The sequence below is a fragment of the Lepus europaeus genome, chromosome 20, assembly GCF_033115175.1.
Source record: "Lepus europaeus isolate LE1 chromosome 20, mLepTim1.pri, whole genome shotgun sequence".
NCBI classification, from domain to species: Eukaryota; Metazoa; Chordata; class Mammalia; order Lagomorpha; family Leporidae; genus Lepus; species Lepus europaeus.
The window spans coordinates 66378239-66502685 of record NC_084846.1 but is presented as its reverse complement, the minus strand read 5'-3'; the positions used below and the strand labels follow the sequence as shown (position 1 = coordinate 66502685).

Here is a 124447-nt window from a genome sequence, read left to right as displayed (position 1 = left end):
TGAAACAGGAGGAGGGGACACACACAAGGCTCACCCCTCATGAGCCAGAGAGCTTAAGCCACATGTCCACCGTCACACAGCCTTAACCCGGGAGCTCCAGCATCCTGTCCTCGCCCACCAGGGAACACACTCAGAGAGACACCTGTGTTCCTGGCTGGGGGAAGGAATAGGGAGCCCTGGAGGCAGAGACCCCACGAGGAAGCATGCATGGAAGGAGGGCCATGGAGATGGGCGTGGTTCTAGACTGGAGTCACCTGGAGGCCAGGGGCAGCCGTGGCTCGGCCTCAGCAGAGCACGGGGCCAGGCTGAAGGGGCTCCAGTCCCCTACTGGGGGAACCTGCAGAGCTGGCCGGGAGGGGGCCACGCCTCCGGTCTCCCTGCCTAGGTCCACGTGGCTGGACTTCAGCAGACCCACTGCTGGCCCCCAGAAGCGGCCGGATTTCGAGGCCAAAAGCAGACACCGGCTTCACTTCTTGTGGCTCCTGTGGGGTCTACGGCCTGTGTGTGTGCATGAGGGGCTCTGGCGCCCTCTGGGCAGGGGCATGCTCTGGGCAGACTGAGTCTCCATTTGGGGCCCCGGGCCAGTCTGTTCAACCCAGGAGTATCTTCTGGTTGGGGTTCTATGAGCCATAAAGCTAGGGTTTTGATTTCCCACTCTGTTCTCTTGTCTGCACCTGAGCTGTTTCACACTTAGGTCAGGAAGAGAAAGGTTTGGGCTCAGGGAGAGGGTCAGGGCTGCGCATGTGCCTCGTGTGACCTGGGGGCTGAGCTGCACGCAGTCTCCACGCTGCAGCACTTGGGAGCTGGCCTCTGGGTTTCGACCCCGCTGGGTGCACCTGCACAGGTCCTGGGGTGCTGCAGTTGGGTTTGCTCGGGAGCAAGGTTCCTGAGGGTCACATGGGGAGGCAGCGAGGTGTGAGGACTGGCAGAAAGCTGGACAGACAGGCACTTGGAGGCCACAGCATCGGGGCCCCACTGCAGGGAGGGCTCCTGCCAGTCGCTGCTCCAGCTCGGGTGCAGGGAGACAGCCAAAGTCTGCAAAGGTGCCTGGGCTGTAGTCACTCCGGGAATTCGCTCTGTGGCCCTCACCGACTGCTCCCTCCCTCCAGGGTCCCTGTGTCTAGGGGTGTGCAGAATTGGGGGGCCTTTCAGAGACAGGAGTTTGGGGAGCAGCTGGGGGGTTGTGCAGTGACAGGTGAGGTCCCATCAAGGAGTCACAAAACCTCCAAGATGCTTTATCTTGATAGAAAGGCTGATGAACTCACAAACGGGATCAGGGATCTCTGGTCTCCCGGCTCCTGATCCCCGACCCCTGATCTTTCCTCACACTGGGAACACAGCTCAGCTCTTAGTTCAGCACTGCCCTGCAGGACAGACGGGGGAGCTGTGAACACTGACAGCTCAGGGCATCAAAGGGCTGCATCGGAACAACTCTGATGCTGACTGAACGGACAAGGCGGAGAGAGCCCAGGCACGAGCTGCAGTGTCTGGCATCCGTCCCTCTCGAACTGGCTGCCCTGCCAGCCCCAGGACCAGCTGCCCCTGTGCTCGGCTCCTGCTGTCTTCAATGCGACCTCCTGAGCCTCTCAGCTGCCAGCCTGCGCCGCAAACACAGCCACACACAAGCTCCTTCCGTTCTGAACCACCTTTCTCCCTCGTGTGCATCCAGGTTACTTCTGCCTCCGGGCACTTTTTCTTTATTCCTCGGACCTGGGCCAGCGGAGACATCCATAAGGTGCAGCTGGGAAATGAGCAGCTGTGGATGGGTGCGGCAGCAAATGTGTGGGCATGTGAGCAGGCACTTCAGAAGTCTGCACAATGCATTTAAAAGAAGTTTATTTTGGTACAAAACACTGGAAGCCACGGTGGTTTTCCCAGCATATGCTCTTCTGTGACGTTGTGGAGAGCCTGTTTGGAAAGCAGCACGCTGAGCAGGAGGCCGAGAGTTTCCAGATGCCTCCTTGGCAAGGCTGGGTTTGAAAGGTGCCGGTGTGGCTTCCCGGGCCGGTGGCACCTGCGCTCTGCGGATCTCACTGGAATTGGACCAGCGGTGGCCACCACACGCAGCCACTGCACCTTCCCTACTGGATGGCACCCTTTTGGTGCCGGGCTGTTCATTCACAAAGCCTGGAGGTTTATGGCACGGTGCTTCCACTGCGTGGCCAGGGCGACCCAAGACAGAGAGCAGCTCCGCAGGTGGCCACTGCACGGTCAGTGGTGGCAGTCACCGTCCTGCGTGCCCCCCACTCCCAGCCCCTGCCACCCATGGCATCTTTGTGCTGTGATGCGAGGAGCTGGAAATATGCCTGGTGCTGCCCCTCTGCCCCCAGGGCTGGACGTCATCCGCCCATGCCTAGACAGCTCTGGATGGGAGGCAGCTGTCTGCCGTGCTGGGTGAGAACAGCAGCACGTCTACAGGGTCCCACCTGTGCTCCTGACTCGTGGGCTCCTGCCTGGAGCGCCAGCCGGCTCTGCTGGGCCTTCTCTGGGGCGGGCAGGCAGAGTCTTTGCTGCATTTACTTGTTCTATCCCTTTGGAGCACTTTAAAATGTGCCACTCCTCCCACGGCACAACCCCCTGTCACAGCTCAACAGAAACTAGCCAGCATCTCAGAGAGGCAGGCTCAGTTACAGGGCTGGGCCTGGCTTGTCAGAGGGCAAGTGAAGACCTAGAGTTCCCGTGGACACAGAGAGAACGGACCTCAGCAATCACCACACTGGACATTATAGAAAAGTATATTAGAAAGTATTGGAAACAATATTGCATATTAGTACCTGGTGACACCTGTTCACAGTGAGAGCACCTGTGCTGCTTTGCTCTGATGTCTGTACAACTTAAGTAAGTCTAATTTTGGTTCACTTTCAAGCAAAGGAGCATTGACGTGAGTGAGGGAGAGCCGGGTTTTGAACAGAGTTGAAACTTCATTACTGCTGCAACCAAGGGCGAGGTCTGCGCAGGTCAGGTCGTCTCACTCTTGTCTTGGCAATGACAGGACACGAGTGCCACAGTGCACTGAAAACCAAACAAGGAGAAAAGCACAGGGGGGGATCCCACATGGACAAGCCCACAGCTCCATCAAAGTGGCTCTGCTCATGGAACAAGCTCACAGCTCCATCACAGCGGCTCTCCTCCACAAGCAGTCTAAGACGTCATTACGGGGGTGATTTTAAACTGGAAATGGAAGATGCTGGTGTCCAGGGGCTGGTGCTGGGACAGACCTTTGGCGACAATGCAGTGAGAATGCAATGGTGGTGAGTGGCTGCACAGGGACAATCCCACACGCTGGGATTCAGAGCACAGAAGGAGCTGAGGCGGGAAGGCAGGTCCAGCCACGGCACCGGAGAAAGCAGCAGAACTGCAGTCTCTGCTGTGTTTAGCAGGGCGGCCTGCTGGCGGGACCCTGCCTGTCCCTGCTGTGTGTCTGAGAAGCAGGGGGCACAGCTCAGCACACAGCAGCACCGGAGACACACGCCCACTCCATCACACAACAGAACAAACCACAGAACAAAACGTGTGAGGGCATGCAAATCCTACTTTTACCAGCTCGAGGCAAAACCTCAGTAACTTGTGGTACAGAGTATGACCACCTTTCAAACATAATTTAATTACTTGTTCACATAATATGAAACCTTACTTTAAATACAATAGTTTCAAAGAAAAATGCTGCTACCATATAAAACCACAACAAAAGGTGTGTAAATAGACATTGATATTGGCTATAAAAGGCAGCAAGAGGATGGGGCAAAGCATTGTAGAAAAGGGCTCCTGCAGCCACTAGGTGCAGCTCCGGGTTCAGCTCCGTGTGGACCCAAGGGAAGACACGATCCCTCACCAGGGCCCTCTGGGGGTGGGTGGAGGCGAGAGGGGTGCAAGGTGCTGGCCAGCCGGAGGTCTCGGAGGCACCGCCTTGCACATGTGCATTTGGGTAAGGCGTGTCTCTGTTTGTGATTGCATATGAGTGACAGCTGCTCGCAGCCGGGTTCCTGTCCTCAGTGCGCTGATGTGCCACAGTCAACACTGACAGCTTTATTTCCGGTTTGGAAATGCCGCAGCATTCCATAAGCAAATCGACCCGACTGGAGAACAGCAGCTCCTGGACTCCACCCTCCACTGATGGGGACGCCCGGCTTTGAGGACCGAGGAGTAATTCATTTATGGAGTTGATAACCACAGTGGAGGAGTAGCTGCCAGGCCAGATCCGCCAACGGGGACAGCGCCCATGGGGAGGGCTGGCCACACCCACTCCCCCCAGTGGGTGTCAGCTAGGAGTGAGTCTGCCCTGAGGGATGTTTGGGGGGGTTAACGGGGAGCTGCGGCATTCCCTGGGCAGGGCCCCTGCACACATGAACCCCAGGGCAGGTGAGACGCCGAGGTGTTAATGCACAATGTCCCGCCTCGGCAGGGTTTTGGCAAAGACAAGTACAAGACCATCAGACGTGTGTGTTCTTCTTTGCCTGGGGGGCTGACAGCAGTGACCTTAATGACAGCTCTGGTTTTGAGGGAGGAGTCTCCAAGCCCCTGCTTGGGCTCCGGGCGCATCCACAGCTCAGCATGCTGGCAGGGCCATCACCCACTGCTCGGGGGAGCTGGGGAGCCCGGGCTGGCCACGTGCTGTGACCACACGTCGCACATACTGCTGTGTCTTCACCGTGGAGAGTCTCAACGTCTGGGGGTTTAGTTTCAAACAGCTGAGTTGTGTGTCGGCCTGAAAGCTAACGGTCCTTCCAACACATCCTCCTAAGAGGTTTTCAAACCAGAGCACTCATCAGTGAGGGTAGGGGGGAAATGTACGGAGGCCAGGAGCCCAGGCCCATCGCTCGGCTAAGAACGGGGGTCTAGAGCAGCAAAATCCAACCAGGGAGGGAGGCAGCACGGGACAAGTGAGTGTGGGATTCGCAAGACAGCTTTGGTGTCTGGGGAATTCTCCTGTTTGAGGGGCCAACAGCGTGAAGATCCAGATCTCAGGGCAGCTGTGGGTGGTGATGGGCGCTCGGACAACCGAGCCAGGAGCAGGCTCCAGACTCACCCCATGGGCACAGAAGGTTCTGTGTCACCAGGAGCCCCACTGAAAGGCCCTCCCAGACCTCGGCCCCAGCTCAGGGCCACCCAGCACTCAGCTCTTCCCCAACAACCCATCTTCAGGGTACAAAGGACATGACTGAAAACCATCTTTGCTTTCTCAAAGCACAGGCCTGCAGCCCTGGCACCAGTGCTGGGGCCCACCCGCTCCTGTCTGCTCACCTGCCAAGCTCCCGGGAGAGCCACCACTTCCAGCCCCACCCACTGCTGCCAGGGGCCTCAAGTGGAGCTGGGGGAGGGGGAGGGGGCCGGCTCGCTCCGCCCAGGCCTGGTTTATTGAACTCTGAAAACTCCAAATACGGTTTGGGGGGTGGGGATCCAGGAAGCCGCAGGTGAGGGAATTTGGGCCAGCAGTCCCCGGAAATGTCCAGAAGGCAGCAGTTCTGGGTGCTCCTGATGCAAAATTCTCGTTTCCAAAAAAGAAAAAAAAAAAAAAAAAAAGAAAGAAAAAGAAAAAAGGAAAAAAGGAAGCCAATAAAGCTCCAGGCACCTGGTGCTCCGGAAAGCAGAGGCCTGGGACAGAGCCTCGCGGGCTAGGCCTTAGCTCAGGTGGAAGCGGTGTTCGCCCCGCGTCAGGTGCGACGAGAACTCGTACCTGTCCTGGCTGTGGTGGCCGCACATGTTGCACTCGAAGGGGTCGCGGAAGCCGTGGCAGCCCATGTGGATGGTGTACATGACGTGGTCCAGGAAGAGCACGCGGCAGTGTTCGCACTTGTAGGCCTTGAGCGGCTCCCCGCCCGTGCCCAGCACGCGCAGCGCCTCGTGCGCGCCCTCGGCGCCCGCGCGCAGCGCCTCGTAGGCGCGCGGCTCCTCCTTGAGGCCCAGCCCGTTGCGCGCGTGCGCTGCCAGGTGGTTGCCCAGGTAGACGAGGCCGCCGCGCTGCTCCTCCGTGTTGCTCTCCGTGTCCGTCGAGTCTTGGCAGCTGTTGCTCGGCGAGGCCTCGCGCTCGGCCGCCGCCGCGGCCGCCTTGGCCTTGGACAGCAGCAGCAAGTTGTCCACGGCGCCGTCCGGGGCCGCGTGGCTCGGCGGCGGCTTGTGCAGCGGGAAGAGCGGGCTGAGCGCGGGCACGGCCTCGGCGCTGCCCGGAGGCGTCTGCACCAGCGGGCGCAGCGACTCGGCGCCCAGGTAGCTGATGGCGTTGTTGATGGCCTGGTCCATCACGTGCGACGTCATCATCTCGTTCTCCTTCTCGTAGCCGGCGCTGCTGTCGTAGGGCAGGTCCGACAGGCACTTGTCCCCTGTGGGCAGCGGGGGACAGGGTGAGGCAGCGCCCGGCACGGCTGAATCCCGGGGGCGGGGTTGGTGGGGGAGAGCGCCCTGTGCCGGGCGTGTCTGGGTGTCACCTACCCTGAGGATTCTATCACAAACCCTGCTGCATGAAGACACGGCGGGCATGGTTTATTCATGATGTGCATCACGTCTAATTGCCAGGTGATACCAGAGACATGCCTTTAGCCATCAGAGACACCATCAAGACTATGGCGCTTGGATAGTGTATGATGCTAGGCTGTGCTCCAGGGGGAGGTGGGCTCTGACCCTCACCGGGGGCTGGCACAGCAGGTAAAGCTGCTGCCTGGGATGCCGATCCGAGTCCCTGCTGCTCTACTTCCAATCCAGATTCCTGCTAGGAGAGTAGTGGAAGATGGCCCAAGTGCTTGGGCCCCTGCACCCACATGGGAGACCTTGAAGAAGCTCCTGGCCCTGGCTTTGGCCTGGCCCAGCCCAGGCTGCTGTAGTCATCTGAGGAGTGAACCAGTGAGTGGAAGATCTCTTTCTGTCTCTCCCTCTCTCTCTCTCTGAAACTCTTTCAAGTAAATGAATAAACCTTAAAAAACAAAACAAAACCCCACAACTCTCTGCGCTGAGCAGTGCTGGGCAGTGCCCAGGCAGCTATGGGGTGGGAAGCCGGAAACAACTGGGAAAACTGGGGAGAACGGCTGCCACTCACTTATTCTTTAGGAAAACCCCGCACAAACCATGGGCAAGGAACCAATGCCCAGGCCGTGACAGCGGCTTCCTTAGTCCATGAGCTGCTCCCTGCCCCTGCTAACTGTGAAACCTGGGGCGGGACTTGGCTTCTGGCAGTTAGCTTTGGAGCGAACATTCGATCCTGGAGTAAAGTGAATTTCCTTGAAGATCACCTCCTCAACACAGTGGTCCTGAGTCCAGCATAAAGCTCTGGCTCCATTAGCAGACGTGTTAGTTATAGTCACTGCGCCCTCAACATGTCTGTGGGGAGAGGCTGCCACCGCCCCACCCCTGCAGCGCCCAGCCAGCCAGGGGAGGGGGAAGTCTGTGACTGCCCCACGCCCAGCAGCACCCAAGGGTGGAGCCTGGACGATTCACCCCAGCCTGGCATGTCTACTCTACAGGGGGCCATCTCTCAGCGATTCCCGAGCACATTGGCAGGCAGCTGGACTGGAAGTGGAGCAGTCGGGACTCGTGCCAGGATGGCGTGCCGGCATTGCACGCGGCAGCTTGACCCGCTGTGCCACAGTGCTGGCCCCAGAGGGAGGGTGGCTCTGAGGGTGCCATGCACACTGGCCTTGCTCCCAAGAGCCTGCCAGACCCTGAGAAGAGAGCGGCTTCGGGCTCTGCAGGGCTGCACAGAGATCCCAGGGCAGCCCTGGGGGTGCAGGCTGGGAGCCAGGAGGGGTGGGCAGGGGCAAAGCCAGGAAAGAATTTGTCCAAAGAGAAATGGAAGCCACTGGAGGGTCGACTGAGAAAGGCAAAGTGAGGGGAGGGTTGAGACCCCTGAGTCCAGGCTGCGGCTGGTGGGGTCTGGGGAGGGAGGGTGCTGGCAGCAGAGGGCGCTCACTGTCAGAGGGCTGCACTGCTCTGGGTTCATAAACCTGTCTCACTGTACAGGACGGCAGGTGCCATGATACCATGAAGAACCTTGGGCGCCACGTGAGTCACGGACCAGCAGTGGTCCGAGCACGCACCCCTCCCAGATCTGGTCAGAATGAAAGCCCCAGGAAGCTGATGGTGGGGACCTAGGGGCTGCTCCTTGTCCCGTGGCAGGTCACCAGCGGCCCGGCAGCATTGCTGAGGCCGCACACGTCTCTGCTTTGCCGCGAGGGCCCGCGTGTCTCATCACACGAACGCCAGCACAGAATGGATCCACTCTCTTTGTACCCAAGATCCTCTGTCTCCCAAGCCCTGGCTGGCACAAGGGGAGCAGACTTGTGGCCAAGTCTGCTTCACATAAGTGTTCCCAGCCCCAGCAAAACTGGTGTTTTCCTCGCTAATCATCCTAGTCTCTCCCCAAAGTCATGGTTTGTGGTTTCCCAAAACTGTTGAAATCTGTTGTTTTACCAACCTGGCATCAACAACAAATGGGTGTAGGAAAAATAAAAAACACACAAACTCCAGATTGCCACGGCGTACCGAAATCACCCATGCAATTTCTCTTCTCCCACAGCCAATGAAATGAGAAAAAATTAGAAACCTACAGAACTGGCAATCAGCTCAAGAGTGAAACAGTTTAAAAGAAAAAAATCAGGGGCCGAGGGAAGAACAGAACACTGTGGTCCGACACGCGGGCTCAAGCCTGCGCTAACCTGCCCTCTGAGGACCTCAGGTTGAGTCGACAGCATCCCTGGTGTCCGCCATAGTAGGAAAACATCCACACACCCACAGGGGAAGTGCAGTCTTCCTCCTCTTCCCACCAAAAGCAGGAAAAGGTCCCCTGGCAAGAACCAGAAGACAGTGGAGAAGCGAGTGGAGAAGCTGGCTCCAGAGCACCGCGAGGGCTGGGAGGGCTACGCTGAAGGGGAGCTGCCCAGGGCCCCGCAGCGCCTCCTGTGGCCACCAGGACTGCTGGGCGGGGCTTTCTCAGCAAAGGGAAAATCTGAGGAAAGGCTGCAGGTGGCCACACCTGAGCCCGCCCGTCCCCAGCCCTGCCTTCTCTCAGATGCCCCAGCCGACAGCTCTCACAGGACGCAGAGGGAAGGCTCTGCGCGCCACCAGGCTGCAGCAGACCCAGCAGAGCAAGCCGAGTGGGAAGACACGTCATGGCTAGCGTGAACGTGGTTCCTGGTGATGCAAGGGGAGACAGGAACTAAAACCCAGACCAGTGAGGCCGTCTAGGAAAACCTGGGGTTCCAGGAAGAGAGGAAAGGCTGCAGAATCGCTTCCTGACATTCAGTCAGTTAAAAAATGTAAAGATGATGTGAACAGCAACAGGATGGGAGGAAAAGCGAGATTTCAGCTCTCCAGCAAGAAAATGATGTCCCAACCAGCATTGTGACAGAATACAGAGATTAGAAGCAGCTGGTAACAGGACAGAAACCACGAGAAACTGAGTTACTGATGGGGAAAAGCATAAGGCGAGAACAGTGAATACATGTGAAAAGGAGAAAGAAAATAAACTCAAGGCAATGCTACGCAGTGGGGGCGACAAACCATCCAAAACTGGACGGCACCCACAGAGATGGAACAAAGGTGGATCTACACAGGGGACTTCTCAGAAGTAAAAAGATAGACAGGGCGTCCCCAGGCTAAGAGGTAAGTTTTCATTTAGAATGCTAAATACCCAGACACATGTGGTTAGGGTTTGCGACTTTAAGGTTAAAGAAAGCCATTCTGGGAAGGTTTCTGGCCTACTGGCTAAAACGCCCACGTCCCACTGCACAGGGTCTGCGTTTGACCGTGGGCTCCAGCTCCTGACTCCAGTTTTCTGTCAGTGCAGGCCCCCAGGGAGGGCAGTGACAGAGCTGAGTCCCTACCACCCACGTGGGGGACCTGGGGTGACTTCCCAGTTCCTGGCTTTGGGGCACCAGCTGTTGTGGCCACTTGGGAGTAAACCAGCAGATGGGAGCTTTGTCTGTCTTCTTATCTCAAAAGCAAATGGTGGGGGGGGGGGAGAGAGAGAGAGAAGACCAGACCAGAACCATTTTGGTATTCGGGGAGAAAATAAAAATCCCCTTAAAGGAAGAGAAAATGAGCTGGTCTTGGGCATCTCCACAGTAACGTTTGACAAAGCAATGCCATCAAACATGGCAAGATCTAAAAAGTTCTCACGGGAAAAGCATGGCCCGAGGCACGCAGTGGGTCCAGATGGCCATCAAGTGCCAAGGCAAAAGATCATGTTCGACATAAAGTGGCAGTGGGGCGGTCACCCATGGGCCCTGCAGAACTAGGGGCTAAAGGGCCAGCCCTCAAATCTGAAGAGCAAGTAACACATCCACTGTACTTGCAGAATCATGAGTACAGAGCCGAGGCGAAGACTATGAAGCTGGAGAAAGTAAGAATCAGCACAGAACTATGGGCACTGGGGCTGCCATTGCGGCCCAGGGGCGAAGCTGCTGCCTGTGGTGCCAGCGTCCCCTACTAGCATCAGTCCAAGGCCCTACTGCTCAACTTCCCATCCTGCTCCCTTCTAGTGTGCCTGGGAAGGCATGAGATGCCCAAGTGCTTGGGCCTCTGCCACCCGTGTGGGAGACCTGGATGGAGTTCCAGGGTCCTGGCTTTGGCCTGGCCCAGCTATAGCCATTGGGGAAGTGAACCAACAGATGGAAGTTCTCTCTCTCTCTTTCTCTCTTTCTGTGCAAACACATACCCCTACCCCCAATTATGTCTTTCAAATAAATATTTAAAAAGAAAAAACAAAAAAAAACTCTGGACTTTGGGAGCTGGAACAGTGTCCTTAATTTCAAAGCAACGAGTCAGTAGCTACTGCCTACAGTGAAACAAGTAGATGAAACAATGATTCAAAGCTGTTTCCCATAGTAAAGTATATTTAATATTAGACAAGTCCTTTAAAAATGGTGTCCCGCCTGGGAGAGAAGGTTGATTTGAAGCCTGACCAGTCCTCCAGTGTTCTGGGTCTGTTTTCACCTCTTGAACTCCAGCCCTGGACAACATAGCAGCATCTTTATGAAACAGACTCATTTCGCATCTGTCCATTAGTCCACCTCTTTGCCAACCTGTCCACCCACCAGAGGGCACTGCAAAAAGGTCACGGGGAAGGGGAACTGAAATATGAATCTTTGAAGTCAACATACAGCTTTCTCATGACCTGCATTTTCCATGAACTTTTTGAAAACCTTTTGCCTTTAGATGCTCACCTCCTTTTAATTTCTGGATGTTGGGTTTTGCTTTGAGAACACCGATCTTTGCATTAAAATTCATTATATTAGCCACGTGTTAATACAGCAAGGCTTCTTTTTCTTAAAAAGGGAGAAAATTCACCAGGATAGTGTACCAGGATAGTGTATCAGGACAGTGTACCAGGGCAGTGTACCGGGGCAGTGTACAAGGATAGTGTACCAGGACAGTATACCACGACAGTGTACCAGGATAGTGTACCAGGACAGTGTACAAGGACAGTGTACCAGGATAGTATACCAGGATAGCGTACTGGGATAGTGTACCAGGACAGTGTACCAGGGCAGTGTACTGGGATAGTGTACCAGGACAGTGTACCAGGACAGTATACCATGACAGTGTACCAGGATAGTGTACCAGGACAGTGTACAAGGACAGTGTACCAGGATAGTATACCAGGATAGCGTACTGGGATAGTGTACCAGGACAGTGTACCAGGGCAGTGTACTGGGATAGTGTACCAGGATAGTGTACCAGGACAGTATACAAAGATAGTGTACCAGGACAGTGTACCAGGACAGTGTACTAGGACAGTATACCAGGACAGTGTACTGGGATAGTATATCAGGATAGTGTACCAGGACAGTATACAAAGATAGTGTACCAGGATAGTATACCAGGATAGCATACTGGGATAGTGTACCAGGACAGTGTACCAGGACAGTGCACCAGGACAGTGTACTGGGATAGTGTACAAGGACAGTGTACCAGCGCAATGTACTGGGATAGTGTACTAGGACAGTATACCATGACAGTGTACTGGGATAGTATATCAGGATAGTGTACCAGGACAGTATACAAAGATAGTGTACCAGGAAAGTGTACCAGGACAGTGCATCAGGATAGTGTATCAGGACAGTGTACCAGGACAGTATACCAGGACAGTGTACTGGGATAGTATATCAGGATAGTGTACCAGGACAGTATACAAAGATAGTGTACCAGGACAGTGTACCAGGACAGTGCACCAGGATAGTGTATCAGGACAGTGTACCAGGACAGTATACCAGGACAGTGTACCGGGATAGTGTACCAGGACAGTGTACCAGGACAGTGCACCAGGATAGTGTATCAGGACAGTGTACCAGGACAGTATACCAGGACAGTGTACTGGGATAGTGTACAAGGACAGTGTACCAACGCAATGTACTGGGATAGTGTACTAGGACAGTATAGCATGACAGTGTACTGGGATAGTATATCAGGATAGTGTACCAGGACAGTATACAAAGATAGTGTACCAGGACAGTGTACCAGGACAGTGCACCAGGATAGTGTATCAGGATAGTGTACCAGGACAGTATACCAGGACAGTGTACCGGGATAGTGTACCAGGACAGTGTAAAGGACAGTGTACCAGGGTAGTATACCAGGATAGCGTACTGGGATAGTGTACCAGGGCAGTGTACTGGGATAGTGTACCAGGATAGTGTACTAGGACAGTATACCAGGACAGTGTACTGGGATAGTATATCAGGATAGTGTACCAGGACAGTATACAAAGATAGTGTACCAGGGTAGTATACCAGGATAGCGTACTGGGATAGTGTACCAGTACAGTGCACCAGGGCAGTGTACTGGAATAGCGTACTGGGATAGTGTACCAGGATAGTGTACCAGGACAGTATACCAGGATAGTGCACCGGGCAGCAGGAATACGAATCTCTGTTTCCTCTCTGTGACCTTCTGCATCATCACAAAGTCCTCGCACAGGCACAGCACAGAGGGAGCACAGCCCACAGACCTGTGCCCACGTCCAGGCCCTGCTGCCCTGTTCCCATCGCTCACACCAGGAGCTCTCTGATGGCCAAGGTGGGCGAGGAATGCTGCTGGCAAAGCAAGCCTTCACCACACTCACGCCAGAGTCTGAGTCAGGGACCCGGCTCCTGTGTCCACGAAGCAGAGGCAGACGCTCCTTTGAGCAGTGCTCAGCATATAAATAGCTTCATGGGACACTTTTTCCTTTCTTTTTTTAAAAATATATTTGTTTATTTTATTTGAGAGGCACAGTTACAGAGAGAGAGGAGAGACAGAGAGAAGTCTTCCATCCACTGGTTCAGTTCCCAAATGGCTGCAATACCAGGGCTGGGCTAGGCTGAAGCCAGGAGCCAGGAGCTTTCTCCAGGTCTCCCATGTGGGTGGCAGGGGCCCAGGGGCTTGGGCCATCCTCTGCTGCTTTCTCAGGCCATTAGCAGGGAGCTGGATCACAGTGGAGCAGTTGGGACTCAAACCAGTGCCTCCTGGGACATTTTCAAGGGGCTGAGGGCAGCTGGGGAGGGAGGCGGGGCGGCAGACCCATGGCCATTTCATGGATGGTGGCACTGTAGCCAGTGCCCTCCAGGCCACTTGCAAAGCAACACTGGTGCTGGGCCTGGCCCCAGGTGTTCTTCCCATTCTCCCCATGCTGGGCGGCTGGTGTGAGGCCAGCTGTGTCCCTGTGGTTCTTCCTTCAGGGACCAAGAGGGCCTAGGGGCCCAGAGTCTTTTATTTTAGGGCCTGGAAATTGTGGCCGGCTAGGACCAGGTGGAGGGGCCCCTCTGGGAACCTTGAGGGGGATGCACAGCCTTGCAGGAGCTCCCGGCCAGACCCTGCTGTGCTGCCCTGTCCTCTTGGACTTAACCTCCCCTGGAGCCTCCCTCTACATCTTGCCCCCCTCCCCCACCTTGTTGAGTGCTTGGTTTTTCTTGTAACTTGGAAGCTTGTCCATGAAGACAGCACCCTCCTCACCACGGTCTCGCCCTGGGCGCTCCAGTGCAGGGCAAGCCCCAGACCCCCTCGCTGGCCTGAGGTCTCTGAGAGCTACAGGGGCCGCAGGAATTCATTCCCCAGAGCACGTGCCTTCCCCAGCCTCCTGTGCTGGAGGTGGAGGTCGGGCCCCAAGTCCCTAGATTAGGAGCCATCGCTTGGAGCCACACCACTTCCTGTTGGTCCCTGCTCCCAGGGGCCTCCGAGCAGATGCGGCCAGCCCAGGGAGGGGCCCTGGGACTGATGCCTGGAGCTGCAGGCTTTTTTTTTTTAAGTATTTATTTTTTAAGTATTCATTTTTAAGTATTTATTTTCACTCTGAGCCCAGCGACCGCTCCTTTGGGCTCTGGACGTGCCAGGGCAGAGAAGCTCGCAACCAGGGGGCCCTCCTCACTGTGTCCATGGCCAGCGTCTTTTTGAAAAAACAATTTTCCAACTGAATTCTCTGCCTGCTCCTGCTTCCCCTGCCCCCAACTCTACAACCGCCCGTTTCACCAAGGAGCCAACGGAATCCCATCTGAAGCGACGAGAGGGCGGCTGGCACCGGGAACCAGCCTCCTCCGCGTGCCCCTCCTGGCAGATGCACCCTGGGTGCCTCATCGCTGGTGGCTCCCGTCCTCTCCCCACGTGCCACAGCCCCCAGGAAGTCCGGAGAATCAGGCACCAGGGCCTTCCAGAGCAAGGTCCCCCTGCGCCCGAGGCTGCCCCACCCTTGCCCTTTCACCAGGCTCCCTGCTCCGTAACTTCCCCCTCCCACGCCCACTGCTCCGCTCCCTCAATTTCCCCTTTCCCATCAGTCTGGGTCCCTGCTGTTCCTCCTCTTTGGGCTGCTGCTCCCAACCAAGCACAGGACGCTTCCTTCCTGCCTCTCGGCGCTCCCCGGCAGCCCCCGTGCTGTGCTGGAGCTTCCTGAAACAGCCGGGCTTTGTGGCCTCCCTTGGGCACCTGAGCCAGCCAGGAACACAGGCTCTGCTCCACCGCGCCCCTCCTGCCCCACTCGGCCCCGCGCAGCATCCTGGTGCCTCTGTCTCTCTCTCCCCCTGCCCCCGGCTCAGCGTCCTGGTGCGTCTGTCTCCCTGTACCCCCTGCCCCCTGGCCCCGCCCAGCATCCTGGTGCCTGTCTCCCTGTGCCCCCTGCCCCTGCACAGGTCCTGGTGCCTCTGTCTCCCTGTACAACCCTACCCCCGCAGAGTCCCGCATGCCTGCTCCCCACTCAGGGTCTGTCCCACCTACACAAAGCTGTCGCTGGTCCCCTTTCCTGGACACAGCCCTCCCCTTCCACCCAGGATCGGAGCTGACCTCACGTCCTTGAGGTCATCTGGTGTCCACAACAGCCATGCAAGACACATCAAGAGCAGAACCAGGCTCAGCGAGGCTGCGGTTGTGAGTGCCCAGTGAAAACCCAGGCCCCGAGGCTCCTAGAGGCTGCTAGGGTGTGGAGGGCCCTGCGCTGATCCTGGCACGCTGACCCTTACCCCCTCTGGAGGGACAAGGACCACGCCTGGGGCTCCAGTGGCCGCAGTCACCTCCAGGGAACTCTGGCAGGAGAGGAGTTATTTTTAAGAAACTTGTTGGGAAAAATGCTAAGTGATCTAAGGCGTTACAGCTTAGGAATGTTTGCTCTTTTTTAAAACAAGATCCCTTTTCCGCCCTTTCTCTACCCGCGGGTAAGGAGCCCTCAGTCTGGTTTTGGGAGAGGCAGCAAGTGTTGAACTCTTACCAAGGAACTTCTGAGGCATAGAGCTCTTACGTTTGGCGACGTTACTCGCGAGTCTGTCCAGCACGAGGGACCGCTCCGGCCCCATCTTGCACAGGTCTTCCGCCGTCTCGCTGTGATTAGCTTCTTCTTTGATGACTAAAGTCAAAGACAGTCAGACAGGCCAGTTTAGAAACGCTCACTCCCAGTTCCGTCTGCCACCTGAGCCCCTGCCGAGCTGGTCTTCCCTGCGGCTGCAGCAACGCCACCTGCTGGCCACTGCTCCTGCACACTGCCCCGCCTCGGAGGCCACTGCTGTCACCGCAGGTTGCCCAGGGCCTGAGCACCCGTGTCCCTTTGGAGGGTCCTAGGAATTTTTCAAGATACTCCTGAATGTACAACCTCAGCCCGCCACCACCACAGGAGTCCTGCGGGAACCCAAGGACTGTCAATCAAAGGATCGGCCTCCACCCACTGGCCCAGGGCACCGGGCAGCAGGAAAGCAGCTGTCCAGGATCCTCCGCGAACTTTGACTCCTGGGAAAGGATCCAGGGGCCTCTCCTGAGACTCAAGGACACACGCAAGCAGAGACTTCAGAAGTAGAGAGGCACGTGGGCGTGGGCTGTCTCCAGGGGCACCCCTATCTTCCTCTGTTGACCCCTTCTTCCCACGATTCAAGGGGGTGCTGTGTCCTCACAGCCTCACTGACATTTGCTTCTAGAAGTGATGGTTGGAGTTTTGGAAACACCACTCTTTTATTTCCCTGCCATTTATCCGGATGGAGGAGGAGCCAATGGTGTAAACTGACTGTCCACGTATCCTATCAGTTCTTCCAACACCCCTTCTGCCTGCGCGTCTGCCCTCGCACAGGTCTCTGCCGCACTCACTTCCCTTCCTGCTGGGCCTCTGCTCTTCAGAGTCCCACACACCAGCTATGTTCTCACGGAGTACCAGATGCTACTCTTCTTTTGAAAACAGTTGCCAGTGGGGCTGGTGCTGTGGTGTAGCAGGTAAAGCCGCTACCTGCAGTGCAGGCATCCCATATAGGCGCTGGTTTGAGTCCCGGCAGCTCCACTTCCAATCCAGCTCTCTGCTATGGCCTGGGAAAGCAGTGGAAGATGGCCCAAGTACTTGAGCCCCCGCACCCATGTGGGAGACCTGGAGGAAGCTCCTGGCTCCTGGCTTTGGATTGGTGCAGCTCCGGCCATTGCAGCCATCTGGGGAGTGAACCAGCAGATGGAAGACCTCTTTTTCTGTCTCTGCCTCTCCTTCTCTCTCTGTGTAACTCTGACTTTCAAGTAAATAAATAAATCTTTTTTTTAAGTTGCCAGGGGCCAGTGCTGTGGCACAGTGGGCAAGTCACTGCCTGGGACGCTGGCATCCCATATCGGAGTGCTGGTTCAAGTCTCGGCTGCTCCACTTCCAATCCAGCTCCCTGATGATGTACCTGGGAAAGCTGCAGAGGATGGCCCAAGTGTTTGGGGGCCCTACAACCAGAATGGAGTTCTAGTTACCTAGCACTGGCCTGGCCAAGCCTTGGCTATTGTGGCCATTTGGGGAGTGAACTAGTGGACAGATCTTTCTGTCTTTTCCTGTCATTTTGCCTTTCAAATAAATAAAATTAAGTCTTTAAAAATAAAAAAGTCGCCCATTCTCTCATTTATTTTTCCGCAGACACTGTGTGACCTGTGGTTACCACATTCCCGTAAGATCATATAACAGTTTTAGGGTAAAACCGAGCCTTGACCTGGCAGGATGCAGGGGACAATGTCCACGCCTCGCCCCCCGCCCCGTCTCCCGAGCGTCCTTGTGGGCCGCGGTGTGGTCTGGAGCCTGTCGTCACCACACCCCGCACGTTTACTGCGGAGAGCACTGCTGAGCACCTGCTGTCCTCAGAGCAATCACGAGGGTCGCTTTGAGAACAGATTTCACACTGGCTCTTACTGCCGATGTATGTAGCTTGTTTAACATTGGAAATGTATGTTAGTAAATGGGCAAAAAGCCACAGCCCACACGCTGATTGACATGAAGGAGATGTGGAAATCCACAGACCCCAATCCCCTGGCCCGTCCTGCCACAGGCTCCCTGTGTGCCTCTGCCCAGGGCACCCGGCGTCTTGGCCGGGTTTGCTCCATTCCATGCCCCACAGCCTCCGGGGCCTCCCCCGACTTGCCCATTGACCACAGTAAGGGACTGATGAGCCCATAGCCTCCAAGTGCCCACCTGCTGTCCTGCACACCAAGGTCTGTGCACTCTGCAGGCCCAAGTTTTTAAATGTGAAGACGTTAGGAGAAACAGGGCACCAAAGGCCTTTATGAGGGAAAACCTCATGGTAAATGTCATCTTTCTCAGCATCCTTCAGGTGAGGCTTTGGTTTTACCTCCAGGGCCCAGCCTTGGGTGGGGGCACTAGGGAGGGCAGGGGCTCTTCTCCAGCCCGTCCATCTGAGCACTGACGAGGGCTCATCCCGGGGTCTGACGAGGGCTCATCCTGGGGTCCTTGGAGGGAGAGGAGCAGGATGCACAGGGCAAGTGCAGGTCCCACCAGCCCTGGTCCTGCCTGCCCCCGGGTCCCCTCATGCCAAGTCCAGGAGGGCGTTCATGAAAGCCCTTTCAGGGACCCGCAGCGCTACCTCACAGCTGCAAGGGTGCAGCCCAGTCTACGGGTGGTTCCAACCACCCGGGTGGGAAGGATTCAACCTCACTAAACACCAGCCCGGCCAGCTCTGTTGTCATGGTGACGGCACTATGGTACACCCATCACTCAGCCACTGGGGGAGATGGCTGCTGGCTGCGGGCACTGCCTGCCACGTGTCCCTGGCAGGCAGGTTCACTGACGGAGACCCTGGAGAGGGGAACTGAGGACGGGTCCAGCGCTCAGGGACCTGCACTTCCCTGGCCTCTCACTGGCGTGCTCAACAATGCTTCCCTCAGAGCCGCGCCCGGCTGGGAATCCCACCCACCGGGAGGAGGTGTTCCCTGGGTCACACTGGAAATTGGAAGCAGAGCTGAGGGGGCCTCGGCCTGCTGGGACCCCCACAGCTGTTTGTGGAATGAGAAAACCCATCAGTGTGGTTGGACCTCAGGCAGTTCATGAAAATGGGATTAGAAGATGCTTGTTTTGACACAAGAACTTTGAAGGCCATGCATGCACACAAACATTTCTCCAGTAAGTTTGTGGAAAATGTGTACTCAAAAAAAAGATCTATGTACGGATTTCAAATTTTATTTGCACCCATAGTGCCCATGTTCTCACAGCCTCTGTCGATGGACTGAGCGTCTGCGGGTGTGTCCTGGGTATCTGCGAGGGGCTGGCTCCAGACGCCCTCGGGGACCCAGAGCCATGCACGCCCAAGTCCCTGCAGTGGGAGGCTGTGGTGTTTGCACTGCCTCCCGCATCGCCACCGCGTCTCTGGACACCTGCTGCTTCCTGCCACGACACAAACGCTGTGGGACCCGTTGCTCTTTGTGCTGGCGAGGGGGTGGCAGCAAGGGACAAAGCAAGCCTACATCTTCAGCACAGATGTGCATTTCCCAAACACTGCGCCAGGGCCGTGAATCCCTGTGTATCCTCTGCCTCCTACTCACTCCAGCTTCTCAACCCCATGGCAAACCAGCGGAGGGTATTCCCAGGCCTTAGCATGGTGGACAACACGTCTTCGATGAGTGTTGAAAAATTCAAATGCTTATTAAGCATTAATATGTAAATTACATCATCAGGAGCCTTATTAGTTTATTTTTTACAGGAAAACACAATATCTGCATATTGACTTTTTTTTTTTAAAGGAACAAAATCATCCCTCCATGCCTTCCTCTCCTACCTGGGCCTGTCTGCAAACTGCCCGCTGTGAACTCACGGCTCCGCTCTGGCTTTAACCTGCAGTTCCTCTGCGTCTCTCACCCGGACACCTTTCCATCCCTGACCCAGGTGGTGAAGGCAGCTAAGCGATCACTTTCAGAACCTCCCCGGTACACAGGTGAGCAGAGTCAGGCCTCGCCAGCTGACTGATCAGCCCCAGATCCGCAGTGGGTGAGCCGGGGCCGGGGCCAGGCCAAGAAGGCGGAGCTCTCATCGTGCCATGCTGTGTGTTGCCTCCCTGAGCCAAGACTAGTCCAAATCTACGTCAGGACTTCATGCTGACCGTTCCTGTCTCTGCTGTCGCCTGCCGTTAATGTCCAGTGGCGTGTCCTTTAGGACCCATGGCTCCAAGTCAGGGAGCCGAGTGAGGCTCAGCATTAGCTTGGTTCCTAGCCCAGAGCCCAGGGAAGAGCTCGCTGGGGCGGCTGCGGGAGGAGTAGCCTCAGCTGCTGCACACGGCAATGCCTCTGTTGCTGGAGGCTGGGAAGGTGCCTCCTGCTGTCACCCCAGCTCCAGGACTCTCGTCTGCCCAGCACCTCGCTCTGTCCAGCATGAGCTCTTATGCCATGTGCAATGGAGCGTGGCCACCTGCACCTTTGTCCTCTGGTGGCCTCTATGCTGGGACCGTCAGGGTCTTCCAAGCCCCTTCCTCCTCATGCCCCAGGCAGATACTCTGTCCTAGGCCTGAATCCCAAGCACAGCCTGGAAGTTCTTATTTAATCAGCCTCATGAAAAAAAAAAAAACAGTTTTTGAACAAGATTTCATGTCTTATTTTGCTAACTGTGCACAAGCAATCACTACTCTAGGGCTGGGGGTAAAAAGCACCACCAACACCCAGAAAAACAAACCAAAAACTGTGGAGGTCCCTGCCGTCCAGTGGTTTCTCTGGGTTTGAAGAGGGTTCTGAAGTCCAGCTCTCTGGTCGGACGGGGACTCGGAAAGCAGGGGCACAGTGTGTTGCAGTCCCTCGCTGGCCAAGCTGGCGGGCGCAGCCCGAGGTGCCGCCCCTGCCGCTGCCTGCCGGCCGCCCCGTGCCCCGCGGGCGTGGGGTCCTCCAGGCCCGCCTCCCTGCTTTGTCTTACCTGGGTACAGCGTGCCTGGAAGGCCCATGCTTTCCAAGTAGTTGTGGCAACGCTCTTTATGTTCCTCTAAAGAGCTTCGCTGCTTATAGCTTCGGCCACAATATCCACATTTGTGAGGTTTACCAACTGCAGAAAACACAATTGAGTACATGTCGGCCGGTGTCTGACGGGAATGCATGCAATACAGTTTTTACCAAAAAAGTAAAAAAAAAAAATCATTCTTGAGAACCAAAAGCATTATGGTGCCAGTCAAAATCACCGCATTGAAAAATCTCAATGCCCAGGAGACCCCGATTGTACCAAAAACTCGGCGACTCTTGTCTCGCTTGGATTTGCCTACTGTACAGACTGCTGGATTCTCTCCTCCTTAAGCTCCTGGAGTGGGTGAGGCATTGCAGTGTCGCAGGCTGGACAGGGACGTGAGGGGCCCTGTGCTGGCTGGGCGGCCCGGGGGCTCACCTCCAGGGCAGGCTGGGCCGGGTCTGGCGCGACACTGGCACCAGGTCGGCTGTAACCAGAGTGAGCTCCCCTCCAGGGTGCTCGCGGATGACGGAAGGCCCTAGCAAAGTGTGGGTACACATGCTTTAATAGAAGGCGCACCTTACTCTCAAGACGTGTAACGTGCGATGCTCCGTGAAAGGATGCAGGAGATGAGACACAAATACACAACGCGTTTCCTATGGACACAGCCCTGTTTTCTCCCCCAAAGAACCTGGGCATGGAGCAGCTTCGAGACCAGCCCTGTCCAAGAGGACATCCAGCCGTGGATTTTCTCCACCTGTGCTGTTCAGCGTGGCAGCCACCAACCACACATGGCTGCAGAGCACTCAGAGAATGGCCGGTGCCACTGAGGGCTGAGGCTCAATTTGCTTAATTTTAACTGTAAAAATCAAAATGTACATGCCACATAGGGCTAATGGCCACCCTACTGGGTCATGCACTTCTACAGGACAAATGCAGTTCTTCCTGGATTTACCGAGTGGAATTTCAGAAAAAGACTAGTGAGGAATCCATAGCAGGTGTCCATCTAAAGATGCCAGTGAATTCCCCCAGAAGAGAGGAAATGGAGGGAGGATCATCAGTCTTTTACATGAAGAACAAGATGCCCACCCAGCGACAAGAATCTTCGGCTACTCTGCATGTTGATTTAACATATTTCGAAGCACTGTACAAAGGTCAAAACCATTCACGTGGAAATGTCCGGTAACCAGTTAACTAAAGTTTGCCGTGGTTAAGTCTCCTCCTCGGGTGAGCGGAAGGTAAGGTCTCAGAAGACTGACAAGAACACTACAATCTGACTTCTGCATCTTTAACAGAGGAAGAGAGGGGCCTCTCTCTATCTGTAGCAGCTGATGAACCCCAACCCCAGGAACTAATGTTGAAACAGCAACGTTGCCTAAAATTTCTCATGCCTGGAGTACCGCCCTTTCCTGGAGGAGCTGAGGTTAGCGAAGCCCATGGTCAGAGTGGCCCCCGGCTGTGTGCATGCCACCGAGCTCAGAGCTTGAGCGACTTTCACTTGGGAGCCCAGGAAACAGGCTGCCCTAAAGCAGGTTCCACGATTGGCCCCACATGCTGGGAAACAGAAACAGGAAGGAAAGGATCCCGCCTCCCTGCCTGCGGACCGGCCCCTTTCTTATCAGCGTGGCACAAGTTCTCCAGCTCTCTCCCCACTAAGGTGCCTGTGTCTGGGGCCTCAGGGAGAGCTCTGTGGTTGAGCTGACCCTGGCCGTTAAAGGAGTCAGGGGTGCTCATTCCTCAAGGGAACAGAGCACAGCCACATCTGAGTTTGCCCGAGAAAGGCGCAAGTCGTCAGCTCACTCTAGTGGAGTCACTTGCAGGAAACCACGTCCCCGTTCCCCAGAGTGGCACTGTCACAGCAGGAGCCCCCACTGGCCCGCAGGGGCTCCCTGCCCCCATTGCACCTGTCATGGCTGACTACTCAAGGATTACCCCGCTCAGAGCACGGTGCAATCCCGGGTGCAGCAGAACAAAGGTGCTGCGCTCAGTGCTCCTCGCTTCCCAGGAGGCAGGAGAGGGTGGCCCTGCTGCGAATTCTAAGGACTTAGATGAGAAGCGATTTCTACTGCAAATCAGGGTAACTGGGGATGCTGGGGTCGGCATCAGCCTCAGAATGCCTGTGCGTTCCCCACGGACACAGACGCCGCTCCGCCGTCCGCTGTGCCCATGCCTGTAGAGGTGAGGCTGTGTGGCGCACAGCCTGCCCCGTCTGCACGGCACTACCTGGGCCAGGCACAGCGCCTTCCTGGGGAGACTTTAGGAATCTCACCCCAATCACGTTAACGTCCTGAGAAGCACCTGGACGCCTGTTCCACATGTCCACGTGTCCATGTGACCCAGCAGGAAGCAGGTGGCTCGCAGCCCTGAGGCTCCTCTCCACCCCTCTCTGCCATCTGGGTGATCTTCCTGAGGGGGCCCTGGCCAGGAGGGAGCACCATGCTCCTGGGCACAGCTGCTGAGATGTGCGGCCACTCTGTCCAGGTCCCTGCAGAACCACATGGTCCTTCTGAGTGCCTCCGAAGCCAGCGCCAGGGCCTTGCCTCCTCACGTCCCAAAGTCCCTCCTCCTGACCACGCCCCCCATGGGCTGACTGCTGCAGGTGCCCTGCGTTGGTTGCCCTGTGAACACGAGGTGCTTTGCACACCCATGGAAAACACACATTTCAATGCCCTCAGTTAATGTGGCACCGGGAGGTGGGCACACACAAGGTCTCTGAAGCCCGACCATGACAGACATTCCTCACCATCGGCAAGGGTGGCCTGAGCCCTGGTAGCCCTTCCCAGAGAATACCTGCCCCTTGCAACCTGGGGCGGAGGGGCCACTGCTCGGAGGGGCCTCGGATCCCAGACTGACCACAACAGGAAGCCCCCAAGGCCTTGCAAAGTGTCCTGTTGTTGGCATCCCCAATGATGGGCAGTGCCAGGGTGTCAATCTGTGTGATTGCTATGGGGTGAGCAGGCACCCCGGGAGATGGCTTGGGGCAGAAGGCGCCATGTGACTGGTGGCAGCCTTGAGCATCATGGGGTGGGGCCTGCCCATGGCCGCAGGACCGAGACCGGGTTATCCATGTGCACTCTCCTCTGCTCCCACCAAAGGGGGTGCTGCCTCCATGGGCAGCTGCTGCCCTAGTTCCTCCCCCGAGGCTGGGTGATGTGCTCCATCACCTTTGTGTCACCTCCAGTGGCTGTCACTTGCGTGATCGGCTAAGGCCGGACAACTCCCTCAATGCCACGGGCCAGAGACCCCAGTGGCAATGGTGGTGCAGGGGCGAGCCTGCAGCCAGTGAAATGCTCCACTGTAGCCCCACTTACCTGATGCAAGGGACAAAGAGGCCTCTTCTGAGATGTGTGCCCTAAGGCGAGGCTTCTTAGCCTATGTTCCTGTGTGTGTGCCCACGTGTGTACACCTGTGTGCCTGCATGTGTGCATCTGTTTGTGCTTGTGTTTGTGTATGTACCTGTATGTGTGTGCATGCCTGTGTGTGCCTGTATGTATACGTGTGTGCCTGTATGTGTGCATGCCTGTGTGTGTGCCTGAATATGTATGCACGTGCCTGTGTATGTGTGCATCTGTGTGTGCATGTCTATGTGCTTGTGTATGTACCTGTATGTGTGCATGCCTGTGTGTGCCTGTATGTATACGTGTGTGCCTGTATGTGTGTGCACATCTATGTGTTTGTGTATGTACCTGTATGTGTGTGCATGTGTGTGCCTGTACGTGTGCACGTCTATGTGTTTGTGTACATACCTGTACGTGTGCACATCTATGTGTTTGTGTACATACCTGTATGTGTGCATGTCTATGTGTTTGTGTACATACCTGTACGTGTGCACGTCTATGTGTTTGTGTATGTACCTGTATGTGTGTGCATGTGTGTGCCTGTACGTGTGCACGTCTATGTGTTTGTGTATGTACCTGTATGTGTGTGCATGTGTGTGCCTGTACGTGTGCATGTCTATGTGTTTGTGTACATACCTGTACGTGTGCACATCTATGTGTTTGTGTACATACCTGTACGTGTGCACGTCTATGTGTTTGTGCATGTACCTGTATGTGTGTGCATGTGTGTGCCTGTACGTGTGCACGTCTATGTGTTTGTGTACATACCTGTACGTGTGCACGTCTATGTGTTTGTGTATGTACCTGTATGTGTGTGTGCTTGTGTGCATGCAGGTGCCTGCACACATGCGTGCATTTGTGTGCATGTGCAGGTGCACACCTCCCCACCTCTTTTCTCTGGCTCTGGCTCAGTGGGGAAAGTGGGGCGGTGGCCGCCGTGGGACTGGGTGGAGGCCAGCCAGCAGGGAGAGCGGCCGAGCACAGAACGCGCGCCCAGGGCCCGGGGCACCTACCAGAGTGTGTGCGCAAGTGGCCGGTGAGCGCGTCCCTGCGGCGGCAGGCGTAGTTGCAGAGGTGGCACTTGAAGGGCTTCTCCCCGGAGTGCAGCTTGATGTGGCGCAGCAGGTTGCCCTTCTGGGTGAAGGAGGCCCCGCACTGGTTGCACTGGAAGGGCCGCTCGCCTGGACGAGGAGAGGACAGCGTGAGGACAGGCGAGAGCGCCGCACGCCCGCCAGCGAGGAAGTCGTTTCCCACGGGGCCGGTGACTTCCACCGGCTGCAGGTTTGATAGAACACGAGGCTTCACACTGAACCTGCCAGCAACTTAACGCTTCACTGGCTGGGTCAATTTGATCTGAAAATCTAATTTTTTTCCCCTAAATCAGAATGGCACATCACAATGCAAATTCAAACTCATTTAAATAAAGTGACTGCAACATTTTGTGATGAAGAGCCAGTCTTCCTGATCAGCAGTTTTGGAATAAACCAATATCCAATTTTGCGTGTTGTGGCATTTGGTGGGGTTTTTAATGTGGCTTTTTTCAAAGGGTCTTTAAAATATGCCACTGAAGCAGCAAAATAAAAAGGAAACTCATTAAAAATGCATTTCAGGATCACAAGTTCATTTCAGCGTTACATTCTTATATTTAAATGAAAGGCACTTCATTATAACAGTTATAATAACTTCTTTTCATTTACATTTTCCCTTTCAATTTCTTCTCCATTACCTGTCTGTCCCTAAGCAGGCAAATCAGGAGAGAGACAGACAGAGAGAGGGAGGTGAGGCAGGGAGGGAGAGATGGAAAGACCGCACGGAAGGAGAAGTTGAGAACCTGAAGGGAGCGAGCGCCCGGCTCCCGGAGGGAAGCCCTGCCCTGGCCGGCCGCAGGGTGGGGGGTGTGCCCCTGCACATGGCTTTCTCAAATTCTAAGCCCTGTAAGCTAGTCTGTTCCCACCCACGGCAGAGGAGCTGGGGCTTAAGTGCAGAAATCCCCAGGGATTCCACGGGACTGTTAGGAAGGAACTTGGGGTTTCCGAGTCTGAGATGAAGAAAACCCTGGAACCTGCGCCCCGTGATGTGGTATGTGCACCTGGTCTGGGCCTGGCTGAGGGATACGGGGGCATCGGAGAGCAGGCCCCTGTCTGTGCTAGGGAGTCACTGGGCCCGCCGGCCCTGCCGGTCAGCACTTCCCTTAGTCCCACTGCGCAGATGACGCCTGGCTGCGGTGTGGCAAATGCTCCCCCTCTTCAGGAGAACACAGCTTTCCTTGGGGGAGAGCACGAGGTGACCACAGTGCTGAGGTGCCACGAACAGGCACGGCCTAGGGACCAGGCTCTAACCATGTTCCCAAGTGACGAATCGATCATGAAGACAGAACTTATCAAAAATGGTTACAGACGAGCAAGTCTGGCCAGATTGCAGGATAAGTCTGTCAGTCCTGGCGCCCTGGACTCCGGCCTCCGCTTTGCAGCGGGCAGGAGGACAATGCACCTCGGTGACAGCCGCAGGCCAGCTGCAGGGGTCCTGAGGCTCACCGGGAGGAGCCGGTATCTCCCCAAAGCCTTCTTTGGATGGGGTTTGGCTGACCAGAGAAGGAGCAGATTAAAGCACGCAGGAAGTGATGGCAAAACAAAGCCCCGCTCATTCTCCAGGGATAAGCACACGCGTGTACCGTGCATCAGACTGAGGGGGTCCAGACAGCTAGAAGCTGGGGAGCCACGGAGAGGGAGCCACGGAGAGGAAGCCATGGAGAGGAAGCCACAGAGAGAGAAGACTCGGGCACCCAGGGGAAAGGCACTCCCCAATGTGTGTGCGTCAGACGCTACAGGGACAACAGGACAGGAGCGTGGCCAGGTGTGCAGGGAGGGCCAGACAGAGGGAAGGGCACTTGCCTCTGGCCATGGCCCTCACATGGACAGGGCGGGCCCTCAGGTCAGGGGGACACTCATGTTATGGCAGTGCTCCCACTCAGGAGGTGGGGACACAGTGGTGTCCGCGGTACGGCCCTGTGCCCAGCGTGCCGAGACCTCGCTGTGTGCCTGTGGGGCTGGACATCCACACTTGTCCCCAGGTCTGAGGGCCTGGGAGAAAACTGGAGGGAGAGCCACGGTCTTGGGCAGTGGGAGGCAGGCAGGACAGAGGTCGCTATTCTGCAGGGAGGAGCCGGATCTCCAGGGTCGGGTCCACACTCTACAGCACTGTTGTTTCACTCCCTGTCTGAAGCACCACGGGGCACCCACACGTTTCTGATTGCCTGTGTGGGTGCCGATGTGCGCTGGACGGGAGGGCCTGCAGACAGCCTGCCGCACAGCGACACAGGGCCCTGCTCAAGGGAGCTGGCTGCCCGGCAGTTACGGGAAGGGCTATGTCTGCGCAGGCGAGTGCCCTGTCACTAGCTGAGGACAAGCCAGGTCTCCCAGGCCGTATCCACCTTTTCCTTATGGGTGAAGACTTGGTTGCCAGGGTATCCGATTTAGGGACCCTCTGGAAGAGTGTTTACACCCCTTTCAGTAACCGATCAAGAGCGTCTTCATGGACTCCCCACCTTGGGGTGGGGAGCAGATGACTTGTCTGGACTGCACAACCTGCCCTGTGGCTCTTGCCACCATGGGCTGTGGTGAGGGGGCTACATCTGGGAGCAGGGGGCCCACATGTAGCCACTCTCCTGGGTTGTACGAACTTCATGGAAAATGGTATTAAAAGAGAAGTTCATTCTACTGCAAGAAAAACACCGAGAAGTATGCACGGGACTTGCAGCAAGTGATCCCTGGACTTTCTGCCTAACACGCGTGACCTGTGCACTTCCCGCAGGCTATTCATACTTGCACGGCTAGTTTTCCTTCTCTCGCCTCTTGCCCACCATGCTCCCGCCTGATCCCCCCGGCCTACCCTGGAATGCTGGCCGGAAGGCGCTGCTGTCACACCTGGCTGAGCAGCAAAGCCTGGGGCAGGCAGTGCGGGGGCTCATCGCCTGCGACTCGGCCCTGGGAACCTCTGTGCTCATCAAGGAAGAGGCCGGGAGCCCTGAAGCTCCAGGCTGACCCCATCATCGGCGGCTTGCCCAGCGGGGAGTTCCATGGCCCTCATGGCCGTCCCGCACGGCCCTCTCTGCTGTCCACGGCTCACAGATGCCCTTTCAAGGTGGTAAAGCTCTGCTCTAGAGGCTGTGGCAAAGAGAAACCACAAGGCCTTCTTTGCAAACGCATTCTACCTGGGCTCTGGGCCCAGCACGATGGCACCTGGCTGTTCAGCCTCCTCCGCCGGGCCAGGTCACCTGTGCATGCAGGGACAAACGCGCCGTGAAGACAGCCCGTGGGATTCTTGCTCAAATAAAGGGCAAGGCAGGCATGAGACAACTGAGGGTGCCCCTAACTCGGGAGCCACCTCTTCGCTCAGGGAGGACCTGGCATACGGCCGTGCGTGGCAGGAGAGGGGACTGGCAACCAGCAGGTGCCGCTCCGCACATCTCACGTGGCAGGGTTATTCATTAAAGGTAATTATTCCTTTTGTCAAGGTGAGCAGTCATTGCATTTTGGCAATTTAGTATGCTGGAATTTGATTCACTTATCAAAAATTTATTTAAGAGAATTTCCGCTGAACAGTCGGGCTTTACATGAATTAGCAAGAAAGTGACTCACTTGTGAGGCAGCGCCTCATCAGGAATTATCTGCAGACCCCCAGCAGCCGCAGGGCCGTCTCAGGGTGGCCCTGCTCATGACAGAGGCAGTGTGGGATTACACGCACGGCGGCTTTGCTTAGAGCTGAAGTGACAGGGCTGCCGCGTGGAGTAATTTGAGGATTAAGGGGACCATTAGGAGAAGAGAGTTTGCTTAATTTCATAGGTAGATTTTTACCGAAGAGGAGTGCCCATGGGAAATTGATTTATTTATGGCTCCCTGATATATTACAAATGGAATGTACCATTTTGGACCTTCCCTGATTCAAATATACAAATTACAACCCCTTGGAGGGGCTGGTGCTATGGCATAGTGGGTAAAGTCGCTCACTGCCTGCAATGCTGGCTTCCCACATGAGCACTGGGGTTCAAGTCCTGGCTGCTTTACTTCCCACCCAGCTCCCTGCTAATGCACCCAAGGAGAAGCAGCGGGTGATGGCCTGAGTGCTTGGGCCCCTGCCCCCCAGGTGGGAGACCCAGCTGAAGTTCATGGCTCCTGGAACCAGCTGATGGAAGATCCATGTCTCTCTGTCTCTCTGTCTGTCTCTGTCTCTCTGTGTCTCCCTGTCTCTGTCTCTCTCTCTCCCCCTCTCTCTGTAACTCTTCTAAATATTTGCATTTCCTGATAACTCAGCTTTTTGCTTAACAAATTTTCTGAATCCTGCGTAATTCTTGATAAATCTAAGTTTGGCCCCGTCTAAGAAGCACACAGGCTATGGCTTTCAAGTCATCTGCCTCCTGTTTCCGAGGTAGAAGCTCTGCTCTGCCTCCAAAGCATGTCTGTGTTTTTCACCCTGGGTGCTGCAGAGGCAGGTGCTGGTCTTAGGGCCACAGCAGCAACAGCTCAGGGTGCCTGTTCCCCACGCAGCCACATGGTCAGAGAAGAGTGCAGGGACCTCCTGCCCTCAGACAAGGTCAGCTGTGTGCCATGGACACTGTTAAGACACGCGAGTCCCACCAGCAGTGGTGACATGACAGCACGTGGTACTCCATCCACAAGAGACACATGGAGGAGCAGAACCTGCCGGCTGCCATGGGCTCAGCTCCTGTGCTGACGAGCTGGGGTGGGTCTTCCAACACCACGGCGCGGGCATGCCTCCCTCCCGGCCACCCAGCATCCCATTCTCCTACTCTGCCCATGACTGCAGTAAACTTTTCAAGACAGGGGTTCGGCATGAAATTCTTGGCGGATGTGTGAGGGATCGCAGCAGCAACCAAACATCCCCGTCCGAAGCCTCACGGGTCAGGGGCGAGCCTTTGCGGATGGGATCTGGCCCTTCCTGATACCAGGCTCTGATGTTGTCCCACCAGGCGCTGCCGTTCCTGCACACCAAGCCCTGTGAGCCCAAGTCCGCCTAAAGTGCACACCTGACTCCTGGTTTCTGGGGACTCTCTTTAGCTGCACCTGCCCCTCTAGGTCTGGTTTGGTCTTGTTTTGCTTAGGGTGGACCACGGCCACGTGGCGTGACCAAATGGATGGCGTGGCTGAGACTGTTTTGCGTGTGCAACATCAGGCCTCTGCCAGGAGGCTCTCAACACCCCCTCCCCCACCCCAGCTTTCTGGAGAGAGTCGGACTGGTACATGCCAAGCCCTTCCCACGTTCCAGAATGGAGGCGGCCAGGCCTCTGTGCAGCTGCAGCCAAGTGCGGGTGGCGCCCAGGCTGCCAGGGAGTCGGAAAGACGCTCAGGACGAGGCTGCAGGAGCACAGGGCGTTCTCCCAGGCCCCAGAGGACGCGGCGGCGGACGCGGCGCCAGGCCTTACCCGTGTGGCTTCTCTTGTGGACCATGAGCACATTGGGCCCGATGCAAATGATCCCACAGACATCACACTTTAGTTTTCCGTTCGGAAGTCGGATGCCGCCAGCTCCCGACAGAGCCGAGCCGCCTTGGTCCCTGTGGGAGCCATTCATTTTCTCTCCCGCCGCATCAAGCATTCGTAAATCCTCCGCACATTCTTCCCCATTCATTTCACAGCCACGCCCATTCTCTTCATCACTCTGAGTCTCTACTTTAACATTACCGGCTGAAAGACACAACACAGGAGGCCGCTCAGTGTCACTGCAGGAAACAAAAGCACAAAACAGCACAGCAGCAAAAGGACAATCGAATCGACATGAGAGCGACCGAAGTGGGGAGGGCGGCCCGGAGCCGGGGTGGGGGCAGGCTCCGGAGCGCTCCCGCGGAGGGCGTACGAAACGCACGAGAAGCTACTGCACATTTCCCAGCTGGACTCTCCCTCCAGGCCGCGGAGGCCACTGGATCCCCAGCCTGCTGGGGCCCTCTCAGGAGCCCAGGGCTGAATCCCGCACCGCGAGGTGAGTGCTGCGCACACGGTCCACTCCCAGGGCAAAACCCCTAAAAATGCTTATCTGGCCTGAAGCTTCCACTCCGCAGGCGCCCACCTCTCCAGGCTCACCTAACCCTCGCTAAACCCTGGCGGAACTCCACAAACACGCTCAGCGCTCTGTCTGTGGCTTCCTTCCCGACTCCTGAAACACCTTGTTTCTCGGGGACAATTCCGTGAGTCCTGGGTGCCGTTTCTCAGTTTCCCCAGCGTGCTGAAGTGCCAGGTGGGACACTGAGGTGTGCATGAGGCCCGGAAGGGTCTGCCAAGAGCGAGCCGTGGGCGGGGGCTGCCGGGGAAGGGGCACGCACCTGTCTGCTCAGGGCGGCTGCCTGCCGCCTGGCTGGCAAAGCTGCCATTTGCATGGCTTTCCTCCCCAGGAAGGTAGGAGGTGCTCCTGGGCCTCACTGACTCACTGAGCAGGGAGCACTGCCCGGCCCTCCACTGTGAAGCCGGGAGAAGCTGTGCCCCCAGGGTTTACAGACCAGCAGCAACAGCAAGTGGCTGTGGCCCAGGCAGAGTGAGCGAGCAAGGGGCACCATGGAGACTACGCTGCCTTCCTCAGAGCCAGGTGCCTGGGGAAGTGGCCAGAACATTGGCACGGCCATGTCACGAATGCAGATTCTCGGGCCCCATCAGAGCCGCTGGGGCTGCAGGCCGGATTCACGAGGCCTCGGGGGAGATTTTGGGGTGCTCTCGACCACTCATTCATGGTCACAGCCCTCTGGGTTTGTACGATCCACTGAATCTCTCTTGATTTGGAGACCTGCAGTCCAGATACCGAAACCTGGACGCTCAGCTCCTCCCTTTAGGAGCCCTGAGAGCTCAGTTAAGTCGGGGGACCTCGCATCGGCAGCACAGGAACGCTGACCCCGAAGATCTGCAAGATGCAGTGGGTCAGCAGGCAGGCGGCAGCCGGCTCAGAAGGGACTGGGGCCAGCAAGTGGCCGCTCCCAGGGCGCCCACCCCCACAGCCCCCAGGCTCACCGCACTGACCTCATGCAGGCACCAGCCTCTGACCGCACACTGTGGAGCCCTCACAGCACCCCGAGGGAGGCGCTCAGCACCCCGTTTTTCAGGTGAGGAAGCTGAGGCACACAGAGGCTGGCAAGCTGCTCAGGGAGTGGCAGCGTGGGAGGAGGCCGCCAGCGGCCTGGCTGCAGCAGTCACACGTCCACAGTGCCCATCGGAAGACTGCCCACGTGGTCCCAGCAGCCCTTCAGCAAGAACCCAGCGACCACGAGGGCAATGGAAGGCAGTCCCCGGGGGAGTGTCCCGGCCTGCATGGCGGCCTCGGCCTGGAGGCTGTCCCTTCCCAGGGCTCCACATCAGGCACTGCCTTGAGAGGCCTGGGGGCTGTGCCTGTGCCCTTCCCCGCCAGGGCTGTAAGGACAGAGACTCGGGGCGCTCTGCGTCTTAGCCTCCTGCCCCGATCTGGCTGGCGTGGTCAGCAGGGAGGACAGGTGGTGAGCTCTCGGGAATCCGGCCCGGGTTCATGCTTGCAGGTGTGTGCACAAGCCTTACTGCAGTGTGAGGGCACCCAGGCTCCCGTGTTGGAGACCCCATCCCCAGATTGATGGATGCCCGGCATCTGGAGGGAGGTCTCTGGGCAGTAATTAGCATAGATGAGGTCACGAGGCTGGGGCCCCACGATGGCCCTGGAGCTTTCTAAGAAAAGAGCCCCGAGCCAGCACCCTTGTCACGCCCTGGTGCAGCACGAAGCCCTCCCCGGTGCCGGCCCTGTGCTGCTGGATGTCCCAGCACAGAATGAAATGAACCTCTGTGCTTCCAGGCTGTCTGGCTCATGACAGCACCAGAACAGGACACAGAACAAGACAAGCCTGCCCCAGGAACAAGGGAACGAGGCACAGCCCCGTGCACTCCTTCACCTGGGCTTGCTTCTGGGGTGGCGAGCTCTCCAGCCAAGGAGCGAACACAGAGGCCGGTGGGAGATGGCACGAGCGAGGGTCCTGGGACTGGGGAAAGGTATCTCATGGAAGACCAGGTATTGGGACGTCCCTTGGCTGCTTCCCAAAAGCCTCGGTTTCATCAACTCAGACACCGAGCTAGAATTTACTCCACCGATCCCCAGGAGCACCTGCTGGACGCTGACCGTCCTCCGGCACTGTTAACCACAACAGGCGTTTGTGCCTGGCAGGCATCGCCGAGGGAGGGGCATCAGGGAAACACATCACATATTCTCCCGAGACCTAAGTGGATATCCCAGCACAGCTTTAGGGGGAGATACACACAAGATGGATGGGGTCAAAAACAGAGATTGCTTCAAAAAGCTCGTGGAAAATGGAATTCAAAGATAAGTTTATGTTGCTACCAAAAAAACCTGGAAATTGACAAGGATGTTTTTCATGATCTGCAGCTTCTGCGAACTTTTTTGGAAACCTCTCCTACATACAACAGGTGCTGCACGGATCTGTAAGAGCAGCAGTGGGCATTCTCAGCACCGAGGAGCTGAGGCTCGAAGGATAAGATCAAGGATGCCGTGGCGGCCCAGGGGGCTGAAGAGAGGGGGGCAGACGATGGCCCCAGATCACTGGGATAAGGCCAAGGCCAAGGCCAAGACCTCTGAAGAGCTGGGAGTGTGGAGGGGGCGATGGCCAGGGCCAGCGAGTCTGGGGAGATGGAAGCCGATTTCCTCCAAACCGCAGACGGGTCCTCACAGCTGGGCCAGCTACACAGAAGAGAGCGAGAGCTGACCGGGCTGCCTGTGAAGGTGGGGGTGGGGGCTTCTCGTCTCAATCAGGAAAGACCTCAGCAATAAGCTAATTATGTCGTGGCCGGCCGGGGTCAGGGCTGCAAGCCACAGCTGAAGTGCACACGCGGACATGCGGGTGCGAGCCGGCGAAACTCCAAGCACATTTCAAACGCACAAGCTCAGGGCTGTGGCTCCCACCACGGGGCGTGGACAGGGTGTCTGGGGCTGCTGCCCGGGGCAGGGGAGGCTGGGGTCCTGCGTGTCACCAGCAGGAAGGCTGCTTGCAGAGCATCAGGGACCCCTCACAGGGTCCGGGCCCAGCAGGATCAAGACTCCTCTGCTTGGCTTCTGAAGCCTAAAAGGAGGTGCGAGGAGAGGCGTGGGGGACAGACGCGAGAAGAGGGCCCTTCTGCGAGCCAGCGTGCAGCCAGCCCCGTGCGCCTCTGCACAGAGGCGGGGCCCTATCTCCCCACCCGTGGGGACACCCCAGCACAGCTGCCACTCGAGGGGCGGGAAGACAGTGCCCCTGTCTCGACGGGGCTTTTCATTCCCTCGGAAACGGAGCAGGCGGGGTGTGGCCAGTGATGGCAGGAGCACCCGAGGCTCAGCAGGCGTGCATGTCCTCTGTGGACCCTTTAGTTTGAAATCCACAATCCTGCAGGAGACAGTGACATTGGGTGCTTCATCAAAGGGAGGAAGAGGGACAGGGGACGGCCCACCTCCAGGCAGCTTCATTCTCGAATACCCGCGAAGGGACACCCGGCCCCTGCTTTGTTCTGCTGGGGACACCACCCGATGCTTCTGCTTTTCTCTTCATGCTCACTGCACTTTCCACGGCGCAGATCAAGTCACTCTGCCCGACTCGTGTCCATGGGATGTTGGTCTGTTCCCGGGACGCTGTCTCCGTGGAAGGCCAGCAGGGGCACGAGCTGCTCGGCTGTGCCCTTCCCTGCCTTCCTGAACCAGCCGACCTCCTCCATGCTGCTGGCCTTGGGACTGCCGAGTTGTGCTGCGGTAGCGGTTCCAGTGCCCGAGCCCCGTGCCCACTCAGGCACCCTGGGAGGCAGCCGCGACGGCTCCAGCAGCGGGGCTCCTGCCACCCATGTAAGAGACCAGGAGTGGGCTCTAAGCTTCCAGCTTCAGTCTTGGCCATGGCAGGCATTTAGGGGGTGAGTGAGGGCATGGGAGCTGTCTCTCAAATAAATAAATAAAATTTGAAAAGATACACTACTCATGAATATTTTGTAAACCTGCTACACTACCTAGAGCACTGTGGAGCTCAGCAAGGCGCTTAATTGAGCTGATTAAATATAGAACACAGAGTACAGAGTGGGATGTTCCTTCCTGGGAAAGCCTGGCTCAGGCCTGGAGCGGTGGTGCCCGGGGGCCTCCCCGAGTCACTCCAGAAACTTGGCTTGTGTTAACCAGATGCCCTTCCCTTCCGAGATCCTGCCTGAAGTCGGGAACGGTCACGATCTGCTGCTGTTGCCCCGTGGAGGCTTCTTTATATCAGCCACCCAGCCGCCAGCAGAGGCCCCGCGCTGGGAGGGCCGGTGGACCTCGGCACCGGACGGGTCCAGAACTGCAGAGCCTGGGGGTCGAGGGACTGGGAGGGGACCCAGAGCCAAGAGGCCGGGTCTGCTGCCAGCATCGCGTGCGCTTGTGCATAATTGAAGAGCGTTAATGCACAGGCGGCGTGGACACCACAGTCCCCGCCCCACGAGTAGGCCCCTCTCCTCTCCACTTTCCCTTCCTTCCTGGGAGGCCTTCGTGCTTACGGGAAAGGCCAAGGCTTGGCAGTCGGCATGCACGTTCCCAGGCCGCGATCTTCCGGAACTTGCTTCAGCCTGCCTTTAGTTCCGTGTGAGTTTGAAATGCTCGCTATTTTAGATGGAAAGAGACATAAATATTCTTGCAATACTTGTGGACACCCAGCAAAAATCGGGAGGAATAAAAGGACTTGAGTCACGGTAACTCAGTGAAAATTTGAAAAGAAGGGGAAACAGACACACAGGCACTTCCAAAGTTCATGGAAAACGGAGTTACCAGATAAGTCTATTTGGGTGCAAAAAATCTCAAAACCCATGCTTATCAGGGATCTTCAAGACAGACACAGAAAATGTGAATTATGAAAAATCATGTACGCATTTCAATATTTTTTGCACCCAAATAGACTTATCTTTAATTCTGTTCTCCACACACGTGGAATTACTCTCCTGTAGATGCGTTAGCGTCACCTCTAAGAGACTGACGGGACCGCTGAGGGTTTTACGGGCTGATGGAATCATTTACTACCTTAGTAGCCTCCGCCAGGGGCAGGGTCTTTGGCTGTGGATGTAGCCACAGTGGAGTGCAGTTGGGGGAAGCAGGGGCCTGGGTGGATGCAGCATCTTCCTGGGGACTGGGGCTCAGCTGGGACATGGTGGCAGCAGGGCTGCAGGAGGCCGGGTTGTTAGTCTCCCAGGAGCAAGCAAAGAGGCACTGGGAAGGCCAATTCTGCAGTGACCACCGGGTGGGGACATTAGCCCAGAGCGGTTCGGTTGCTGTGGGGTCGAGGCGCACGTTGGGGTAGGAGGCGGGGGCCAGGAAGTGTGTCAGAGGGGCTCCATGCGCCGCGGTTCCTGCGCACCAATGCCTTCCCCACATGATCTGCTTAACCTGCAGAACCCCTGGCCAAGCTCTGCTTTGCCCACGCCTCCTCTGTCTCCCACGCTCCACTCTGCTGAGTGCTTCGGCCATGCGAGGGGTCACCTCCCGTCAGCACCACCCCTCTCCCAGGACCTTATTCACGGGAGCACACACGGAGACATGCTACCCACACATGTGGACGTGGGCACACACACACCTGCCCACCGCACAGTTCCACAGGGGACTCCAGGGCCATCGGAACAGGAAGATTCCACACTGGCACGTTAGTCTCAAGATGAAAGCTGCTCGGTGTTAGAGATGCGAACAGTGTGTGGGAGTCGGGGTGCTGGGAGCCTCTCTCTGCCCATGCAGGACGGAGCACAGCCTCGTCCTGTGTGGCTTCACAGCAGCAGAGAATTCACTGATGCAGCCTCTGAACTTGGGGGCCCACAAATCGTCACTTTAATTCTGTCCACTTTTGGAACACACAGTTCCTTTCAAGGGTGGTGACCAAATATATTTATCAGCTTTTGATCCCCGAACAAGGCCAATGAAATCAAAAGCCGTGTTTGGCCAAACAGCTCAGACGGCACGAGGGCCGCCGCCCAGGGTGTTCGCCGCGTGCCTGCGCACACACGGCTGCCGCGGCTAGAAGCCTGCGGTTACTCCTTCTCAGTTCTGAAATGAAGCGTCCAGACCAGCAGAGAGAGCGCTGCCTCCTCCTCCTGTGCCACAACGTCGTGACAACCATCTTTAAACCTGCTGGGGTGCTGGGCGGGGACAGTAAGCTGTGGCCGTGTTACTGGCACAAGAAAAAGGAGACAATGCCGACACTCATAACAAAGCTGCTTACCAGCACTGGTAGCGCGGGGGTCCCGCTAGCACGTCCTTGCTTCTGCCCCGCCTCCAACCCCTCTGCCTGCTCCCTGGAGCACACCCCAACTCTCCGAGCCCCACTCTGCACTCCGGTGCCAGTGACGTCCCTGATGGTGGGTGTTCAGTGAACACAGTGGCAGATGTCTTATTTATCTCATTTTTTCAATTGTAAAGTCAAGTGTTAATGAAAGAACATGCATTCACAACATTTACACGATGGAAACTAAGTATGAAATGCATGCACATTTCTGACTTTAGAAGCAAAGCATGTACTTACGAGAGAAGCATTTGGGAATTAGTGCATGGAAATCCCTAAAGCCATCAGCCCCATATGTAGCTGCAATAAAGAAGGCGAAAAGAAAGCTGGGCTGTAATTCTGTCAGAGACACACGGAAAAGTTTAAAAGAAAGCATCGTTTTAAAAAGTCCTTGCCACTGCTCAAAACCACTGTGCAGTTCTGGCTCTGCATGGACAGCTGTCACGGAGAGGACCAATGACTCACACAGGCAGCGTCCCAGGAGGCTCGGCTCCCGGCAGGAGGGCACAGCGAGGCTGGTGCAGCCTCTCACGCATCAAGCCCCTAAACGTTCTAGAACTGTGCAGCACAATCAGCCCAAGGCCTCAGCGCGAGCCGGGCATGTCCTGGGACAGCAAATATTGCCACAGTCACAGCAGTTGGCGACACCAATGTTCTTCACTCTGCTTTTCCTTAGGAAACACTCACAGGGAGTTAGCGAACGTTTTGGGGACACGCTGGGTGGGGGAAAGTTACGGTTTTCTCTTGGACTCTAAAAGGAGCTACCGATTCCTGTGGGTGGCCCTCATTGGCTGCTCCTGGACCTGCTGTCACGGCCTCAAGTCTGCAGGTTCTGACTGTTTCCCAGGCACACTTTCCTGGTGTGTACCGCCTTCAGAAGACCCGGGAAGCTCTGTGCATGCACACATGTGTTACATACACACACACACACACGTGTTTCTCTCTGGTGACCAGAGTTCTGTGCAGAGCATGCTTGCTCAATCACAGCCACTGAGCGGGCTTCCCTAAAAATTACAAGAAGCTAAGAACCCGAGCGGCTGTAGCTTTCACGTGAGCGGGACTCTGAGGGAAACAGTTCGTTTATGGAACTCTGCAGGCACCAGCATTTTCCAGGCTTATCTGACCACGTGCCTCCTGTTTTGACCATGAAAAAATAAAATATTGGCATAATGGGGCGATACTTTAAAAGCTGTTCCTTGCAGTGACTGGCTCACTTATTTCCTAACAAACCTTTACTTTTCATCCATTCAGTCCACTTCCTAATCGCGCAAATGTAACAGACACAGTCCGGACTATGCACCCGTCAAACCAAGCTGTCATCAAGCCACCTCCCTAGGTTCAGATGTGCGTGATGGCCTGCAGTCACTCGTGTCAAGGAAAAGGCTGGTGCTCAGAACCCTTCACCGTCTGTTGCTTCCGGAGCTCCAATGCTGTCTATCAACTTTGCACCTTCACTAGCCCCACGTGATGGGGGTGCCACCACCTCCTGGGGCAGGCGTTGGGGCCAGGGGTTCCCCTGCACTTGGGATGCCTGCATCCCATCTCGGAGTGCTGTTTGAATGCCCGATGCTCTGCTTCCCATCCAGCTCCTGGTCATTGAACCTGGGAAGCAGCAGGCGATGGCTCAAGTACTCGAGTCCCCCACACCCACCTGGGAGACCCAGGTGGAGTTCTAGGCTCTTGACTTCCACCTGAACCAGCCCTGGCTGTTGGGAGCAACTGGGGCGTGAACCACCAGATGGAGTCTCTCTCTCTCTCTCTCTCTCTCTCTCTCCCTGTCACTACACCTTTCAAATTAATTAATTAATTAAATATTAACTCTTTTTATTTAAAAAAAAAAGGGCAAGTAATGCTGTTTTAAAAATGGGGACATTATGACAGGTGGCCTGGCATAAAGCTCTCGGATTAAGTGAGCTGTGTCACACCAAGAGGATGCTGACTCTGCCGATGAGGTGGCCGGCACTGCTGTGATTGGCAGGTGACCTCTGGAACACAGTGGATGCCAATGAACATGGCTGTGGGGAGGGGTGCATGCTCACCAGCAAACAGGAGCGTACAGAGCTCGGACGAGAATGGAATACAGCTTGTTGAGGTGCGTCTGGCCGTCTGGCCTTGCCCAAAGTGTACGTCAGAGTGCCTTCCACCCCCACACCACCACCCCTCAAAGTCAGCCGCTTCTCACCAGGATCAGTCTTCCCCGGTGTGATTCAAACCAACCCATTCTTACTGTCCTAAGTGTGCTTCCCTAAAATTACAGCCTACAAGACCCAGCACGGCTGTGGCCACCGCGCTGTCCCCCTTCCCATGATAAAGCAGAATTCACGGGGAGTCACCTGCTTCCTGTGCCATCCGTGCTCCCGCTCAGCCCCCGAGTTCTGCAGAGGGAACCGGTGTTATTCCGTGTGGCCAGGCAACCACAGGCAGCAGCGAGGGGCAAAATGTGCTCTCCCCGTCCTTTCCTGAATTCTACACGAGGCCCCGTGGTGCCCTCGTGAGGAGCTTTAGAGAGGCAGAGGCTCAGGGAGTACAGCCCATCCACAGCCTCGAACCCTGAACCCTCTCCCACGAAGAACACGCCGTCATCATTTTCACAGTGGGAATACCGGGGCTCACAGGGACTCCCAGAGTTTGCCCTCCTGATGGTTAGCGTGTCAGAAGGCAGCTTTGAGACCCGTGTCTGGTGAATGTGTGGCACCAGCTGTGTTCAGGATGCTTGCAAGGCACCAGAAAACATGAGCTCACCACAGCTGCACATGTATGCACTTATGTGTGCTATGGTGCTATGCATGCACACACACACACACACACACAGGGCTAATGGTGCACTTACCACAGAGCCTCCCAAAGAACAGACTAATGTCCAACCAACAAGTACAAGGTGTGGCCATGGCTCCTGCCCAGCCCTGGCCTGTGCATGGCGCCTCTGCCAGCTGGCCTTCCTAACTGCACACCCAAGGAGAGGTCACAAGAGACCCAGGGAGGTGACCACATGCAGTGGTCACCACGTTCCCTGGGCCCAAAGCCTGCTGGCCCCGGGGCCGTGCAGTCTGACAATGCTCCCATGCTGCCTCTGGCCCGCGTGGGGCCGTCTGCAGGTGCAGACCTGCTCTGCCTGTGACAGTCCTGTGTCTCAGTCTGAGACTCATGGAAAAGCAAACCCTGGTCCCTGGCATCAGGGGCCCTCAGCGCGGGATCAGAGCAGTTATCAACCCAGGTAGAACTCCCTCACCTCTGTAACTAGTTCCACCCCCAATTCAGTCCACTGCTGGGTAACAGGCTGCAGATGAACCTGTGCACCCTTCTCTAAGTTTCCTGAGTGTCATGAAATGTACTGCTTTTATCAGGAGCAAATCGAACTCGGCTGGTAGCGACTGCTGTTCCCAAGAGTCTTGTGAGCCCCTCATATAAAATGCTGCCAACACCCCAGATTCTGAGTCCTGCCTGGACTGCCTGCACCGACAGAGGTCACAGGAAGAGACACGCCCCAGACCTCGCTTCTCCGTCCCTGTCTAGCCACAGGTGCCTGCACTGACAGACGTCACGGGAAGAGACACGCCCCAGACCACGCTTCTCCGTCCCTGTCTAGCCGCAGGTGCCTGCACCGACAGAGGTCGCAGGAAGAGACACGCCCCAGACCTCGCCTCTCCGTCCCTGTCTAGCCACAGGTGCCTGCACCGACAGAGGTCACGGGAAGAGACACGCCCCAGACCACGCTTCTCAGTCCCTGTCTAGCCACAGGTGCCTGCGCTTCTGCAGTGGCTGCCGCCCCAGGCAGGGCCCTCCACGCCCAGACTCCCTGTTTCTTGGGACTCCCTCCCTTGATCCCCACTCAAGCCAGCAGGCTCCACCCACACCCTTGCCTTCTGGAGCTTCTCAGAAGCCCCTCCTACTTCCTCCAGTCGCCTCTTCTTCCAGGGTACTCCCGTTCCCTGCCACGCCAGCCAGTGCTCCAGCCGCACCTCAGCCTGCCTGTGCTTCCAGTCCAGCAGCCGGCATGGGGCTGGCACGTGTGTGCACCCCGGGCCCGGCTCCAGGCTCCCTTCTCGTCCTCCCCGACACTGCCCCCACCCGGCACCTCTCTGCCGCATTTCCCATGGCTCTGACTGCTCCCACGTGACACACGTCTCGGGGACGAGGTCAGAATCCTCGTGGGACAGCAGGTCACACTGCAGACTGGCAAGGGGCGAGCCACGGGGACGAAGCTCACACAGCTCCTTGTGTGCACAAGCCCTGCTGGTTCCCAGTCCAGGTCGGAACAGGTCCTCCTGGCCCAAGCAGGCCTCTGGGCCGGACTGGTGTGTTCAGCCCCTCTTTCTCCATGACGCCACGCTCACCCCTCACTCAGCTCCTGGGTCCCTGGCCCAGCCACGGTCACCTCTCTCTGGGGGACAACAGCTCCGTCTGTCTCCATTCACATGTCCTTGGCATACATGCCAGTCCTGGTGTTGGCTTCCCCTCATGCTGCGTGCCCTCTAGCCTAATGCCCAGGACGGACAGGGTGCTCACCAGTACCTCCCGACCACAGCCACACCACTGAACACTGTCAGAGTGACACCATCTGAGAGGCTGCAGACCTGGCAAAAAGCATGCCCCAGCCCCCAGACAGCCTGGTGCATGGAGGCCGAGGTAGCCACAGGGGACAGCACCACTGTTGGTTTCTCTTCGGCGCCATGCTCACTTCAGTTTCTGGGCTGGCTCTCACTCTGTGTGGATCCTCGGGCCACCTCTGGCCGCATCACAGCTGTCCCTGAGCTTGCAGGTTCAGCCATAAGCAGGTAACCATATGGGCTCACGGGCAGGCAGAGGCACTGGGCAGTGCATCGGGTGTGAGTGAGACCCAGAGCCCAGGGTCTGACCTGACCCCCACCTCGCCACTCACTCACCCACTCTCCGACCGCCAGCAGGGAGCAGGCGCGTCAGCCGCTCAGGCCTCCGTGAGTTCACGGTGATGCCTGCGTGAGTAGGGACCACTGGACACGGCACTTGCAGTTACGTTCTGGGGAGAAAGGTGCAGGCCGGTACAGATGCCACCTGTGGCTCCAGGGCCGTGGGATTTGCACACCCCAGGAACGGTCCCCATGGCGCCATGTGGGCGAGGACAGGCAGAGTCCCAGCCATCTGCTAACACACCACGAGGAAGACGCCCCCAGCCTGTGCTGCCTCCCCTTCCACTCTGAAGGCCCTGCTGGCTCTCGTGCCACTGGGGTGGAGCAGCAGGAGAAAGATCTTTCTCTCTCTCTGTCACTGGGGTGGGGCCTCGCGGACCCTCCCAGGCACCTGTCCTCCGCTCACAGGCCTCAGGTGGCTGGGCTGAAGGACGACGCTGGGGGCGGGGAATGATGGCCAGAGTCGGTGTGCTCTGCCTCCGAGTCCGGCGTCAGAGCCCACGGCCCCTGCAGAGGTGGCAGCAGGCGAGGAGACCCCAGGTCTGCAGCACAACTGGCCCCACCCGCCCTGACTTCACTCACAGTGACCACTTAGGAGAGAGAACCAGGGCCCAGGAAAGAGGCAGTGGGCAGAGAGCCGCTCCTGAGGGCTTCCAGCGAGAAAAGAGCAGGTTCAGAACCACAGCCCCGTTTACAGGCTCAGCTTGGCCACCACTTCGGGACCAAAGGCAACTAACTGCACTGGAGAGAGAGGCCTGGCTGGACCCAGCCACCACCCCCCATGCACACAGCCCCATACACCAACCCCCATACACACAGTCCCCATACATAGAGCCCCCATACACCACCACCCCCATACACACAGCCCCACACACCACCCCCCATACACACAGCCCCATACACCACCCCCCATACACCGTCCCCCATACACCGCCCCATACACCACCCCCATACACACAGCCCCACACACCACCCCCCATACACACAGCCCCCATACACCACCCCATACACACAGCCCCCATACACACAGCACCCATACACCACCCCCATACACCACCCCATACACCACCCCCCATACACACAGCCCCTATACACCGCCCCATACACCACCCCCCATACACACAGCCCCCATACACCACCCCCATACACCGCCCCATACACCACCCCCCATACACACAGTCCCATACACACAGTCCCATACACCACCCCATATACCACCCCATACACAGCCCCATACACCACCCCCCATACACACAGCCCCCATACACACACCCCATACACCACCCCATACACACAGCCCCCATACACACAGTCCCATACACCACCCCATACACCACCCCCATACACCGCCCCCCATACATCACCCCATACACCACCCCCATACACCACCCCATATACCACCCCCATACACCACCCCATACACCACCCCATACACCACCCCCATACACAGCCCCATACACCACCCCCCATACACACAGCCCCACACACACAGCCCCCATACACACAGCCCCATACAGCACCCCCTATACACACAGCCCCATACACCGTCCCCCATACACCACCCCCACACACACAGCCCCCATACACACAGCCCCATACACCACCTCCATACACACAGCCCCCATACACACCCCCCATACACTGCCCCCTATACACACAGCCCTCATACACACAGCCCCATACACACACCCCCACACACAGCCCCCATACACACAGCCCCATACACCACCCCCCATACACACAGCCCCCATATACCACCCCCCATACACACAGCCCCATACACCGTCCCACATACACACAGCCCCATACACCGTCCCCCATACACCACCCCCACACACACAGCCCCCATACACACAGCCCCATACACCACCTCCATACACACAGCCCCCATACACACCCCCCATACACTGCCCCCTATACACACAGCCCTCATACACACAGCCCCATACACACACCCCCACACACAGCCCCCATACACACAGCCCCATACACCACCCCCCATACACACAGCCCCCATATACCACCCCCCATACACACAGCCCCATACACCGTCCCACATACACACAGCCCCATACACCGTCCCCCCTACACACAGCCCCATCACCACCCCCCATACACACAGCCCCATACACCACCCCATACACCGCCCCCATACACCTCCACCCCCCCATACACACAGCACGTGACCAGCACCCAGAGCTCCTCCTCACCAGGATTTAGGGCAAGCTGCTTTGAAAGGTTGCCTTTCTAGGCAAAACAGCCCTGGCTTACTGGGAAGGCACCTAGCACACAGAAGAGCCTCTAGGCACGTCTCAAGTCACCTACACATTCTGAGGTCAAGGAGAATCTCACGAGAAGGAGTCTTCCGGGGAAGACACAGGCAGAGCGCGCGCTGAGCTCAGAGGAAAGGGACATCCAGACAGTGAACGAACGAGAGCCGGGATGAGGGCCAGGGCGATTCCAGGACCCACGGCTCCTGCCACAAGCCAGGGGGAAGCGCTACATTTTACTTTGTTTTGCATTTCAATGTTTATCCCAACAAGGGGCATCTATAGTGGGTCCCCAGGCCAAGGGGACCAAGGGAGAGCTCTACCAGGGAGACTGCAGGTGGCAGGACAGACCACAGGAGCGCCCCAGGCACTGTGAGGACAAGGCCACCCCTGTGTGCTGCACTGCAGAGCTCACTCAGAGCCGGGGGGGGGGGGGGGGGGGCAGAGCCGTGCGAGAGCAGCACTTGTCATGGTGGCTCTGCCGGCCACGCAGCCTTCCAGAGCTGTGGCTGAACTGTGGCTGCCCAGGTCACGGACTCGATCGGACTCATGGACTCGATCGGCTTCCTGGAGTGCAGCCACACAACGCAGAGCCCAGCAGACGGCACAGTAAGGAAAGGGCTGAGGGACTTGCAGCTGGTCCTGCTGCTGGCCACACCGGAAGGGGGCGTCTGGCACTCGGGGCGGGCCCCTGCCTCGTGAGAGCCATTCCCAGCTGTCCCCGGAGCTGGCCTGGTGTCAGCCCCAGAGATTCCAGAAGCCCAGGCTCTGCCTTGGGAGGCTGAGATAAGTAATCTCCCCCAGGACACATGGAGGGTGGCTCCACCGTCCCTCCCTCCCTCCCAGAAACCCAACGGGTCCCCGCCAGAATTCCAAGCACGAGGTGACTCAGCAGAGGTGACGGGGCGCGGGGAGGTGCAGCCACACACCCCAGCATGCAGGAAGGGCATGGAGGTGCTGCCTACGCCTACCCCAGCCATTTCTTCCTGTACTCCTCCCACACGGCGAAGTGCTGAACACGTGGGATGTAGTGAATGCACACGTGTGTGCGTGAGGGGTCACACGTGTGCATGCATGTGTAAGCAGCAAGTGCCCTTCCTGCGTGTGTTCACCACCGCAGCTCGGCCACGGAGACTCAGGGCTCCCAGTGACTCCCCCACAGGAAGACGCCCCCAGCTTCCTGGCCAGAGCAGCCCCCTCTCCCTGGTGCACGCTCACCAGACCCCAGCTCTGGGAGCAGAAGGTCACAGCCTGCGTCCAGGAACGAGGGCCCTCCACATGCTTGGGAGTCACAGGGACGTCTGGGCTCCCTTGTGTGTGAACGGGAAGCGCTCCTGCAGAGAGACGGCCAGGCAGAGGCTGGGACAGGAGGCAGAATCATCTACCTACCAAGAAGCGCCCAGCGTGGCTGCAGGAAGGCCTGGGCAGGAGCTGTGGACACGGAAAGCTCCCCAGTACTGGAGCTGACCCCGGTGACCGTTCTGCACAGGGCCAGTGGCCATGGAGGACACGGGTGCCCCCACTCCCAACTTTGCCCTCACCGGCTGAGACCGCTGGCCCGCAGGAGCCTGCCTTGCGGTGGCCCTGTCAGCACGCAATCTCGAGAGGACCGTGGGTCCACGCTCTTCCCGTGGACGCCAGCTGTTTCTGGGAGTGGGCAGTCCAAAGGCCGAGGCTTCTCGTCAGCCACGTTTCTGTGAAATGGGGGAGATTCCTCCCTTCTTCCCATCTTTCTGCTCCCTCGACTCACCAACGCTAGCCAGGAACCTATGGGAAGGGCTGGTTTGGACTGCGTCTTCTTCCCATGTGGTGCCCTGGGTATGGGCCCTGGGGTCTTAGGGTTGCTGCCCCTCGGAGCCCAGCACCGTGCCTGGTAAAGGCACTGAGGCACGGGCCCAGGATGTCCACTCCATGCCCTGTGCAGCAGCCTGGACGCAGCCACACCCCAGCTCACATAGAAGAGAAACAGCACCAGGGCCACCAGGCCAGTGCAGCAAAGCAGGGCTCAGACAGGGCTGGGCCGACCTTGGCTTTGGGGACTGCCGATGCCATGGACTTGGCCTCAGGACCTCTCGCTGGAGACGGAGGTGCTGTCTCAGGCACGTGTCTACCAGGGCCCGGCGGTAGGCCCAGGGAGTGCAGAGATCTGACCAATGGGACCCACGGCTCTGGCCATGGAACACGTAGTGTGGGCGTCCCGGGAAGATGAGAGGAGCTGGCTGGGACTGAAGGGGCAGTCTGCGGGAAGTCACTTGGGCCTGGGCTTCCCACAGGGCACATCCAAAAGGAGGAGCAGGAAGAGGGGCTCCCCACAAGTGGTGATGCAGCTGGGCGGGGCAGTGAGCTGGGATGCAGGGGCTGCAGCCAGCTGGGCGGGTCCCTGGGGTCCCTGGAGGCCGAGACTGGGGGAAGGGACCCTGCATGTGCCTGCCCAGTGGGGACGCTTGGAGGGGGCTGGGTTAGGGAGACGGGGGTGCTGCAGGAGGGAGCAGCTGTGGGCACCTCCAGGCAGGAAGAGGGAAGCTGGGAGCCTGGGCTGGGCATGCTTTGAGAGGCAGGATGTGGAGGGGGTGGGGCTGAGGGCCTGGCCCCAGCGCAGGAACAGGCACCCACTGCCCTCTGACAGCAGCCAGGGCCCCTCTCCCCGCCTGCTCCATGGTGATTGTGACACTGTGCTGTGTGTCATATTGTAACCAGGTTTCCACATCCCTCCGGCTGTGTTGTACAAGGCCCAGAAGGGGAAGGAGGCGAATAATGAAATATAGGGATGCAGGAAAAGAGGAAGCCGCCAGACGCCAGCCCAACCGAAGTGCGGAGACTTATGGAGAAGTGACAGAGAGGGAAGTCAGCCAGGGAACGACATTCGGTGGCCCGGCAGTGAACACTCACATGTAGACTCACACACATGCACTTACACACACCTGTACAGGGACACACACTCACAGGCAGACTCACACACACGTACTTACACACACCTGAACAGGGAGACACACAGGCAGACTCACACACACACATGGTTACACACACCTGTACAGCGAGACACACTCATAGGCAGACTCACACACACGTACTTACACACACCTGTACAGGGACACACACACACGCACGCTTACACACACCTGTATAGGGAGACACACAGGCAGACTCACACACACACATGGTTACACACACCTGTACAGCGAGACACACTCATAGGCAGATTCACACACATAAACTTACACATACCTGTACAGGGAGACACACACACAGACTCACACACATGTACTTACACACCTGTACAGGGACACACACACACACGTACTTACACACACCTGTACAGCGAGACACACTCATAGGCAGACTCACACACATGTACTTACACACCTGTACAGGGAGACACACACAGACTCACACACATGTACTTACACATACCTGTACAGGGACACACATGCACTCACAGATGCACACTCACACAGGCTCACATTCACACAGATGCACACACAGAAGTACACCATTACACAGATGCACTCAGACCCAGTCACACAGATGCACACTCCCACACAGGCACACTCCCAGATGCACACATGCAGATGCACACTCACACACATTCACACACTGATATGTACAGTCACACAGATGCACACTCACACAGATGTACACACTGATATGCACTTTCACACACAGATGCACACTCACAGATGCACACTGACATACACAGGCACAAACTCACAGATGCACACTCACAGGCACACTCACAGATATACACATGCAGGCACACACACACGCACACACTGACATGCACACACACAGATGCACATTCACAGATGCACACACATTCACACACAGATGCACACTCGCACAGATGCACACTCTGACATACACAGGCCCTCATAGATGCACACTCACACATCACCTTTTTGCCTCTACATTGAACTTGGGAGAAGTAGGAGCTCTGGGCTCTTGGCCTGTGAGGAGAGACACAGCACCCCTGTAACCCAGCTCCACGTGTGCCCCACGTGGCCCCAGATCCCACCACCAGAACCCCCGAGAGCCCCAGCAGAACCACTCTGCTGATCTTTCCTAGTTAAAAGGCAAGAGTGAAAACGCTGCAGACTTTCTTATGTTACAATCCCAACTCAGTGTTAGGCCAGGACAAGCTGGCCTACAGGAGTAGAGAGGCAAGTGTGTGAGGAGTAGAGAGGTAAGTGTGCCAGGAGCAGGGAGGCAAGTGTGCGAGGAGCAGAGAGGCGAGTGTGCCAGGAGCAGAGCGGCGAGTGTGCCAGGAGCAGAGCGGCGAGTGTGCCAGAGGCTCGGGAATTTTCGGGCACTTGTTGGGCAGCTATGTACTCAGGGCGATAAGCGCAGGGACCTCCACAGTCATCCAAACAAACAGAGAGGCAGGGAGGGGAGGCCGGGGACCCACGGCCCCAGGACAGCAGGTAGAGCGTTTCTGGGTGCTGCTTTCTGTTTGCGGAGATAAGGGCAGGGGCCTGGGTGAAGGCGTCCTGCGGGGACAGGGAGGGAGCTGCTTGGCAAAGTCCTTATCTGGTGTTTTCACAGGCAGTGGCAGGGGCAGGCCCACCCCCACCCCCACCACGGCCTCAGCTCCCTGTGGACTTCCCTTGTGAACCCCGCTTCTCTCTTCCTTGTTTTCCGAGAGGAAATGTGGGCTCCCTGAGCACTACTTTTGTTTTGATAGGGAACTCGGGATCATCTGTGGAAACTTGCCATGTGAGTGCTGCCTCCTGAGGACAGGTGTGTGTCTCTCAACCATCTACCTGTCCGTCCGTCCCTCCATCCAATGTAACCCAACAGGAGAGAGACTGCCAAGCAAGTACAACTTGGACAAAAGCTTGGGCCCCAGCCTCGCGCGCTGTGTTCTGTGCCCGGGGGCTGCAGACCCCGTGAGGACTCTTTGAGCCCCGATGCCCTCCTGTTGCCGGGCCCCAGGTGGGGTCAGGATGATAGGTGACCCTCCTTACACAGCTCTTTACACAGCTTTGTCCCCAGACAAGCCCTGGGGATGTGTCTGCACCGGGAGCCACGCGTGAGCCAGCCCAGGATGCCACTGAAGCCCCCAGCCAAAGCCCGCCCTCCTAGATGAGCCTGAATGTGCAGCCCGTGGGGCACCAGCTGTGCCCGCTGCTAAGGATTCTCTGTCCCTTCCTGTACCCAGGGCATGGAGTCACCCTGGGAGCTTGGGCCAGGAGCAGGAGGAGCAGAATGCGGGGGAGGGCTGCCCAGGGCCTGCGCCGCAACGCCACCATTCTGCCTTTTCTCTTCCATCTTGGCAAGCAGGTGTCTTGTCTTTCAGCCTTGCCTTTTGTTCTATTTTGTGAAACAAGCACTGTACAAGGATGGCTGCCTTGGATGCTCTGTGCTCTGCCTGCCATCTCTCAGCCCATGCTCTGCCCCGACCCCTGAGCCCACGGAAGGGGCGCAGGGGACACGGGAGGAGCTCACTCTGCCAGCAGGGGTGCCGGCATGCCACACTGAGGGTCCTGGTGTGATGGTCCCGGCCACCACCTGGGGAGCAGTGGGCAGTGCAGCCTTGCTCAAGCTCCCCTGTCCCCAGGATCACCTTTCAAATGCACCAGGTGCGCCTCGCACCTGCGTCTGCCTTGACAGCCCGCAGTTTCTCCCAGAGCAGGGAAGTAAAGACACACCTTGCACAAAATCGAGTCCTGAGGCACAGGTGCGCCCGGCAGAACCCAGGGCCTCTGAGCCTTCTCTGCACACCCCCCCATCCCAGGAGCTTTACAAGATTCCTGTGTCCCGGATCTGGGCCAGGCAGTGTCCCAGCACCAAGGTCGCAGGGCACAGGGTCTGAAGCAGCAGCGTCTTCCTCACAGGAACCACGCCCGACATTCATGAGAAACGTGGGACAGGGTTGTTGGTACTTTTAATAAATAAAGGTGTGAATAGCTCACTAGGGAGTTTAGAAGCTCACTGAAAAGAGGCCCCTGAAAGTGAAAGATGCTGTTGGAGATACAGCAGCGTCCACCAGGTCCACAGCGCCCGGGCTGTCCCTCACCTCTGCGGCCCGCAGACCTGAGCTCACCCAGGAGCAGTGAGGATGTCCCACCCAAGGCGTGGTCGTGGGGGACTGGCCTAGGTGGTCACTGCGTGCCATGCCATCAGAGCAGCCCGGGCAGCACGCCTGGCGGTGAGACAGGAGGAGCAGGATGCCTCCTTTCTGTCCCCCTGCACGGCACCTGCACATCCATGGCAGAAATAAAGGGAGCAGAGGCCAGCAGGTGTCCCTGGCTCCAGATGCCGGGTCTGCTTGGGGAGGCGTGGCCTGCACCGACAGCGCCGGGAATCGCTGAGAGCAGCAGGTGTCTCCTCCCGTTTCCCTCTGTTGCCCAGAGGGTCTTCGCAACTCTGGTCTGCGAGGTCCCCTGGGTGCTGGGGTGGGTGCTGTCTCCAAGCCCGTGCCTGCACTGGGGGTGCTGCCGTGGGCCCCGTGACCGGCACTCCTGCACTGCTTAGGCCCCGCCCTTCCCTGCACCTCGCCTGAATTTCTTGGAGAGATTCTGTCACGAGAGCTAAGAGAGGGCAAAGAGGCACGGGGAGCCAGGCACAGCCGGGCCCGAGCAAGACTTCGTTTTCAAAGAACAAGCTGTGAGCGGGGAAAACGCACTCCACGCAGCTCAAGGAGTCTCACCCTCGCTGTGGCAGCACTCTCATACTTAGGTGCTGATTCTGAGAGCCACCGTTGAGAGCCATGTGGAGCAAAGTTCCCAATAAATGATAAAAATGCATTTGCACATTAGATAATGAGATGCGACTCGTATTGCAACTTGGAGGCTTCAGGCTTAAGTGACAGAAGCAAAAAACATGCTGCTGTGGACGGATCTGAGTAAACCACCCACTGCAGAGCGCTAGCCCCCCGCCCCGCTCCGAGACGCCGCCCTGAAGATCCCTAAACTGCAGAAGCGCCACGGAACCCCCAGCCGGTGTCCACGGAACCCCCAGCCGGTGCCCCCACTCCCTGCCGTCTTCTTGAGAAGTCCCAGGCTCGGCTGTGCAGCCATGGTGACAAAAGGTCACAGGAGGGAAATGCCGGCACCGTACTGGCGTGAAATGGCCATCAGCGGTTCGATGACCTCTCACTGCCCGTCTCCAGCCCCGGGGAGCATGTTTTCTTCTACTCTTTGTTGAACTCTTTACTTGGGCTAAGGATAATCTCATGAGGATAAAGTAAACAAAGTAGATCACTGTAAAAATTAAGAGAGGGAAGAGGAGAGGGAGGAGGAGGCGGGGTGGCAGCGTGGGCGGGAGGGCGGGCAGGGTGGGAAGTATCACTGTGTTCCTGAGTCTGGTTACATAAACTACATGAGATGTGTACACCTTAAATCGAATTTTAAAGAAACATCGCAACGATGAATTCAGAACTAGAGAGGAAACAACAGCGAAGTGAGGAACACACTGCAAAACTGTAGGGTTCCACGGCGGAGGCTCAGAAGCAGCCCTGACACTAACGCGGGTGAAACGAAAACAGACGGTACGTAAGTACCACGGAATCACCCTGCAGAGGTAGATGAGGGCAGGCAAGACCCACGGCCGCGTTAGGAATCCGGTCACCACGCTAAGGCTTGTAAGACGGTTTGTAGTGAAAGCAGAGAGGGAAAGAGATTTTTTTGACATGATCAGGTGTATTTTTTTAAATAAAATGCTTTGTTTTGAAAAGAAAAAAAAAATAGAGCCAAAAAAATGACAAGGTATAGGTCCCTGGATTCTTCCATGAAAATGACAAAGGAATTCGAAAATTTAAAAAAATCTTTACAGCAAAAAAAAAAAAAAAGGAAAAAGAAAACAAAACAAAAAGAAGAAAAAGTCGAACAACCTCCGAGCTCCTGCCCGCGGAGAGTTGGAGACCTCCACACAGCGCACAGAGCGCACTCGTCAAAAGGACCAATGGCTCTTATCTTAATCCCCAGAAGATTAGAAGTTGCCACTTAGAAAGCCGAGGAAGTGACAGAAAAGACCCAAGCAGATAAGCGAATTCAGAGTGGGGTCCTCCAGGGTGCACAATGAGCTCCACGCAGGACGACCTCCTGGCCACCTGCACCGCTGTGGGAGATCCAGGGACCCAGAAGCGGCCGAGCGTGTGGCCCTCCCTGCCTGGGGAGCCTGCGGTTACAGAACACCTGTTTCCGAGCTGAGCTGTGTCCCCGTGACGTCAGGGCAGCGGCGACCTCGGCAAACCTGAGTTAAAAAGAAAATGCCTAAGTTTTTTCCAGACAGTCTTTAAAAGAATCCTTGGGGAACGTCTATTAGATTGGAGAAGGCTCTTTATCCAGAAGGGCTAAACTATACCAGAAATAAAACGGGGAAGACTCAAGTTGTTTGGAAAGTTTAGTCTTGAAGAAACCCTCCCTCCTCCCAACGCTGGGTTAAGGGAAGAGGCCAGGGCTGAGACCACGAGAACTCTCAGGGGCTCCAGGAACACCTGCAGCCAGGAAGGCATTGGCCACCGGTCGGAAGGCTTAGTCTGTGATTGGACAGCGAGTTTTGCCTCAAACACTCATTTCTGTGCAATGATATCACGGATTCAGGTACGGTGCACGCCTCCCAGGTAAGGGCACAGAGCATCTGGGGCCTGCGGCTTCCAGGGACCTGCTGCTGGGAAGGCGGGGGAGGAGACAGCACTGGGACAGGAAACAGGTGAATCGGGGCCCCTTCTGGGAAACTGCGAAACCCAAAATGTGTTTCAGCTGCGCGTGATCACGCAGAACTCGGCTCACCAAGGTTAGCAACGCGAGCAGCTCTGCATCACAACACACAACTTCTTAAAAAAAAACACACACACAACTATTCAAATGGTTCATCCAGCCCCTTCTCATTATAATAGACTGGTTAAATGCATGACTCCTCTCCCTGGGCTTATGAACACCAGAAGACAAGAGACAGGGTCTAAGGAGCCGCTGTGGCGAGCAGGGGCTCCCATGATCTAAGGTGAGAAGTTGTTTGTAAGGGGCCGGCCTCCACTACTGGATTCAGAGAGGAACACACGATTGTAAGAAGCGGTGGAGTCCTTGTGGGAACTACAGACTCTGGACGCTGCACAGTACGGCCACGACGAACAGTACGGCGGGCGTCTAGGAAGCAGCCCTCAACTCTCGAATTTGCACAGCAGAAGCGCGCCCTCGGCCCGCGGCCCAGGGCCCTCACAGAGCTGAAGGCAGGGACACCTGCAAGTGAACCAACCGCAGGCCCCAGCTGCTGGCAGGATGAAGTAGCACCAGAGCCAGCCCGCCCGGCGGGCCTCTTCGCAGACTGACGAGCGGGGCGGCTGGACAAATCGTACCCAAGATCTACATTTATGAGTAACCAATGCAAATGAGAGGGAATGAAAGAACAGAAATGATGGGAAATCTAGCGGCACAAACATTTTCACACTTGAGTGACACATTTCTAACGGTCGGGAACCAGGCAGAGCTATCTGTGTGCAACGTGAGAGAGAGCTGCAGCAGGGCCTGCTCCCAGCGCCCCTGCAGCCGCTCTGCCCGCCCGCCCTCCCAGGCCCCTGCAAGGGAGCTGCTTCTGGGAGCGGGGAGGGAAAGGCTGCCTACCCAGGGCCCTGAGCACGCCTTCCCCCGCGGCGGCACCGTGGGAGTGAGAGGTGTGAGGTGGCCTGTGCAGTGTGCTTGTGAGACAGGCAGCGAGCAGCTGGCTGCTCCTGCCCATCCCCTGGGGTAGCTGGCAGCGGCGCAGGGAGCAGTGTGAACAACCCAAAGCCACACGGTGCTGGTGGCCGGAGGTCCTAGTCCAGGCTGCTCCCTGGGCCCACCCCTCCCGGCTCTGCTGAGGTCCTCCACGGACAGGGTTCATCCCATGCCTCACTCCTAACTGGTATTTTCAAACCTACCATTTTCTGAACGAATCGATAAAACAAGCACACAAGCTGTTGTGTTCCAAACCTGTACTTTGCACTGAGAGGAGGGCCCCAAACTGATTTCTCACAGGCTCTGCAACACCTTTTAAAATCCTAGATTAGCGGCGGGGGCTCTGCCTGGCAGTTAAGATGCTCGCATCCCGTGTGAGATGGCCTCCCTCCCTCCCCCCTGCTCCTACCTGCAGACCCCAGGAGGCCACAGCTCCAGTGACTGGGTCCCTCCCACCCCTACAGGACACCTGGATCCAGTTCCAGCTCCCATCTGCAGCCCAGCCCAATTCTGAACACTGCAGGCACTGGGGCAATGAACCACTGAACAAGATCTCTCTCTCTCTCCCTCCCTCCCTCCCTCCCTCCCTCCTTCCCTCTCCCTCTCCTTCTCCCTCTTCCTAATAATAATAATAAAAGGAATTAATGCTCTCCCCATAGGCCCTGGATTCTCTGTGGACCCTGGTGCCTGGGCTCTCTTGCCCTGGGGGTTGGGGAACAAGGGGGACAGCAATCCCCCAGCTGGCCTTGTGCCTGCTGGGAGCGCAGCTTCTGCCTGGTTTCCCTTTCATTTGAACTTTCTAAGAACTCTTTCCGTGCCTGTGTCTGCCCCCTGCCCCCCTATAATTCATGGAACCATGTGAGGCCACGGCGGGAATTCAGCCTCCCTCAGCACTGTGCCTGCACCTGGCACACCCAGTGTTCCCCGAAGACGCTCACCAACCACAGAAAACCACCCAGCGAGGCGCGGTGGCAACCACGGCCAGCCCGCCCCTCCGTCCTGGAACCAAGGGCTCCCACGCGAGAGGAGGGGACGGGTCCTCCGAGCTGTTGCCGAGTTCTTAGCTGAGAGTTTCAGGCGGGCGGTGACTGTGCGCCATGTGCCTGTCAGGAGGCTGGGGTCCACCCACGCTCTGCCCTTCAGTTCTAGATTGCTGCAAAGGTGCTCAAGACCCCGTGTGTCCACAGAGCAGCAACACCAATGGTCAGTGGAGCCCCACGGGGAGCGTGGGCGGCCGTCTCCCGTCACCCCCAGAGTGCACGGCACGGGGGAGGCCGCAGGTGTCGGGGAGCTCCCTTGGGGGCGGGGTTTCAGCGCTACTCCAGCACTCCCTGCCAAGGCCACCGAGGCTCTTCGGTCGTCGCCATGTCCAGGAGGGCCCCGGGCTCAAGGAAGAACGTTGGGCAGTGTGAGACGGCGAGACGCAACAGGGCAAGCGTGTCCTGGCATCTGCCCATTACACTCTGAGCAAACTCAGGGAGCTTGGCCACGTGAGGGAGACGCCGTCAGGCCCACTCCAGCCGTCCTCAACCACGACAAGCCAAGCTCCACCCCAGACGGTGTGACAGCAGCAGGCAGGCTCAGACCTCAGCTTCCCGCCCTCTCCAAACGGCGGGAAGGGAGGCTGAGGGCGTGGCAGAACTCCCCACCAGGGCCGGGTGACCTCCCGGAAGCTGCTGTCATGGGAGGGGCCGGCTCCGCATGGAGCAACTCGAGGGTGCTCACGCCCACCATGAACGCAGCTGGCTCTAGGGTGCTTGGGTGGTGCCAGACGTCAGTGCTGGACGCTCAGGCTTCTAAGTTCTCACCCATTTCACTCCCTGCAGACAGGCTGGCCCCGGTCTTTCTGGTCCCAGGCAGCGAATCCAGCGGAAGCAGCCGTGAACTTCAATGCCTCAAACCCAACATTTTCATGAAATACTCTGCCTTGAGAGGGATGTTCAGAACCACGCAGAATGTGTGGTGGACAAGGAGATGGCTTCTTCCATTTCTGATGTCTGTCTTCTCCCCTTCCATCCTTCCTGCTCTGCCTAACCTCTGACTCCGTCAGTGCTGTCTTCCCGTCCAGCCCGGGGCCTCGCAGGCACCTAGGACGGAAGAGGGGCTCACGGAGCACCTGCCCCCTGAGCTGGTCCTCCGAGGCTGCTCTGTCCCCACCTCCGCCTGGTCCTGTGCCGCTGACCCCACGCCCAGCCTGTGCCTGCTGTTTCCTCCAACCTGGGGCAGGGTACGGTAGGGCTCTCTGACACACCATGGGGTCCTGAACTCCCAGAGGAAACCTGTTCTCGCGTGTCTTTGATTTCCCACTGACGTCCAGGCCACCAGCTTCCAGGGGCTTATGACCACACTTTGAAGGCCATGCTGCTCTAAGTAACTCAGCCGTCCCCTACATTTCCCACCTCCATGGAATCTGTATTTTTAGAAGCCACTTTCCATTTCTCCCTGAAATGGTCCTTGGCAGAGACGTCCCCCACCCCTGCTGCGAGTCAGGATGTCCACTCCTTTCCCCTCTGCTGCCCAGCCTTGTGTTAAGTGACCGAGAAGCAACAGGACAGACAGGGCTTACCTGATGGCCAGGGGCTTGCGACTGACCTGCACACAAGGAACAGATACCCAGGCACAACTGCGGTGACACCTGTCCAGTGCTGGCACGGGCTGCTCTGTCTAGGACACGCCTGCACTGACCCAGAGGGCGGAAGACTTGTGAGGCGCCCTGGGAGCCGAGGACAACAGTTTGGAGGTGTGAAGTGAAGTATGCAAAGGTGAACTGTGGCCGACTCACCCTGGCTGGGGACGCCTGGAGAGGAGGGGCCTGGAGGAGCCAGGCCCTCATCAGGGGTCTACAGGAGGGACAGGGGGCAAAGGGCACGACCTGGGCATCCACGCACACAGTGGGCACAGGGCAGAGGGCAAAGTCGCTCTCTTCTGAAACACCTCATGCCTCTGGCACGCGGGGAAATGCTGGCTTCATTCAGTGAGGAGTTCTGCATCCGGCCTGTCCCACGTGTCACAACTCCCGCTAAGGCAGAGGCACAGAGAGCCACCCAGAGCTCCAGCCTCAAGTGTCTACAACAAGCCCGGCTTGTCCTCTGGGGTTTCTGGGTTTGGTTTATGGGGCCAATCCGTAAGTTACCCCAGGAAAGAATTCTCACAACCTCACAGTTGGACCTTGTTCCTGAACAAAACAGCAGCATTCCCCAAGTTAACACAACACTTCCCCCAAAGGCCTAGACTGAAAAGGACATTTGACTAAAAGAAAAACAAAACAGTCTCGGCTGTTCAAAGGCCTGGCTGTGTGGCGTCTCTGAAAGCCATGGAAGGAAGGAGACGAAAAGCAAGTGCAAGCAATGCGAAAGATGCACACTCCCAGGGTCATGTCTGCTGGGCAGGTGCTTAGCGTTCCAGTCCGTACCCCATCCCTGCTGCACAGCCAGGGAGCACAGGACCACTGTGGCTGAACACCGTGGGCTCAGACCACGAGCTTTGCCCTGCCTCAGTCCCTTTCTACCAGAAAGTTGTTTTCCTTGTCAATGAGCCCTGGACTAGACAACCCCACTTAACTCATTCAACAAGCAGCAGACACAAAAGCGAATGACCCGGAGACGCCGGTGCCTCTGACGACTCTAGGCCACCCATCGTCACCCAGGGAGGTAGACCTGACAGCTCCAGGCACCCTTTCCTCTTGGCCCCATCACAACGTTTACTCCTGGGCAAAAGAATTCCGCCACTGGTCCACAGACCCAGTGAGAAACCCTCGATGAACCCATATCTATGGCTCAAGGAAGGGAGAGAGGGAACAGGACCACAACACAGCAGCAGCACACTCAGGGCGCAGTGGGGGCTCGGTCTCCTGGACCCCAGTGTGCCGGGAACGCAGCGGCCACAGGAGCACAGGCTGTCTCCTGAGCTCAGTGGGGAGCAGGGCTCAGCTACCACAGGTGTCCCTTGCACAGGAAGGCTGGGTCTGGCCTGCACCCAGAAGGGCTGTCAGATGCCTGGGCACCCACGCGTGGGACCTGGGTGCGGGGTTCACACCACACTGGCCTTCTCAGACCTCAGGCAGGCCGTGTGCTGTTTCTCTCTCTCCTGTTAAACACAAACGCCTCCCTTCACCTCCTCTGCTCCATGGCCTCCTGGGGCGGCAGCAGCCATTCTTCAGGGAGATCGCAAGGCTCCAGACTCTGCCCCTGCTGCAAGGCAGCGCCACAGCTGTGACGGTGTCAGTGTCGGTGCTGGATGCTTAGTTAACTGGAGCCGGTCCTCCATGGCAGGCTACAGAACGTGCTACATGTCCATAAAGCAATCACTTTGTGCAATGGAATTAAAGAGGACTTCCTGACTTAACACAGAGACCACAGGCAGTCCCTAGGAATAAAAGCAAATGATGGGAGCTGGCACTGTGGCGCAGTGGGTTAACGTCCTGGCCTGAAACGCCGGCATCCCATATGGGTGCCGGTTCTAGTCCCGGTTGCTCCTCTTCCAATCCAGCTCTCTGCTGTGGCCTGGGAAAGCAGTGGAAGTTGGCCCAAGTCCTTGGGCCCCTGCACCTGCGTGGGAGAACTGGAAGAAGCTCCAGCCATTGTGGCCAATTGGGGAGTGAACCATTGGATGGAAGACCTCTCTCTCTGCCTCTGCCTCTCCTCACTCTGTGTAACTCTGACTTTCAAATAACTAAATAAAAATCTTTTAAAAAAAAAGCAAATGATGGACAGGAAGCCCAAAAGTTGCCTATTTCTGCATTTGATGCAGCTGCTCTGCTTAGGTTCACAGGTTTCCATGTCACTGTCTTCTCATTACTCTGGACTTAATGAAATGCCCCCAGACCCATGGTTAAAACAGAGCCACAGGCGATGGCACTGTGGCACAGCAGGTCAATGCTGGCATCCCATATGGACACCAGTTCATATCCTGGCTGCTCCGCTTCCGATCCAGCTCCCTGCTAATGTGCCTGGGAAAGCAGTGGAAGTTAGCCCAAGTGCTTGGGTCCCTGCTCCTGACGTGAGAGACCCAGAAGAAGCTCCTGGCTTGGGCCTGGCCCAGCCCTGGCCACTGTGGCCATTGGGGGAGTGAACCAGCAGATGGAAGATCTCTCTTTGTCTGTTTGTAACTCTTTCAAATAAATAAATAAATCTTTTAAAACAAACAACCAGTTTCATAAAATAAAGTCAATGGGGGTTAAAACTACACTGGATCCAGATTCTCTGACTGCCATGTGGGAACACAACGGAGCTAAAAGACACTCTACACTGTTTGTGATAACAACGGGGAGAACGTTTGGAAGAGAAGATGCAATCAAGACAGTTTGGAGAGCAGTGACAATTCTGGGCACAATTCAGCAAGGGTCAACCTCAGCTTGTTTTTTGGAGCTGCTGGGATCTGCCCCTCTGGCAGGCCGTCCACCCCACACGGCTCCTGGCCCTGAGAAAAGCACCAGTCCCCACCGATAGGTGCTGCAGGCAAAAAGCACACACCGGGTTTCAAAGGCTTCGTGCAAAAATCACGATATCTCACCGGTGACTGTTTCCATGGCGCAGTTGAGTTCAGGCGAGTGTATGAAGGCAAACGTCACCCACAGCCCTGCTATTTCTTAATGGGGCCACTAGGAACTGCAAGCCCCATCCTGCTTCCATAGCACAGGGCTCCCCTAAAGCAGCTGGCTCCATACTGCACAAACATGTTCCAGAGATGCTGGCTGTCACTCATCCACAAGACGCTCACCCTCCAACAAGGCCTGTCAAAGCCGCCCGTGTCACAGGGAGAAAGCCAGGCGGGGGCTGTCGGGCCAGCCTCTGGTTAGACGGATGCCACGCCTGCCATCGTACACGTGTGTGCACATGGTGTGGTCCGCATGCACACTGCAGGCTGAATGCAGGGACAGGTTTTAGGGGACACTCTGTCAATAACAAAAAAAGGTACCGAAATGAGGAAAATAAACTAATAAACATGAACCCTTAACAAACCGTTACTCCCACAGCCGTGAAGCCATTCAAAAGCCAGGGCGGAGATCACATCCGAGTCGTAACCTGCTTCCGAACGACGACGAAATGCAGCCTTCAGAATGACAACACGCACTCTGTTATCTCCTCAGGGCTGAAACCACTCCGCGTACACCACAGCGTGGCTTTGAACACGCACTTCATTAAGCATTGCTTAGGCCTGAGCGCTAAGTGTGAGAAAGTGGTCACTACACCAGGTAATACCCAAGTGCCATCATCACACAGTGCAGCGGGAGGAGACGCTGACAGAAGTGCCCTGGGGCACCGTGGGTTCTTATTTTTATTGCCACCAAGTGCAGCTGGAATGAGCAGAGATATTGCAAAAGAAGCGACAATTGTGCTGGTCCCCAGGACAACAGTAAACACAATCATCCATCCACCCGCAGGGCTGCTGTAAAAGTCCTCCTCTCATTCCAGCCAGAGTTCAGGTCTAGGCTGACATCCTTCATGCTGAATGGACAAGGGCCACAGTGGCCACGGCGGCAGCTGGGCCCTGGCTGCTCACACCCAGCCTGGGCGACACACGCTGGACACTCAGGGCCTCGCCGGAATCACAGCCCAGCGATTTCAGTGAAATTGGCAGCCTGCAGAGGACGGGCCCTCCTGGCAGCCAGCCTGGCGGAGACACACCCTCGACTGCCACCCAAGATCCCACGAAGCAGGGTGTGGGGCTCCTCGCCCAGTGGCTCCAGAACGTGCCAGGAGCGTCTGCCGCCTTGCACGGCAGCGTCAGTCTCTGGTCACCCCTCGGAGTGACAGCTCTGGCTAAGCCCTCCCTGGGAGGGTGCCCTCAGGAGCCACCGCAGGCACGGGCACGGCTTGAGGTCACCCCCGGATCTGCGCACACATGTCAGGGGCAGATCTGAGGGACACTGTGAGGTCAAGTCTCTTCTGGAAAAGTCACGTAATCCAGTCACATACTCATGTCCTTTAGACAAGCCTCACTTTGCGTTTTCTTCAAACCCAAATAGCAGCAGAAGTAACAAGGTGTCTCACAGGTAAGGCATGGAATCCGCCTGCAGCCGCGCTGCCCCAGGGACCTCACCAAATGCTAAGGCAGCAGCGTCCGCGTTCACACAGAGAGGCCGGCTGCACACTCCCACGCTGTGATACCAAGAGCAGAGCCTGTGGATGCGACTCTCGCTGGACAATCTCCATTCAGCCCTTCCTGCCCCCGCCCGCCCCAGCAGGTCAGCGTGCCCAGCTCCCCCCACAGCGCACAGGCGTGGCTCCATCCACAAGGCAGTTCCTTCTTTCAGACTTCGTTGTTGCCGTCAGGACGTTAGAATTGTCCTAGGCAGTGGCATGGGGGTAAGGCAGCTCTCAAAAACAAAATAAATAAAAGGGCCCCAATTTGTAGCCTCTATCAATTTCTGCAGTGTGAACACTTCCAGCCATGGTGGTCTTCAAGCCCCCAGGAGTCTCAGCCTGGACTCTGGCCAGGGAGGTGTTTCCGGATGTCCACCAGTCAGCCGATTCCAGCTGAAGCCCCAGGCCCTGGAGCACACCCCGAGTCCCACAGAGGCACCAGGCACTTTGCGAAACGCGGCTCCTGCAGAGACCCCGAGGAAAGCTGGGCTCTTCCGTGCAGCCACTGAGTAGCACTGGCCAGAGAGGGCCGGGGGCAGACGCCCGGAGCCGGCACTTCCCCCGAATTCACCCGCTTCTCTGGAAACGCTGCAGGGCGCTGGTTAGAGTGCGGCTCTGCTTAAACCTTTCCACTTTTGCATAAAAGCAGGGGGAGCTTTTTTTTTCTGGGTTATATTTACACTTCCCAAATCACAAAATGTCCTAGGCAGCCAGGAGCACAGGTGCCAAAGCCACCGGCAACCACAACTCAGCAGCTTTTTTTTTTTTTTTTCCATTTCTTTGTGAAACCCCTCATAGAAGGAAAGTTAACGAAATGTCAGTTGGCTGTTTAAACACACAGCTAACTCTTCTTTCAGCACAGATGGAACAAAGCAGAAAACAACACTGGGACCCAAAACCCAGCAGCAGGAAGTGGTGCTCGCCTCCCCATCATGACGGAGCCTCCGCAAACCAGAGAGGGCGCCCAGATCCTGAGCTCAGGCTGTCAGACACAGTCAGGGCGTGTGTCAGGATTCAACTCAGCTACACTGAGCTGGAGACACGACACGGAAGTCGGCAGAACTGCTGAAATGCGATGGGAGCTTTCCTAGTCCAAGCTTTCTGCTGGAATTCCTTCCGAGTTCACGCGGTGTTCTGGAACATGCCTACCTACAGCAAGCAGTCGTGGCTCATCAGAGATCATGGATTTGCAAACTCTTGTGAGTGTAGGTGCTGAGGGACGTGAAGGGGAAGTGGGGTGAACAGGTGGCCCTTCCAACTGGGTGCTCACCTGGGCAGGAAGTGGGGACACTTGGGGTGTCACGAAGACAGGGTGAGGTGGTACCGTGTGTGCCATGGCAGCTAAACACCTTGCAATGCGAGGGCCAGTGTGACACAAGCAGAGCCCTGCTGCCCCAGTTCTGGTGTCCACTGAGAGAACCCCAGCACTCATGGTGAGGGGCACCAGGGATGGCCCTGACCCTCCCCTCAGCTGTCCTTTCCACCCTCCCATCCTCATCTCGGCATGCAGCAAGGCCTCCGCTCCACGTGTCCACACCACGGCCACTACTGGGCCCTCCTGTCTTGAAACAAGGCCTCCACCCCACGTGTCCACCCCACGGCCACTACTGAACCCTCCTGGCATGGAGCAAGGCCTCCGCTCCACGTGCCCACCTCACAGCCACTACTGGGCCCTCCTGGTATGAAACAAGGCCTCCGCTCCACGTGTCCACCCCACGGCCACTACTGAACCCTCCTGGCATGGAGCAAGGCCTCCGCTCCACATGTCCGCCCCACGGCCACTACTGGACCCTCCTGGTATGAAACAAGGCCTCCGTTCCACATGTCCGCCCCACGGCCACTACTGGAGCCTCCTGGTATGAAACAAGGCCTCCGCTCCACGTGTCCACCCCACGGTCACTACTGGACCCTCCTGGTATGAAACAAGGCCTCCGCTCCACGTGTCCACACCACAGCCACTACTGGACCCTCCTGGCATGGAGCAAGGCCTCCGCTCCACGTGTCCACCCCACGGCCACTACTGGACCCTCCTGGTATGAAACAAGGCCTCCGCTCCACGTGTCCGCCCCACAGCCACTACTGGACCCTCCTGGTATGAAACAAGGCCTCCGCTCCACGTGTCCACCCCACGGCCACTACTGGGCCCTCCTGGTATGAAACAAGGCCTCCGCTCCACGTGTCTGCCCCACGGTCACTACTGGGCCCTCCTGGTATGAAACAAGGCCTCCGCTCCACGTGTCCACCCCACGGCCACTACTGAACCCTCCTGGTATGAAACAAGGCCTCCGCTCCACGTGTCCACCCCACGGCCACTACTGAACCCTCCTGGTATGAAACAAGGCCTCCGCTCCACGTGTCCACCCCACGGTCACTACTGGGCCCTCCTGGTATGAAACAAGGCCTCCGCTCCACGTGTCCACCCCACGTGTCCGCCCCACGGCCACTACAGGACCCTCCTGGTATGAAACAAGGCCTCTGCTCCACGTGTCCGCCCCACAGCCACTACTGGGCCCTCCTCTCACGTGCTCGGACATGAGCAGGTGCTGGGGCCACATGAAGCTGGAGCTTCCTCTGGGAGTGCGGCGTGTGCTGCTGCAGTTAGAAGGCAGCAGAGACAGAGGGCGGCGGGGATGCCTGTGTGGGGACCTGGACAGAGGCCCGAGCGACAGGGGCCGCGCAGGGACCGCAGGAAGCATTCCAGGCCCAGGACGTGGCCACGCGATGCCTTAGCCCAGCTCCTAGGAGACCCTCTTGGCCCTGACTCCTCTGCGGCTGTTAGAATGCAGTTTTTCTTCCCATCGGTTCAGACGTATTTCAATATTCTCCTCTGAAAGACCACCTCTGAGGGCCCCTCCCTCCCACGACCCCTTCCCTTCCCCTTTGTCTGAGGCCCCTCCCCCGCTGCCTGCTCACTGGCAGTCCACCTTCCACCTCACCCTTGCCAAGCTACTCTTGGGACAGCAGCAGGGACCCCCAGAGGCTCTGTCCCACGCACCGCATGGCCGCTCTCTCGCCTCGGCTAACATCTCTCTGGTGCACTCATAGAGCTTTCTAGAAATTTAACCTGAAGCAAGCAATTCAGCGCCATCTCCTCGTTTGCTTCCTCTTCTCACAACCGAAGGCTCTCTTCCCCTAGGGCCGCACGGGCCTCACAGTGACCTCCGCGGCCCTCTGAGCTGACGCCCTCCCTCAGCGGGCCCGGGCTCTGCTGCCTCCACTCCCGCAGTCCAGATGCTTCCTTGGCGAGGACCGTACCGGCGCCCCAAGTCAGCCCTGCTCTGTATGTCCCACAGGACCCCACGTCAGGTGAGCGGACACACTGCCAGGTAGGCCTCCAGTTCTCCCTACTCCCCGTGCCAGTGCACACCCTCTCTCCGCTGCACCCACAGCCTGGTAGGCTCTCCACGTCTCCTGTTACGGCTGCGATTTTGCTAACACAAATCTGACAGGGGCCTTACACAGCTCAAAGTGTTTGTCAGGAGGGCTGGTGCTGTGGCACAATGGGTTAAAGCCCCAGCCTGCAGCATCGACATCCCATGTGGGCGCCGGTTTGAGTCCCGGCTGCTCCTCTTCTGATCCAGCTCTCTGCTATGGCCTGAGAAAGCAGAAGATGGCCCAAGTCCTTGAAGACCTTGAAGAAGCTCCTGGCTCCTGACTTCGGATCAGCTCAGCTCCAGCTGTTGCGGTCATTTGGGGAATGAACCAGTGGAATGGAAGACCTCTCTCTCTCTGGCTCTACCTCGCTCTGTAACTGTCTTTTAAATAAATAAAATAATTCGTTAAAAATAGTGTTTGGCAGGCTTTCTCCATAGCAATGGTGGTTGCTACCCAGGGCAGTCCAGGGCCCAGCTGTGCCTCTCACCCCTGCCTACCCCATTCTTTCTTCTCTCTCCTCCTCACCTCTTCCTACTCCAGGGGATGACTCCCTTCAATGCCCTGCCCAGAGCCCTGCTGCCCTGGAAGTCGCCCCCGTCAAGTTAGGAAAGAGCTGCCCTTGTCTCTGTCCTTGAAGAAGCCGCCTTGGATGCCCCTGAGTCTGCTGTGCCACGTGGTTTCATAGCCACGGGTCTCTAACCATCAGCTGTGAGGTTCAGAGGTAGTGGAGCGCTCGGCAGAAATGGTTACTGGGCGAATCCACTCACTGTTTGAGCGTCGGAGACACTGGAGTTGGATCAAACACAGGGCCAGCAGCAGGAGGATCTGCGCGAATCCTAATTCTAAATACTTTGGCCGGGGGTGGTGGTGTGGGCAGGTGCCAGGCAGCACCTGGCATGGGGGTCTCTCTGCTCTGGGCCACACCAAGGAGGGCACCCACGATCCTGAGGTCATCCATGTCCACATACACAGCTGGCCTCGTGTGCAGGCAGGGAGCAGCCCACAGCAGGAGCCCGTGTCCTGTCACGCCCGTCGCCAGGGCAGTGGTCTGTCTCCTGCTCCACAGGGCCAGGCAGGGCCCCACAGGACTCCTCTTGCCGCCAATTTCCCGCTGCTCGGAGGACGAGCAGCAGTTTGGGGGTCTCTTCACAGAGCTGCCAGCCCTGCCCTCCCTGTGAGTTTCATGGCTCAGGGGTCTCAAGCCGTGTTAGGGCAGCGTGTCAGCGCTCCTCCCTGTCAGCAAGTGTCCTCCCATCCCAGGGGTCTTAGAACTCCACGTGCACCATGGTGAAGACAGTGACAATGTCACAGCAGTGCACATGCGTGATGTCTAGTGGTGCCCCACACCCACAGCTGTCAGGGTCTTACAGACATTACACCTCACCGATGCCAGAATGGTGTGCAGCCGCCTGCATGGCCCACCAGTGGGGCCCATCTACACAGGAAGCATGTTCTCAGCTAGAGTTATCTCCTCTGAATACCACAGCCCTGCATACACCAGGCACATACACACACATGCCAAATACCACACACCATACACATACACACACATGCCAAATACCACACACCATACACATGCACCACACACTACACATACATATGTGCACACATGTCAAATACCACACACCATACACATTCACCACACACTACATGTACATACACATACACACATGCCAAATACCACACACCATACACATGCACCACACACATACTATATGTACATACACATACACACATGCCAAATACCACACACACCATACACATGCACACACATATTACACATACATACACATATACACACATGCCAAATACCACACACCATACACATACACCACACAAATACACATGCCATGCACATACACCAGGCATACATCTACACACCGAATACCACACACATATACCTGCCAGGCACATAGACCAGGTGCATATACACACATATATACCACACACATACACCTGCCAGGCACATAGACCAGTGCATATACACACATACACACCACACACATACACCTGCCAGGCACATAGAGCAGGTGCATATACACCACACACATACACCTGCCAGGCACATAGACCAGTGCATATACACACATATGCACCACACACATACACACAATGCACCCACGCGCCATGCACACAAACACCACACAGGAAGTGTGAACATGCACACACACACACACACACACCCCAGTTTTTTCTCTGAATGGCCTCATCTGTCTCTACCAGGACCCAGCACACGGTGGTATCTGGGAGTGACGCGGTCTCCTGTTTGAGTGACGCGGTCTCCTGTTTTAAATCTTGCTGCCAAAGCTGCCGCGAATTTCTGTGACGACAGGACTTCCTAGCGTCTTCAGCAACACGCCGGGGGTAACGGAAAACGGACCCAAAAGACAACTCGGGAGGATCATACAACAAGATCTGCTCTGAAGTGGGAAGCCTGAAGGACAGCCCATGAGGTGGGGATGATGTCTGTGGTAAGGTAACTGGTACACCTGTTGGAGCCGCTGGCCCGGCGAAGCTTCGCCTGCCGACCTCGGGCAGTGACCCCATGGCACGGAGGCTGGCCGACGGCCCGGCAGGGCCAGGACACGAGACGGAGCAGCAGGAAATGCCCCTCCCAGCTCAGGGGCCCAGAGGCCTGGCGCGCGTTCACAGGTAGCAGCGCCCTCCTTGGCTCTCACCATACTCAGGCCCACAGCCGCACGTCTGCAGAGTCCAGGCCGCTCCCGCTCTTGCTGTTCTGGCCGCAGGCTCCCAAGCCGAGGAGAACCGTACAGTTGTTCGCCCACCGCCCTGCAAGGTCTGGGTGTGGTTTCAAAGCTTAAATGGAGTAGAACACCGAACGCACCTGATTGTTCTAACACACACGTGACCCCTAACACACATGAGACCGCCCTCACATGTGACCTCTAACACACACATGACTGCCCTCACACATGGCCCCTGACGCACGTGTGACTGCCCTCACACGTGACCCCTGACGCACGCGTGACTGTCCTAAGGCACACGTGACCCCTGACGCACGTGTGACTGTCCTAAGGCACACGTGACTCTGGTGAGGGCACGCTTTGCCTCCCTAAGCCTCAGGCTCAGGAGAAGAATTCTGGCGTCAGGCGAACGAGCCCGAGAAAAGCGGACTTCTGCTCCTCTCTCGACATCTCTGCCACAGTCCCCCTACCAGCCCAGCGCCCTGGACGCCTGCGGGCCTCCGTCCTGAAGCCACGCCGAGCCATCGCCCTCCCCTGCCCCACACACTGGGAGCGCCGCCCAAGGAGCGCCCTCGGGTGCAGGGTGTGCGGGGCCCTCGCCCACAGGCACACCCTCAGCCCGCCCCGCCCCGCCCGGGCCTGGTCCTCCTCAGGCCCTGCACGGCAAACCCTGGCCCCGCCCTTCCGCGCAGCCCCACGCCCCGCCCCTCCCACGCGCGCCGCTCCACGCCCCGACTCCCTTCTCCCCTGTGGGGTGGCCGTGTTCATTCCAGGGAGAAAATCACACTAGAACGCTCTGGTCCGTGCGTCCCTCCAATTCCTAGATGAGAGGGTTTCTGAAGACCCCCGGTCAGCTTCGATCCACTTTCCCACCTCCCACCCCCGGCAGGTGTACGACTACCGTGTCCTGCAGCGGGGATCCCTGGGCGGCTGCCGGAGGCACCCCAGCTCTCGGCGGTGTCACACGACCATGTCAGGGAGCCGAGGGCCTCTCCTGTCCCCGTCACGCGCGCCTGCTGCACGCCCACGCGAGTCCTCCGCAACACGCAGACTGGAGGAGAACGTGGGCCCTCCTGGCCGCTGCTTGCCCTCTCGCCACACATGGCGGGAACGCGGTGCTCCTCTGTTCTGGGAATGACGTCAGCCCGTGAAACCCCCACCCATCCGCTTCTGAGCATGGTCCGTGCTCCGTCCACGCCTGAACGAGGCCCTGGCCCTGCCGGCTCCCCGCGGGGTCTGGACAGCGCCACGGGCACCCACCCCACCCTCTCCCTCCACCTGCTCCTGCGCTAACCAGGCCCCACCCTCTCCCTTGTCTTGGCTCTATCTTGGGTTTGTGTATTCTAGGCTGGGTTGTAGTTTCCGTGTATTTATTTGACAGGCAGAGTGACAGAGGCGGGGTTGGGGAAGAGTTATCTTCCATCCATGGGTTCACTCGTCTCCCAGTGGGTGGCAGTTACCCAGGCATTGGGCCATCACCTGCTGCCTCCCAGGCACAGGAGAAGGAAGGTGCACCGGATTCAGGGCGGGATTCCACCCCAGGCACTGGGAAATGAATGATCAGGCGGAGCTCAACCTGCTGCAGCGGGCGGCTGCCTCCAGGATCAACTCCTAACTAAGGAAATCCTCTTCCAGCCCCACGCTGCCAGGAGATCTGTTTTCTATTCTCTCTCTCTCTCCTCTCTCCCCCCTCCGCTCCCCTCTCTCTCTCTCTCCCCCTCCTCTCTCCCTCCTTTCTCTCCCCCCTCTCTCCCCTCCGTTCCCCCCTCTCTCCTCTCCCACCCTCCTCTCTCCCCTCTCTCCCCCTTCCCTCTTCTCTATCTCTCCCCTCTCTTTCTCTCCCCCCCTCCTCTCCCCCCTCCCCTCTCTTCTCCTCTCTCTCCCCCCCTCTCTTTTTCTCCCCCTCTCCTCTCTCTCTCCCTCCTTTTTCTCTCCCCCCTCCCCTCTCTCCCCCCCTTCTCCCTCCCAGCTGAAGCTTCAGCAGGCCCCTCTCCCCTGCTCAGGGACCCCCACACGGATCTCCTGTACAAGCCACGCCCCTCTCCTGCCCTTGGCCGTTGTGTCATCCGTACCGAGGTCTGTGCTTGTTCGCCTGGCCCTGGGAGCTGCTCTGGGACAGGTGTTTGCTCAGAGGCACAAGGCAGGGGAGAAGGGGCCTGTGCCACACCCACTCCGCCCGCTCTGCGGCCTACGACGTTTCAACAACCCCACTTCCTCTTCCTGCCTGCCTCTGGCTCGGGAGGCTTCCGCTCCTGTCCTGCCCTCTGGTGCTGCTTTGCTCCGTCCTGACCTGGAGCACGGCCTCCAGTGGACACCCTCTAACCTGGGAGCGACCCTGCCTGTCCCAGCTGGTCCCCAGCATCCCCAGAAGCTGGCCGCTGCCAAGTCCCTGACGCCGAGTGACATGGTCCCTGCTTAGAACCCACACACGCTGTGCCCACGCTTGAACTGCCCCTGGCTCACTCACACCGCCCAGTAGGATGCAGCTGCTGTGTTCCTGGGGACGAGGACAAGGGCTGTCCACATGCTGTGCAGGTAGTTTCCTATCAGATTTCAGATCCAGGGCTGGCTAAATCTGTGGACATGGAACCCACGGCACAGAGGGCTGACTGTGCGCTGCTCCCTTGCTGTCACACCAGTGCTGCCTGACTGTGCGCTCCCCCCACGCTATCCACACGCTCCAGTATTCAACCCGGCGCAGGCTGCCTCGGTAAGCCACCTGTGACCACACACCAGGGCCGCCTGATTTCCTTCCAGGGCACAGGGCACAGGCCCGGCACAGCTGCTGTGAGCTTCTTCCCTGGGTCTCCGCCTACAGCTGGCTCCTCCGGGCCCCTGCCCTCACTTCCTCTCCTGTGTCCGGCTCGCTTTGTCACCAGCATCTGTGCACTCGGCTCTCCTGGGCAAGTGGCGGCTCCCTGGCTGCCAGGGCCCCTGAGAGCCCCCATGCATCCGGCAGCATCCCAGGGCCCCTCAAATGGCTCTTCCTGCCCACCCTCAGGGTGACGTCAGTGCCACGGGACAGACCTAGTTCTGAGGGCTTCCCAGGGCTTTCCAACTTCACGATTCTGAAATGTAAGTTTTCCAAACTCTTTAGGAAGAATGCACCAGCATGTCAAGAGGCAGCAGGGACTCCAGGAGACGCCCATGCTGACGCACCCGCCCCAGCCCAGGAGACCAGCACAGGTCAAAGGTCACAGGGGAGGCGGCACATGGGCATTCCAAGAGCACCAGCAGTAATGCCTTAGTTTCCCATGCCCAGGCACCACGTGTTGCCCTCACTCTCCAGGAACCAGCGGATTCTCAGCTCTCTACAGTGGCTGCCGGGACTTCAGACAGCAGCCACCTCTATCACCCCAGTGTCCCCGAGCCTGTCTGGGCCTCCTCTGCACTTGCATGGTTGATGGATTGCTTCTCTGGGTCCCAAGTCCCTGAGCCTCTACTGAGTTGAGTCTGTGTGCACCTGTTAGGTACACCTGTTACCTTGGGGGGGGGGTGAGCAAAGCTTATCACACTGGGTGCTGTGAGGACCAAATATGGGGGTGACATGGGGCACCCCCTCAGCTGCTGTCCACAGGCCACTTTGCACATTTTCCTCACATGGATACACTGTCTCAGGCTTACCGTGTTGACTTAATTGACTTTTTAATGCATGCAGACGTGTCTGGAAAGGACTCTTCACAGCGGAGGGAAGACCTGTGTCACTTGCCCCATGGAAGATGGTCCATCTGTGTCCCTGAAGCGATGCTGGCACCTCTGTGCGAGCCAGAGCGACGCCCCTGAAGGGCATTCACTCTTCCCACACACGGAAGAGTTCGCTAACAGGGAAAAAGGGCTTGTGCGTAAGCCTGCTTTCCTGACTCACCTACACTCACAGCTTCAGCCACGTCTACATTTGTGCAACTAACTGCACAGCTATTTTGTTGTTTTAAAAACGAACCACTGGATCCCGGTCAACCTGGTTTCTGAGACGCGGGACACCTCAGGAACTGCTCCAGGACGCCCTGTGGGCGGATGGCCAAGGAGGCTTTCCTGAGCCCAGGAGCCACACACGCGCCCTCCTGCCGGGCCACGGGGAGCCGCCTGCCCTGACCTCCTGTACTCCTCTCACCTACACATCCTTCCTGACCTCTGTGCAGGTGCACGGCTCTCCACTGTGCAGGCTTCTCCTGATTTAAATAAAGGAGCTCGATATCCCAAGGACCACCGGCTTGCAGCTCACGATGGGCACCTGGCACGGCAGAGGGAAACCAGTGCCTGGGTCAGAGATTGAGTTTGATTCTGACTCTGCAACCCACGGCGGATTCTCTGAACTTCCCCGGGCCTCCGCGTTCTTACAAGAAAGTGGGCGGGTGAAGTTTTCTGACCGCATACTGTGGCCTGGTAAGTGAACCACTGGAGGGACTGCAACGGCTCGGCGTCCATCTCTTCATGGAAAAGTTAAGCACATGCTCACCAACTTAGATGACCCAGACTGTTGTAACATTTACAACCCCATTCACCAATCTACGACTAGAGATTAGAGGGGTGCCATCCATGGCCCCGCTGCAGCTCCCGTGGCCCAGGGCTCTGAACATAAGCAGCCCCACTGCCCAAACACAAGGAGCACATGCATTTCAGCGTTGACACTCCTGCAGGGGCGCTGAGCACAGAGAGGGCCACCGAGGGAGGTGTGCCCCGCGGCAGGCTCTCCCTGCTCCGCCACAGCCCTGGGCGTGTGGGCGGCCCTCTGACTTCACACACGCTGCCCCCTGCACCACGTGTCCTTAACTCGATGACCAGGGCACACTGCTGGATGAAATGACTCCAGTCACCCAGCCACTTCCCGGGAGGGGCACAAAGAGACGACGTTTTCCCAGGAGCAGGGTGTGGGCAGCCTGAGGGAGGGCACCCACGTGGCCTGACTCACCCACGCCTCGCTCGCTCTTGGAGCTCTGCTGGCCTCCGGATGTGGTGGACAGGTCTTCAGGCACGGGCATGGGCTCATCGCCGTCCTCCGGAGCGTCGCTCCCCGGGGGGCTCTCCTTCCCTGAGGACATAAGGAGGAAGCTGAGTGTGGGGCTCACCTGGGGTTCAGAGTGGCTCCTCGAGGGGGCAGCAAAAATGACGGTGACTCTGCTGAGGTCTTGCTTCCGCTGGGACTCTCGCCCACTTCTGTTTCTACACGAGAACGTGGGCCCTGTCCCTACCCGCCACAGAGCAATCCAGAGGAAACACAGATGTGCAGAGCGAACCACCACCATCGCCCGGGATCTACTGGAATTGTGGAAGACCGGCGTCTGGGCAGTGCCTGGGGTGCTGACGTCTCTTGCTGAGGGGCCAGGAGTCCCAGCCCTCCCTCACCTCCAGCCTCCTGCTAATGCATACCCCGGAGACAGCAGGTGATGACAGCTCAAAAACTTGAGTCCCTGACACCCATGTGGGAGACCTGGACTGGGTTCCCAGCTCCTGGCTCAGCAAGGCTCAGCCCCTGCTGTTTTGGGCATTTGGGGAGTAAATGCATAGGAGATCGCTATCTATGTCTCTCATAGAGACAAACAAATAAGTAAATGAAATTATGGTGTCTGAGTGTGTACACATACATACACATTTATTACAGATAACAATCTTAAAATATTTAAGGAGATGGAAGTGCTAACTCATCACACACTGAATACATGTATCAAGTTATCACACTGTATTCTGTATAAATTGTATGATTTAGTAATAAAAAAGAAAACTAAGATGATTTTTCAAAATGCATTAGTTTTTTAAGATTTAGTCATTTATTTGAAAGGCAGAGTTACAGAGAAGTGGGGGTGGGGACAGAGAGTTGGAGATCCTCCATCTGCTGATTCGTTCCCCAAATGGTCACAATGGCTGGAGCTGAGTTGGTCTGAGGCCAGGAACCAGGAGCCAGAAGCTTCTTCTGGGTCTCCCATGTGGGTGCTGGGGCCCAAGGATCTGCTTAGGGCCTAAGCATCCTCAGTTGCTTTCCCAGGCACATTAGCAGGGAGCTGCATCAGAAGTGGAGCAGCTGGGACTTGAACCGGTGCCCATATAGGAGGCTGATGTTGCAGGCGGCAACTTTACCTGCTACACCACAGCACCGGCACCAAAATGCACTAGTTTTAGACGTTCTCATGAACACATTTCCAGGCCTGTGGCTTGTCCACAATTCTATCTGTCATGAGTACCCTACGATTATTTATATCCTTTCTCTAGTTTTGGACCTATGTTTCAGTTTTTTATTAGTAAACATCACCACAATGAACACCCTAGCAGGCATGCTGTGCACATCTCCCTCATGCTTGCCACTGAACAAATCTCCAGAGGATTTCATGTCCAAGTTCTTTGCCTTCACCAATGCTCCCCTGGGGCTGATCCCATCTACCCACCCCTGTCGAAGTGCCTTCGAGGACACGGCCTGTGTGCCTTGAGTGGAGCTACACACGTTCAGTCTGTTCACTTCCTTCTCAAAGCCAGCTTTGCTTTGCCAGCTGCCTCATTTGACTAAACTTGGTGGGGAGCAGCGAGGGAAGGGGCCCTGTGTCGATCGGGAAAATGGCTGCCCCCAAACAGGCAAGGGAAGTGTGCTGAATGACGCCTTCCCTTTGCAACCGCGAAGCAAAACCCACGGAAGTAGGAAAGTTGCCTCTCGCTCACAAAGTAGGACATACCCAATGACACAGGGGTTTCCAGGATGGCACCCTTCTTTTTCAAGATTTTATTTATTTATTTAAAAGGCACAGTGACAAAGTCAGACAGAATTCTTCTGTTTGCTGGTTCACTCCCCAAATGACCACGACAGCCAGGTCTGGACCAGGCCAAAGCCAGTTGCCAGGAACTCCATCAAGGTTTCCCACGTGGGTGGCAGGGGCCCAAGTACTCAGGCCGCCTTCCTCTGAGTTTCCCAGGTGCATGAGCAGGGAGCTGGATTGGAAGTGGAGCAGCCAGGACTCAGGCCAGTATGGGATGCTGGTGTCGCTGGCCACGCACTGGTCCTATCGTCACCTTTCACCAGGGATGGGATTAAGTTTGGTTGGAGCCCCTAGTGATAGGAACTCTCCCCATCTGATGCACCCAAGAGTGGGGAGCTGGACTGGTAGGAAACGCCCCCTTCTCTGTGGAAGCTGCAACTCCTGTAGCTCCCCCCCCCACCCCCCCACCCCCCGGGCTACGTAAGCCAGCGCTGTGGGACGCAAGCCACATGCGAGACCCAGCTGGTGAGGACCTAAGAGGATGCCGGGGAGCCCACTGGAGCTGCCTGCAGGGCCCAGGCCACCTGGAGACCCTCGAGGAAGACTTATGTCACCGCTCAGCCTGCAGCTTGGCTCCACGGGCCATGTCACCTCTACAGGGACAAACCCAGGCTTCTGAGGGTATGCAGGTGACAGATCTAAGGAAAATGACCTGGAAAACATGGCTGGGTGTGGTGTCCAATTTGCTCAGTGGGTTGAGAGCCCCTCCCCCAAGATTCAGGCCAACATTTCAGAGGACTGGCTAGACCTGTGAAATCATCCCCAATAAACGCAGCCACTTTTACGGGAATATTGAAAATAGAACCTGCAGAGGCACAGGCTATGCTGGAAGAACAGCACCATGTTGTCTAGGAAACAGACATCACCGTTTAACATCCCAGCCGAGCCGTCACGACCACGGCTGGCATGTTTTCAGAAGCAGCATTATTGGGCATATTTGGGCAGCCAACGCAGATGAATAGTTAAAGATGGACAGAGCTTAAGAACTTCCCGAGGAAAACAAAGGGCCCGAGAGAACGTGATGGCAGGTGCTCTGCACTGTGAAAGCCCTGGACCTGTGCATCCAGCCAGGATTGCTCTCACTTCTCTAAAGCGGATGATCTCAAGCTTCCACTTCTTTCAGAGATGGGCAGCTGGGAGTCTGGCACGGTGGTTAAGATATCGCGTGGGACACACGCGTCCCGTGTTGCAGGGCCTGGATCTGAATCCAGGTTCCACTTCCAACTCCAGCTTCCACTCATGCGCACCCTGGGAGGCAGCAGGCAACAGCTCAAGTACTTGGGTCCCTGCTACCCACACGGGAGACCAGGACTGAGCTCTTGGCTCCAAGCTTGGTCTGGCCCAGCCCTGGCTGTTGGAGGCCTTTGGAAAGTAAACCAACAGATGGACGGTTTCTCTGCCTCTGTCTCTGCCTTCCCAACAAATAAATAAAAATTGCAAAAGAAAAAGGAAATGAGGAGGAACTCTGAGTAGAAGCAGGTCTCTGAAGCGTTTGCCGGCCTGTGTTTGTGTAAGGGGACAGCCCAGGACAGGGGTCCTCAGACTTGCAGAATGCCAGAGAAATCTGTTTTTATTTTTCATTTTGGTACGATAACGAGATAAGCTGACAGAGAGGAAACCATATGAAACAGATCTCCTTTGTCCAGAGGGCCACTGCAGTGTGGGGAGGCTGGACGGTGAGGCCCCCAGGCCACCCACCCTCTCCAGGAGCCTCGGAGGCACCTCATGGGGATGACCATGGGGCCTCTCCAGGGATTCAGGTGTACCTGGCCCACGGGGTGTGTGCCTGTTTCTGGGATCAACCTGCTGTCCCTTCCACGGGTGAGAGGGAAGCATGAGAAACCCAGCTGTCTTGACTTGTTTTCCTATCTTGGCCATCCCCGTGCTCACCTGGGAGTGCTCCGTGCAGGTACACAGGTGTGCTCGTCTCCCTTCTCTGCAGAGTCCCTGCTGCTCAGCTGGCCCACGGCACCTAGAATCCTGATCCCTACTGCTTCCATGGTGCCCACCCCCCGATGAGATGCAAGGTCAGCGGCACGGGACAGCTGGCATGCAGCTCTTGCGGGCTCCAGGTTGCATGGGTTTATGATGGTGCCCAGCCCCTGTGGACGCCGTGCACACTGGAGCAAGAGGGGTTGTGGGGACTGGGACAGCTGATGAAGGAACGCTGCCCTTTGTGCTCAGTTCATGCCAAAATGCAGCAACAGTTCTGGGCCGCTTGTTATGAAAAATGCACCTGATATATCAGGGAGCAAGGTCAACCACAAATTCCTGAGGTGTTCATGACGACAGACACGCGTCGTAGGACCCACGTGCATCCTGGGGTCCTGCACCGAACTAAACGCCAGCCTTCCTCTTCCCCAGCCTCGCTCTCAGCACTTTTACCCCTGTCTGTAAGGGGTGGGAAAGGGAATAATGGAAACAGTGGGGCTCAGGATTCTCAAATACCATGGGTCAGGTGGATCAATAAGGACGCTGCATGCAGAGGGGACTCCATGGGGAGAAGGAGAATAAAACATCGGTCTCAGTGTATCTGGATGAATTCCTAGCGGGCAGAACCAGAGCAGCAGAGTCAGGTCTACTCAGAGGACGCCAAGCGCTCTGCTCAATCCAGCCCCGCCTGCCCTTAATTCAGCAACGGGTTCAAAGCCGGCGTCTGATTTGCCTAAAAGCCCTAAAGTGTGAGTGGCTGCTTAGACCTCATTCATGGGCAAGCCGCGGTCCCAGTCTCTCAGCCGTTCCCTGCTGGAGCTCACAGGTGGAAAACCTCCCACGGATTATTTTCACAGGTTGAGGATTCAACACGTTAGTCCACCTAGTCACTGAAAATGCAAAATTGAAAAAAGACGAAAAAATAACGTATTAAACCGAGCCGACGCACCCCAACAGTAACACACTGTGGGTGGGATCTGTTGATCTGGGACGCGGCTCTGGGGTGACCAGGTGGAAAACTGGCCGCTGCAGGACTGCACATGTGAGAGGCGACCACACCACAAGACCAAGGTCTAGCCCGCAGGACTGGGCTGAGGACAAAGCGAGCGTGAGGTGTGTGGTTCTCACACGCTGAGCAAGTGTGCGGTGTCACTTGGTGCGCTGCACCATGCCAGACAGCACGGAGTTCCCACATCTTCCCCAGGGCACATGGACACCAGAGACAGAGACAGCAACATAGCAAGTGTTTAGAGGGAATCATTTTGAAGACTTACTCAAATTTCACTTTGAAAAATGGAAGAAACTTCTGGCTACATTACAAATATATCAATTCATGCTCGGTTTACTAATTGCCTACGTTTTCAAATGATGCATTGCCCACCAGCAGATTTTTGGGCAACTTAGATGAGAACTTGCATAATTAGCTTATCCACTGCAAGCAGACAGCAGACTGTAACTCACCCAGGACAGTGCTGAGGTTCCCCTGCTCCCGGGTTTTTATCTCACCCGGTCCTACATGAGCACCCAAAGGAACATCCTACCCGAGGAAATAAAAGCTCACGATAGGGACCTTCACTTCATTGAACAGTAGGGATCCAGGCCTCAATGGGACTCAGCCCCCAGAGGACTTCCAGTGAGTCAGCCACTTAGCTCTCTGAGTCTCGGCTCCCTGCAGACAGAGGTGGGAAGTGCACCTTCTTCAGGGGCCCCGTAAGCGTGAAGGGAGGAAATGTTGGGGGCACCCATCACTGGGGCTCACTGTGACTTGCTAGGGGATCCCCTCCACTGCACCTCCTCTCCCCAAGCAGCCATGTCAGGCCACAGCCCCCAAACACAGCATCCACCAGACAGGGCGGTGTTCAGCCAGGGCCTGCTGCTGCTACAGACCACACCACAGCAGGAAGCACCTTGTCTTGGGCCCCACAGGCATGGGCAGGGATGGGTCCTGCACAGGTCCTGTCTCCCACAGGCTGGCTCCAAACCATGATGGACTGCACCTGCCTATCAAGCATTTTGGGAAAACTTGACAACAGAAAGATGCAGAGATAGGAATAACTCTACCCAGAGGATTTGTGAGATGTTCCCCCAAGGCAAGCAGAGCTTGTACTCCCCTGCAGGTCTATCCATAACATTTTCCCAACTCCTGCGGATTCAAGCCAGCAAGCACTTATTAAGCACCGACTGTATGCAAGACACGGTACACTAGGCACAGTCCACAAGTGGGACTCGTCCCTGAGGAATAAAGAACCAAGTGGTTTGGAGAAAGGCAGATAGTGCGCATGTCTCTGTTTCTGAAGCGTTTCACATGTGTGAGGTTGAGCCCTGTGAAAGTGCCAGCATCCGGCATGTTATGAGAAAAGAGGGTGATGACAGACAGTCCTGGGATTTCTTGTCAAGAATGTCAACTCCTGTTTGACCAAATGCACATCTTTATAGCACGGTTACCTGCCACTTCCCCAACTTTGGAAATGAGGAATCTGAAGCTGGTTTTAGCTGGAGAAGCTCAACCGAATTCCGAGACATGGGAACAGTATCCTTAAAATCTTTGCTGAATGAGACAAACTCATCCGGCTCCGCTCACTGCTTAGGTCCCCGGGCTTTAACAGGAGTCAGCGGGGCCCCCATGGAGGAGGCAGCCAGGCCTCCTCCAGGGTGTCTGCACTGTCAGGCCACAGCTTTGCAAACAAAGAGTTTTCTTTCTCAGAAAGTCTTGCGTCTCCACCCCCACCCCACCAGCCACCCTCTCCTTTCACCAGCCTGAGCCCAGAACCAATGCAGTGTTTAGCATAACCTCAAGGACAACAAACCTCCCAGGCAGATGAGGCTTTTGTGAGTTTTGTCACCAAGAGGTGAGCTCAGAGCAGGGACCCCTGTTCCTTCCAGGGTTGGGGCGGACTTTCACTTGGGCCACCACAGTGTAGACCCAGCCCAGTGTGGACCTGGCCGGCTACATTCTCCTTGAGTGTTTGATGCAAAACGCCCAGGCAGAAGCTGCGCAGGGTGAAAGCAACGAGGAAGAGCAGGGGAGCAGAAGCCACGACCGGGTCTTCTGCCTTTGGGTTTTTTTAATATCCTGGTTTTCTGACACCTGTGACAGACAACTCTGGTCAAACAATGGTATTTCAAAACCAATTTGGAGAAATGGAGTTAAAACATAAGTTTACTTTTTGCAAAAAAAAAAGAAAAAAAGAAATCCGTGTGTGGTTTTCACATCACACACATGTCCATGTTTGCAGAGCTGCAGTGGGCAAAGGCAGAGAGCAGGGCCTCCTCCCGGCCCAGGCTCACTGACGCCCAGCAGCCAGCACACACCACATCTGGTGCTCCTGGCCAGAGGCCAGGGATGCCACATGTGAAGCCACAGAGAACTAAAGTTAACTTGTTCTTTGTTGTTGTGTATCTGCAGGAAAAAAAAAAAGTATGTGCTTCAAATAATCAGTCCAGGCCGGCGCTGTGGCTTAGCGGGAAGACCACAGCCTGCAGTGCCAGTGTCCCATGGGCAGCAGTTCGAGTCCCAGCTGCTCCACTTCTGATTCAGCTCTCTGCTGTGGCCTGGGGAAGCAGCAGAAGATGGTCCAAGTCCTCCCGAGTGGGAGACCCGGAAGAAGCTCCTGGCTCCTGGCTTTGGATCAGCGCAGCTCCAGCTGTTGTGGCCAATTGGGGAGTGAACCAGTGGATGGAAGACCTCTCTCTCTCTCTCTCTCTCTCTCTCTCTTTCTCCCTCTGCCTCTCTTTCTCTCTGTGTAACTCTTTCAAATAAATAAATAAATCTTTTTTTTTTTTAAATATCAGTCCAAATACCTCTGCAAGGTGGAGGAGAGGCAAGGTTTCCCTAACTCACCGCCTTGCTGGCAGCATGCACCCTCCCAGGGAAGTCCAAATTCTTGAGTATCCTTCCAGAATTTTCCTCAACTCTCAGTGCAAGCACAGAGACAGTGTGTGTGCACGTGTGTCTCTGTGCACATGTGTGTAACTTGGCTCACACTTTGCAAACACGCCTTCGTCACTTCTTTGCTTTCCTTGGCTGGAGGGGACTTCTCTCCTAGGGGCGTGGTCACATCCTCCCGTTTCAGGAGCCGTGAACATGGGCACCTCCCTCGGTCTCACAACAGCAGTGGCACGCTGCAGGGCGTGTGCATGGAGAGGCCATGCTGCAAGGCAACAGGAGACGCAGGCACACAGGGCACCTCGGGCGGGAAGCCCGAATGCTACCTACAGGGCTTGTTCCTCACCCAGGCACGGTTTACACTCAGGGCTTTCAAAGGAAGGGAGGAGCAGAGAAGGAGGAAGTCTCTGCGGCATGGGCGGGTCCATTCCACTGGGAGGACCTGGGGACCCCGCGGCCAGGCAAGGCGGCACCACCCGGCAGGTCCCGGTCGCCCTCATGAGCGTGCACGTGGACCATAACGCAGAATTCAATGAACTCACAGAAGCACGAGGCGCTGGCTCAGCACTGGCAACCATTCTCGCACAGAGGCCAGCCTTCCGGGACCAGCCTCGCACCTGGGAAGTTCCCACATGCGATGCTGGAGGCCCCAAAGCCGCGGCCACTGCTGACAGCCTGAACTGGGGCAGAGAGGAAGCGTGCAGGCTCGCCTGCCTGGCTGTGACCCAGCCCCAGCACTGGCAGGAGCCAGGGCTCCACCCCGACGTCTTGTGTCATGGCCTCCCATGACGAGGAGGGCTGGTCTAGTGACGGCCATGCCCAGTGTGGTGCAGGGAGCACTCAGGTGCTTCTCTCCTGGACAAATCCTCAAGACTCCGCACTGTGCCCACCACCACGATGCCCAAGCTGCTTTCTCCTCCCGTCTCCTCCCGCCCAGCGGGTAAACACCATCCATGGCGTGTGGCTAAGCTCTAGGCAACACTGATCAGTTCATTTTCATCTCAAGAATTGAACTGGTATTTACTTCCTTCCAAGGCACTTGCAGATTTAACAGCAGAACTAGTTTCATCTTGGACGATTTCCTGTCCAGGTTCTCGGGCTGGGGTGAAACTCCAAGAGTTCCAGTGAGCACCCATACAGACTCCATGCTGGTCTCCTCCCCACCCCCAGGGGCAAAGCAAGGCCTGTACTGCTGGCTCTGCCCCCCCGCAGGTATCTCTCAAGCTCTCACCTGAAACTTGCGACAGGTCTTGACCCTCATCGGCATCCATTGTCCTCAGGTTATCTGAGAAAGAGAGGAAGCAAGAATACTCGTAAGATATGAGAGAGGGAAAAAGAGAGAGACCCCTGCGCTATCTAACAACAAGGTTATCCAGCAAGAATAATGCGTTCTCCTCCTCGCACACTCGCAGGAGTATCAGCCAGGCACAGACCCTGATCCTTTTAAAAACAGCATTACAAAGATTTATAAAAATATCATTACAAGCACAGGAGGACCAAATTTGTTATTTATTGTTAATTTCCTACTGCATAATAACCCAAAATGCAAACTGACTGCAACAAAATTAAGCAGAAAATTAAATGGCCCTGGGTCATTGTAGGCACAGAATTCATTCTCTTGGCTGATCCATAGTTATGTTCTTTCTAATTTACTGAGCATGCATCGATGAACCTTGAGTCAGCTTGGTGACACGCGTACAATCAGCAATCAAAAAACGAAGCAATTTGCTGAAGAATGTCTCATTTACCCAGGCAGGCCTGCATAACCGAGCAGCCGCCGCACCACCTCCATCAATAATGAATACACCTGTGCCTGGCAGACGGGCCGCGCCGCGCCTCTGTCTTTGTCCCTGGCCCCTTGCTCCTTCTCAGGCCTCGCCCCAGCCTTCTCAGCATCTTACACGCGGAGCTCAGGTGGCCCACAGAGCCCGGGAGAGGGCCCAGAGCTGCCGCTCTGCCGACAGACAGCCGGCTTCTCAAGCAATCAGCTGGGGAAGATGCTGTCGGTTGGTGGCACTGCAAGTCACAGCACACGCTAGGGAGGGACCCCGGCCGTGCTGGTGTACACATCATGGGCGTGCTGTGTTTGGCTGCAGCTCGGATGCCCCTGGCGCCCATGACACACAACCCTGGCAGTTTCATGGACGGAAACCTGCTCCCTGCCGCTCTGCGAGCCGCCGCTCAGCGGAGCCCTCCCCTTGCCACCAGCACGCTGAACCTGGTCCTTTTCCTTAGGGGCCACCTCTGGGTCTGAGTCTGCTGTGAGCAGAGAACCGGAACCCATGGAGGATCTGGGGCCCTCACACCTCCGACCACGCTGCAGACTCTCCGGTGGCGCACACTCTGAACTCTGGGAGGCCACGCACGGAACGCACGGCTTCGCCTGCAGCATGGACGACGTGAAGGCAGCACTCCTGGATGGGCAGCTGCCTCCCTCCGTTTCTGGAAGGCATTGCCGAGCCAGGGCTGGGAGCCACAGACCAGCAAAAGGCCCCGCGGCCCCCACCCACTCAGTCCCAGGGTGAGGGTCCCCAGCACACAGAGGTAGACACGCCCTCCCGGGGCAAGCACCAGGCGGCACAAGCATGGCCCCAAACCCGCGTGACGAGCCGGCTGTAACCACGGCAGAAAGCGATGGCTCTTTGGGAAGCGTCAGACAACGACACAGACGCGAGACTCAGGGGAGCAGAATCCTCCCTAGGCTGTGCACTTGCAGAGAGAGCCAAGGCTGGCACTGCACGGCCACAGCCCAGACGCCCAGAGCTGACCGCGAAAGTGCACCCAACTCCCGTGCTCTGGGGACAACCTCTCCCACGCGGGATGCTCATCTGACTTCACGCTTCCTGCTACCCACATGATGTGTTTTACAGATTTCTTGAAGAAAGAAACTGCCCAGAATTCCCACCACTGAGGGCTTTTTCCTCCTCTGTGTCCTTTTGTGCTTTCGACAAAAACAGAGTACTAAATAGTCATATATTCCAAATGTACTGCTAAGACTGGTTCCCACGAATACCACACAGAAGCTTCCTTTTAACAAATACGCATACTGTCATCACACTTTAATGGGTACACACCACTCAGGCGGGTTGCTTAACCCATACCTTACCGTGTACACTCAGGTCAGCTCCATCAGAACAGAACAGGACACGCACAGGGTTTCCTAAGGCAGCCGAGCCCCCCGCAAGACCCCGTAGAGAACCCCACCCCTGTGGCAGGGCACTGGGTAACCCTCGAGGCTGCCTTTTACGGCGAGAATTAACCAGCTCCAAGTCCCACTGCACACGTGGCGGTGAGACGGGAGAACGCACTACACACCAGGACCCGCAGGGTCCAGCCCTGCCCTGGGAGGCGTCTGGAAGGCCGAGAACCAGGAGAAGGCACAGAGGTCAGAGAGCCCTCCTCTGGGCCAGCCTGGCTCAGCAGGAGCGTGGGCCCAGGATAGCAGCAGGAGGCCCCTCTTGCGATGCACCTCACGTCCACCCTCACGCACCCCTTCAGCCACGTCTTCTGGGACATCCGGGCCCCTCGTGGGCTTGTGACCAGTGAGCAGCTTGGGGTGCAGTGGGGGTGGGGGGCCGCTCAGAAGGATCCTGGCTTGGCGCATGTCAGCCGGCACAGCTGTTTTGAAATAACCCATTTCTCAGTAAAAGCCTCATGTTTTTATCTACCTTGGGGCCTGTGGATTCTGTGGCCTGGGCCTTGTCTGGCAGCAGGGGTGACTTGAGAAGCTCCTCCAAGACTTCCCCAGGCCCCAAAGGTACACCCTTTAGGATGAAAACACAATGACTTTGTTATAAAAGTGACTTTGCTTTCAGGTCAGGATCAGAGGAATCACCGAGTACCGGGACTGAGGGCGGGGGAAGCGGCCTGATTCCGAGCCGCGGCTCACCCAGGACAGCTGGTGCTTCCTGTCCAAGCCCTTGTTAGCGGGCACTGGCTGGGCTCCATCTTTGTCCTGGAACACACCTACTAAGCGCCCTTCTTCCACAGGAAAGCAGTGCGGCGCACCAGGTAGAAATGGAATTTAAGTTCCATCTCAGCTGAAAAGGAGCTCATGTGCGACAAAAAGTTAACACAATAGCGAACTCCTGTGTCCCCTGTGTCCGGGGGTCACTTTCAGGCAAACAAAAGCCAGAGGGTGGATCTGTGAACGGAGACCCCTGGTGGAGTCATCCCCAGCACCGTGGCTGTGCCGCGCAGCTTTGCAGGCGAGAGCTGAACAAGCGGAGGGCAGACACCTCTGTCAGCAGACTCTCACCTGTGCAGCCTCAGCACATGCATGCGCTCACTGTGCCTCGGGGGAAGCAGTTCTGAGCCTTGCACAAGGGGAAACAGATGCAGAGATAAGTGCAGGCCAGCGTGACAGAGGCTGCCCGTCGCTGTCCCTCCAGGAGAGCAGGGAGGGGCTCCAGGCCACGTCCACCCTTCCTCTACCCTCTCTGCACTGCTTCCCGGGCAGTCTAAAGTCTCCCTAAGCTCTCTCTCCTCCCATGTCTGTCTCCCTCTCTCCTTCCCTCACGCAGTCTCTGTCTCCTCTCCTACCCCCCACCTCTGTCTCTCTTCCTCTACTCCCCTTCCCACCCCCATCAAACAGGAACAAACAGGACCTGCTGCAGGGCTGCAGCTGGAAGCCCTCAGCACATCACCACCTTAGAGAGGCACAAGTGGGAGCAGGCATGAGGCTGGGCAGACAGCACTGGGCCCTGGGGCGCAGGGGAGCGTGGCCGACAGCCTGTGTGGGACCACGGCGGGGCCCTGAGGACGGATGGGCCCCGCCTGAAGCCACCCATGCTCCCTGCCTTCCTCTTTGCACTCTGCAAATGTGGGAGGTGGCCGGGGGGGGGGGGGTGGAGCTGGCTGGCTCCTGGGGAGAAGCATCCAACAGCCCTGGGCAGGTGCACTTCCAGGTGAGGAGGCCCAGCCTCGCATGATCTTATTTGCTTTCTAGGCAAGCGCCTGTCCCTTGCCCTGATCCTACAAAGATGATCCCTGGCCAGTCCTGTTTCCTAACGCATCCTAAATGCCTTGTGCAGCCCTTGAAAAGTTAGGAAAGGAAGGACATGGGCACTAGCCAGCTTCATCTAAGTACCCTACTAAGCATGGAATTTGAGAGGCATACTGTTAAGTCTCCCACGACCATGAACCCCGTGTGTCCCATCCACTGCTTTATCCGAGTGTCTGGCACAGGGTTCCACACTGAGCGGGCATTCAGTGTCCATTTGCTAAATGTGCATCTGTAACCCCCAGAGTTAACCCCAAGGGATCCACAGCATCACTCTCACGTTACAGGGAAGAACGCCAAGGCTAAGACAGACGTAACCTATCCAAGGTCACGGCCAGCAACAGAGCTGAGACGCGAAGCTGTAACCCACTTACGGTGATGCCTCTTTCTCTCCACTGCTCTGCCCCGGGAACCTTACAGACGAGTGTGGTGGTCACAGGTTCCAAATGAGGGACGGACAAGGACTGGATGCCACTTAGATGTTAGGAGACAGCAAGCAGGTGCCATGGAGGCCAACCTCATCCCAGCGCTCCTGTGACACAGTGCTGGGCCCTCTGTCCAGTGTGTGCTGTGGCCTGTTCCCTCCCTAACAGGCAAAGCTGCACCACAGTGACACTGGGGTTACGTCCTCAGCTCCCCAGTGGTGCTTATTTGGAAGGATCTGGGGAGCACGGGCCAAGCCTGCGCTCTTTAAAATGTGTTGGGTCCCAGATCTCTTTAATAAAACACATTATCCCTGCCCAGAGACAAGCCCTTTCATCTCCAGGCTGGTAGGCTTTCTGTTTGCAAATCTATCATATCACTGTGAATTACACTGTGTCTTCAAAAAGGAAGCAGTCCGAGGGAGACCGAGGCGACAGGCAAAGGCTTTGTATCTGGTCAAAGAGACCGTATAGGTTTTCGTAACAATTTGACAAAACAGGTTGGGAGCGCATAAAAACTTCTGGGCACTCTTATTTCGTTGCTGATTCTTTTCATTTTTCAAAAATTAGCTGCCAATCTACACGTTTTCATGATTATTCCACAGAGCCTTGCTGGTGCAAATAACAATGAAAAACAAGATTTAAACAGGAAAGCAGGAATCTAATTTGGCTTTCACGCCGCCCTCCCCCCCATCCAGCCCAGCCACAGAAAACTCCGCGGTTTGTGCTGCTGTGAACCTTCTGAGAGCGAATGAGCTCAGATGTGCAATTCTGTCCTCGCATTTTTTTTCCCTATGGGCAGGAACTGATATGCAAAAGAGGAAGGGTCAAAGGGAACTGAGGAAGCCTCTTTAAAAAACAGAGAAAACCATGGTGCTGAAGACCACGAGAGGACTGCAAACGCCACGGCCGAGGCCCCTGTCTCCGAGCGAGGCGCAAGGGGGATGGAGAGTTCCCTCCAGAACCGAGAAAGCGGAGCTGGGTCCGTTCTCGGGGCTCACATCTCGGCCATGGCAAGAGGCCCATGCTGCACCCCAATGGAGCTGGGTCCGTTCTCGGGGCTCACATCTCGGCCATGGCAAGAGGCTCAGGGCTGGACCCCAAGCGGCTCCCTCCTGTGCTGCGGGCACAGGCGCATCGTGGGGTCTCCACCCCCACAGGAGGCCGGTGCTCCCAGATGCTCCTGCGGGCTCCTGGCAGCGACACTCGCTCTTCTGACTCTGGCTGGCCAGCAGCATCGGCCACTTCCTAAATAGCTTCCTCAATTGTAAATGGCTTTTCACACTTCATCACTTAAGAAAAAAAAGAAATCTAAGTTTAGAATTGTTTTCTTCTTCCCTCTTACCGATTCTGGGGGACCTTCATGCATGGCAGGAACTGAGACCTCAGCCTTTAAACACTGATCTTTAAACCGTCCCCCAAATAGACGACACGGACCTCCCCCACCAGCATCATACTCGGGATCTGGAGCTGTGAGACACAGCGGTGCAGGGGACACCATCTCTGTTATCTCTGTTTTTCACGTTTTTACCCAGCAAGGCAATGCGGTGTCATCACGCCTTCTTGGTAGGGAAGTCAGCACAGTCACTAGTTCCATGTGGACATTTTTTAAACTCAAAGTCACACCTGTACATGCTAGAAAAATCCACCCGCACACTGAGAGCATCTCCAGAAGTTCACCTGTCACTGCAGTGTCTACAAGGCCATTCGACCTCCACTCACAGAAGCGCTTCTGCAAGTTTATCTGGCAAGCACTGCGTTCTACTTAGACCCAAAGAAGTAAAATTTCACAGATCTCCACATAAATACCCCACGGCTTATGAACTCACACACGTCTCTCTTTTAAAAGAACTGAGGAATTCTTGTTGATTTGCTCACTGAAGATCATTTCCTGGGTACACATAAACTCTTCGCTTCCTGCGGTCTCCACCGCCGATGTGCTGGGCACACACAGAGAGAACACGCATTCCAGGCCAAACGTCACCTGGGTGCGCCGCTGCCCTCCCACTCCTGGCAGCGCCACAGGCTGCTCTGGGCCAGCCGACGGCTGTAGCCAGAGACACTTGGCCTTGGCCCCAAGAAGAGGAAGACACACAGACACCCCGACTGCCCTGTCCGAGTTGGGGCAGGCCACGTGGCTTCCAGGGTCACTGAATTCTGAGCTCAGCTCTCTTTACGTCAACCATGAACTGATCGGCCAGGGCCGACAGAAACGAGATGCGGTCTCCAAGGCCACTGTAAAACATTCTAGAGCTCTGCTCGGAGGACATGGACTGTGGCACAGAAATCAGGTTCCTGCAAGGAAGCGTGTTCTCTTGTGGCCTTGGTATTTGGAAATTCACCCGCTCGCCCCACCTTCAAGGGCTGGAGGTGAAACCAGCCACATCGCCGAGGGGTCAAGGGACAGGTCCATGTGTCAGTCACTAGGTAACAGGAATTTAGGGCCCCAGAGAAGGCACGACAGGGAACAGCATCACTGGACTGTGTGCAGCAGGAGTTGGATCACCCTAGCAAGGAAGTTCTACGTGATCCCGTGAGAGCGCAGCGCCGGGTCCTCTCAGCCAAAGCTGGAAGCACCATGGGCTGTTGGCGCCCAAGCCACAGGCCAGGTAACAAGGTCCCTGTGGAAGGTGAGGATCTGGCCCAGCGGGGACTGTTCACCAACCCTGGAACCCTCCTCTTTCAGCCTGCGAAGGCCCTGTGCAGACCCCAGGGAAGGGGCCCTCAGAAAGCCCTCACAGAACCTGCCAGCTTCCTCATTTGTGTGCGTCTTTATCTGGATTCAGGCAGAAAATGCTCACGTCTACCAGAGCGCAGAAGACAGGGAAACGCATTTCAAACACTCCTGCCAGGGTTTTCCGCATTTTCGATGTTTTGCTTTAAGCGTTCTTTTTTTTTTTTTTTTTTTTTTTAAGCAGGTTAACTGTTTTATTAAAGCCTTGTCTGCTCTATGCAGGCAGATATAGACAACCTCAAAGGAAAGGGGACACACGGATCATGGAGAAGTTCTGGCAATTTCCAAACCATTGTTCAGTGCCATTGACTGCCTTATCGCCAACCGACCCAAGATGACTGGCAGCGGGCGCTCCCGTACTGAAGCGGCGTCCGGAACGAAGCGGCACGTTCTCACCGCGCGTCGCTCTGGGCACGCTCTCACCTGTGCCCACACAGGACTCAGCACGAAGTGGACAGGGCCCTCCAGAGAAGAGCGTGGCTGGCACTAAGGGTCTCTGACTCTTTCCACTAAACGCACAGGAGGGAAGTGCAGGTCACCCTCATGTTCATGAAACACGTGAAACGAACCATTTTCCCCATGAGGTGTAGGGAGGTGCCTTTTGTGGAATTCAATGTTCCCCAAGTTTGACAGTGAGAATCTGATACAAGAACACAAAGATACTAAAATCCAGCAAGCACACACACGGTGCCACTCAGGGCTTTAGCAAAAGACTGCAATCCAAACACCAGTGCGCTTTTCAGACTCACAGAGAACGCCTCGCGGTGTAGCTTCCAGCCCGCGAGCTCCAAAACAGCACAGAAAACGCACTGCCATACGTGTGGTGTGAACCACTCACTAACCTTTGACGTTGTTCCCTGCTCTCCGAGCAGTCGAGCACAAACCCCGCAAGTTCAGAGGACAGAGGGCAGGGAGGGAGCCGAGAGAGGAAGACAGAGCAGCAGGCAGACAGAGCAGCGCTGGCTTCCGCCTTCCAACACCACTGTGCTGGCCGCAGACCTCCCATCTACCCATTGCTGCTGACTTCTGGGGCGACCATGGCGGGAAGGGAGTCAGATTTACATTAGCAGTGAGCTGCTTGCCAGGGAAAAATGAGTCTGCACACTTGAACGAGAGAAAAACGAAGACAGCACCTCTGTGCTAATTAGGGCCCATTGAAGCCATTCATTAGGCGGCACCGGGCGCCATGAGCGCCCAGGAGGTGGAGCATGGGGCACAGTGACAGCCGAGCAGGCAGACGGGGCATAACGAGGCTCTCCATCACCCCAGACAGCCGGCCGGGGGGCCGTCCCACACGCCAGCATGGCAGGGACCGGGGGGCACTCACCCACACGCTCCGGCCTCCTCCAGGCCACCGGGCGCTGCCCTTGCCTCGCAGCCACAGGGAGGGACGGAGGACCTGGGTGCAGCCGCTCCCGCACCCTCCTCGGCCAGGTCCCGCTGCTGGCTTCGCTGTCCGCCGGCGCAGGGGAAGGTGGGACCTCCGCCAAATATGCAAACCGGCGGGCAGCTGCTCTTCTCGCAGGAAAACGCACACAGGAAGGGAGCCTGCGCTTCCTGTCCCAACCAGACCCAGTTCAGAAATTATTGGGACGTCTGTTGTGTGAGGCTAGGGGCGGAAAAGGGTGCTGGTGTAGTCAACAGGAATTGTGAGTTCCCCACAGGCAGCCATGGCCTCAGGAGGGGAGAGACCCCAGGCCTGCGACCTGGCGGGCAAGCGGCCCCGGTCCGTGACCACCAGCCGCGGTTTCTCCCCAGGTGGTGGCAGAGACACCTGGGCACCTCCTATCTACACAGGCCAGGGCAGGGAAGCACAGAGGAAGAACGGCCCGGCCTGCTCTCAGCGGACCCCCCAGGGGAGCTGCCAGGGACGCCCACCCCAGGGCCTGGCCCCTGCACCTTCTGAGGACCTGCCTTCGCCAGCAGCCACGTCTCACTTGTGATGGGCAGCACTTCCCTGACTGCTTGACCACATCCACAGGTGCTTTAAGAATAGCATGAGACGGGTAAAAAATGCCATCAGGCGAGCACGCCTAAGTGATAGCGCTGAACATGGAGGGACCGGGACCTGCAAGGGGGCTCCACGAAGGCCGCAGGCAGCAGACTGAAAAGCTGGATTTGTTCGGGTAAAAACAATTTTGAATTCCTATAGATAAGGGATCTTCAAAAAGTTGTTGGGAAATGTGTTCCATGCAAAAATGATGCATGAATTTCCCAAAAAATTCTGCACCAGAATAAGCTTATCTTCCAATCCCAGCTTCCATGAGCTTTTAGAAGTGCTCTCACACAGCCTAGGACCTGAACAAGGCAGCCTGAGGATGGAGCCACCTGCTAAACTCCACAGAAACACACTGAAGCCACTGGCCACACAGGTCAGCGGTGCGAGCGAGCAGTGGGTGCCTCAGCCTCAACAGTGGTGTTGCTGTCGCCGGGGCTGGGGTCTGGGCGCGCTCAGTCCCTGGCAGAGCCTCAGGCCTCCCACGTGCCTCCTGTGGACACCGAGTGTGCGGCGCTGACCCCGAGACACAAGGATCCCATGACTCCTTCCAAAGCTGCCTGCGCCTCTGGAGCAAAAGCCAAGGGCTGTGTCGAGATGTGAGCACGTTCAGGTTTCTCCCTCCGCAGCCTCCAAGCCGGTCACTTGTTGCTCGTACAGCTCACACATGTGGGACGAAACTGCTGTGAGGCCCTGCCGATGTGAATACAGGAGCCGAGTCCACAGTGAGCCAGAGGCAGGAGCCACGAGGCCAGCCACGCCCGTCACTCTTAGAAACCAGCGGCCAGCCAGGGCCCGCGGCCAGAGAACCGAGGGGCTCCGGGCTGACTTCCTCTGAGCTGCGTCCACTAACACCTATCTCCCTTCCAACACAAGAGCCGGCACTCATTTCCCAGCGCTGTTCCTTCCTGACACAGGGGAAGACGCCGCCACTCAGCGCTGCCGTGCCTGACCAACTCTGGGCTCCCCGTAGTTACAGGAACACACGAAACTCTGCAGACGCTCAAAACACTGACACCATTTATGCCTAACGTCACCATTAAAAATCCATTTATTTCAGTAAAACTGTAAAACAATGAAACAGGAAGGGGTTTTACCACTCAGGCCTGCCTGATGATAAAGCTCACCGACACTGCCCATGCGTCTCCCAGCCCATGCTGTGTGTGTGTGTGTGAGTATGCACACGGCCTTTCCTTGCCTCTGCCAGTTACCGGTATACCCATAATCCTGATACAGAGACACACAGAGCACCCACTCTACACAGGTCTAGCACTCGTTCACATCTCAGCAGCTTTCACATTTATATTGACAATGTACCACCACATTCATCAAACGCAAAACACACAAATCCAAATTAAGGGGAAAAAATGCCCCTCACCGAGGAGCCACCTTCTTCAACCTCTAAGCCTCGGGTCAGGTCAGGAAGAAGCCCTGCCCTGTGGCTCGGCTGAGCTGAGACCTGGCCAAGGCCTTCACCACGATTTTCATTTCTAACACAGAAACAGCTGCGAGGGGCGTCGCCGTCTGCTTTTCCTTTGAGACCCTGGGATCTGAGGCCCCTGGGGGGTCCCTGTGAGGCCAGCACGGTGGCTGCCATTGCCATGCAGCCCATGAATTTTGGCGGAGGTGCAGTTTTCCAAGACTCAGCATTGGAACTAAAACACGGACAACTTAAACACACAAGCACCGCAGAGTCTCGAACCTGCACCTTCACCTAGCACCATGGAACAAGAGGGGAAGAAAACAGAACTGCTTCACCCACAACGTCTGGTCACCTGCAGGACCAGGAACCACCTTTCTGTATTTCCATGAAAAAAAAAAAAAAAAAAGGCAAGAGCACACACGTTCATGGGAAAATTCTGAAATTAGAAACACTCTCTCAAACCAGAATGGTATAGTTTTACAATGGGACTCGCGGTTTATAATCATGTGTGAGTCCACGCTATTTCTCTACCATGTTCGGCACACAAAGGCACAGCAGTGGAAGCAGGTGTGTCTTCCTGGCACTCTTACTTGTCTCTGTTTAAATCTTTGGCCACATCCTAAATAATCTGCCGAAAAAACCTGCACACCTTGTCCTACAGTAACTGTTCAATCGTCACTTGTCAGAGTCCCGGGTAAAGGACCAGTCCACTAACCTCGCTGCACAGTCACACAAAGACCTCGGAGAAGCCCTGCCACGTCCCTGCGGCTCTTCCCCTGCCTCCCAGCTACTATGCCCCCCTAAAAGCGCTTGAATTTCCACGCAAGTTTAAACACAACCCGTACGAAGTATTTCCAATTTGCACAGGTTCCTCTGTTTTAACGGAATTACTTCTTCGGCACCACCTCGCTCTGGAAGCCAGGACGAGGCATCTCAAAGCCGCAACCGCCGCGGCGCAGCTCGGGGCGCAGACGCGCGTGGTGACCCAGCGGGGCGCACGGCGCGGAAACCCACTACCGGAGGGCTCCAGCCCTCGCCGGCGACAGCGGAGGCTGCACCGCACGGACCAGCCACCCACGGGGTCTCTGCATGCGATTCTCAGGGTTTGAAAGCCCTGGCGGCCCCACTAGAGTCCCGAGGAATCGCAGCCTCGCCGGGCGAGCTGACAGCAACCCTTTGAGTGCAGCCGCCGGCGTCCGCGGAACACAGCCCGCAGTCGGCGAGGGCACAAACTTTCCAACCCCGGAGCAATGCCCAGTGCGCAGAAACCGGGCTCGGACCCAGTGTAATGCTACAGAGTAAGCAAAACGCGCGCACCCCCAAAATACGCAAAGCCTTTACAAATGACTTCAGCGCGGCTGACTCCGGGGGACCCGCTCCGAACCGGCGTTTACCTTTAAATACGCCCAGGCCACACCACTGGGTGCCCCGCACTTGCGCCACGCCTGGGACCGCGGATCCGCCCGCCCGCTCTTTCTCCTTCCTGCGCTGTTTTCTGAATCCGCCAATTACCCCCAAGTTCCCCGACTGGGATCCAACTCGGAAAAACTCACGTGGAGTTCAGCGTCGCGCTTTGCGGGCCAAGCCTGATCCTCCGGCCGGGGCTCGCTCTGCCCAGCGCGCCTCGCCCGCCTCGCCCGGGCTCGCCTGCGCTCCGCCCGCCGAGACGCAGCAGGCGCGGCCGCCCAGGCACTTGTCAGAGCGCCCGGCTCCCTCGGAGCTCTCCCCTGCGCCCTTTCACAACGACTTCCTGAAGTTGCTCACTCGCAAGGTTCCCCATTTCTCCGCCGCACTCCCCGCCCCCGCCGGCTCCGGCCCGGCTCCGCGCACTCGGCCGCCCGGCTGCCCCGCGCGCACAGCGCCGCCCGCGGGCCAGCACCTGGCGCCCGCCGCCCGCGCCCAGCCACCTGCGCCAGCCGCGAGCTCGCCGTCCCGCCCCGCGCGCCACTAACTTCGGGGTTGCGCGCGCCGCCCGCGCCCTGCTCCGCGAGCCCCGCGCTCAAGCCGCGACCGCCGCGGGGCTCGCGGTTCCGGGACACGGAGCCGGGTGCTCGGGGGATGCGGAGAGGGGCGCGCCGTCCCGTCCCCGCCCCCGGCTCCCAGCCCGCGGCGCGCCCGTCGGGACAGCAACTCCGGGGTTGGCGGGGCCGCGCGCGCAAACTTTGCGGCCGCGCGGGGCTCCAGCCAGCCCCGATCCAGGGCCGCGGGGTGCGGGCCGTACCTGCTGGTGCCGCCGGCGGCTGCAGCCCGCTCGCCCGCGCCCGGCCCGCTCGGCGCGCCGCCGCCACCCCCGCGCGCAGCGCGTCCGGGCCCTCCCCTCGCCGCCGCGCTTCCTCATTCCAGCGCAGCATCGCACCACGGCCCAGCGCGGGATGCGGCGGCGGGCGCTCTGCCCGCGGGCCCCGCAGCCCAGTTCGGCCGCGGCGCTGCGGGACCCGCGCGGAAGCTGTTGGGGGCGCGGCGCCGGCGACACGTGCGGGCCCGACGGGAGGAGGGGACACGCGCCGCCGGCTACCCCTGCGCCCTGGCCGCCAGGTGGCCCGGGGCACCCGCGCCCTCGGCCCGCGAGGGGACCGGAGGGACTCAGGACACCGTGAAGCACTTCACGCGCGTGTGGGAGCGCTCGCCGCCCTCCCAGCTCCATGGCCCTGGGAAGGGAGTTCCCTTGGCTCCCGCGTTCGAGTTCGGGCCCCAGGATCCCAGTGCCCACCCGAGGGGTGGGAAAAGTTGATCCTCCGCAAGCGAGGGGAAGGCGCTACTGATTTTCCCAGACAACCAATGGAATACCTCTCGTGGCTTCCCTCCCACCCGCTCGCGGCAGAAGTGAGGATGGCGCCTTCCATCGCGGCCCGCGCGCGCTCGCGGGTGTGGCGGGGCGGCCGCGGGCAGAGGCCACCCCGCAGCCCCCTGGTCGCCACGCGACCCAGCGCTCCTGGGTGCAGACAGGGATGCGCCTCCGACAGCGCGCCCCTTGCATTCTACCAGCCAGGCCTCGCTGGAGCGAGCAGGGCCAAGGCCAGGAGGGAGGAGAGGCCGGATCCTGAATTCCCCGGAAGCAGCCAGGTCCCCGCCGGGCGCCAGGGAGGCCACGGAGCAATGAGTCTCCAGCGTGCGTGCATGGCAACGTAGCTCCTTGAAGGAAGCAGCCGCGATGAAGGCGCGGACCTCCCAGGTGGAGAGCTCAGCTGTGCATAGGGAACCGGCGGGAAATGTCACTTGGGGCACTGAGAAGGGGCCAGTATCCCTGGGATGCTGGGCCTGACTGGGGGGCTGCCATGGCCGGGCCCACGCACCCTAGTGCTGCCTTGGGAGAAGTCCCCTCTGCCCACCGTGAGCCCCGAAGAGCTGGTGCCCAAATCCTTCCTGGACCACCTAGCGAACCCCAACCTCTCCGTGGGCCAGACAGACCCCCATAGCACACTCCTGCTGCTGGAGCAGGCTGGGCCAGCAAAGGGCCCCTGGGTGTGATTCCGTGTACTTCCCTCCACCCAGTGACCCAGGCCAGGATGAAGGAAGCAGGTCCCCTAGATCCGTGAACAGTGCTGTCTAGGCAGAGGCACAATACCCTGAGCTCCCAGCAGTCTCTGTAAACTAGTGCCTTGGTCCCCAGCACTGGGCCCAGAGCCCTCCATGCCACCAAAGCATGTCCTCTGGGGCGTCAGAGCAGAGCCCAAGGGCACAGGCACTTTGGGGGTCTGACCGAGGTCCTCGACCTCCCAAGCTGTTTCCCCATCACCTATGATATGTCAGCCTCCTCTTGCGATGGTGTGTGAGTTTAGCAGATCCTAAAAGGAAGATCTTGCCATTTGCCCAGTCACTGTTTATTCGTCATCACCCTCTGGATGGGAAGCTCACGCCAGGCACAGGTGCTCACTGGCCCCCGGGGCAGGTAGGAGCTGGAGGATTGCCAGGCTGCAGCCTGGTGTGTGTGACCAGACGCCCTGGAGCCCTTGGGGGGCTGCTTGCATCAACTGCTGAAGCCTCAGAGACAACAGGAGGGGCCAAACTGAGGGCAAACACATTTGGGGGAACTGAGACATCATGAAACTTTCCACTTTATGTCTATCGTCATTTTGGTTCATTTAGATATCAATGATACATAGTGCCATGGTCACAATGTCCAGGTGTTAAGTAGTTCAATTTATTCAGGCAATAATGGCTAACTTATTCTCTTGAGAGTGTTACCATCAAATGAATGAGGGCCACCTGTGGAATCGGCACTCAGGACCGTGACAAAGCCAGCAGGACAGGTCCCAGCAGACTGAGAGGTTACTGAAAGAGTGAGTTTTCTCAAGTCCAACGGCAGCAGAGGTGACGGACTGTGCTGAGGGTTTCCTCGCTCACTGTGTGAGTTTGGGGAAAGTTCCTGCACCTGCCAGACTTCAGTGTCTGCAGAGCGTTCTGACCTCACAGTGGTGTGACAGAACCAGGTGAAACTCTACGAGACAAAGCACAAAAGCAGGACCACAAGCGCATTTTTTTTTCAATTAAAAAAATGCCTTAGACAGAGTTGAAATGTGCATTCATGTGGTTGGGCAGCAGTGAGGATAGGTCTCGGTACCAAGAAGAGCTTATTTCTTTATTTAAAGAAACTCTGATGGTCTCTCTTCAGTGCTGATCTAAGGGAACACATGGGGTTCCCTCTGAAACTGGGGGTGAACAGAGAAGGAAGCGCCAGGCTGGCGAAGCTCCTGCAGCAGGGCTCTGCCTGTCAGGGTTCTGTTTCCCAGTTTTCATGCTCTCTCCGCTTCCAGGTCTCTGTTTCTGCAAACTGGCAAGCATCCCCCCAGCCCCGCTCCATTCCTGACTCTTTCCTCTGGTCTCCCTCCAGCCCTGTTGCTGCCTTGTGCTGCAGGTGATGGTGCAGCCGCAGGGGAGAACCCCAGGGCAGCTGGCCAGAGCCTGGGCCCCTGGTGCGGGTGTGCTCACGGCCTCTGCCCTGGCACCTCCGTCTTCTGATTTTGAAACAGAAATTCACACACGCTGCCGACCACTGCACCTTTGAATCGAGAACACGCTGCAGCTCCCACACCCACTTCCTGACGACTCTGCCCCTCGTTCCCTTTGCTGTTTGTAAGAGAAATGCACTTGGATTCTCCAAAGGCAGAATTTTGTCCATGGGCATCCTTTGGTTAGAGAAGGAATCAGCTGTGTCAGACACAGTGATTTGGAGCAGGGAGATCTACACAAATGCTTGCTGATGAAAAGTCTCTGAAAATGCCTTCAGCAAAGACAGGGCAAGTTCAGAGTTAAGAGAGACAGAGACCAATCTTGCCGGCCAGGAAGGGGATGGCTGCCCCATTTCTGGAGCCAAGCTTGTGCTGGTGGCCGGCATTGGTTTATTGGGCAGGCGTGCACTGTACAGGTGGCGTTTGAGATACAGGCAGCCACAGGAATGCATAGTCTCGCCCCCCCAAGGGGCTTACAGTCTGGAGGCGTCCATGGACAACTTCACAATGGCATTTGGATGTAAAACACATCTTGATAAGTTCGGACCCAGTGCTCGGAACCACAAAGACAGTGCTCTGTAGTTGCTGAGCTGGGGTGGATCCAGAACACTCAGAGGGAAGAGGGAATGGAAGAAGGGTGAGTGGGGGGCTCATGAGAAGATCTCTCCCCAAAGGGAGAATTAGCCAAAGCCTCACAGACTCCCCTCTGCCCCCAGCGTCCTCTCCACCTGACAATGTGGAGACTGCTGTCTCGCTCTCCCCTGAGGACCTGGGGCTCAGCGAGGGCCACTCCACCGGGCGTGGCTGGGTGACAGCCTCGGAGTCAAACTGCTTGGGTGCAGTAGTGTGGTGCGTTGCTAGGGTCCCCTGTAAGCCAGGAATAGTAGCGGTTTGTCATCTGGATGACAACGGCAGCAACAGAGGCACAGAGCCCCATGGAGGAGAGTCCTGAAAGCCTTGGTGTCTGCCCCGCCCCGCCTGGTGAGTCACTGATCTGCACGGAGGCTCCGAGTCTCATCTCCACGGAGAGGGAATGCGTGAATCCCATGTTTGCTGTCAGCAGGGAAGTGAGGGGCCCCCTGGGGACCCATGTTGCTACCCTGTCCTCCGGGAAGATGTTTAGAGCAGCCGTCCAGCAAAGTCAGGACACGGTGGGTGCTCCCCACCCACCAGAGCCCAAAGGGTGCTCCCAGGTTCTCCGCTGGGGCTGGGCTGAGGGAGCTGCCAGGAGGCTGTTTCGGTCCTTGAGGAGAGCTTCGAAGGAGGAGCTCTCCATGGGTGCAGCCGGTCAGCAGGGCAGTAAGGGACCGTGACACAAAGCTCCCACTAATGTTTCCTCGGAACCCGCCTGTGTTCCCGAGCAGACACGCAGGACCCCACGCTTGCCTGGATTCTCGCCTGTGTCGCTCGCTGCTCCCCCTCTGACTCCTGCCCACGGTGCTGGAGCGGCCTGGGGAAGGCCCTGGACAGACCTGCCCCTCCGGTGAGTCCCGTGAGGGCCTCCCGGGATCTGTTTCCCAGCCACCTCTGTCCCGACCTCTGCAAAGGCCTGCATCTGCATTTCGGACCGCCTTCTGGAACTCAGGCTGGCGTACGTCGCCACCCCTGCGCCGTCTCCCTGGAGGTCGAATGGGCCTGTGGAGGTTCTCATGTCCCCCGGACCCCTCCCCTCGAAGCTGCAGGGCTGCAGCCCCCTTGGCCTCATTCGATAGCTCTGGCACCAGCTGGGGCTGAAACCTTGGCATCATGCTTGGTGCCACTCTTCTTGCCGTCTTGTTCATAAGATCAGGAGTTCTGTTGGCCCTGCCCACACAGGGCTGCACAGTGCAAGTCCCTTCCACCACATTGCAGCCTCTGTAAAGGGCCGTGACCTCCTCTTGATGCCCCCCACACACACACACACACAAAGGTCGGGGCGTAGTGAGGGGATGGATCGGATCGGGCACTGTTTTGCATCACTCCCGGGAGGACCGTGACTCTCGCTCCTTCCTCATGGCTCCCCAGCCCCTGGCGGCCGGCTACCCCTGCCCAGGGCTGCTGGTCTGTCTCCGGCCGCTGCGCCCCGCTTTGCTAACCCTCAAACACTCCAGGCCAGCTCCGTATCTTTGCACGTACTGCTCTCTCTTCTAGAATATTCTCCCTTCAGTGCCCCCAGCCTGCTGTAAGGTGTTCATCGCTCACTGCCTGCCTCCCAGCACGACCGCCGGGCTTCCCGCAGACTGCTCCTGACCCTCCATCCTGCTCTCAGACACTGCTTTCATGTCACCACGAAGAAAGCTGAGATGTGGAGGTGGTGTTTTTCTTTCTGGGGGGAGCTGTTTTGTCCCTCTGGCCTGGAACAGTGACCAGAGCAGCGGCAGGAGCGCTGGCTGGGCCTTCTGACTTCGCTGGCTCAGGAGAAGCACTGGACAGCAGCACAGTGAGGAGCTGGCCGTGTGCGTCTCCATCTCCCCTGCCCCCCCGTGCTGTGGCCCCAGCGTCACACACACGCCAGGGCTCCTCTTTCCCCAGCCCAGGGTCTGTGAGCGCTGGGGCCCAGGGCACCCGATGCTCCAAATCACTCTCCTTGGGTCTGTGGATGACCTGGTCCGCCCTGTGCGTCCGTGTGCCTTCTTCCGGTCACTGTCAAGCTGCTTTCTAAGGGGGAACAAAGAATAATTTCCAAGTGCCTCATTTCTTTTCTGTTTAAGATCTATTTGTTTATTTGAAAGGCAGAGTTAGAGAAAGAAGAACAGACAGAGGGATAGCACTCCCAATGCACTAGTTCACTCTCCAAATGACAGCAACAGCCCGGACTGGGCCAGACCAAAGCCAGGAGCCAGGAGCTTCTTCCAGGTCTCCCATGTGGGTGCAGGGGCCCAAGCACTTGGGCCATCCTCTGATGTTTTCCTAGGCACATCAGCAGGGAGCTGGATCAAAAGTGGAGCAGCCCAGACTCCAGCTGGTGCCTATATGGTATGCCACTGTCACAGGTGGTGGCTTTACCCGCTATGCCACAGCGCCGGCCCTCCCCTTGGCCATTTCCATACCACGAGCTTTTCCTGTTCTATTCTGGTTGTATCAGGCAATTATCCTATGTGAGTTGATGCTTCTTTCTGTCTGTAGGAAAGACACAGATTATAATTTAGTAGGCCAAGCCCAGGGTTTCTCTTAAATCGAGATTTAAAGATTATTTAAAGGTCTCCTGTATTTTGTAGCTGCACACAGCCCGGTGGCGACATATCCCCTTTATTATTTGCTCGTAATATTCTTGTGCCTGCAGATCTGTTTCTCTAACGAAGAGAAAGAACTCATTTTCTGTGATACGCATTTCAGAAGCTGGCAACTTTATTTCCAGTTCAGAGCTCAAATTCACAATTTTCTTTGGCTCACACAGTGTTTTGCAATTAAACCGAAGGGTTGACTTCTCATTTCAGCATCCCTTTATTTTCTCTGATTGTATCTCACAAGCCTTTTCTGCCAAGCAGTGTGTTTCTAGTAGGCTGGACTGAATGGCCCTGCGTGCTGGGAGCAGGAAGAAAGTTGTGATCTGCAGTTGACAGGAGAATTTGCCCAGTGAGGCAGCCGGGACACAGGCCGTGCCACCCACAGATGACAAGCAAGTGACTAACGTGGGGTAGAACCAACAGATCTGGCCCCATTGGCCACAGTGCAGCACGTAGACACACACTAATTGGTCACACTGCCTTGCTGGTGAGTTATTTATCGCAGGTGAAGCTCAACTCAGGCCCATCCCCCTCGTGCTCCTGCAGCCCGTGGAGAGCCTTTGTTCATCTGGCCCTTTGGGTTCCAATGCCATTAAGCCTGTAAGACTCAGAGCCGCACCACATGATTGATGGCGTTTGAGCCGGACGCCCTGCTGTAGCGGAGTTCTCCGAGCAAGTCCAAGTGCAGCGGTCGATAATCGTACACTTAGCAGTCACCCCTTCACGGCAGAAGTGTGCTTCTGTAATCACCAGCGAAGGCTCTGCCCGGCTCTCCCGGTGAGAATTTCCTCTCCGTTCCTGGAGCTCCCAGCTCCCGGGCAGCCGTGCAGCCGTGTGTGCACCGTGTGATGATTTATATTTGCGTGGCTTTTGAGCTGATCAGCAAAACGCCCTCGTCGGTCTCCTGCTTGGGGAAGCTGGGCCTGGCACTTGTTCTTGGCCATGGATGAGAACCTGAGGAAATGGACCCTTCTGAGTGAGGAGCTTTATTTTTTAAGGAAAGACAGGGATCAGAGGGCTGATTCCATGGAAGTTGAGAGTCTAACAGTGGTTACCAGGGGGTGGGGAGGGGAGGGTTGGAAGGAGGATTGGGGAGAGGTTTGTCGGTGGGTACTAGGTTGTAGAACTTACAACTAAGTTATAGTGAGACTGGAGAAATAACTTCCAGTGTTCCGTTGCACAGCAGGGCGACTGTAGGTGACGATAGTGTGCTATATATCTCAGAGAAGCTAGAAGGAAGGACTTTGAATGTTTCCACGACAAAGAAGGGACAAGTCTTGGTGAGTTTTGCACTATACTTGTTCACACGTGTCAAAGCATCACTTGGTACCCCATAAACACATGCAATCGTGTGCGCCATTTGTAAAATAGTAGAAATTAAAGGAAAAGCAGCTGCTTCTTGCTGACTACCAACTAAGGCTTGGCCTGTGACCTCTGACTAGGTGCCTTGAGCCCTTTGGTTACTTGAGAGAAATGGCATTGCATGGAGTCTTCTGCCAGTGGAGACCTTGGCGGCCCCACCGAGGGGTTCTGCTTGGCTCTCAGAATAGTTTGCTTTGCTTTCAGCCAAGGTGTGGAAAGTGGACCGAGGTGGAAAGGCACATGGGTCCGCTTTCTTGTGCTGCTCCCCTTGACTGAGTAGACAAGTGCCTCTTGGTTCTTGCCCGTGGCGTTGGCTGTGCCCCTGGCCTGGGCACCAATGGCACCGAAGGCGGGAGAACCACACTCCTTGCCACTCTGCTTCTTTCAGGATGGGTTTTCACTAGAATCAGTTCCTCGGAATAATAAATTTAGGAGCCTCCCACAGTGGAGCTGACAGCGAAGGCAAAGACTGTCACCCCACCCCATCCCCCCGCCCCCCCGTGGTGGGAAACTTCTCAAGGTTTTCCCAGCAGTGCATTAAGCACGCTGCAAGAAGCCACTGTTGTGCGCGTTTTGAGACTTCACATCTTCCATTAACCAATTCTTAGACAGAAGACCAGTGTCTTCATTCCCCATGCTGTTGAAGTACTTTACATAGACTTTCAACCAGTTGCTAAATTGCTTGAATTTGTTAAATGTACAAAAGGGCCTCCTCCTCGTTGATGGAGTGAAAGTAGATGTTTGATTAAGTAGAGAGCTGGAGTGCTTCCCCCCATCTGATGTGTTAAGGGGGTATGTTTGAGACTTAGCACTCAGTTCATGCCTTTCAGAGGGAGGGGAGGGTATTTAACAAGGTTAATAATGACAGAAAGAGGAATTGACACCACAAAAGAAAAAGAATCATTCTAGCATTTCGTGACAGTTCAAAGACAGATGTCGTTGGCTAAGTGAGAATCTCGTAGACATGGGGGTAATGTACACCTTATATGCATATGGATTAGTGAAAGCAGACTGCCAAGTCGGGGAGTGCAAGATTGTCAGATATGAGACATAGCTCAGAAACCTGGGGAGTGACTTACTATTTATTTCTTCACTTACAGACCCCATCCTGTTGTCTCTCCACAGACAAAAGACCAACCGGCTCCAAGGACCGAGGCAGGTCAGGAGCAGCTGGGGGTGCCGCTCTCTGCCTGGGCTTCCTGAGGTCACCAGGGGGAGGACTCTGTCCTCCTTGGACGTGTTTTTCATCTTAGCCCTGTGAGCATTCTCCTTTTGTTTAGCTGGACCCTGGTCATCCAGCAGGGCCATGTCTAATTCCATTTTCCTGACGTCCATGATGAGAGATTCTGGAACTGTGACTGTTGAGACCCCAGATAGAGCAAGCTCCATTTTCAGTCCCTTGAAATTGACCACGATGACCCATTCCCACCCCTTTGGCGGGCTGGACCGGCCTTCTGGGCTCGGGAGGGCTTTGGCAGCTGAAGAGCCTCCCTAGCCGCAGGTGGTTTGGTCTGGTAGCTGGAGGTCAGGAGACCTGTTTCTGCTGTGACTATCTCCACCCTTGGGCAAGTGGTGCAGTCCAGTTGCCCGAGTTTTGGGTTCTTCATGCCTAAGAGGGCAGTGGTTGACCTCTATGGACTGATAGCTGATATTCCATGACCAGATGCTGGCCCTGGTGACGCCATCCATGAGGCTGGCGTGGGACTGAGCACAGCTTAGGAGAAGAAGCTTTGCTGGCTCTTGGTGTCCCCTCTCCAGGTCAACCCTACCTCTCTGCCATCTATGGCAGGATGTGTCCAAAAGCCCCAGGCATCAGGGGCCACCTATTCTACCACAACTCAGGGCCTATTCTGCCCTGCCCACCCTCCACCGCCCACACACACCCACTAACCGCAGCACCTGGAAACCTCCACTGACCCATTCCTTTGGCCAGCCCTGGGCCACTGGACCAGGGCTGTGTGAGCAGGAAGCAGGAGTCCCACACACTCCCCACCCAGCTGCATGCAGCCGGAGGCCCTCTGGCCAGTGCGCAGTGCCTGCACGAGAGCCTTCGTGTTCCTCACGGTGCTGTGGTTTTCCTGGGAAAGTCCTTCTGAGTAAGAGGAGAGACACCTGCCGAAGGCCCGACTGCTGGCTGCACGGCCCCAGGGAGCCTCGACAGAGACGCGTTGATATGGGGCTGAAATAAGCCTATTGATCTGGGGGAAATCCTGAGAGCCGCTGTGAGCTGGGCAGCTGTGCTAAGTGGGAAGCGCTTTGGGGAAAACCCATAACTTCCCCAAGTGCCTATGTAAATGCCTGCAACATGGAAAATTAGCAGGACGAGCCCGAGACCTCTGCCGACCGTCGTGTTTGCTGGAAACACTGAGCTGCCACCCAGGAGGGGCGGCGGAGTCAGGGTGACAGCCACAGCCTTCCGCCGTCGGCTGCCCGGGAGAAGACCCTGAAGAGCTGCGGGACACTCAAATGGAGCAGCGAGAATCTGAGAAACATGGCTGAAACTGTAAGGACCTATGGAAAGTGAAAGTTGGAACTTTCCCTGAATAGTAGGAAAGTGTCTCCAGGAGGGCGCCATGGGCAGCCGAGGGGATGTTGAGTCGTCAGCGTGGGAGGGCTGGGAACCACGCACGGCCACCTGTGCCCGCACCCTGACTGCACAGCACAATGCGGGCTGGCCGGGCAGTGCCTTTGCCAAGAGCTGAAGCTGGACGCCAGGTCTCCTTATATAACCGTCTCCATTTTTGTGTCTATTTGGTGGTATTAGTGATGGAACGACTTGTGAAAGATCATTATTACAGGCAAATGATATTTTGAGATAATATTTGGAGTGAACATTAAAGGGGGTTATATTTTCCAATAAGCAAAAGCTCTTACAAATTAGTTTTTAAGAAGATCTATTTATTGATTTGAAAGGCAGGGTTACAGAGAGGCAGTGAGAGAGAAGAGAGAGAGAAAGATATCTCTCATCCGCTGGTTAACTCCCCAAATGGCCGCAATGGCCAGAGCTGGGCTGAAGCCAGGAGTTTTTCCCGGGTCTTCCACACTGGAGCAGGAGCCCAAGTACTTGGACCATCTTCTGCTGTTTCCCAGGAGTGCATTAGCAGGGAGCTGGATCAGAAGCGGAGCAGCCGGGACTGATTTTAAAAACGCAGTAAACAATGGGCAGAAGATTTAATTATTCAGTTTACAAAATAAATACATAAGATCATGGAATACAAGAAAAACACTTAACTTTATGAGAGGTTGAAAAACTGAAAATCAAAATAAATTGTGGGATATGACTTTTTATTTATCACACCCCCAAACTCGTCATTAAGAAATGCAGACTGGACTCCTGCTGGGGCTCATTGGAGAGTTTGGGGGGAAGTGAGGATTCGGTACAAATATTCAGATTGTGGCAGGGCTGATACTGTTAACTCTGTAGCTTCAAGGAATGCGTGCAAAGAGATAATGGTTACAGGTTGGTACACACATGTGTTCAGAATAAGGCTTTTAGAAATAAAAATTGAAAGAAAACTAAACACTTGCCAAGAGGGGAGATAATATTTGATGTATTCATGTAAATGCATATTTAATGTGTCAAAGTACGTGATACGCGCCTATTTCCTGAGATGTAAAGATATCACCTTTGCATAGCTGGGTGAAAATGCAAACTGTAAGAGAGCTTTAGCATTTTACAGCATTTCGTGTGCATCAGAAGGCTTTCACTAAACCGTTAACATTATCTGTGGATTTGAAGTTCTTGAATGATTTGTACTTTCTTTATGATAACTTTCTATACCCCTAGCTTGTACTACATTACCACGTATTAGTAATCATATGAGTCATAGAGAAACAGAACTCGTAGGATACGGAGAGATCTACAGAGAGAGATTACTTATGGGAATTGGCTCACATGATTACCAGGGCTGAGAAATCCCACGGCGTGCTCACTACCGCTGGAGGCAAGGAAATGTGTCCATGTCGTTTAGTCCAAGTTCCAAGACCGTCAACCCAGAGCTCCATCATCCCACACCAGGAGAAGGTGGATGCCCCCGGTCAGCAAGGGGAGGGGAGGGAGAAGGGGAGGCTTCCCCCTTCTTGAGCCTTTGTTCTTTGAGGCCCCTGACGGGTGGGAGGACATGCAGCCTGTTGGTGAGGATGCTCTTCTCTACTGATCCCTTCTGGAAACACCTGGAAGCCGGGACTTACCACCTGTCTGGGCATCTAAGAGCCCAGACAAGATGACAGCTGACCTTGACCATCCCAGTGATACTTAATATCATCAATAAAGCTATGTGCAATTAAAAACGTTGTCAACTGGTTTCACAGAATATTAAAAAAAGCATTAACAAGAAGCTAAGTTGGGTCAAAATTATGTTGGAAACTATCAGTTAAGAATTGATTCATTCTCCAAGGGAGTGTTTTGAAAATTAATTTAACTCTAAGAAATTGAGTTCCAGAGTGTTGGATGCACATACTTTGAGAGCCTAGTGATTAATTTCACCAGGAAAGTGAAAGATTGGGATTTTTGAAAGTATTAAACACAATTCAGACCTAAATACTTCTTTTTAAAAAAATTTTTTTTTTTGACAGGCAGAGTGGACAGTGAGAGAGAGACAGAGAGAAAGGTCTTCCTTTTGCCTTTGGTTCACCCTCCCATGGCCGCCGCGGTAGGCGCGCTGCGGCCGTTGCGGTAGGCGCGCTGTGGCCCGCGCACCGCGCTGATCCGATGGCAGGAGCCAGGTGCTTCTCCTGGTCTCCCATGGGGTGTAGGGCCCAATCACTTGGGCCATCCTCCACTGCACTCCCTGGCCACAGCAGAGAGCTGGCCCGGAAGAGGGGCAACCGGGACAGGATCGGTGCCCCGACCAGGACTAGAACCCGGTGTGCCGGCGCCGCAAGGCGGAGGATTAGCCTAGTGAGCCGCGGCGCCGGCTCAGACCTAAATACTTCTACAAAAGCATTCATACTAAATCCATCTCCTGTCTAGAACCCCAACGTGTAACACACACTCATCAAGGCTCAATTAAGGGGGAATATGAAAAAAAAAATGAAGAGTGGCACATGTTTCAAACAACACACTCAATTAAATACTTCTTAAGAACATGAAATGAAGATGAGCAAGAATAAGCCTAACCAGAGCAAAAGCTTAACACATAGAAACATCGTTCTTTTATGCAATAGAAGCACCAGTTTCCTAGACAAAATTGACCAGTAAAAAAAGTCTTAAATAATGATTTTGAGGCATTTGTGATATAATACACATAACATAAATCTCACCATCATAACTGTTCTCAAGTGTAGAGTTCAGTGGCATTAACTTCATTCACAGTGTAGCCACTGGCCTTGTCTACTCCCAGAACTCCATCAGCCCTCAAGAACCCAATGCCTGCTGAACCGTCCCTGCATTCATCCCCTGCCCCCAAACCCCTGCAAATTACTAACATGCTGCCCATTTATGCATTTGTCTATTCCAGACATTCATGCAAATGGAATCATACACTATGTGGCCTTCTCTTCCTTCTCGGTGAGTTTTGAGGTTCATCCACCTTGTTGCATGTACCAGTGTTTCACTCCTTTTTATAGCTGAACAATTCCCCCTGTATGGATGGATCATGGATTTTTTAAAAGATTTTATTTATTTATTTGAGAGGTAGATCTACAGACAGAGAGAGGGAGAGACAGAGAGAAAGGTCTTCTATCTGCTGGTTCACTCCCCAAATGGCTGCAACGGCCGGAGCTGGGCCCATCCGAAGCCAGGAGCCAGAAGCTTTTTCAGGGTCTCCCACGTGGGTGCAGGAGCCCAAGCACTTGGACAGTCTTCTACTGCTTGCCCAGGCCATAAGCAGAGAGCTGGATTGGAAGAGGAGCAGCCAGAGAGTAGAACTGGCGACCATGTGGGAAGCCTGCACTGCAGGTGGAGACTTAGCCCACTACACCACAGCACCAGCCCCATCATGAATATTTTTAAATCCATTCATCTAGTGATGAGCATTAGGTATTTTCTACCTCTGGCTATGGTGACTGGGACTGTCAGAAACATTTACGAGCAAGTTCTTGTGTGAACACCTGTTTTGGAATCTTTGCTGTGTACCTAGGAGTGGATTGTTGGCTCCCATAATGATTCTATATTTAACTAGTTGAGGGATTTCCCAACTTCCCACAGCAGTTGCATTATCTCTAACTCCCACCAGTGATGTGGTGTGTTCCCATTCCTGCAGTTGCTTGCCAGCACTCACTATTTTCCACTTTTTGGTGATAGCCATCGTAGTGGTTACAGGGTGACATCTTGTTGTGGTTTGTGCTTGCATTTCCCTAGTTACTAACTACGCTAAGCATGTTTTCACGTGCTTGCTGGCCATTTGAATGCCTTCTTTGAGGGAATAGCTCATCAAGTCTTTGCCCCTTTTTATTTTTTTATTTTATTTTTTTTTTTAATTTTTTTATTTTTGACAGGCAGAGTGGACAGTGAGAGAGAGAGAGAGAGACAGAGAGAAAGGTCTTCCTTTTGCCGTTGGTTCACCCTCCAATGGCCGCCGCAGTAGCGCGCTGCGGCCGGCGCACCGCGCTGATCCGATGGCAGGAGCCAGGTGTTTATCCTGGTCTCCCATGGGGTGCAGGGCCCAAGGGCTTGGGCCATCCTCCACTGCACTCCCTGGCCACAGCAGAGAGCTGGCCTGGAAGAGGGGCAACCGGGATAGGATCGGTGCCCCGACCGGGACTAGAACCCGGTGTCTTTGCCCCTTTTTAAATGATTGATGTTTTCAGTTGTGTTCTTTATAAATTTGGATACTTTATAACTCTTGACTATGTGGGAGTATTTATGCATTCTAGGGTCCAGAATCCTGTCAGATATGTGGTTTCCAAGTATTTTCTCCCACTCCATGTGTTGTCTTTTTGTTCTCTTGACATTGTCCTTGATTGCCAAAGGTTTTAATTTTGAAGTTCAGTGTATCTGTTCTGTCTTTTGTTGTTTGTGCTTCTGGCATCATATTTTAATGTAATTGTAATGTATTTTTAGGGAATCAGGTTTTTTGATAAAAGGAACTTTGGATTGTTTTATAATCCATGACTGTTTATTTAAATATATTTTCTTTCCTCCAGAGATTTCAGGTTAAATTATCTGTATTCATATTTTTGTTTAAAAATGTATGCTCTTGCCGGCGCTGCGGCTCACTAGGCTAATCCTCCACCTTGCGGCACCGGCACAGCGGGTTCTAGTCTCGGTCGGGACGCCGGATTCTGTCCCGGTTGCCCCTCTTTCAGGCCAGCTCTCTGCTGTGGCCCAGGAGTGCAGTGGAGGATGGCCCAAGTGATTGGGCCCTACACCCCATGGGAGACCAGGAGAAGCACCTGGCTCCTGCCTTCGGATCAGCGCGGTGTGCCGGCAGCAGTGCGCCGGCCGCGGCAGCCATTGGAGGGTGAACCAAGGCAAAGGAAGACCTTTCTCTCTGTCTCTCTCTCTCTCAATGTCCACTCTGCCTCTCAAAAAATAAAAATAAAAAAAATGCATGCTCTTAATCTGTTTGGTGAAAATGGAACTTTAGTGTAAAATATTGAAAGTAGATTGTGTTTTCTTGAAAGTGTGACAGAAATTTGAAGTCTCAGTGTTGGGAAGATAAACCATGTTCTAGTCACGGAAAGTGATACTTTTGAAAGGTGATTTTGTTCCCTGCATCTGGATCCAACGGCTTGGGTCCCCTTATAATCAAGAAATTAAAGAGTTACAAGCAGAGCCTTTACTTCTTCATGGAGAATCAGAGAGAAAAACTTAGTCTCATCATTCAGGATTCAGGATGGGGCAGTGTCGTGGTGCAAAGAGGTAAGGCACCACCTGCAATAGACTCCACCCCGTGTCAGAGCTGCGGCTGCTCTGCTTCCGATCCAGCTCTCTGCTGTGACCTGGGAGGGCAGTGGGAGGTGGCCCAGGTGTCTGGGCCCCTGTACCCACATGGGAGACCTGTATGAAGCTCTTGGCTGCTGGCTTTGGCCTGGCCCAGAATTGGCCACTGGGGCCACTTGGGGAGGGAACCAGCAGGTGGAGGTCTCTTCCCCCTCCGCTGCCTTTCAGTGAAATAAAATCAATCTTTTTAAGAAGAGAATTCAGGATGCTTCTAAAAATGACACATTGGTCAATTTAATACCAATTGCCAGCTATGAGGGTGGTAGCCGATGAGGTGATTAGTGACACGTTAAACACTCGCGTTCATTTGTTTTTAGTTTTATAAAATACAGATTTAAGGGCCGGCGCCGTGGCTCACTTGGCTAATCCTTCGCCTTCAGCGCTGGAATCCCATATGGGCACCGGGTTCTAGTCCCGGTTGCCCCTCTTCCAGTCCAGCTCTCTGCTGTGGCCCGGGAGTGCAGTGGAGGATGGCCCAAGTGCTTGGGCCCTGCACCCCATGGGAGACCAGGAGAAGCACCTGGCTCCTGGCTTCGGATCGGCATAGCTCCGGCTGTAGCGGCCATTGGGGAGTGAACCAATAGAAGGAAGACCTTTCTCTCTGTCTCTCCCTCTCACTGTCTGTAACTCTGCCTGTCAAATAAAAAAATAAATAAATCTTAAAAAAAATAAAATAAAATACAGATTTAATTTTGGTTTTGGAGCAAATCAATCCAAGCTGAAAGCCAGCGACGAAGCATCCCAGTAGCTCCTGCAGAAACACTGTCACGGTCTGCTCTCAGAAACCCGTCAGCGGGATGCAGAGCGTGGAAGTGCATGTGTCTCACCGAGAAGACACACAGTGGCCACAGCACGTGGCCTTCCTACCACAAGGACAAAAATCCAACCGCAGAGAACCCAGTGCTGGCAAGGGTGCACTCTGCATGGCCGCTGGCGGGAATGGAGGAGCATACGGCCGCTTCGCAAGACTTTTACCGTACGATTCGGCAATCACAGATTTCCCAGATAAGCTGAGAACTTACGTCCTCGTGTGAACCTGTGCTCAGGTGTTTACAGCAGTTTGATTCATAATCCCCAAAGCTTGGGAACAACCAAGATGCTCTCCGTGGGTGAATGAATAAATCAACTGGGGTCCATCCAGACAGCAATCAGCTTCAGCAGTGAGAAGATTTCAAGTCATGAAATCGCATGAATGACTCCCAAACGTATGTCACTAAGCGCAGGAAAGCAATCTGAAAGGTCCCACGTGTGTGACCCTCCCTCCATGGCGTTAGGTTGTGGGGACAGTCCCATCGGGGGTTGCCAGAGGCTGGAGGGAGGGATCAGCAGAGCCCATGGTTTTTCTGTCCATGAAGCTACTCTAAGTGAGAACGCAACGGTGGACGCGTGTCATTACGAGTTCTCCCGAGCCCTTAGAGTGCCCAGCTCCACAAGAGAGCCCTAACTGAACCTACCACTTGGGGTGCTATGAGGTCAGTGCAGGTTCACCGACTGAAAAAGCACACTGCCTTGGAGTGCGACGTTGATAGTGCAGAGAGGCCGCGTCCGATCCATTCTGACGTGGACCTGGGGCCATGACTGCTTCTGCTTCTTTCCCTCCCCCTTTCCTCGTACCCTCCTGGGGCTCCTGACCACTGATGCCAGTGTCTGTTGGTGACACCAGGGTGCGGGAGAGCCTGGCTGGTGTGGGGTGTTGACATTCAGACAGACGGGCAGACTGGGTGACCGGCTGCCCTCTGGCTTTGGCTCCCGTCCCCCCAATTCTGAACCCCAAGGCTTCGCCCACAGGGAGTGGTTCTCTGACTCCCCAAGGCAGCACATGTCCCGTCACCTGCAGGCTGCTGGCTGCCATCCAAGAAGTTGTGCTGCAGGGGGTGTGGGTGTGGCCCAGCCCTGCAGATCTAACCAGTTCACCCAGCCTTGGAGAAGCACCTGCCATGGCACTGAAGGGACAGCCTGACCCAAGAGCTTCCGGGGGGCTGCAGGCAGGAGTCTGGAGGGGCTGTTTTGGATGCTCTCCCCGCCCTTAACCTCCTGAGGCTGACGCAGAGGAGGGTCCTCAGCAGGAGCTGCCCGAGTGCTCGGGCCAGTGAGCTCTGCGGCAGACATCTGGACACTGCAACTCCTCAACACGCTGGGGTGCTGATGGAAAGAATGCCACGTTTGCACACCACCACCGAGACGCCTCATTTCCTAGCAGAACCACATCGCCAGGTGCGCCGAGGTGCACTCACAACAGACACCCTCTCTTCCCCAGAAAGTTCTGAGCATGGCCACATCCTGGCCTGTTTCCTGTTCATGCTTCTCAGGAGCCGGCTCGTGAATTTAATCGCTACCCCCACCTGGTTCCCAAAGCCCGTTCAGCACCTCCTCTGAGTGTTCCGGTCTCTGACGGCCTCCGCCTGAGCCGGCTTCTGCAGAAGCAGTCGCAGTGCCCCTGAGGTGGTCCTGGGGTGCAGAGGGAAGCAGCTGACAGGCAGGGAGAAGCCCACCTGGGGCAGTGATGTCAGCCAACCACGGAGGGCAGCTGAAGCGGGACCTAGGGACTGCTGGGAGAGGACCCAGCACACGCAGCTGTTGACCCCTGGGCAGCAAGGAGACCGGCGCCGGTCCATCGACTCACTTCCCAGGGACTTTCACATTCCAGCGCATCCATCCAGAGTGTGTCTGCATCTGTGTGTGGACCTGAGTGTGTGCGAGTATGTGTACATGAGTGGGAGTGTGTGTGTCCAAGTATGTGTGTGCACGTGACTGTGTGTACATGAGTGGGAGTGTGAGTATGTGTGTATGTGTGTGTACATGAGTGTGAGTGTGTGTGGGTATGTGTGTGTCTGAGTATGTGTGTGTATGTGTACATGAGTGGGAATGTGTGAACATGTGTGTGTCTGTATGTGTACACGTGAGTGTGTGCACATGAGTGTGAGTGTACATGAGTATGTATGTCTCTGTGAGTGTGTGTCTGTGTGAGTGTGTGTGGACATGAATGTGAATGTGAGTATGTGGACATGAGTGTGAGTGTGTGTGTGGACACGAGTGGGAGTGTATGTGAGCATGTGTGTGTCTGAGAGTCTGTACATGAGTGTGAGTGCATGTGTGTGTCTGAGTATGTGTGTTTACATGAGTGCGAGTATGTGTGTGTGTCTGTGTCTGTGAGTGTGTGTGCGTGCGTGTGCACTGGGGCAGGGTGTGTGAGAGCCCAGAGCATGGGAGCAGGGTGCCCGCCTCCCCCATCTCCCCCCATAACCCCCTTTCTTCCCAGAGACTCACACTGGCTCCATTTGTGCACTCTGGGGTCTGAGTCTGGCCATGTGGTTACGGGTGCCAGAGGAGAGCTCTCAGGGCCAAGGACCCCGGAAACTGCCCCGACAGCGTGTGATTCTGTGCACTGATGGCACACACTCAGACACACACTCATGTACACTCACACTCATGCCCCACACACTCACACACACACACACTTTCCTGGGGAAGGGACCCACGGCTTGTACAGGATGTCAGGGCAGGTCTGCGATGCCCACAGAGAGGGTCAGGCGCCTGGGGCTCACGTTGGCCAAGCACATTCACGCCCATGGTGTCACTGGCAAAGGCAAAGGGCTGGGAGCAGCGGCGTCCCTGGCTGCTGCGGGAGCCCGCGCTAGAGGTGGGTGTTGGTGCCTGAGAAGGCGGGGCCCATGGGGGAGCAAGGATGCCAGGGCAGCCTCCACGGGGGAGCTTTGGCCCTTAACAGACTCCCAGCTCCGCGGGGGAGGCCACGCGGCGGCTCCGTGGGGATGGGTGGTTTGGGCTGGGAGATGGCACACACCTGCGCTGCAGTGCGCCCTGGGTGCACGGCGCCTGCTCCCCGAGCACGTCGCACCTGCTCCCAAGCCCTTCCTTCCTCTCTCCCTCTCGTCCCTGCCAGTCCCTTCCTCCCTTTCTTCCCAGCTTTCCATCCTGAGTGTTTGCTCTCTCCATCGTTTCTTCATCATCCACCCTCACTTGGATTCTCGGGCCAGACCTTGGGCCAGGCTCCAAGCCTAAAAGATGCTGGCCTTGCTCTCCTCACCCAGGGGCTGCAGTGTTCAGTGAAGTGGGCGGACGACGTGAAGCCGAAAGCCATCCAGGGTCATGAACGCTGCAGCGAGGGGGAGGTGCGGGAACTGACAGCCCCAAGAACGCCGAGGGCTTCACCACAAATCAGAGGCTAAGTGAAGACTTATTGAGGTCTGACGTCACCGGGGCTGCACATGATGCTGCGTCCATCCTGCACGTGACAATGCCCAGTCTGCAGAGACGTTCCACAGTGCCGGATTTGAGACTCCTCCCCTGGTGACAGATGGAGGGTGTCTGTCCTCTGTGGCCTGCACATGTCCCTGTGCTCAGTGAAGGCATCCTCTCCTCTCTGAGCCGCACATGTCCCTGTGGTCAGCACAGGCGTCCCCTCCCCTCTGTCCTGCACATGTCCCTGTGCTCAGTGAAGGCATCCTCTCCTCTCTGAGCCGCACATGTCCCTGTGGCCAGCACAGGCGTCCCCTCCCCTTGTCCTGCACATGTCCCTGTGGCCAGCACAGGCGTCCCCTCCCCTCTGTCCTGCACATGTCCCTGTGGCCAGCACAGGCGTCCCCTCCCCTTGTCCTGCACATGTCCCTGTGGCCAGCACAGGCGTCCCCTCCCCTCTGTCCTGCACATGTCCCTGTGGCCAGCACAGGTGTTCCCTCCCCTCTGTCCTGCACATGTCCCTGTGGCTAGCACAGGTGTCCCCACCCCTCTGTCCTGCACATGTCCCTGTGGCCAGCACAGGTGTACCCTCCCCTCTGTCCTGCACATGTCCCTGTGGCCAGCACAGGCATCCCCTCCCCTCTGTCCTGCACATGTCCCTGTGGCCAGCACAGGTGTCCCCTCCCCTCTGTCCTGCACATGTCCCTGTGGTCAGCACAGGCGTCCCCTCCCCTCTGTCCTGCACATGTCCCTGTGGTCAGCACAGGCGTCCCCTCCCCTCTGTCCTGCACATGTCCCTGTGACGAGCACACACTGGCTGTGGGGTCCACACTGGGGCAAAGCTGTGCAGGGGCCCATGCTCGCTGGATGAGGGCTCCCAGAGGCACACCTGGCGAGGGCTCAGGCCCGTGCCCTGTTGTCTCCCCCCTGAGGTGTGCCAGGGAGGGAGCCAGACGCTCAGGCATTCTCTTCTCCGAGCTCCTAGGGGTGCCTCCTTTCCCATCCACACAAACCTCGCTAGTCACTTCTCTCTTAAGAAAGTCATTGCGCATGCTCTAGAATGGGTAGCTCGGGGGACTCTACACAGGTTTCACTCAAAGATGGGCACGGATCTTTGCTTCAGCTCTCAGTCCCTCCCCTTCTGACAGTGTTTGTTGGAGCAGGGCTGGTGCCTCACCCCAGTGAGTCTCACTGCCAGCAATTTGGGATGGCACCCAACAGGCCGGCGGATACCCAAGAGAATTTGTGAAACAGAGCCTCACTCGGTCTTGTGTGCCCGGGGTTTCCAAAAGCTCATGGACACATGGAGCTAGGAAACCAGAAGCCTTCTCGGAATGCGTGCATGCTTCCCATCACCGGCATCTCCCGTGCACCTTCAGAGGCCCCCGAGTGGCGCATCCGGGATGTGCCTTTTGCAGAGTCGCAGGCATGAGAGGGAGGGACCCTCGGGAGAAGAGGGAGTCCCGCCCCGTGAGGTGGGGATGAGAGGCTCCGAGGGCCCTACCTTGGACTTTCTGGATCCCAGAACTAACTTCTGACCTTGGCCGCCACTCTGCACTCCTCCTTCCCTGTTAGAAAAGAGACAAAGAGACCCAGCTTTGTGCGCAGGCAGCCTGAGGGGGCGTCCCCCCAACGTGAACCCGAGGACCTGGCCTAACTGTCCCAGGAGTGGACCCCTCCCCACACCTCACCCCCCACCGCTGCTGGCCTCCACAGCTGCCTCACAGAACCATCAGACCACGACACACATGAACAGCTGCTCCTGTCTACCCTCGTTGTCTCTGTGACCCAGGAACATGACAGGACCAGATGGACAAATGGGGAAGCTGGGGACCACAGGGCAGGATCAGCCCCCGGAAAATGAGCAAGAAGTGTCCAGAACCACCCGGTTCCTGGCAGAGCCGCCGGGAATGCCGCAGCATGGAGGTGGGGCCGTCAGTAGAAGGGGTGACCTTTGGTTGTTCCTCTTTGGGGCCCCTGGCGTCTGCCTTGCAGGCTCCATGGCCGGGTCTGTGTCGGGGGTCGGTTCCTGCTTCACGGGAACATGGCTGGCGACCCGGCAGGCTGACCACCCACTCTGGGTGTCTATTTTTACTATGCCTCTTATCCTGGACCCATTGAGAAGTTCCCCCTCCGCGATGTCCTGGGTCACCACTCCTCCCAAGAGCTGTGGGAGAAACAAATGATTCAGAGAAAAATGGTGAAACCAAACAGGAAGCTGGAAAAAGTGAAATTTTACAAGGCATTTTCCTGTCCTCCACTGTGCCCATTTTCCTGGCCAGGATTCATCCTGACCAACTATTTTTACTCTGTCCCTGACCCAGCGAAACTTTGAGGTTCTGCAAATCTTACCAGACTTAGATTCCATTTGTGTTTTCTCCGTAACCTCTTATTTCTGGGAAAGACAGGCCATCAGAAAGGGCTGTGTGTGGCCCGTGCGCACTCTCCTGCCATGGGGAGCGGGCCGTGTGTGGAGTAGCAAGCAGCCCTGCCCCGCCCCAGGGAAGAAAAGTTTCTCAAACGGAAGAAACCAAGGAAAGCGGCTCATCGGCTGAGGCTGGAGCAGAGCACCCACACCTGCCCTGTTCTCCCAGGCCCGGAGCTGGGCATGGAGAGCTGAGTTTGAGACAAGTGCAGAGTGGGTTTCACCTGCTCACTGCCTTCCCAGAGTGCTCTGGGAGCCGCATTAGAGCTGTGCCTACCGCAGACTTCTGCCTGCTGCTGTCCTGGGAGTGGGGAGAGACGCGTTGCGGCCAACTCCCACCCTGTTCTGCGCAGAATTTTCCCACAGTCAGCACAGGGGCGAGGAGAAACCAAGAGGCGAAGCCTGCGCTGGGGGAAATCACAAGATGTGTGCTGCAGCTGCTGCCCTACCCGTCTGGGTTCTCCTGGCTGGGCCGGCGCCAGCCCTCTGGTTAGCACAGGAATTGCCATGCAAGGGGAGCAGAAAGAACTGTTCTTAGGAACACAGTTCTCTTGCTTCCATTTCACAAGTATGGGGTCTGTTGACTCTTCTCTCTCTCTCTCTCTCTCTCTCTCTCTCTCTCTCTCAGCATCAAAGCAGAACATGCTGCCTTGTCTGAACTGAGAGTGAGACCTGGTGTCTATTTCTGGCTCTGCCAACTGACTCCCTGGTGACCTCAGTCACTTCCTCTCTTACAGCCTCAGAGTTCCCTCTCTGAAAAGAACTTTAGAAAATTCTTACAACTAGAAATAGAGCCCGGCAGACACAGCACTTGCCAGCTACACTCTGAGCCTCTGTGAGATGGAATTTAGCGCAGAGAAGCTGAAAGAGAATAAGTCCCTGGTCATTTTCACCCAGGAAAAGATATATTCAAGTGCTGTGGTTTCCTACCTTGCTTTCCCTGGCTGCACTCGCTCTGGCTCCATCAAGAGCTGGTAAGGGAAGATTCTGCGAGAACAGGCCTTAGACTGCACCAGTATTGGAAAAGAAATTTGACTTCATAGAGGATGCCAACTAGATGAACTTTAAGGCACTGGTCACAGACTGCCCTGGTTTCCAACAGTGGCAAAAGCATGGATATCACATATAGGAGAAGGACTGGAGTCAAGGCTTTCTTAGGTCTTAGCATTACTTGGTTTGGGGTAGAAGTTTTTATTAACTTTATGCACTAAGCTTGCATGTTAAGCTTCCATGGGGACCGCTGAAGGGATAGGAATAAGGTACACAGCTTCCAAATCCAAAGGGAAGTAAGAAAAGAGTAAAAGATAAAAAACAGAACAAAAAGAAAATGTAAATAAGAATTTAAAAACTTATTAAGAATTTAACAAGAATTAAATTAGAATATGTTATTACTTGAAGCCAAGCTCAACAGGACAATTTCTCTTGTTAAGACTCAGTTGGATATTCCGAGTAGATTTGAAAGAAAAACCAAGCTACGTGCTTTTTACTATAGATGCACAGCACAGAAGGTTCCAGAAGGATTAAAATCAAAACTGTGGGAAAGATACAATGGCCAGACAGAGACAAATGCAAGCCAACAACTGGTACAGCCATGCTCCCATCAAACAAAGGAGATGCTAAGGTAAAGAGGAGTATGAGAGAATAAGAGAGTCATCATGGTCAGAAAACATGATTATTCCAAACCTGTAAACTAAGAAATTGCTTCTTAATAGAGGAACACAAAAGGGCCCTCAAGTCCAGAGGAAAAAATAGATAAATCTACTACCATGTGCCTAAGTAAACTGAAAGACATACCATGTTCATGGACTGAATAACTCATTTTTCCAAATGTTTTAGGAAATCAGCTCTGCCTTTTCCAAGAGCTTGAGAAGACAACATTAGCGTTTATGTGAGAGAGGTCTAAGAGCTAAGAGTAGCTAAGCAAATGCTGAGAAAAATGTAAGAACTACAATGAAAAACATTTTCAAATAATATACTGATTAGCAAGCTCTGGTATTGGTTCAGGAATAGACAAATTCATCAATGGAACAGAATAGAGAGCCCAGGAACAGACTCATCCATGCGTGAGAATGTAATTTAGGGGCCAGCATTGTGGAGTAACGGGTTAAGTCTCCACCTGCAACACTGGCATCTCATTTGGGTGCTAGCTTGAGTCCAGGCTGCTCCACTTCTTATCCAGTTCCCTGCACCTGAGAAAGCAGCAGAGGATACCTCAAGTCCTTGGGCCTCTGTACCCACATGGGTGACACACATGAATTTCCTGGCTCCTGGCCAGAATTCCAGGATCCTGGCTTCAGCCTGGCCCAGTCCTGGTCATTGCAGCCATTTGGGGAGTAAACCAGTGGATAGAAGGTCTCTCGGTCTGTCTCTCCTCCCTCTCTCCATAACACTGCCTTTCAAAAAAAATAAAATTAATTTGTTTTTTAAAAAAGAAAACAATTTATAGTGAAACTTGACTAATAAGTGAGTGGAGAGGGTAGATTTTTCAATAAGTCATAACTGTATACTAATTTGTTATCCACATAAGGGGGAAAACAAGTTAACCCTATTTTCAATCCTTTTTCCTAAAGCCATATCACTGAAGATAAAATTGTGAACTATCAAACTTTTGTGTTAGGTGAAAATATACACTACAGTCAGAGTTTAACTGATAATAGAAGAAGGCAAAGGCTTGAATAAACAGTTACACAAAGGACCATAAACAATTTATAAACCTTTGAAAAGATGTTCAATCTCATTAGTAATTAAGGAAATGACAATTAAATCATATTATCATACATAAAATATTCCAGGATATTCATAGAAGCATAAAAGCCCTAAGAAATCATAATGTCTACTGTGAAGGGAGTATTTTCAGAAAGTTGTAATGTGTGCTACCTTGGGATACCACACAGCAGGTTCAGTGAGCTAACTGCACACCACACGTCAGCAGAATGAATGCCATGCACTCACTCCTGAGTGCAAATTGTAAGAGAAAGTACTTCCACTTCTGTGAAGTCCAGAAATACAGAAGACAAATGATACATACCAGTAATTCTATGAACAACGTCAGTGAATAAACCCAAAGTCAAGGCAGTCTTTTCTCTGAGCAGGGAGAGAGGGGAACGAGATTCGGGGTGTCGGAGGGCCTCCCAGTGACAGTGACTGTGGGTGTCCTGAAGGGCCTTGAGACTCCCTGGCTGCTGCCTGATTAATCAGTATGTCTCAAGCATTCTTTTCTCGTTTGTTTAAAGATTTGTATTTTATTTACTTGAAAGGCAGAGTTAGAGAGAGCGAGAGATTGATTTTCTTTTTTTTTTTTTAAAGATTTTATTTTATTTTATTTGAAAGACAGAATTACAGAGAGAGGTAGAGACAGAGAGAGAGAGGTCTTCCATCTGCTGGTTCACTCCCCAAATGGCTGCAATGGCCAGGGCTGGGCCAGGCTGAAGCCAGGATGCCAGAGCTCCATCCGGATCTCCCGCATGGATGGCCGGGGCCCAGACACTTGGGTCATCTTCCACTGCCTGTGCAGGCCTTAGGCAGGGAGCTGGATCCGAGGTGGAGCAACAGGGACTCAGACGGTGCCTATAGGGAACGCTGGCACTGCAGGTGGCAGCTTAACGCAGTGTGCCACAACTCTGGCCCCACTTCATTTGTTCTCAATAACATTTGTACCTACTCAGTATTTTAGAGAAACAATGATAATGCAATGGGCCATTTTTCAATTTCAGATATATAGTTCTATATAATTCTTTTTAAAAATGAAGAATATCCCACAGTATGACCATATAATTTTTTACTTAATCATTTCTCTACTGATGTAAATTTGAAAAGTTTTATTTCCTAAGTTTGGGTCATTGTCATATAACAAAATTTAAAAACTTGTAATTTTTTTAAAGAAAGGAAGTGTCTTTGTTTACCAAAACAAGCAACTCCATGCCCATGTAGCGACTCAATGCTGAAAACATTGGGGTGGCCACAGGGAAGTCACGTGTGCGCCATCGGGGGCCACGCGCTCCTTTCCCTCACGCAGGTGGGCGCGGGCTGTGAGGGGCGGGGAGCCAGGCCCCCGTGTGGTCGCGCCCTGCTCTGCGATCCTGGCCCGCTCCAAGACACCCAAGGCTCTCTGCCTGCCTCTTACTGCACTGTTGAAACTTCTTCCTTTGCTCCCCACTTGCTACCAAACACAAATTCCCCTATGTGACATTCTCTCTCGTGCTAATCTAACATGCTTTCCTTTCCTCTGCAAACTTCAGGATTTGCTTTTTGGGTACGATTGTGATTTATTGAGGATAATTAGAAAAGCAGGAGTCAGGGCAAGCGCTGTGGCGCAGCAGGTTAAAGCACTGGCTTGAAGCGCTGGCACCATATGGATGCTGGTTCGAGTCCCAGATGTTCCTCTTCTGATCCAGCTCTCTGCTCTGGCCTGGGAAAGCAGTAGAAGATGGCCCAAGTCCTTGGGCCCCTGCACCCACGTGGGAGACCCAGAAGAAGCTCCTGGCTTCGGATCGGCTCAGCTCTGGCCGTTGCAGCTATCTGTGGAGTGAACCAGCAGATGGAAGACCTCTCTCTCTGTCTCAACCTCTCTCTGTAACTCTGTCTTTCAAAGAAATAAAATAAATCTTAAAAAAGAAAGAAAAGCAGGGGACAGGAGTCCCTACAGAGGGCTGGAGGGTGGAGAGAGATGTGGAGGAATGTGCCTCAGCCCAGCTCATCCAGGATCCCAGGGCGAGGGCCCGGGGCACAGGGCCCTCCCACGCCCTGACTGCTTGTGGATTAACTCACTGGCGGCTAATGAAGAAAGATTTGCTTTATTTAGAAATGCTAATACACGAGTTCCCCTGCTGGAGGTAACTTATTTTTTAATATGCTATTTAAAGGTGGCCCACGATGCCATTTAAATAAAGATTTGTAGTGTGCAATGGGTCACAGCCAAGAGCACACTATCCAGTAATTTAATAACGGTCCAGGACTGAGACTTCCATTAGACATGCCTTGAGCTGGAGCATACCACGCCACTGCTTCCTATCAAGGGGGCGGCCCGAGAGCCCCCATTTAAAACAGATACATTTCAAGTGTGGGAATTAGTTAGCGTGAATATGTGAGTAAGAGAATAAATTGGGCCAGAGGCTTGGCCATTGTAGTGGCGTGCAAACCTGATTGCTCCCGCAAGGTTATTAAAAATCCTGGGCTAATGTTCTGGAAAGAATGAACCTGCTATTATAGAAATCTCCCTGCATCCTGGTACCTGTGTGGGTGAGGCGCCATCTCTAAACTTAGCATATGCTCTGGGAAGCAGACCCACTGAACGAAGAAGTATTTACTTGAGAAGAGATAAATAGCTCTTGCCAATTCATGAGCTCCGTCGGCCTGGCTGCTGAGGAGGGCCTGGGAGCTCTGTCCGAGGTGTGGGCCCAGAGGTCTGGGGCCCGCTCGGCAACATCCCGGGGCAGGACAACCCATAATCCCGAGGCCTGGGGCAAGTGCAGTGCAAGGTGAGTAACCGAGCCATTGTGAAATCAGAGCTGCCTCCCCCCTTCCTTTCCCTGCCTGGCGCCCTCTCCCCTCTCCCGACGACTAGAACGGTTCTGCACGTGGTGACGAGTCGCTGCCAGGGATTCACATCCGACACCGCACGTCACTGTCTGGACAACAGCAAGGCATGGATAATTATTTTCTGACTTTCTGTCGAAAAATGTGTGCCCCGTTTAGATGTTCTGGAAGTGTGCCGATGCCTCCACTTCATTTTATGGAAATTTCCATCTCAGAAGATGACATTCGATAAATAGGATCCTCCTCTCCCCCAACACCACGATGACTTTGTGCAAAATGTATTCCCAGAGTTCCCTGGGCTGGGGAGCCTCTCACCTGCACTTGCACTGGAACCGGTGTGTGTGCTCGATGTGTCGGTGTCGTGGGAAGGACAGGTGAAGACCGTTTGCCTGCGGACGGGCTTCACTCACTGTCCGGGGCAAACGCGCCTCCGCCCCACACGTATTGATGAGATGTTTGATGGTGACCATGGTCTGCCCCACGCTGACCACTGACCACAGGCTGAGGATGGAGCCCCGGGTGCCCTGATCGCATCACCACGGTCTGGAGGCTCTGTGTGCGTCTTCATCGGAAGCTGGCAGCGGCTCCCCAGGTGCCGCCGTGGGCCTGATCCTGCTCCGTGAGGGCGTGACCCAGGTCAACAAGCTGACCGGCGTTTGCTGCTCCTCGGCTAGGTGCTCGGCACTGCGTGAACGGCTGCACCACTGAGTCCTCGCCACGCCCCTATGAGGCAGAACTTACTGTGCCTGTTTTGCAGGTGGGTAAAACTGCGGCCTGGAATAAGCTGGTCATTTGCAACATGAGGGTCTGCAATCCATCCGTGTCTGGGGTGAGCTGCTCTCACCCCCGCAGCCCAGCTGTGGGCCTATGATGCGGTCCGTGTCCTGCATCTGGTCCAACGGGTGGGCTCTTACTGCAGTAGATCCTCCGAACCCTGCTCTGTGCCCGACACTTGCTGCTTCTCCATGTGCATAAGGCCCGGGGTTAGGAGCAGGGAGCCCACTGTGAGATTGCCTGGATGCAGATCCGGCTCCTCCTTGTCCTGCTGTGCATCCCTGGGCAAGTCAGACAGCCCCTCTGTGTCTCAGTTTTCTCCCCTGCATTAGTGCTTCTCCACGGGGTTGCCTACAGAATTTTTAAAAAGATTTATTTATTTATTTGAAAGCCAGAGTTACAGTGAGAAGGGAGAGGAGAGACAGACAGGCAGGGAGATCTCCCATCTGCTGGTTCACTCCTTAGATGGCCAAAATGGCCAGGGTTGGGCCAGGCCGAAGTCAGGAGCCAGGAGCTTCATCCGGGTCTCCCACATAGGAACACTTGGGCCATCTTCCACTGCTTTTCCCAGGCCATTAGCACGGAGTTAGATTGGAAGCGGAGTAGTCAGGACACGAACTGGTGCCCCTGTGGGATGCTGACACCACAGGCGGCTTTACCTGCTAAGGGCTGGCCCCTACTTAGCAGATTAAGTGAATATCTGTGCAGTACCTAGACACTTGGCACACAGGCCAGGATCAGTGTCACTGTGATGGTTAAACAGGCACAGAAAGCGGTTAGACTGGTCCCGAGCACAGGCCCAGGCCCTAATGAAACCGTGGCGGATGCTTCCCGCACAGTTGCGCTGCTGCCTTCTTGGGCTTCAGAGGCGAGAGTTGAAAAGCCAGCGTCAGGAGGTCCTCAGCCATGCTGAGTCCTTCCAGGACGGAGCCATCCCGGTCTCCCAACCTGCCTGGCGTTAGGAGCCCCGGACTTTGGCCACCGTCATGGTGTCAGCATTCCGGGACAGGACCCCCAGGCTTTTGTCACGTGCTCACACTCCGGGTAGGAGCTCAGCCAGTGCTTCCTGCGTGAATAAGTAGCGGCTGAGACCCTCTTCCACAATGGTCGCTGATGCTGCCGTGACGCCCAGAGGCTGCCCTGGGCCATCTCGTCCTGCCTGGCAGGGTCAGAGGAGCAGAGCTGCCGCCTCCCAGCGCCCAGCCCGGTGTGCCTGGAGGAAAGGAAACTGATTCATCTGCCCACCCACTTCCTCCTCGGCGAGGCAAACAGCAAACACCTGAAAGGGTTTGGGAGTGGTCCCACCGGAGCTGCTCGAGTGGCACCGACAGCAGAGGGGCGGGTCCGGAGCACAAGGGTATTGAGATCGCACAAACTGTAGCCAGCACTACTGGCTTTGCCTTGCTTTTTTTTTTTTTTTAAAGATTTATTTATTTACTTGAAAGTCACAGTTACACAGGGAGAGAAAGAGAGGCAGAGAGAGAGAGAGAGAGAGAGAGAGAGAGAGACAGAGAGAGTCTTCCATCAGCCGGTTCACTAACCAGATGGCTGCAACGGCGGGAGTTGTGCCGATTGGAAGCCAGGAGCCAGGAGCTTCTTCCGGGTCTCCTATGTGGGTACAGGGACCCAGGGACTTGGGCCATCTTCTACTTCTTTCCCAGGCCACAGCAGAGAATTGGATCGGAAGTGGAGTAGCTGGGTGTAGAACCGGTGCCCACAGGGGATGCCCGAACTGCAGGCAGAGGCTTTACCCGCTATGCCACAGCACCGGCCCCACCTCACTTTTTTTAAGATCTGGAAAGCCTGTAATTACATAAACATGCCGTGAACAACACGGAAAGTGGAGAGTGACTTTCGGGCGTGGTTCTGTTAACAATGCTGCTTCCTGGGTCCCTGACCCTCATTACAATAACAGGGAAAAGCTGGATCCAAATCGGCGTGCCACACCCTGGGGCTAGGCGCTGCAGTGTGCCGTGCCCTGCACCTACTCCCATGTTCCGGACGGCTGCAGAGGCGTGTCCGCAGGGCTCAGAGATGCCCCATGTGTCGGCTCTGAGCCCCCGCTGCGCTTGCTGGTGCGTGTGTCGGTGCCACTCTGCAGCGTGCGCCTCACCCCGTGCCTTTAGCGCAGTCTCTCCTGGTACCCAGATCGCTGCGTCTCCTCACTCTGAGTTGCCTCCCAGAACCTGGGATGGACCCCAGCCTCCCTGCCCACAGCTGGTGCACACCGCATTTTCAGGACAGTTCCCCACTCCCGCGTCCACATAGCTGTGGTCGATTCTGAATCCAAGAGGACAGTGGTTAATTCTCTAGAATGTTCCGGCAGCCTTCTCGTGATGCAAGCATGGGTCCTTTCCCTTCTGCCTGGGGAGTCCACTGGATTTAGTGGGGGGGAAGCAGGGTCCTTGCACGCTCTGAGGGTTCTCTGTTTAACCGTTTCGTGCCCACGGGCGACACAGGAGAGTTCAGTCTGCACTTCAGTGCCTGGGTGAGAAGAGAAGACTGGGTGACCCACAAGACTGTTACAGGTGCCCGCCTGGGGACAGGGCTGAGCGCCTCTCCTGCTGCCAGTTAATGGGGCCACAGCGGTGCTTCTAGAGAGCCCAGGGCCTGCCCACAGAGGCTGGCCACGCCCACTCCACGCAGCTCCCCTCGCTGGTGGCTCGCGAGGAGGCTCCTCGGCGGCAGAGCAGCGCGCTGGACTCTCTCTTACTTAACTCAAAGTTCATTTTTAGCACAGGCACAACGAGCCAGCTCTTTATACATTTATCACTCTGTAATGCACTTGGCAGCACACACGAG

General features: G+C 56.0%; 1 protein-coding gene across 1 annotated transcript; it reads right to left on the bottom strand.

Moving 5' to 3' along the window:
• Window positions 1-5619: 5619 nt before the first annotated feature.
• Window positions 5620-92911, bottom strand: IKZF1 (IKAROS family zinc finger 1). The gene is made up of 9 exons (XM_062178155.1): window positions 92866-92911; window positions 80967-81020; window positions 72087-72206; window positions 37447-37506; window positions 30371-30631; window positions 24945-25112; window positions 20573-20698; window positions 15656-15790; window positions 5620-6317 (listed from the first exon to the last, which is right to left on the bottom strand). The coding sequence occupies exons 2-9, from the start codon at window positions 81004-81006 to the stop codon at window positions 5620-5622; spliced, it is 1608 nt and encodes a 535-aa protein (XP_062034139.1). The 5' UTR covers window positions 81007-81020; window positions 92866-92911.
• Between the last annotated feature and the right edge of the window lie 31536 nt (window positions 92912-124447).

Coding starts and splice junctions, on each gene's coding strand:
- IKZF1 (XM_062178155.1), bottom strand. CDS start 81,006: ATGGATGCCGATGAGGGTCAAGACCTGTCGCAAGTTTCAG. Junction 20,699..24,944: donor CCACTTGCGCACACACTCTG/GTAGGTGCCCCG, acceptor TGTTTTCTGCAG/TTGGTAAACCTCACAAATGT. Junction 6,318..15,655: donor TATGCCTCAGAAGTTCCTTG/GTAAGAGTTCAA, acceptor CGCTGCCCACAG/GGGACAAGTGCCTGTCGGAC.